This window comes from Urocitellus parryii, chromosome Y (assembly GCF_045843805.1).
Source record: "Urocitellus parryii isolate mUroPar1 chromosome Y, mUroPar1.hap1, whole genome shotgun sequence".
NCBI classification, from domain to species: domain Eukaryota; kingdom Metazoa; phylum Chordata; class Mammalia; order Rodentia; family Sciuridae; genus Urocitellus; species Urocitellus parryii.
Window position 1 is genome coordinate 30,671,841 of NC_135548.1, and position 144,179 is coordinate 30,816,019.

At 38.0% G+C, this 144,179-nt stretch overlaps 1 protein-coding gene across 1 annotated transcript; it reads left to right on the forward strand.

The window, feature by feature from the left end:
• The first annotated feature begins 21,492 nt into the window (after positions 1 to 21,492).
• Positions 21,493 to 119,900, forward strand: LOC144251003 (dedicator of cytokinesis protein 8-like). The gene is given in 27 exon segments (XM_077794141.1): positions 21,493 to 21,635; positions 25,028 to 25,099; positions 37,933 to 38,056; positions 42,372 to 42,584; positions 51,354 to 51,503; positions 55,279 to 55,359; positions 56,427 to 56,586; positions 58,412 to 58,548; positions 60,070 to 60,163; positions 61,041 to 61,203; positions 87,336 to 87,453; positions 88,283 to 88,353; positions 89,398 to 89,536; positions 90,139 to 90,240; positions 90,645 to 90,747; positions 91,624 to 91,788; positions 92,996 to 93,165; positions 95,200 to 95,295; positions 98,498 to 98,593; positions 103,913 to 104,062; positions 106,424 to 106,537; positions 110,750 to 110,905; positions 112,514 to 112,653; positions 118,300 to 118,469; positions 119,660 to 119,740; positions 119,743 to 119,795; positions 119,853 to 119,900. Coding segments are annotated over 27 exon segments (3,294 nt in total). The 5' UTR covers positions 21,493 to 21,507.
• Positions 119,901 to 144,179: the final 24,279 nt, after the last annotated feature.

Genomic DNA, 144,179 nt, shown 5'->3' on the forward strand with positions numbered 1-144,179 from the left:
ATGCAACCAGAGATATGAAAAATTGTGGAATATATGTGTAATAAAAGAATTGTAATGCAAAAAAAAAACAGAGTACAGGAATGAAGATATGAATTGGCGTGAGCATACTTTATATACAAAGATATGAAAAATTGTGCTCTGTATGTGTAATGCATTATAATGCACTCTGCTGTTGTGTATTTAAAAAATAAAATCAATTAAAAAAATTCTCTCTCAGCTACCTCAGTAAGTTCCACAGTTTAACAAAGCAAACTCACAGGAAAGGAAGGACTAATTGTTCCACTTCCTCTTGAGGTAAAAAGTGTGTGTACATTACAGCTCAGTCATTTTAAATAGCAGAGTTCAGAGGGCTCTCAGGTCTTTATGAAGCCACCCAAGTCACACAGAGATGCTGCTATGTCCCTACTCTGAAAACAGTCCCATTGTAGAGTGTTTCATAAATGCAGAAGCTGAGACCTCTAAATTGGCTGGGAAGCTGGTCATGCTGAGACAAATAACTTGGGTAAAACCCAGATTAGAGTGAGAAAGAAAAAAAAAAGATGTCTTTAACCAATATCATCGAACAACATATGTTAAGTTTAATTGGTTCAGAAGTGAGTACAGGGTTCTAAATATGCAGAGAACATGTTGTATTTTGAAACTCCAGGAGAACTTAGAAACTGAACAATGATGAAAGGAACCCTCCAGAGACTCTTAAGATACTCTCATGGTAGATTAAAATGTGTGTGTGTGTGTGTGTGTGTGTGTGTGTGTGTATGTGTGTGTAATTTCTATCATAAATTATGGCAACCACAGAACAAATATTTTTGAAAGAGAAAAGAGAAGAGAAAAAACTCTCTACCTCTTTTGTGTAACTGTGAATAAGATTTCCTTCCATATGTTTTGAAGAGTGTGCTTAGATTTAAATGCAAATCTGAAGCTTGTGTAACTAGCCTAGTGAAGCAGGGTTTTTGGAGACAGGCAAACTTGGCTTCAAATCCTCAGTCTAGACATTTCCAGCCCCCAGCTCTGCATCTGTTGAATGGAGATGATAAACCTGGTTTGTCTCTGGATGGATTCAGTGACATGCTCACCGTGTGCTCAACACGGGGCTCAGCATAATGTAAACATACAGGAAACGGTAGCATCCTTTTCTGTTTTCCTTGAAAGACTTGTCAACCTTCCACAATCCGAATAATTGGAATGTTCTTTATAAAACTAGGCCAGAAGTATGCCTAGTTCTATTCTATGCAGCTGGCAGAATTTTATCCCACAAATTCATGGATGGTTCAGGAGCTGCTTTCAAGAAGATGTGTGTGACTGGCCTATCCAGAGCTTGTGTTACCTGGGTTTTCCTCAGAGATGAAACCCTTCAAAGAGGAGTCAGTCAAAGTAAATGAGTGGCCTTTCGTGCTCCTGCAAGTGAGAGGATGGTTCTGTTGTTTTTAGCTAGGCTGTGTGGGTTTGTTCTAACACCACAGATTACAACCTCACCACTGTGGGCCGCTCAAAAAGCCATTTTGGTAGTCTAGATGGAAGGTTACTAGGGAGATGGGTGACAGATTTTGACTCTTGAAGATAGTTACAGATAACAATAGGCAGAATACCAATTAGTTCATCAACTTCTTTAATCCGAGGAAATTGTTTTATACATTCTCTTATATTGTTCCTAAGGAAAATTGGTAAACTACCAAGAAGGACAAATATAAAAGCCCTTTGACCTAGCAATTCTAATTCTAGGACTTTATTCCACAGAGATATTTATGCATGTGTGAACTAACCTATGCACTTCTTTCTGAACACTATTTTTTAAAAATTTGTTATTTTTAGATATACATGACAGTAGAATGTATTTTGATATATTATGATGTGGAGTTATCATGCTTCTGTATTCTTATATAAACTTAGGAATGTTATGTCCCATTCATTCTAATGTCTTTCCTATTTTCATCCCCCTCCCTTCCCTTAATTCCCCTTTGTCTAATCCAATGAACTTCATTCTTCCCTCCCTCCCTACATTATTGTGTGTTAGCATTCCCATATCGGAAAGAATGTTGGACCTTTAATTTTTTGGGATTGGCTTATTTCACTTAGCATAATAGTCTCCAGATCCATCCATTTACCAGCAAATGCCATAATTTCATTCTTCTTTATGGCTGAGTAATATTTCATTGTGTATCTATACCATGTTTTCTTTATCCATTCATCTGTTGAAAGGCACCTAAGTTGGTTCCATAGCTTAGCTATTGTGAATTGAGCTGCTGTAAACATCGATGTTGCTGTGTCATTATATTAGGCTGATTCTAAGTCCTTTGGGTATATGTCTTGGAGTAGAATAACTGGGTCAAATGGTGGTTCCATTCCAAGTTTTCTGAGGAATCTCCATACGGTTTTACAGAGTGGTTGCACCAATTTGCAGTCTCTGGACACTATTTGTGCTGGTGGAAAGTTGCATGTAAAAAAAGACTAAAAAAGTATTGCTCACCTGTGTAACAGAACATGTAGGCAGCTGTGGAAAAAAAAAAAAAAACGAGGCCACTGAAAGCCCTCATGAAAAAGGCAAATTGCAAGTCACTAGGAAAAGGATAAACAAATTATAGCATATAATGGAAGACTCTTCTGTAATGAAAAAGGAACTAGTGGTGACACTGCAGCATAGAATACTTTCAAATACTATGTGCCCATTCTTTTTTAAATGGGAGAAAGATTCTATAAATGTATTTGCTTGTGTACCAGCTAATTATTACCTGGATTGTTGATGGGAAGGGAACTATATAGCTGGCAGACAAGAGTAGGAGAAAAACATTTTACAGTGTTCTTAATGATACTTAATGTTCTTGTTGATACTTCTACATTTGGGAATGCAAAATGTGTTATGTACTAGAATAAAAATAGAATACCCTACAGGTTGGGGGCATAGCTTATTGATAGAGCACTTGCCTGGTAGATATGAGGTTCTGGTGTTGTGCAAAAAAAATAGCTTTTACCTATACCTATGTTTGGATATTACATACAGTTTTTCTCTCTTGGTATTTTCTTTTGATGCTTTACCCAGTTTTATAAAAGTTGATTTAGCCTATATGCATATGTAGAAGATTATATTTAAAATTTATATCTTTTTGTATATTTCAAACCCGACATTGTCATCATTTTTATATTCCTAATCATACAGCTTTTATCATTTGAGTTTACCCCTTTGGTATATTTTATTGCTTTCAGAATTTCTGTGATTCCATCTGGGATAATTCATCTTCTGTCCAAAAGTAAGACCCAGCCTTGCTAACTAATGGACTAGAACTCAAATATTCTTAATATTCTTTTAATATGGCTCTGTGAGTATTAAATTCTCTGGTTTTTGTTTGTATGACCAAGTCTTTATTTCTTCTTTACTTATGAAGGATATTTTCACTGGCTAGAAAATTCTAGATTGGTATTTTTTTCTGTCAGTGCTTTGAAAATATCATTGCATTTGTTTTTTGGATTTCACTTTTTTGATTGAAAAGTCGATGATCAGTGTTACCATTACACTTTGAGGTTAATGTCTTTTCCCTGAATGTTTTTAAATTCTTACTCTTTGACTTTCAACAATTTTACTATAATGTGTGTAGATTTGAATTCTTCTGTGTTGATTCTGATGGGGATGTAGAGCTTATGAATTTGCATCTTTGATATTTTAATTAATAATATTTCTTCAGATGTTACTTTTGTTCCTCCTTCTCTTTTGGGACTTCAGTTTACATATGTTAGATTTGCAGCTTTGTGTCTCAACATGCTTTTCTGGAAACCACCGCTGCCCCACATACACACTTTTTGTTGTTTGTTGTTGTTCTTTTGTTTTTTTTTTTTTTTTTTTTTTTAATCAAAGCAGCTGCAAACAAAAAACACCCAACCTTTACAAGTGTTCTTTTAGGTGATTATGCTGCTTCATCAGTACGTGCAGATTAGGCCAGGAAGGAACTCACTTATATGATGCCACATACAGGCTGGGGGGAGGAAATGTCTTAAAGAGACACTGAGGACAGTGAGTCATCCTTCTGCTCTAGGATTGCTACTGGACCCCTCAGACACTTAATGCATCTTATAAATGTCTCTCTTTCTTCAGAGGAATTTTCCAGGTGAAAGGATTTGGGGACTTTCCTGTGAGGAAGAAACTGGAGTTTCACAACTTGTTCAGAAGAGGAAAACTCTAGTCATGTTTCCATTTATTCAATCAGCTTTATAGAAGTTGTACATTTATGGTGTGTTTGTTTAAGAAGAGATGGAAACTATGAGAAAACCTGAAATAATCCATTATGAGGTTTTGGACTAAAGAACTTTGAGGAATTCATTCCAGACTCTACTTACACACACACACATACACACTACACACACACACAGATATTGATATATGTGAATTGATATGAAAACATATATATATATATATATACTTTTACGAAGTAGGCTCCAGGAACCACTCACTCTGGAGCCAGCCCTGTTTGTGCATACCTTACCCACACTGTGTACTATGATCCAACCCTTTGATATTGACACCCTTCAGAGCCAGTCTTTCCACATACAACACATTTTTAAACCTTGATTTTTTTTTATGCTACATTACCCTAAACTTGCAATTCAGGAGATTTGAGGTTAACATTCTTTCACTGTTTATTTGGAGCAAATCATTTCTAGTTCCCGAACAATAGCAATTTGCAAGGTTTAGTTAACTGTATATATATATATATATATTCATTTATATACCACCCACAAATGTCTATCACTATTATTTATTACTATCTCTCACTTTACACTTTGTATTTGTTGGGTTTTATAGTTAGTTGTCAGTTACACGTTTGCTTTTCTTTACTTCTCTCCTTTTTACTACTTAAAGCATACCAAATTCAGGAAAAGCGTCCCCCAAACCTCTTTATAAAATACTTAGAGATACGGTTGTTCCTTGAATCACTTTAAAAATCCTTCCAATACTTGGCAGCTGAGTAAACCAACATGTAGTGAAATAACTTTCTTTCAGGGATGAAAGCCAAAGAGAAGCCCTCTGGGGCCACATGTTTTCCTAGCACAGCTGCTAGTGTGGGCTGTGGTTCTGATTGTTCCACTTGGAGATTCTTGCACATCTTTGCCAGTGACAGCTGGCAAGATGCCCAGGAGATCAGATAGTCCAACCCCTTCTGTTTACATGGGATAAAAGTAAGACCCATCCTTGCTAACTAATGGACTAGAACTCAGACAGCTGGTGAAAGGCAAGCCTCAGCACTGTGCCCCTGACTTTTCACTCTTCTTTGCTCTTCTAGGGGCATGCATTATAAAGAAATGGGCAGCATGACAGTTAAAATACTTGAAGTAGGAATGAGGAAACCTGATGTCTAGATGTCATTGGTTAAAAAAAAAATGTTGTTTTCTTTTCCATCAGTTCTCCTTCTACTTTTTTTTTCTTTCAAAATCTGATTGAAAAGTTTCTTGATCCCAGAAATGTCCTAAGCATTCCATGTCTGAATCTGTAACTCCCTCCTGTTTGCTCACAAGGAACTGTGCACATTCCTGTATTATAATACTATGTTATGATACTTATTGTATTATAATTAACCAATTATCTGTCTGCTGGTAGATACGAGTATCTGGTGTTGCGCAAAAAAAAAAAAAATAGCTTTTACCTATACCTATGTCTGGATATTACATACAGGTTTTTCTCTCTTCCCACCATGCATTATACTGAGCTTCATACAGGCAAGAGCAACATCTACTTCAACTTCAATCCCCAGCACTTGGTGAAGGGCCTGGCACTTTTTGTGCTCTTAATGTTTAATGAGTGTATGAATGAACCCAACCATCCTCTCACAGATTTGCAGTTTAAGTAAATACTGGGCATTTTTAGTTATAAAAAATCACCTGGGATTGTTGCCTTAAAATGCAGTTTTCCAGGCCACACTACAGGAGATGCTGATTAAGAACTGGGGTAGAGGCCAGGAATCTGCACTCTTTGTTAAGCAGCCAATGGTTTGATGCAAATGGTGCAAGCTCTAGTCTATGATTAGTTCACTGTATCTTAGTCCCAGATGAATCTCACAATTGCCTGTTGCTCTGAATAAAAACTTATAGTTTCTCTCTCTATTCACTGCCATGAATTCCTCACCACCACATTTACTTCCCATTATGGAGTAAAACAAACATGTTAAACAAACCCCAAGGCACCCTTCCAGTAAACTTTGGGAAGATAATATTTATAAACTATTTTGAGTTTTTAGAATTATGGTATCTCAGCTCATTAAGGGAATATTTTCATGGTGTAAATCTAGAATTATGAAATTTATCTTGGACATGTCAAATTCAGTTTGAGAATCAAATGAAGAGGGAAATAAACCCTCCTTTGTGTGAGCTCTTGTTCTGGCTCTGCTCCTTTTTGTGTAGGCATATTCCCCTTCACCAGGACCAAAGGAGGAGTTAACAGTGTTGATTTGAACACTGGGATGCTACATGTTCTTTTGAGACTGAAGTTCCATATTAGTAAACTTAATAACTGACATTTATATAACTTTTTAAAATTCCAAGTAACATACCCTGCCTGGGTGCTATTTTATATCGTTGCCTTTTTGAACAAATTCTGAACTTAAACAATTTCATAAGAGGAAGAACTGCATGAGGTAGTAATATAAGTTCCCTTTTATGGGTACTGAAAGGAATTCTGATCCTTTGCTATATTTCTACATACTGAGGGACCCTGATTGTGATTTTTTTTTTTACACTATGGTAAAAAGAATGAATTTCTTGAGACTTGGTTTGTGGTTCTACATGGAGTCAATTTCGGTAAATGTTCAATATGCACATGTAACTCTCCAGTTAGGTTCCATAGAAACTATATTTTCCATTTTAAATTTTGATTCCCCCACCCTGCCAGGCTAATGCAGTGGGATGCTCTCTCCATTCTGGGCAGTGAGCTGCAGCTCAAAGCCAGTCACATGATCAGAAGGGGAACAAGTGAGACACTTTAATAGATACATACTTGGTCTGTCACCAAGCTATGGTGTACAGTAGGTTAGATGAATTAATGTGTTATGGACTTACAACATTCTCAAATTATGATGGGTTTATTGGGACATAACTCCATAGTTTGTGCAGGAGATCTGTTTATTGTAATGTGCTTGTATTCTGTTCTTCATATTTTTTTTTTACCCGTAGCTAATCTTATATGCATTCTCCATAGGTCAACCTAATTCATATTTTTGTCATTTTATATGGAAAAATAGTATCTTTTGTGTTTTCCACTATTATTTGCTCTGTCAGTGGTCTCCCTAGCATTGGAATTTTGGGTTGTTTTCAGTTATTTGCTATCATATAAATAGAGTTCTTATGTTCATTTCTGCTCAAATTATATTTTTCTTTGCATTAATTCCAGAGGGTATATTCTCCAAAGTGAGCTGATTAGATTAAAAAAAGTAATGGCAGTTTTATAGTGCTTTTTGCATATTACAGTATTACCTTCCAGAGACACTGAACCAATAAACAACCCCTCTGGGGATCTGGGGCATGCTGGTTTCTCTACTACTTGACCAATGAGGAATTTTATTATTCCAGCCTACTTTTGCTAGTTTAATATCTGTGGAGGACCTCCCAAGAGAAATTTTATTTTCATGATCTTTAAGGGAGGGGTTGGGTTTGTAGCTAGATGGTAAGATGCTTGCCTAGTATGTGTGAAGCACTGGATTCAATTTTCAGCACCACATATAAATAAATAAAATAAAGATTCATTGACAACTATAAACTTGTTTTTAAAAAAGATCTTTAAGGGATATGAAACAATTTTTTTGCATGTGTGGGATGACTCACTATTTTCATTATAAGGATGATTTGCCTCCGTATTTGACAGTTTCAAAGTGACAGGCTTAACTGCCTTTTTGAATACTGATTCTGTATGGGTAGGAAACAGGATCAGTGCTCAGTGTAGAGTCAGACCTGAAGTGTCAGAGAAGATCAATCACGTAACACTGAATTAGGAAACTCTTATGTGACAGATTGGAGCAGAAATGCCAGTTGACCCTAGATAAGAAGGACTAGAGAGTAAAAATATTCTAATTTTATGACAGATATAAAATGATGGAGCCTTTATGTGAAACAATAGGTTTTGCTTCACAATGAAAGCAAGAATTTGTTCCTCCTGCCTCATTGATCCTCTCAGGTGTCATTTGCTTTCCTTTTCATTTTCTGACAGTCCCACTTTAGACAGACCACTCTGGTCTATTAAAGGAAGGGTTTAGGGTGGCCATGAAACAGGAACATTCTATTTGAGAGACCTTGGGGAAGAACCTGGAGGCAGAAGTCCCTGGAGAACTCATTCTTGTCTGTGGAAAAGGACATGTTGAAGGTTAGAAAAGGTCAGGCAGAGGCCTTTGCTTGGTTATCTTGGCCCTCTGTGAGGTATGTTTATCTTCTCAAGTAAATAAATTGATTGCAGAGGTGGTTTGAGTTCTGATGGTGCCAAGCCCAAGATACGATGTTTATGAGAGTCACAAATTTTGCTTTGGACAGCCATCGGATCTGATTTTTAAAAAATTGGCAGCTATCCAGCTTACAATTAGAATCAGTCTATTAAGCACTTAGTGACAAAATCTGAAATTTTCCTTCATTCCTAGTTGTCACACTTGATTTGACAATGTTTTGCTTTTTCTTGCTGAAATACTTATGCACACATGTACACACATGCAACGTATATCTATCTACTTTATGGAGATATAATTCACACTGCAGAGTTCACCCATTTAATGTGTACAGCTCAATGACTTTAATATGTTCATGGAGTTATTTATCAATCAATGTGGACAATTTTAGAACATTTTTGGTCTAAAAAGAAATCTTATACCCATTAGAAGTCATTGTTCTTTCCTGTATAGTGGCCCCAACCCTATGCAATTACTAATCTATTGTCTACCTCTATAAATTTTCCTATCCTTGGCATATCATATAAGAAATCATACAATATGTGGTCTTTTGGCTTAGCTTATTTCACATAGGATAATGTTTTCAGAGTTTATCCGTGTTGTGGTGTGTATGAGTACTTCATTCCTTTTTTTTTATTTTTGCATTGCTAAGTTGCACTGTAATATTACTTTTAATTTATCCATTTCTCACTTGATGGATATTATTGTTGTTTCCACTTTGGGGCTGATGTGAGTTCTGCTGACACCAACGTTCATGTTTAAGTTTTTGTGTGGAAGTACATTTTCATTTCTCTTGGGTTTTTTTTTTTCATTTCACACCTGGGAGTGAAATTGATTGGATATATGGAAACTGTATGTTTAACTTTTTGAGGAACTGCCAGATTTTTTTCCAAAATACTTGTGCCATTTTACATTTGCACCAACAACGTGTAAGTACCCCAGTTTGTCACTGCCCATGTTTTTTTGTTATAGCCATCCTGGTGGTCATAAAGTGGCATGTCTTTATGATTTGATTTGCATTATCCTGATGGCTAATGGAGTACTTACTCCTAATCTTAGTATTTTTATATACACTCTGAAACTTTAATAAAGGAAATGCTATGAGAAATTAAGGAGTGCAGTTCATGCTGGCTTCTGTAACCTCCTCTGGGGTTTCAGAGTCCTCAACATCATAATGTGAGATATCACCATATGCTCCACATTCTCCCATTTTCTCCTGTTCTCGCATCCATTCATCATTCAGAACCGTGGGAAGGAGGCATGATGGCCCTGCCTTGGGTTAGGTACCCACTCTTTTCTGTTTGTGTTTTTACCTGGGAAGCACACAAAATGAGTGGGCATTTTGAAAGGAAATTGGGATGCTCTTGTGGATGGATAATGGATGCCAAAAGTAGGGCCAGAATCTGGGTTTCTTACCTTTCTCAGCCTATCACAAGACTGGGAGCAAGCAGACCATGTTAGACACCTTGCCATGCAAGTACTTAGAAATTATGCCCTACACATTATCATAGAGAAATATAATAAATTTTATTTATACCTCAGTAAATATTATATTGAAAATGTATATCTGCCTGTTTGTGATACACAGTGTGTTTCAAATATATGGCCTCATTTGATTTTTAGTAATCGGCGTCAGTTTCTTGTAATATTTAGTAGTGATATAAATATTGTATGCTTTGGCCTCATTGTATTTTTTGTGAACTAACCTGAGAATCTAACCACCAACATAATGATGTCATAAGACAATGTGGCCCTAGTTCCAAACAAATGACTGACAAACAAGTGCCCAGAAGTCAACCTGTTTGTAAACAGGGGTCACTGGCCTGTGGTCTGTGCCAGCTGGCCTAGGTAGATGATGTAGAACAACTCTCTAATATTTGTGGTTCCTGACTACCAGAGGCATTGGCTGAAGAGTCAGCAATGTCAATATGGGTGATGCAAAGGATAGGAGCAGTTTGGAAAAAATACAGTCCTTAGGAATTACAAGTCACATTTAAAGTGCTTGCAGGGAGGTAGGAGGATTCCTAAAACAGTTCTCTGGGTTCTCTGGTACAGCAGGCAACCAACCCAACAGGTTCAGCTGCTTTAATGAGAATGTCTAGATCAAAATGGAAACCAGGGTTTAAAGGGTTTTAGTCAGAGATCAGACATCCTCATATAGAGCTAACCCCTCTGAATGGCAGGAGAGAAGGAATCAAATGCCCTGTATCTTTCACTTGGGACTCGAATTCTTCCTTTTGCAGTCAGTCCTGGGCAGTAGCCATAATTGCAGGCATCCTGGCCCCTGAGAACTTCTCAAGGGTATATATTATCAGACAAAACTACAATGTCCAAGGGTAATTTAAGACAATTCTCACTATTACCCAGCCAAGACATATTTTATAACATGATATCAGAGATTGTGCCTATAATTATCATGATTTTTATAAAATGATCACTTCATTTAGATTTTTCTATTTTAATTCAAGGTATTCTTCAGCAGAAATAAGGAAACAGTTTACCCTCCCACCAAACCTTGGCCAGTACCATCGACAGAGAATAAGTACATCTGGCTTTCCCTCTCTTCAACTAGTAAGTATGGGTTCCAGGTTTACTTAGCAAATGGTCAAGTGCATAAGTGTCCAGCCTATGTGTTTGCTTCCTGATTGGCTTTAGGTCTTCTCACTGCCACATGACATTCTCCATCCACCAGTTCATAAAGCTGCCTGCTTTTTTTTTTTTTTTGTACCAGGGATTGAATCCAGGAGCACTTAACCACTGAGCCACATCCCCAATCCCCAGCCCTTTTTGTGTTTTATTTTGAGACAGAACCTTGCTAAGTTACTAACTGCTCATTAAGTTGTTGAGGGTGGCTTTGAACCTGCAATGCTATTGCCTCAGCCTCCCAAGCCCTGGGATTACAGGCATGTGCCGCTACGCCCGGCTCTGTCTGCTTTTGACATAATATTCCTCTCTCCCTGGGCCAATCGGGGCTTAGAGGGTAAATAGGACCCAGTGGGACTCTGATTCTGACACTTCTCAACTTAGAGGGCTTCCAGGCTACTCAGTTTCACCCAAATGGTAGTTCGTATTTGATCTAACCTGGAAACTTAACCATCATTAGTAGAATGCTTTTGATGGGAAAAAAAAATCTATTCAAAAATCTGAAAATTTCAGCTCAAGTAAAAAAAAATCTTTGTTTTATAAAATCATTTTCTTGGAAGTATAATTTACATACAATAAAAATTGTCCATTCTAGGTGTAAAATTTGATAAAATTGGTTAATTTATAGTCATTTAACCTCTACTTAAATCATGCCCATTCAGTCTCCTCTCTCAGCCCCCAGCCCCCAGCCCCCAGAGCCCTTAATGAAGCAACCACTGATCTGCCTCTGTGGTTCTAATGTTGCCTTACCTAGAATTTCATACAGTTAAAATCATACAGTATGTACAAAGCTTTATTTTTAAAACACATTCCCCCTTTCTAGTCGAATATGATCTACATTTTTATATTCACACCAATTGTTGAGTATATAGATATATACATATAGATATATAAAATATTATTTGAGGACTAAAAGCCAGATATGTGCCAGGTGAGACACATCTGACTTAAATGAGATGGTTCCTAAAACCAGATTTAGACATTCACTTCCTTTGTGAGAGGTCTCCAGACCTCTCTACATTCACTTCCTCACACAGAGCACAGCAGCTCTTTCTGGCTGGTTCTAGTGGTTATCTTGAGGAGGTTAGGTTATTTTTTGTTTCTACTTATTACTTCAAAACCACTTCTGCTCTTAGAAATTTTGTAACCTTCCACTGCATTTCCTGTAGCCGCCATTTTGTCTCCCGTAACAATTTACATGCCGTGTAACTGTGTGTCCTTAAAGGTATGTTTTATTGGAGCGATTTGTGGTTATTTCAGAAGGGTAATTTGTGTGTTGATTCATTAATGAAATAGTGGTACTAAATATATATATATAGCGTCTTTTACTGTCAGAGGTAACTTGCGATGACATTTCTTTAAAAAAAATCTATTTAGGACCTCAGTGGCTTGCTAAACTACCCCTTTTATTTGTACTTTTCAGCTCTGTTTCAAAATTTAAGATTACAATAAATGCACATCAAGCATACACTGTCCCAGTGCATGTTAAGTGAACTTTGTAGCTAAATTCCATGTGCTTCTTGGTTTAATTGGTGCTAACGTATATTTAATTAAAACCCCCTTCCCAATTTTAAAGATTTGTGAGTCGGGTTGTATTCCAAACTGCAAAATTTAATGAAAAAGTGACTGAATACACTCTTAAATCTTAAACAATATAGGAAGCTTTGGCGCTTTGCCTTTTTGTAAATTGAGTCTGTGGCTTTCTGTACTAGCTGTTTTGGGAAATGGTATGAACATCACTATTAAGAGACTTTAAGGTAGTTATTTAACAAGCCTTAACCCCTTGTCTCCATGCCACTGTTAACTTCTATGCTGCAGCCTTAAATATTTGCAGGATGAATTTTTTAAAAAAATGTTAAGTTACAAGAAAAAAATTACTTAATATTTGCACATATTCTTTTAATAGTTTGCTGCATCAGACAGTTTTGACAAAAGTAAATTTTGATAATTAAGTCAGTAGCTAGGAATTTTACACGTGGCTTAGCTACCTATTTTTTAAGAGAAGATCTTAAGAAAGTAGTAAAAATAAGCAAGATGGTAAAACTATTCAAGAAGCATGTGTTTCTATAGTTGTCATCATTTGATCCTGGTTCTGTTTATACATGAATATTCCTTAAACTATATTGAAATATGTTGTTCCTGGTTATTCCAATTAAGTTTTATAAGTCTCTTTGCCCAACTGTCTAGCACAGTCCATATATATATATATATATATATATATATATATATATATATATAGTCTGCTTAGGATAGCCCATCTCCTATGTTCACCTGCTATCGTGTTGTAATGTGAGAGTACAGTGGTTGTAGTTTTCCTCAAATCATCTTCTAGAGTGAAAGTTCCCAGAAGAAATTATCAACTTACATGGTGTTTCCTTTTACCTTAAAAACTAATTTTTTCATAGAAATATAATGTCGTATTTCAGCATAATTCATTTGTTTCAAGGCAAAGGAAGGGTTTATCATTTAAATACTCCTCCTGCAGCAGCTTCAGAAAAAATGTTCTTAAACCAGAGGCTGTAAACTATTTATTGTATTATTTTGGCCAAATGAATAACAAGATCAAGTACATTTGACCTTTGTTGGTCTTACCTTTATCTAACCACCATTTCAGCAACCTCTATGCTGATATAAATAGTTGTTTGATTTTTTAAAATATTTAATCAAAGTCAGGTTATTTAAAACTCAATCAATGACAAGTCTGTTGATGGTGTGGTACAGTTTTGCAAGAGTGAAGAGTTTGGTGTCAAGACAGTCCTGGAGTGAAAGGATTATTGCCACTTCTTTGTTATATGATTTTGGACAGGTTACTTAACTTATCTGAAGGTTTTGTATTCCTCTTTTGCTAAATTGGCATACTAATGCTGCCTACAAGAGGGTCAATATAGACTCTGAGTAAATAGTGACTAATATTGCTGTCTTATATATTTGGCACTATAGAGGCACTGTGGAAGAATTAAAAGAAATATGTAGGAAATGGTTTCAGCTCTGAAGGGCTTTTTGATATCGTTCGGGGGACAGGTTATATACAGATTCCATACTGGCTTCAAATGTGAAATATTTGCAAAGACATTCAGAAGAGAAATATTCACCATGTGAGAGGAGGCAAAGGCTTGATGGAGAAGGCTGAGACAACCTGGACCTTTAGAAGCTTTAGTGGCTTCTCTGCCACTGGATGGTTAAATCAGAATTTCAGGGAGAGGGGACAAAATATTAGTGTCTTAACATTCCCTGGGGACTTTGGCATGGGGCCATGGTTGAAAATCATTTAAAGATTCTCAGGTTGGGCATGGTGGTGAACACCTATAATCCTGGCCACTTGGGAGCCTGAGGCAGGAGGGTCACAAGTTCAGGGACAGCCTCAGTAACTTATCGAGGTCCTAAGCAACTGAGAGAGAATTTGTCTCAGAAAATAAAAAGGGCTGCAGATATCACTCAATGGTAGAGCTTTAATCCCCAGTACCCCTCTCTCACACAAAATATTCTCAGTAGATAGAAATATTTTAAAAACAAGGGAAAGAACATACAGAAAGGTAACATTTCTTTTGTTGTTTGGTATTCTCTGAATTGCAGGATGTGTGGTAAGGAAGATCACTTGCTAACCCTGTAGATACATTGTATAGAAATATACTGGCTTCTGTTATGTATCTGATAAATGAGAGAAAGGTTGTAAGTTTGATGTTGTTTTTTCTTTCTACTTTATTGTATTTTTGCTTTTAACTCTTATTGTATGCATTAACTGTGATGATTTTGTGTATATATATTTTCAAAGTAGATAAAATATTTTAAAATTTGGCATTTTTAATATGAAGAAGATCAATCATTTAGAGTTGTTTTTTTAGACATGATGATAAACTTGCCCTGGGTCTAACTGAGTCCTTTGTGACCAGGGCCAGAGAGAGAGCAGCTCTGACCAATAATAAACATCCCTAGATACAAACTCACCCATTGACGTTGGCATTCTCTGTTGCCACAGCAACGAACACAGGTTGATCAGAGACCCTCTGCTGCCAGTTATTTATGAAAGCACACAGCTCTATATTTGATGCTCCTGATAAAATGAATCTGTAAAATACGAAAACTATTTTCTGATTATTGGAAGTAGAAAGGGGAGTGAGACATCCAAGAGGAGGAAGGGTTGGGACCTATCCCTTAAGGTATTAAGGAAGATTTGAGGCACTGTGTGTGGCTAATAACTGTAAGCTACATTTTTTTATGGAGGAAAAAAATGCTATTTTAAAAAAATAAGAATAGAAATGTTTTGTTTTGAAATAGAATAAATCAGCAGGTCTATAATGGCTCTGCATGAAAAGATAGAAAAGCCACATGCTGGATATGTACCAAAATACCATGGTTACGTGTTTTCGTATCTAATATTTACATTTGAAAAAACAGTTTCGTACCTTGCAAGTATTTGGTTTTGCTCTGGCATTGACTTCTGTGAAATACAGCAACCTTTTTCTAAGGATGGTAAATGGTGAATCACTTGATCAACATGGTCCTCTTTGATTCTTCTGAGTCTATTGTTCTTTTACTTCATCTTTCAAGGACTTGTGGTGTTCTTAAGTTTCATTGATTGCACTGGAAGGACATGATGGAAAAGGAAGATCTGAATATGGTCTCATGCACATTCACAGTGGGAGATAAAATGAAAGAGTGGCAGGCATCTTGCATGTAGATAGGCATTTCATTATTGTCATTGTAAAATAAGGGAATCAAATCAGACTTGTTAAAAAATAAATTGAAGCCCATGATGGCATGTTCGCATCTTCAATGGCATCAATGGAGGCAGAAAAACATACTTTGAAATCACTGAAACTCAAAAAACCTTACCTCCTTCACCTCTGTTTACTGAAAGATGGTAGAGCTGAGGGCTGTCTTTTTCATTCATTTATTAATTCCAGAAATATTTGTTGGTTCTCATTTTGTGGCAGAAGCTGTTCTAGGAGCTGAGGATACAATAGTTAATAGAGAAAAGGGCAACTTACATTTTATAATGGGAGATGGGCATCAATAGGTAAATATACACTGTGCAGGAGCCAAAAGGACTCTGCAGAATGAAACAGAAAGGGAATGGTGACACAGTAGAGTTGCTAGTTTAGATTGGTGACCTGTGAATGGCTGCATGTGGAAAGAAGATACTGGAACAGAACTGGAAATGAACTTGGCAGATCTCCAAAGGAAGGGTATTTCAGTTAGAAGGAATGGCATGTGCAAAATCCCCAGGGCAAAGAGTGGGGCACGCTACAGAAACAGCAAGGAAGCAGGGTGTGGCCTGAGCTGAGCGGGTAGCAGGAGATGAGATCTGAGATTGGAGAGAGAGCAGGGATGGGTTGGAGGCCTCCTCCGATGAAGACAGGAAGCCACTGGAAGCATTGAATACAGACCCAGAACCATTTGACTTTTTATGAGAATCATTTACACAGTTCTTATAAGGATCACTCTGTTTGGAAATAAGACTAGTGAGAAGAAGAAAGATTGGGATAAGTCACTGTGACAAAGGAAAGCAACAGATCTGCTTGGAACAAGATAGAGACAGCAGAGAATGTGAGAAGTAGTTGGAGTCTAAATATATTTCAGAAGAAACATGGAGAGGATTTCCTGATGAATTTTATGTGGAGTCTCAGAGGAAGAGAAAAATCAACATAGATTCAAAAGTCACTGGCATAGGCAACCAGTGGAGTGGAATTACCACTTGGTGATATGCAGAGGCTTGAAGGTGTGGGAAGAGCAGGTTGTCAGAAAAATTAAGCATTAGTTTTGAATTCATGATGTTTGAGAGGTCAATTAGATAACCATGTGGTGACATTGAGGTGGAATTGGAAATGTCAGCCTGGATTTCCTGGCAGAATTTGAAGCTGCAGATATAAATTAATAATTTTTTAAAAGATAGTATTTAAAGCCTTGGGAGTCTGTAAGCATACCTGGGAGTGAATGCAGATTAAGAAGCAATGTTTTAGGACTGCATCAGTGCCCTATGAGATGGTGGGTACCCTTCATGTAGTAACCAGTCATTCCAATTTGCCCCGACTGAGGAGTTTCCTGGCACATGGCACTTGCAGTGACTGGAACACATGGGACTTGTCCTCCATGAAGAAAGTGTTTCAAGAGGGAGGGCATGGGCAGCTGTGTCCAATGCTGCCGATAAACCAGGACTGTGCAAAGACTATGGAATTCAGCAGCATGGAAGGCTTGGGTGACTTTAGCCAGACTTGTCTATTGTGAATAGCCAAGTAGATATGAAGACCACCCTCCATGGGGGTAAATACATTTGAGGACCCAAGGCCCATCCACTGGAGACATGGAGCCTTTTCCCCTGTCTCATCCAGAGGGATGTGAAGCCTCCCCAGCACTGTGACAAAGCAGTCAGGTCCGTCATGACTATGTGTGTGATTGGGTCAAGTCATTTAACCTCCCTGTTTTCAATACTTGCTAACTATTCCTCAGATTTGTCATTTAAACCAGCTATCAACCTGCTATCTGTATACTACATATAACAAATGGTACACACTGTGTGATAACTCGAGGTATAAAAGTAACATTATTGAAATTGCTTTGGATCACAGCATTTAAACTAGTCTTTGGTTTTCTGTTGACTAGGAAGACACATAGCTTAAAGCAGAGGAAACAAAACAGTTTTACTTTATGCTTGGCTTTATGCTTCTAAGAGCTGAAGTTCTTTCTTGGACTGATCTGAGAACGTCTCCCACTTGCTATCCTGCCTGATTCCCACACTGCACATCCTACTGTGATTCTTGAATTCTTGAATTCTCTTCAATATTTGTATATTTATATTCACATGTATGTGTACACTGCTCGCCTGATGATAAAACCTACTCTTGAGATTAAAACAGCAGCTAGTCCAGAGAGCAGAAATCTTTTCTGGTGAACAACTGCTTAAAGATCTAGTTGAGAGTAGTGGGGGTCTCCATCTACTTGCCAATAGCAAGTCTAGTTCATATCACATTTGGAATGACCAATTTCTTCCTTGTTGGTTTCAGTATGGAAAGTGTAGGGGAGATAAATTACTAAAGGCCAACTCATGTAGTGTGGTGCTGGAAGTCCTGTCAGTGATAATTCTGTCATTACTATTGATGTTTAGTCTGTTTCATCTTGGAATATAGTAGACCTCAAGAGTTAATGACTATCTTGTGTATATTGTGCTTGGCACATTGCCACACAATTAGTGCTCAACGATGATACTGTGATCTTTATCAGTTCCCCCAAAGGTAGTGTTATTTATTCGGGAAAAGATTGAAAATGTCATCATTGCACTGTTGATTGGAATGCAGCTCCCTGGAAGCAGCCACCTGTTCTCTGCATCCTAAGGCCCAACTCAGTGACTTACACTCAGTAGATGCTCAGCAAATAATTCTTGAAGGAGGGAGTTGGACATCCTTTGCTCCTAGTCCTTGGACAATGTGTCCTGTAGGTAAAAAATGCTGCTATTGGCCTGTTTCCCCCCCCCCCCATTATTTGTAGCTTTGATTTTCAAGAATGTTCAATTATCATACCTTGACTGGAACTGAACTTTCTTCTCTATGACAAGTGTTATTTCTTCATGAGGCTTCTATTTATTAATTATATAGTGCTCTTGTCATCATGCTCAAAGTCTTTTTTTGAGGGGGGGCATGGAGATTGAACTTAGGGAGGCTTTAACACTGAGCTACATCCCAAGTCCTTTTCATGTTTTTTTTTTGTTTTGTTTTGGAACAGGTTCTCATTAAGTTGCTGAAGCCAACTTGTGATCCTCCTGCCTCAGCCTCCCTAGACACTAGGATTATAGGCATGAGCCACGGTGCTCTCTTTCCCTGCCTTTTTTAAGTTTATATTTCCTGTGCTTCTGCTTGAGTCATTAATACATTAATTATTATATTTATTTATTTGTTTACTATTATTTACTGTTATTATTATTATTTATTATTATTTTTTTGAGCAGTCAATACCATGAGAGATTCAGAGCAGAATATGTGGGTAGAGGGTAAATTTTTTTACTCACTTCCAAACATACTTATTATTGCCTTGTTTAATTATCTCAGAAAACACAGATTCCCTGAAAGGCCTGTAAAAGAAAACTATCAAAATTACAGTGATGAAGAACATAAGACTGGGGCTGGGATTGTGGCTCAGTGGTAGAGTGCTTGCCTAGCATGCATGAGGCACTGGGTTCGATCCTCAACACCACGTAAATGTAAAACAAAGATATTGTGTCCACCTAAAACAAAAAATAAATATTAAATTTTTTTTTAAAAAAGAACATGAGACTACCTAGACTAGAATCCAGAAGGAATTACACTGATACTTCCTAACTGTATCATCAAGGACATGTTGTTAAATATCTAGCCCTTCATTTCATCCTCTGTAAAATGAGGATAATAAGATTGCATGCTTCATCGGGTTCTAGTAAGGATTGAATGAGATGATGTTTGTAAGACCTATTCCAATTTCTTGGCATGTAGTGCTCAATAATTATTAGTCCATAATTATCAGGGCATAAACTTTACAGTAATTAGTTTAGATATTCAAAAAATGTAATTTTCATCATTTCCTATAGATCTCATTTCAATCCCTAACTAAGCACTCTGTTCTGTGTGGCTGATTGGGAAAAGGGAAATGAGAGTCTACCTTCTTGATTGGGGTCAATCTTATGTGGGAGTGTGTGGTAGGTTTGTTCTGTGCATAGATGAAGCCCATTGTTCCCTCTGGCAGAGTTCAACAGTGCTCCCTTGCAAATTTGGTCCACACCTGGTTCACTCAGAGGTTGGTGACTAGCTCTTTAGTCCTGCTGGTCCCTGGTGCTTCCTTTCAAGGTCCCCTTGTGAGGACAGCAGTCTTCTCAGCTGACCTCAGGTCACAGTTAGAACCACGGGAGACTTGTCTGCCCCTCTCATCCTACCTGTAATGAGCTAGGGTTTTGCGCCACTCTCCACTACTAGGGTTCACCCTGTCACCTTCTCCTCTGCATCCAGATGGGAAGTAGAGTGCATTTTGCCCAATTCACAGCTTCATCCCCACTTTCAACATAAGTCATTCACCAGGGACAACAAGGATGGGGAGGGGACGGGGCAACCACATTTACATTTTCTCCTTTTACTTCCTTTTGCCTCTTTGTTCATTTTCTCCAACATGACACCCTTTGTGGTGTGGGGCTTTAAGAGGATGAAAAACTGGTTTTGTTAGCTTTTCTTCAGAGCTGCCCTTGGATTGCATCAGGGTTGTACAAGTCAAGATCACAGTAGGACAAGTCAAGAATCCGAGGCATTTACTTTTTTGGCCCATTGCAGGTAGAGGTCAAGGAAAATAGCACCCCTGCAGGCTCATGCCTCCACATGGTCAGCCAGAAATGAGCTGTCCACAGAGCTGTCATTATTATTATTGTTGTTATACAAATGTACTTGATGTGATTCTTTTACTTCCTTCAGGTAATGGTTCCGAAGTCTTTGGATTTCATGGACAAAAAAACATGCTTTGTTTATTGGAAGACTGACAAAGTATTGCCAAACTTTAATTTTATCAATGAAAGAAAATATATTATTTTAAAGTTACCTTCTCTCCCAGCAAATCATTTATTTATTTCTTTTTTCTTTTTGGCGCTGTTGGGCTTCAAACTCATACCTCACGTGTGCTAAGGCAAGTGCCCTTCCTCTGATCTACATCTCCAGCCCCTCTCTTCCCTCCCTCTCCCACTATGGAAGTCCAAGATGAAGAACCAAAAACAATTCTTGCAAAGTGAGCAAATTTAGCCACAAGAAAACTCAGCAGGTTGCCCTGAGATTGCTCACATAGCTGTGGTCCAGTGAAAATTTCTTCCAGACAAGTGCCAGTCAGCCAAGCTGTGCTTGGAAGTCACTGCCTAGGAGGTGTTCAGCCACCAAGGCTGACTTACGATTAGCTGTGATGATGTATGAGCATTGGCTTTTGCAAACCAACATATAGGATAACTCAGGCCAAAGGAAACACTGTGCCTAAATATTTAGCCAAAGCAGGGCTATTTGCCTAAATTTCTGGAAAATTGCCTCCTTTCCCCACCTTGCTGAATTTGGGTAAACAAAACATGGCCTCAGAGAGCTTTTGCAGGAGAAATTATAAAAATTCTGCAAAGTCTTGTGATCTCATTTTGGATCTCCTCAGGATTCCTCATCAAGATGCAATTAAGCAGAGAAAAATTCTGCCTTGTGGTGTAATTTTAATTACTCATCGTGTTACGACTTGACTTTCCATTGCTGCATTTTTTTTCCTTTCCATATCACTGCTGCTGTGTTTGACAGCTCCTTCAAAGAGTCACTTCATTTTAGGCTAAGAGCAGAGCACTAAGTTGAAAAGGAGGGTGAGGCAAACATCCTCCACTGCCTCAGTCCTTTCCCCAGGAAACCGTGCAGGAACATTCTTTTTCTTTTCCTCGCCCCTCTAGCCTCAGTTTTATGACCCGGTGGAGTCTGTGGACTTCGAAGGACTTCTGATGATCCACCTGAACAGCCTGGATGTGGAGCTGGCGCAGGAGCTGGGAGACTTCACCGATGATCACTTGGACGTGGCATTCACACCAAAGGAATGTAGGACTTTGCAGCCCTCTTTGCCGGAAGAAGGGTAAATTGTTCCCCTAAAATGTAGATGGGATTGTGATTGTTGTGACTGTTGTTGGGAAGGATGGAGATTCCCTAATTCTGAACCTCTTTTAAAAATAATCATATTTACTCAACCCATTAAAATGTGCAGGAAGAAATAAGCTTCTATCACCTACTTAGAGAAGGTTTTTAATTGGTTTAGCCAGAGGCTTTGAAGAGCTGTGAGGGGACTACTACGCCAGTCCAAGGATGCAGTGGGACACAATGGAATGCTCCAGAAAGGTTAAGATTACAGATATGGAGCAGGACTGACTGTGGCCTGCTCAATGACCTTGGACTAGTTAGTTATCAATGTCTCCACGTGTAAAAAGTCACAATAATCATTGAAATGCCTCCATTCAGAAGCATCTTAATTGTTTCTACACAAGAGATTGGATAAACTTAGAAATATAAGTTCTACCCATATTTATTGAGTATCTACTAAGTGCTGGGTACCAGAATAAAACAATGAATAAGGCAGAAACCCTTCCTTTGCAGAAAGTTTTGTCAAGGGGAAAACCAATGGGGAAAGCACAGTAGAGTGAATATGTTAGCAACTGTTTGGGGTTGAGTTCCTAAACATAGAAAATAGACCTTGTTATCAACAACTGTGGAATTCTATTGAAATGAAACTCCTCTTCCTTCCATAAAGTGAACTTCACAGTCTCTGGAGGTTTAGGGTGAAATTTTATCTGTATTCATTTTTAAAATTCAAACTTAAATTCACATCCTGGACACTTTCCACCTTCACATTTTCCTCAAAATGTCCTAGAAAAGAGATCATAAAACACAGTTCCTGCCCTCGTGACTGAGATATTTCAGTTCTAATTTGCATTTTATTTAATCACAGTTACATAAGGTTGGATGACAGTGATGTGGTATATTAGGTCTTCTCATTTTCTTGTTCAGACAATTCTCATTCTGACAGAAGAGCCGCCCATCTACGCAGCTAATGTTTTTAAGGTTTTCCCCTTGACAAAACTTTCTGCAAATATTCCCTAATGTTTTGGGAATATTCACTTCCCACTAAACCAATAGCATTAGCATCCTTGGGAAACATTCCCCCTTTGTTAGTCCAATTATTCAGATGTGGCTTTAATATAATATTGCATATTATCTTCACATTTGGTAGAGAATCATTTAATTTTATTTCTTTGTGTAAACTTTATCTTATTTCCAAACTTGGTCTGAATCTTGGAACAACCTGTTTAAAATACTTAAAACAAATTTAGAAGAAGGAGTTTTTTTTTAATATGTTAGAAAAGGGCTGGGGTTGTAGCTCAGTGGTTGAGCACTTGCCTCACATGCATGAGGCACTGGGTTCAATCTGCAGCACCACATAAAATAAGTAAGCAAGTAAAATAAAGATATTGTGTCCATCTACAAAAAAAAAGTTTTTTTAAAAAATATGATGGACAAGGCAACTTTTCCCTACCATGATTTTTAAAGGATTTTTCTTTATTTTTAGTTGTAGATGGACACAATACCTTTATTTATTTACTTACTTATTATTTTTATGTGGTTCTGAGGATCAAACCCAGTGCCTCATACATACTAGGCAAGCACTCTACCACTGAACTACAGCCCCAGCCCCTGGCAGATTTTTTAAGTATACTATTGCCTTGTCACTAGAATTTACAGCTAGCATGTTATCTATCTAATGTCTTCAAAACAACCTCTAGTATTTCAATTTTTTCCAAAGTCTTCTGAATAAGCAAACCAAGAGAAGGCCTACCTAGAACTATATGTTGAGCTCTGATAGCTTGCTAGTCGCAGCCTGGACTCTACAAGTGAGGCCCCATTACCACTGTGACTTGGAGGGAGAGCCTGTCACCTCATTCTTCTGAAAAATGAGAACAAAAGTAGTGCCTGCTTTGTGGAGCCGATTAGGAATTAGCTGAATTAATGCATGTAAAGTGAATGCATCAGCACCTAGTCCATAATAAACTTACATAAAGTATGAATTACCACATACAAAGTGGTAATTTGTTCTTACAATGTGCTGAACACTCTTCTAGGCACTTTGCACATGAATTTATTTAGTCCTCATCGCAATTCTCTACAGGAGGCACTCTTAGTATTAATGTCACCACTCCCAGGTGAGGAAACTGAGGCAGGAAAGGGTTGAGTGGCCAAGGTCACAGAACTAGTAAGGGTTGAAGCTGGGATTTGGACAATCAGGACCCAGAAATCAACTGTCTAACTGCAGTATTTCATCTCATACTGACAGCAAGTCCATGGGTTCTGTTCTTATCTCCACTTCATAACAAATATATATATATATATATATATATATATATATATATATATATATATATATATATATATATATACACACACACACACACACACACACACACACACACACCACTAATATACCTGAGATAGATCAACTTAAAAAGAAAAAAGGTGTATTTTGGCTCAGAGTGTGGGAGATTTCAGTCTGTGGTCAATTGGCCCTGTGGCTTTGGTCCTTTGGTGGAACTGCACATCATGGCAAGAGAAGGTGGCAGAGGAGGTCCATTCACATTATAGCTACGTGCAAAGCACAGAGAGGGCCAGACTGGCACCCCACAATCCCCTTTGAGGACATGTCCCCAGTGACCTAAGAGCTCCTATGACCTAAGAGCTCCTATGACCTAAGAGCTCCATGTCCTAAAAGTTTCACTGCTTCCCAATAACACCAACCTGCAGGCTACAACCTTGGTGTGTAGGCCTTAGGGGGACATTCGAGGTCAAAACTGCAGCCTCTTCTCTTTACAAATGAGAAAATTATGACCTGTACAGTTTACACTTATCTATCTCTGGTATTAACGCCTTTGTGACAACAGCAGAAAGCTTTGCTACTACTGTTATTTCTGATTTCAAGACTTTGAAACACATGTAGAGTATTTCTCAAGGCACACTTCAAGCACACATGACAGGCACCATCCAAGACTAAAGTTGGTGTCTGCAACCTTATCAGAGCCCAAGACAGCTCTCTTGGCCTTCTAAAAGGAAAATACACAAATTTGAACAAAAGGACACAGAAGCAAAAATTTACCCTGTTAGTATAAATACTTATTTTTCAGGTTTTGTATTTGATTATCGCTAGTTCTACCCATTTGTGTTGTAATGCCTTCAGGGATGAGTGTAGATACCAATTCTCTATAATAAAGGAAACCCAAAAAATATAAAATGCCAACATATTTGCCTCATTAAAATAAAAATATTGCCTCGGGATTACTTCAGACAGTCAAAATGAATGGGCGAGAACATCCTTAGCATTCTCATGGATATAAATTTGAAATCATGTTGTGGCCTTTGGCTATGATAAGAGATTGCTTTGTGGGTTTTATCCAGTATATATTCTTGTCTCATTTTCTACCTTATTAGGGTTGAACTGGACCCTCATGTCAGGGATTGTGTTCAGACATATACCCGGGAATGGCTGATTGTAAACCACAAGTAAGTTACTTTTCTCCCTCTTTATATATGTTAATTTTATATTGTTAGCCTTTTCTTGATTTTTTTCTAAAGGAATAGATTTTTTGGAACAATTTTAGGTTTACAAGAAAACTGAGCAGAAAGTCCTGACAGTCCTTATATTCTCCCTTCTAATCCCCCCACCACTTAATTTCCCCTATTATTAACATCTTGTATCAGTGATACATTTGCTATGCCCTCTGAGCCAGTGTTGATGTGTTATTGTTAACTTGAAGTTTACGTTACTGTTTAGTTGTTGTTGCTGCATTTGTTTGTTTGCAGTGCTGGGGACTGAACCTAGGGCTTTGCATGTGCTAAGCAAGGGCACTATTACTGAGCTACATACATTTATGGCCCCAAGTTTCTTTTTTTTTTTTTTTTCTGAACATTCTATGGGTTTTGATAAATGTATAATGACACATAATGTGCCTTGCAAAATCACACAGAATGGCTTCACTTCCCTAAAAATCCCTCGTGTTCTACCTTTGATTGCTCCTCCCTTCTTATCATCACCTCTCTTTTTTATTGTCTCTGTCATTTCATCTCATTCCTTCATGTTTCCTTCCTTCCTTCCTTCCTCAGTGTGAGCGATCAAACTCAGGGTCTTGCACATGCTAGGCAAGGAGCCTACCACTGAACTACACCCCCCAGACATCTATATCTCTTCATGACTTAATAGTTCATTGCTTTTTATTGCTGAAAAATCTTGCATTTTATGGATGCATCACAGTTTGTTAATCTACTCATTTATCAAGAAAATTACATTTTAAGCATAAAAAATAGAGCCTTTTAACCAGGGGTGGTGGGCCCCTGTGATCTTATATACTCAAGAAGGTGAAGTAGGAAGATCACCCATGTCAGGAGTTTAAGGCCACCTTGGGCAATATAGCAACCCTTGTCTCAAAAAAAATTAAAAAAAAAGATTTCTGGTTTTATTTCTATTCTGATGAGTTCATGGGGGGAGGGGAAGTAAATGAATTAAAACTTGACCTTGGATTCAAAAGTATTATTAAAATTTGTGATCCAGACATAAATTACTTGCAAACTCTCCTGTCAAAAGGGTCTTTCTCTCATGGATTATTCAAATGCTTTGTGACATTGTCCTGAACTTTTTATTTCCATACTGCTGAGCTGGACCACACTCTCATGAGAAACATCAAAGCACACTGAAATTCTCAATCTTTGTGTGTGTGTATGTGTGTGTGTGTAAGTGGGACGGGGACAGATTGGGGCCCACTCCACTAGAGACAGATCATAAAACCTTGGACAAGACATAAGAATCTTGAAATTTGATGGCCTCACCTTTACTGTACCCCAGTAAAAGTTACTGTTCTGTGAGATAAATGATGAAGGATTTGGGGGGTTGGTCTTCTTCCAGCTCCTGGAAGTGTGTCATTGAATTTGTGCTGATGGTTTTTGAAATAATGTCAGTGTGAGGACTATTTCCAACAGCCAAGGAAGAGAAAGCATGGCCTATAAAAAATAATGAAGAGAAAGTTAGAACCAAATCCATTCTGTGTTCTAATGCAAGTGGAAAAGTAAGTTTTCCAGGCAGTCCAATAAGATTATACTTTGCTGGTAATAAATAGAAAATTCCAGAACAAGTTGTTCTCATTCTTTTAGATGTTATAATTAGAGATACTTTCTGGATATTAAAGTTCTAAAAAAATCTAAGAAGGAACAGTAAATAGAATAGGTCCATTTTACTAAATTTGGTTTTCAGATTTATTTTCTATTTGAGACACTGTACTTTTTCTACTCATGACCATTCAAGCTCCTTGAAATATTTTTTTCTATTTCCCACAAATGTAAAATAAAAAAGAAACTCTTCTTATAATACTTACTGAAGAAATTTTAGAAATTATAGGGAAACAAAACAAAAAAAACCTCAATTTGATTATTATAGATGATTACCTCTGACAATTGTGATTATCCAATGAGTCACATTTCATTATAGTATATGTTATATAAAAACTAAATCAGATTACAATACTGTTTTATAGCATCCATTTTCAGTTTTCATGGTAAATGGTAATTATCTCTTTACTAATTAAATAGTCTCCTTCAACATGATCACTAGTGATTGGATAATAAATTTATACCAAAATTCACTTGACAGACTTTAATTGGTTTAGATGATTCCCTGTTTTTCATTTTTTATACTTAAAATGCAGCAACGTCCTTCTTCTAAAATTTTGTACAAATTTGTGATTTCCTTTTTCCTGTTGAAATAAATCTCTTAACAATTTTGTTGTCCATAGGTATAGATATATTTAGGGTCTAGGGAATAATAGATCCAAGATTTTTAATAATATATGCATAAATCATGAAGAACATTGGATATTATCATTTATTAATATTTCCATTTTTTTTTGTAAAAAAGCCTGTCCTTTATTTGTATTTTCTTTCATTATTAGATTGAGCATATTTTTCCCACATGTTTATGGGCAACTTGTAAGTTTTCTTCAATGCTCTTCTTATTCATGAAATTTATTTAACTCTTTACATAAACTATTTAGTCTTATCTAACTTTAGAAGAACTTTTATTTGTAGAGATATTAACCATTTGCCTATCAAATATTAAAAGCTTCTTTCCTGGTATGCCTTTGTCTTATAACTCTTAAGATTTAGAATTATTTATGAAATTAAATCTATATTGATATTTTCCCTTATGATTTTTATTTTGGCATTATATTTAAAATTTAACTCATAACCCTAATATTTTGTAGGATTTGGGGATTAAAGCATTAATCCAGACCACTACCCATGGTAGTTTCTTCATTTGTTTTTAATCTCTTCTGCAGAATCAATGATTATTTATACATTTATTTCTTAAAGTTCTGAAATCTTTGTGTCTCATAAAGCAATATCTGTTTTAACCTTGTGTTTGGCAACATACTGGAGATGGAGATTACCATTGGCCTGGTTCTTTCCACAGTTGTGTAACGGGCCGATTCTGTTCTCAGAAATCAGCAAGCAGACAGGTAAAAGCACACAGCTCCAAAATTTATTGTCAGTTCCTGGTTCATTTTAGCTAGCATTTTATTGAGGAGGCATCTTTTTATATCCTATTTGATTCTCTGGTACTCAGAATCTGACACTCTGAACATAAAAACCACAATTCCTGGCACATACTCCTATCAGCAGCATTCCATCTCTGTCCATAATACTTTACTTGTGGGGAGAATCTAGTACAATATTGCCGGACACCCTTCATCTCCCAGCCCATACACATTTTCATCTCAGTTCTTTTCTGAGTGTTTCTTTGTGGTTGTGATGATGATAAAAGGCACAGGGCAGAGAGAAGAAGGCTCTGACTCGTGTGAGTGCCTTCACAGGTAGCCACTGCAGAGGAAAGACAGTCCAGCTTTGTAGCTAGTGTAGACACTGACTGTTGAGGGGTCAGTAGGAAGGAAGGAATGCAGCACCTTCCAGTCTCTCTTCAGGGAACTTCCCTTTGGGGAGACACAGAATGGCACAGCCTTCTCTTTCCAGCTCCATCTGATCAATAGAGGTTCTTTCCAGATTTAGGCTTGAAGTTCTCACTAGTTTGGATGAGTTCTCATGATTTCTGTATCTTCATAGATAGTTCACTGGGAAGTCAGAAAGAATGCAATAGAGGCTGCTGTCCAGTTAGTTGTTAATTGGTAATTCATTAATTAGCTCTCCTTTGAACTTTTATTTTATGTGACAAATAACGCATGCTCATTTTGAAAGAAAATGAGTAATGTGGCGGTCTCCTGCCTCCCTCCCGGCCTGCTGCCTGCCCTTCCCCTTCCACTCACTCCTCACTGCCTGAAGTTCACAGTGAGCCTTCCAGATCTTCTTTTCATTGAAGGATATATGGCTGTCTATATTTTTATAAAAATATGTGTATATGTCTTTTTATAGATTACAAATGTTAATATTTTTCCAATAATATTTTTGACATAATTTTATGTCAGAGATTTATCTTCTTCTTTTGAAATTCTGCCTTGATTTCCTCCAAGGATGAAAGAATCTACCATAAGTTATATAATTTCTCTACTAATGGGCGTTGCAGTTATCTCCCCTTTCTCTGTGATAAATCATACTACAACAAGCATATATGCAATTTGCAGCTATACCTGTGTGTGAAATTATCTGAAAGCATAAATGGAAGCAGTTCACCTAATATATTATATATGTATATATTATATTTGAATTTATTATATATATATTTGAATATTATATATTATTTTAATATATTACATATATTCAAATAAGTACTGCCAGATTCTTCTCCAGAAAAGTTGTGCTAATTCACTTCTTTACCAACTTGATGTGTGAAACTACCCTTTCTCTCTATATCCTTGTCAATGTTGGATGTCATTGATTAAAAGAAAATTTAAATTACTCCAATATTATTCTAGTTATAATTTTAAACTGAAAGCTATTACTACCTATTTTCTGAATACTGTTTCATGTCACTGAGTTTTTTTCACTATTATTCTAAACTCTCAATTAAATATACCCTCACAGATGACCTGAAGCTTCACTCTGTTATAGTTTGGACATGAAGTGCCTCCCAAAGACTTATATGTAGAAGACTTGGTCCTCATTGTAGCAAGTTCAGAAGTGGGGCTTTTAGGAAATAATTGGATCTTGAGGGTTCTGACCTCATCAGTGCATTGATCAGCTAGATGAATTAATAATTCAAATGGTCTATTGGGAGGTGATAGAACCTAGAAGGTGGGACCTAGTTGGAGGAAGTAGGTGACTAGGGGCATCCCCTGGATGGGTGTTTCTTATGATTCTAATATGCATTCTGGAAAAGGCAAAGTCATAGGACAAAAAACAGTTCAGTGGTTGCCAGGGTCTGGGATTGGGGAAAGGGAGTGAGTACAAGAAGGTGTGAGAGAATTTTGAGCAATTCTGGAACTGTTCAATGTCTTGATGGCAGTGGTGGTTACATAACTGGATGCATCTGTCAAAACTCACAGAACTTTCAAAAGAATGAATTACAATTGCACCTCAAAACAATGGACAGAAATATAAGACAGTGCCTGGCCTTAAGTAATTAGTCTTTAGATGTAAGGTCTATTATTTGTTATGGTTTATGATATTATTTTAGAGAATAATGGTTTCTCTGGAGTGGGAGTAAATTAATTCAAATCCTGGTCCACCACTTACTAGCTGTGTAACCCGAGGAAAATTAATTTCATTGTACTTCAATTTCCTCATCAGGATGACAGGAATTAGAATAATAACTGACTATAGGGTCTAGGGTATGATGCGGTGGTAGAGCTCCTGCCTAACATGTGTTCAGCCTGGTTTCAATCACCAAGACTGCTAAAAAATATATAAGAAGAAAGTTGTAAGTTTTTTGTTGTTTGCAATAAATGAGTTAACATATAAAAGTACTTAGAAGGGAGGCTGGGGATATAGCTCAGTTGATAGAGTGCTTGCCTCGCATGCATAAGTTCCTGGGTTTGATCCCCAGCACCCCAAAAGAAAAAAAAATGTACTTAGAAGATTTCTTAGCATAAAATAATAATTCAACAGCTATTAGCTATTTGTGCTGTTATTAAATGGTAGTATGGAATTTGGCTTAATTACTCTTGCCCAAATGACAAATAAATTAAAATCAGACCAATGAGAAAGATGTTTTATGTCAAAAACAAGAGGACAGCTCAGTGTTGTGGACGATTTATTTTATTTTGATGATCCAGGGTAGATTCCACATTATAGATACCATAATTTATACATTCATGGAATAAAGACAAGATTTGGAAAACATGAGATTTATACTTTAGGATTTATGTAGACACAATTTCTCTAAAATATTTCTTCCAAGTGAAATGAGGTATTCTGAAGTTCTTATTGACATAAGGTAATAATTTAATAAATAGTAGCTTCTAGTTATGATATTTATTAAATATCAGGAAAAAACCCTTACACTAGCATATCAAAGGAAAAAGCAAAAAGCTAGCCCATATATTTTCATGCAGATTTGTGGTGGGGTGACCTGTCTTCCTCTAGAGATTTGTACTTAATGAAGCTACTTTGCTTTCCACAGAGATGTCTTTGTCATCCAGAACCAGGCAGTCAAGCACTGATTTAGTTAGCTCTTTTATTCCTCAATTATCTCCTTGCTGATATTACACTTCTCAATAATATCCAGAGATGGGCTTTTACATCCTTGCTTTCCATGATAATGGCTTTGAATCCCACTTTGGGGGCAGAGGAGTAGAGTAATGACCTCAGTGCTCCCTTCCACCCTCATTGTCCTGTAGGGCAATTGCCACTCATAATTGAGATATTTAAATCAGACAAATAATGCTGCCCATAAAGGATATAAGAAAGCTTTCATCTTCTTTTTAACTTAATAGAAAAATATTAAACTATACATAAGTGTCAATACATGATCTCTTTTTGGTAAAGTTGTTTTTTCATACTAGAAATGCTAGTCCACACTAGACTGGAAAATTCCATGATCAAACACTATCCTGTCTTTCATATCTTCAGCTCCAAGTTTGGTGTCTTTGCTCTAAACAGGATAGTAATTTTCTCTCCATGGTTTTTGAAAATAGCCACTCATTTAATGAGTCCTTAAGTGCCATGTTTGTGTGTCGATCTCATCTGATTTCCATATATCTTGATGGTTTGTATGGATCGAAGTTTGATAGCATCCTTTGAGTGATATTAACTATTTTGAATGATTTTCCCCTGTCCTCTCTAAATGCATCAAGGGGTGATTAACTTCAAAATGTTGTTGATGTCTTGGGAGAGAAACAAACTCTTAAGTAAACATGCTTACACGCTATTTGTTCTTGGTGTATTATTCCCAGAGACAGTGAGACATTTTCTGAGAGTTACAGGCAGCATCATAAAAGCCCTTTAGACTTTGTTTTTCATCCTGGGTGATTAAGGCAATTCTGTAGGAAGGTCAGGCTCAAGGAGAATGGGGATATCAAGGAATGGGGTATCATCTGTTTTATTACTCCATATTTTACTCCCAGTGTACTGGTAAACAATTAAAATTCAAATACATCAGTGCATATAATTCAGTTACTCCCAAAACACCATAAAAATGTCTCCCTGATCAATAATTGCTTATTATGACATGCTGGCTGGCAAGGTGCTTAGCTGTCTGCTTTCTTAAAGCCAGCCAGCCTCATCAGTCTATGTGTTAACACAGAGCAGGCGCAGCTGCGAGTTATCACTGAGCCGCTCTCCACCTGCCGAGTGGAGACTCTAGTTCCAACAAACCCACTGAGGCCCTGTTCAAAGATTAAGGTTTTCCTGAAGCTTCTGCTGACCTGGTCAGAAGTAATCACTCTCGTCTGTGACTTTTCAGTATATGTCATTTGTATTTTTCTAGCAAGTTTTGCCATTTGCTACACTAAATTCTTATTACCTAAGTTTTTATCTCCCTAAATGTGAGGTCTTTCTTATTAGACTACAACTTTGTTAAGGACAGGAATTCCTTTATAGCTCTCTACCTCCTCATCAGTGCCTTATTCTCAGGAGGTATTTATTAAACATTGGTTGAATGGAAATATTGATGAAGCTTGAGCAAGCAAATACCCATATCATATTCTAAGCCATCATTGTGGTGGCAGATCTGAGAAAGGAACTTAACAAAGACTGCCTGAAAGGGATGGAATTGAACAAGCTTAAAGCAGGATTACAGACTCATTCAGGTGTTGATTTTGGGGGGAGAGGGGAATAGTATAGCTAAAATCCGAAAATGTGCTCTTTTCAGAACTCTACCCTTGTTCTTAGTAACTAAGTACCTTTCCCATATAAAAATAACATGGTTCCACAAAAATATGGGTGTTAGGAGACTTTAAATTCAACACATCCATGAAATAGGCATATATAGCCTTAAAATACATTCATTACAGCTTTATTTAATGGTGTTGTCCTTGATGGTAATAATGATAGCTGCCATTTATGAGATGCTCTGATTTATGTTATTGGGAAATGGTACTTAGGAGCCAAGATGTAAATGTTGGTGTGCTCATTGTTATTAAGGTGTTGCTTCTCCTATGTTCTCTCAGTGAACAGATTTAAGGAATGTGTGGGGGTGGGGTAGGGTGTAGTTGTGTGTGCAAAAAGCTAAGAGTTCATGTCAATATAATTCCAACCCAACATCTAGTTGTCTTTTTTTATTCTATTCATTCTAGTTTTCTTCTTTCCATATTTTATAGCCACTTTTCCATACAAAATCTGTCTCCCTTTTTCCTTAGTATGTTGACTTGTTGATTAATCCCCCTGTATTTAGCCATCACCCATGCCCTCTGCCCATTCCCACAGAGCTGCTCTCTCCTCCCACTCTGTCCCTGACACCCTACACTGGCTTCCCCCTGCTGCATGGATACTCTCTTCAGCTTGCTAGTGCCAGGACAACGCTCCTCATGATACCCTCATCACCATACCTGGGCTCTGACACCTAGTTTCAGGCTTCCCTTCCATGTGGTTGTCCTCCTCACACCAGTTGGATTGATTCTCCATGCCAGGCAGTTCTTTCTAAATGGATGCCCTCTGCACCCTTCTTTGAGCTTTAACTGCCCATTCTAAACTTGCTCAGCTGCTCCCTTCTCTCAAACACAGACTACAGACAGCTGCATTGTCCTGATGACTTTATGGGGCAGGAAACCAAGAAAGCAGATAGGCAGCTTCTCAGCAAGGCATGTGAGCAAAAAAAAAAAAAAAAAGCATGGGGTGCTTTACTGGAATTTAATACTGGACATTTAAAGAAGATCAGAGACTCAGGAGATTGAGTAGAATAAAATAAAGAAAAAAACCCCAGCACCACAGTCATGGCCGGAGGCACCAGCTAGAGCAGTCCCTCTACAAGCAAAATGGAGGGATAGGGGAATTAAAGGAAACCACATTTTTAGATGGCCTGAAGTGTGTCTGGGTACCGACAGTTTAGAAATCAAAGATACTGCCAGACTAAACTGAAAGGTGCACTCCACAATATCCTTGCCTGGGAAAGAAGCCCCATCTCTCCCTGCTTTGGCTACAAGTGGAGGACAGCGGAAGGAACCATTTTGCAGCTGCATCTGAGAGAGGGACTGACAGCTGAGAGAGCTGAATCCTGGCAAATGTGAGTTTGGCCCAAAATACAGGCCTAGAAAACACACATTGATGATTTTATGTTTTTTGGGGTTTTTTTGCACCAAATTATATGGAAAGTAGAAGAAAGGAAATTGAAGGAAAAGGAGGAGCCTGCATTATTTTCTAAACTTCACAACAGGCCCTCAAAGTGTGCATAAGTTTTCTTCTTTCCTCGCTGGAGGTCACTGCCTGAGGCCTGTCTCTTAGCCAGCATCTGAACCCAGGTCCTTTTGACTATAGAACCTGGATCCTGCATGCTCCACCACCCTGCCTCTAAATAAAATACTACCACATATGTTTGGTCTTTCAACTGTCATGGGATGTGTAAGACTAGTGTTTAAAGAAAGGGCGTGCAGTTATTTTGGGGGAAAATAGTTTGTGTTCACTTCACAAGAATAGTTTTTCCTACCATTTGGTCTACTTCCCCATCCTTCTCCTGTCTGCAGAGAGGCTCAACAGAAACCCTCTTTTTTGACTTAGTTGCCAGTGTGGGGTAATGGCTGGGGTGCTTTGTAGCCAGGGGCACTGAACCAGCGGTCTCAATACCTGCCCTGGTGGTTCCTTCTGTGCTGGCACTTCTGGAATGAGTCATCCTACATTCTGCCAACCCTCGTGCTCTCCTCCCTAGCCAGGGTTACCCTTGCTGTCATAAGGGAGTTTTGTGATTTTCTGAGATTTTAAAAATGAGGAAGGAGATGATAAATTCTAGTATGAGTAAAAGGAGAAAAGTTTTTTTCTGATTTCAAACATACTGTCATGGGAGACACTAGTCTTAACACTTTCCATAGCAAAAATCCTACAGACTGGAATAAACATCAGGTTAAAGCTAATATATTTTGAAATGAGCTTTTAACACTTTCATGTAGTTAATTTTTAATGCTATTGGTCAATGGCTTTGGGGTCCATGTAAGAACTCCAGGTGATGCTGTAATTCAATGGAAGACAGAAAAGAAAGCAAGCACCTATTTATATGAAGTAGCCAAAGAACAAAAGTTGAATATACTTCGTGTTCCCCTAAATTAAGTATTTTTGAAAAAGAAAAATTGAATGTTAATTTTTTCAGATAGAGTATATGATTTTTTAACCATAAAATTGGGGAAGACATTCTAGAATTCATCTCATGTCCATTTCTCACCCTTTGAAGAAATAGGCAGAGAGATGTGACCCAAGGGCAATGGAGGCAGGAACACATCTGTAATGTGTGTGTGTGTGTGTGTGTGTGTGTGTGTGTGTGTGTGAGAGAGAGAGAGAGAGAGAGAGAGAGAGAGAGAGAGAGAGAGATTCATTTGTAAATGAACACTCTTAGAAATAGGTTAAAAGATTTTTAAAGCTAAGGCAGGTGTTGTTCTGGTTGCTACAGTTACTACACAAAAGGACTTTAGCTCAGCTACTCCCTGAGTTCCCTCCTGTGGCTCAGGGTTTTTTTCTAAGGGGCCTGTCATACTGAACCTCTGACTTCAGTACCCTTTGGAGTAGACCGGTCCTAAAAAAGGCAAAGGACAAATACCAAAGTGGAAAATGTGTATTTTAATTCACCATTTGCTTTGATCTTAGAATGAATTAACATTAACTTATTTGGTCATTTTTCTCCTTAAATTGAATTGTTTTGGAAAAATAATCAGGTATCATTTGGGGGAGTATAGTCATGGGACTTAGATTACTTAGATTTACCACTACTTTGAGTTGAATTATCCTCCCCCTCTCCTTCCCCAGCTCACACACACTTTTTTTTCCTTTGAACCCTTAGGGAAACCCAGGCAGTCCTGCACATACCTGACACCCCCGACAGCACATACACATACATGTTGCCACCTAAATTCATATGGGTGAGAATAATTTTTAAGAAGCTAGCAGATTTGTGAAATTCCACTAGAAGCTTTTGCTCAAAAGAATTTTGTTAGGAGAAAATAAATCTTATAAAATAAAATCTGCTCATATGTATCTCTACTGCTTTTTACCAGTGTAATTGTGCACACTTAGAGCAACTGGAACCGAAGTAGTTTTCATAAATATTTCAAATAGTTATTACTTCTGGAGAATTGTTTGAAAGGATCTCCAAAATGCTTTTTGTTCAGTGATGTTTCTGAACAACATGATTTATATTTTTAATTATTGTTTTTCTGGGGTTTAGGAATCCCAAATCAGGAATTACTCTGGATACATCTTTTTTCTAAATGTTTGGGGTTTTTTTTATTTGTTCTAATTAGCTATGACAGCAGAATGCATTTTGGTTCATATACACAAATGGAGCACAACTTTTCATTTCTCTGGTTGTACACACAGGGATTAGAGTCACACCTTACATGCTGTCATATGTGTACCTAGGATAATGATGTCCATCTCATTCCACCATCTTTCTTGACCTCAATCCCCCTCCCCTCGTCTCCTTCCCCTTTGCCCACTCTTCCCTCCATTCTTTCCATGCCTCCTCCCATTAAATGTTTGGTCTTATTTCTTTATTTAGAGTATACCATATTTGCTTACTTGGCTTTTTTTTTTGTTTGTTCTCAGTTCCCTAATTTGGCCTGTTTTTCACCCACGCTTGTCCATACAGGTTGCCAGGTGAAGTGTCAGGAAACATTGAAGATGGCCATTGAAGTAACCCTGACTTGAATTAGTCACCAGCTATCTTGTCCCTGTTCTAGACTATTTCTATCTCCTTTTGCTCAAAACAAATTATTTGTCTTCAAAGCACAATGAAATCCAGGGAGAGAGTCCTGTTCTCCCTACAGATGACACTGGGACATCACGTTCTGTAATTAGTGCAGTGAACTAAAATTTATTAACTACCTGCTGAGTGCCTTGCTCCTTCCTCCAACACCCCTCCCTCCCAGGGAGTTATAAACTGTATTTGGATCATTGCTAGCAGCTCTCCTACATTTCTTGCTTTATCTGTCTACCATTCGATTTGCCTGATAAATTCTAACCTCGTTGCTCTTCCCTTTAACAACCTGCTCAGTGGTTTTTCTAATAGTGTAAAAATCAAACAAAATGGGTGTGCATGCATGCACTTCGTAGCATGTTTTCCAAGAAGCCTGTGAGTCATAAAAATGGGGAATACACACATTGGTTTCTGTAATTATGATTGACGACGTTCATGGGTTGCCTTTTTCAGGATGGTTTCATTTCTCTACTGACGGTGCTACAATTCTATTTTAAATCCTCTCCTTTTTGTAAACACTACACATTTCTTAAACGCTATCTTGGTGGAGTTCAGAGTGGCGTTTGAGAATGTCCACCATGAATTTCGACAGATCGATCACTTATGTCTATTTTTTTCTTGACCAAGGCTTGCCTCTTTTATTCATTAAGAACATTGATGTGGAGATGAAATGGTTTCCTCTATTTTTATCTTCAAACAATCTCTGCAGCTTCTGCACATTGCTAGATTTCTTCTAGCTTCTTACACTAGGGTCATAGTTTAGTGTCAGCTTGAAGCCAAGTGCCCCACAGCTGAAATTACCGCCCTTCTGCAGTGGCATTTTCCCAGGCCATTCCACCTTTAATAATGAGTCAGCCAGGAGGCAAGTTTGTGTCTCATTACAAGGGAGCCGTGTCTTGGGCCTGTGCATAATTAGATGCCAGGAATTACAATTGGTTCTCTCTTTGAAAGCTTTTTCAGCACCATGTCTACACTTAGGCCATTACTTTTATTTTTGATCTAATGGCTTTGCCTCTTTCTCCCTCTGTCTCTCTCTCTCCATATTCAATAATATCAACCATAAATGAAACCAAGGAAGTTCAGAGATTTTCAGCTTTAAAAAGACGGGATCTTGCAAAGATTTTCAAAAGACGCTTCAGAAACAGACCTTTGAGTCAGAAACCTTGGAGAACAGTGAACACGCCACTCAGGTATTTCCTATCAAAAAACATGGTTACCCAGTTACGGGGCTGTTCTGCCCAAGGCATGCACAGTTTTTTAAACCAGAATAAAAGTAAGACTCACAGAATATGTGAGTAGGAGGAACTCCCCATCTGAGTCAGTGATATATTGTTTTCAAGCTTGTTCATAGCTATAGAAATGGGGATGCACATGAAAACCCAAAAGGTCCATGATTAAAATAGAAAATAGTGGAGGTACTCTAACTTGGGGAGAGGAACCTCTTGAGCCTGTCCCTGTAGCAATTCCTGCAGAAACTGGGTGGTGCTTCGAAGGAGGATGGCAGTGTGACAAAAAGCTTCACACTGAGGCCAGACATGCCAGATTCTCTTCCTGATTCTATGATTTTTTTTAAGGTGTAGCCTCCAGCAGGATAATTAAACTCTCTGGGCTTCAATTTCCTCCCCTGGAAAGATACTACTAACTAACTCATGAGGTCTTTTTTTTTTAAGAGAGAGTGAGAGAGAGAGAGAGAGAGAGAGAGAGAGAGAGAGAGAGAGAGAGAGAGAGAGAGAGAGAGAGAGAGAATTTTTAATATTTATTTTTTAGTTCTCGGTGGACACAACATCTTTGTTGGTATGTGGTGCTGAGGATCGAACCCGGGCCGCACGCATGCCAGGCAAGCGCACTACCGCTTGAGCCACATCCCCAGCCCCTCATGAGGTCTTTTGAGCATTGAGTTAATATGTGAAAAGTTTTAAAACAATGCCAAATATGCTCATTGCCCAGCAAATGCTTGTTACTCTTATTATTGATGTCATTATCATATTATTATAAAGTGATTACACTTTAAAATCAGTGCTCTGTACACCCATGTTTACAGCATCATTATTCACAATATCCAAAAGGTGGAAGCAATCCAAGTGAACATCAGTGGATGAATGGATATTCAGAATGTGGTTGTCAGGGGCACAGGAAGGAATGGGGACTTATTGTTTATGGGGTACAGAGTTTCATTTTTGCAAGATGAAAAGAGTTATGGAGATGTATGGTGATAATGGTTGTGCTACAATATGAATGTACTGAACAGTACTGAAAAATGTTTAGAGTGATAAATTTTATGTTATTTATATTATACCACGATTCATTTTCTAAAACTACCTGCTGTAGTCAACCCACTTATTTTTTGGTGAGAAAAATAAACAGAGGAGAAGTAATTTGTACAAATTTGCACAGGACTTCTTTGTAACTTGTATAGTTTTCATCTTCCAAATATCCTTCATAACACAGGCATGTTTCAAGGCTGAGGACCAGAGTCCTTAAAATAATACCTATTTTTTCAAACAACATGGTCCCTAAAGCCAAGCCAGTTAATTAATATGAGCTCCACAGAGAAACCAGCCATCAGTCCAGTGCTGAATACACAGGCTTACAGAAGGATGGAATGAATACCTGAATGCTGTATTCTGTGGGGGACTTAGGGGGGTTTCATTGGTTATTTTGACTATGTGATAAACAACTACATTGTGCCTTGTATTAGTTAGAGGCTACATTCCATTTTTCAACAAAAGAAATTTAACATTGGGAAGTGTGTACTGGGTCTTGGAGGATGGAAAAGGGGAAAGTTGAGGTTATACTGCAGGCAACAGTATACCATCCTGAGCTGGGGTCTAGGGCAGTGATTCTCTACCCTGATCTTCATCAGAATCCCCTGGAGGGCTTGTTCAAGCAGAGTACTGGGCTGGGGCCTGGCTCTGGCCTGGCTGGGGCCTGAGGATTTGCATTATCTAATGAACATTTTCCAATTGATGCTGCCAGTCCCAGGACTATAGTCTGAGGAACTTAGATCTAAGGAAGAGCTTGTAGCTATTAAAACCTAGAAGCTCATATGTGGATTCTAACCACAACAAGGGAGGTTGAGGAGGACAAGAAGAAAAGTCCATTGGAATAGACAAAAGAGAATGAAGGGAAGGGAGAGGAAATGGATTAGAAAGGACAGTGGAATTAACTGGATGTAACTTTCCTAGTCTTGTATTTGAATATACCACCAAGGTAACCCCGCATCATGTACAACCCCAAGAATAGGATCCTAATTAGAATAAGTTATACTCCATGTATGTATAATATGCCAAATGCATCTGCTATCATGTATATCAAAAAGAACAAATAATTTTTAAAAAAAATTAAAAAGAAAATCCTAGAAGCTCAGAAAATGGGCCTCAGAGTAAGTACTCAGATCTCCGAGAAGCAGCACTGGCCAGCTGGAGGTGTTATCTCAGGATCTTGGAGGAAGGACCTCATGGAGTCTGGACTCAGTGATCCATCCAGGAGGTGTGGTCCAGCTGGTGCTGGTACCTCCAAGGACTTGAGATGAGGATGGTTCTGGAAGGGCCAAAACCAGCTGGAAGGCAGAACCAACTGTCTCTATCAAGATGAGAGGAACTGCAAGCAAAGGGGAAGGACAGGACTCACTCCCTTCTCCCTCCTCCAGCCATCCAGGCCCCCTCTTGTGCCCTGAAGGGAGCAGCAGACAAAGCAGAGTATCCTGTGCTGAGATCCCAGGTCCAGCATTATAGGGCCCAGTACAAAAGGGTGAATCTGGAGCTGAGAGACAGTGGAACCTGCACACATAAAGCATGCTCTTTCTTATGGCATACCGTCAGAGCACTCAAGTGAGTCAGCTGGCTGGGTTTAAAAGCCAAGTAGGTTTTTTGTTTGTTTGTTTGTTTTTGGTTTTTAACATTTATTTTTTTAGGTGTAGAAGGACACAACACAATGCCTTTATTTTTAGGTGGTGCTGAGGATCAAATCCGGGTCCCACCCACCTAGGTCAGCGTTCTACTGCTGAGCCACAATCCCAGCCCAAGAGCTGCGTGTTTTGAAGAATTAGAATAGCACTCTTTATGGAGAGATGCTCAGACTGTGAGACAATGAGCAACATTTTCTGTCTCAGTCTCATTCTGCTGCACCTTTGTATCAAATGGAACAGTGAGGCCACACACTTGAATGGAATGGGGAGGCCAAAATTTATTTAAGTTAAATACATATACGTGACTCCTCATGTATTTCACAAAGTTAGATCATGTTACACATAATATTGTATGACTTCCTTTTTTACTCTATTAATATGAGAGCATGAGTCACATAACCAGGGGATCTGTTCTGAGAAATGTATCCTGGTGCAAACACTGGAGGGTACTTACACAGACCAAAACAGCTATAACCTCACTAGGCCAAAGACTGCTGTCACATATGTGATGCTTTGTTGACCAGAATGCTGTTATGTGACCCATGGCTGGACCATGATTACCTTTAACTTCTAATGACTACATGGTTTTTGTGTTTTTTTAAATGGCTGCATGATAACATTCCATATTATGAAACTCAGAAATTTCTTAATGCTTCTTCTTTTGGGGAACATTTAGTTTGTTTCCATTATTTTGCTTTTACAAACAGTGGATCAGAGATTCTCGTGTCCTCACATCCTGCACATTTGTCTAGTTATATCCTTAGGATAAATTCTTAGAAGTGAAATTTCTGAATTAAAGGGTATGAGCATTTTAAAAACTTTGGGTGTATATAAAGGTTGAGATCCTTTTGAAGAAACTTGTGAAATCAAATTCATTTTCTACAAATTCATGTAAATTCTAAGACATAATAATAAAAGTAGTAAGTGTGCATTTTGATTATTGCTAACACATTAGCATATGTAAAATGTATGATTTAGTAGAGTAGCACTTATTATTTTAATGAGGTAGATGGATGTTACAAAATGTTCAATATAGAGAAATTATAGCACTCTATGTTCATTTTGTAGAACTGAAAATAACATTTTACCATAAAATTTAGAGATTTTACCATTGATCCATCTGTAGTTTTATAAAATATTGTTGATTTCAATCATTTTTTCTTTTCTTTTTTTAGAGGAGATATTGCTATGTGTTTTGCCCAGGCTGGTCTCAAATAATCCTCCTGCCTCAGCCTCCCAAGTAGCTGGGATTATAGGCATACCACCCACCTGGCCACAGTGATTTATTCTTTGTTGATTTCTATGAACAAGCCAAAAACTTATAGCAGTCCAACATATCTTTCAACCCCTTGCTTATGTCTGGTTTATTTACCTCCAGTGAGACACCACCTGTTTCCATATGGGAAGGATGAATTTGCATTTTAGGAGGGTCCAGTCTAGAAGCTAAGACATCATTCATGTCAAGTTCTTGGTTTGTTCCAGAAACTCCATGAGGCTGAGATTCTGTAGACTCGAGTTCAAGCCGTCTTGAGACATTCGGAGTCTAGTTCTATTGGTGCCCACTCTCTCTCACTAAGGCCTACCGTCTTCTCTTGCAGACAGGCCCCCACCGTGTGAACGTGCTGTGTGATGTGTCTGGGAAAGGCCCCCTCACTGCCTGTGATTTTGACCTCTGCAGTCTGCAGCCTGACCAGCGGCTAGAAAACCTGCTGCAATATGTGAGTTCCGAGGACTTTGAGAAGCAGAACTAGGAGGCCCGCAGGACCAATCGGCAGGCTGAGCTCTTTGCCCTGTACCCATCAGTGGACGAGGTAAGTGCAATAGTCTCCAAACTGGACAATTTAACTGAGGACTCAGGGTCCATAGGAATATTCTATCCTTCATTATCACTGTAGAGCAGCACCTGATGTTGAGATGGTATGATTCCTGGGGATGTTTTTTGTTTTGTTTTGTTTTCACTTAGGCAAGTCTGCATCACAGCAGAGCCAATTATTGATCATAATACAGATGGGATTCTGATAATAATAACTAGTATTTTCATAGCACTTTACAAAACATGTTTACTGAGATTAACTTATTTAGTCCTCAAAACATTTTAAAGGTCTATATGGAGCAACCCTACTCAGAGTCAAATCATCCAGTTTTTTAAGGATACATATTATTAAATATTGATGTTCTTTAGTGTTTCCTTAACATTATTTTATTGGTCCTTTTGTACAACTGGAGAGACCTGCTTTGAAATAATTTCAGGCTAAGATAATCACAGCCATGTGCCCAGTATATGGAATTTTAGGATCTTGCTTGTCCACCTCTTTCTTTATTGAAGCTGACCTGTGACAACTGGATAATTTAGACCTTGCCTGCAGTCACTTGCTGGGATACTTTGGAAGGGATGAAAGTGGCCATTATTCAAACCTTGTGTCTGCTTGGGCTCTTTGTATTATAGAGGGCTTTTGGCCTTCCCTTCTGTGTATCAGCTTATCTACACTGTTGGGTCTTTGCAGAATAGATTCCTGCTATATCTTTGCTATTCAAATTTTATTAAAATTTCAGTTGCAAGAAGTAAGATTTGAAGAGATTTTTTCATTAAAAAAAGATATGCCATATACTTATATTTGAAATTTGGACTTCGGGTCAAGCAAGAATATCAGGAAGCCTAATTCTCACCCCCTGTGATGCCCCCCCCACCCTGGGAATTGTTTGCTGACTCACCTTTTGATGTCCTTACCATTGGTCAGCAAAAAGGACAGTTCAGGAAACAGCAGTCATTAGGTACAACATTGTAATATGGAAATATTATTGAGGACATTGACCATCCAGCACCTCTCCTCAAGGAGCTAGGGAGAGGGAATAGGCCTCAAGCCCTCAGGCAAAGATTTGTGCATCCTGAGACAGTGTGCATGATCAGTGGGGTGTGCATCTCCCGAGTTCGTCACTAAGAGTTCCTCACTGAGAGTTCCTGTTCACCTCTACCAACCATGACAGCTTCGTTATTGGAGTCCTGAAGTTCCTTTACCTTTATTTTCTTGTTCTTATTTTCTAACCACTTCGTTTTCTCATCTAATTATTTTATTTGCAGTTTTATCTGCAGCCTCAAATCCTCTTCTGAATGAGGCAGATTAGAAAAATAAATTAACATACCTATAGTCCCAACCACTCAGGAGGCTGAGGCAGGAGGTCACTTGAGGCTAACCTGGACACCATAGTGAGACCCTTTCTCAAAGAATTAAAATGAAGTTAAATACCTCACCTATATGTGGAATCCAAAAATGTCTACTTCATAGAAACAGAGAGTAGAAAGGTACTAATCAGTGGGCAGTGGGTAGGAGTAAAAATGTTTATGGAAAGGTACAAACTTTCAGTTAGACTAGAGGACTAAGTTTTAGTGATCTGTTACACTATAGTGACCACATTTAATGATAATATATTGTGTATCTTTAAATTGCCAAAAGAATAATTTAAACATTTCTCAAAAAAAGAAAAGACTAATTGGTAAGGGAATTGATATGTAATTAACTTGGTTTAATCTTCCTAGAGTATATACATAAATCAAACTTCACATGAATATACACAATTATTATCAACTTAAAAAGCAAGTACATATGGGTTGAGAATGTAACTTAGTGATAGAATATTTTTCTAGCATGCATGAGACCCCTGGGTTCAATCCCCAGCATTGCAAAAGTGAAAAAACAAAAAGTACACTAATAGGAATAATATGTTTAATATTATCATCTCCATTTAGATTAGAAAGTGAGAATCAAAGAGGTTGAACAATTTATTCAAGATTCAGCAAGTCAGGCTGGGATTATAGCCCAGTGGTAGAGTGCTTGTCTTGCATGTGTGAGGCACTGAGTTCGACCCTCAGCACCACATATAAATAAAATAAAGATATTGTGACCATCTACAACTAAAAATATATATATGTTTTAAAAAAAAAGATTCAGCAAGTCAACTAAATTTTAAAACAGGGACCTCACATGCTGCCTCCACATCACAGGTTTGTGTGCTTGCATATGCTACCTATTATATTAGCACATATAACTGAAATTTAAAGATGGCATTTTAAAAATCATATCTTCCAACTTTTTAGTTTCTGTCTACATTAAAATTCTTTGCCGTATTTGTCAAGAAATAGTAAATCTGACTGATTTGACCTCTACTTCTTTCTTTTTCCTCCCATTTCCGTGGAGATGCTAACATGTAATAAAGAAAGCTAAAGTGGACACCAAAAGAGAGAAAGGAAACCAAAGGATTAGAACAGGGACAGTAGGACATTAGCTAATTCAAGTCCCCCTGGTGGACTAAATGGGGGGATGCCCAGTCTGAACTGACCAAAACAATGAAACATAAATTGCCTCTGAAGGAACTTTGTTTTATGGTCCGGAAACTCAGATGCTACTGAAAGTTATAATCTAGCCAAGTTCCTAAATGGCTGCTTTTCTTGAGTAAATAGGAATGCTTTATAATTAGCCGACCAACTATTTGTAAATTTGTAGGGCTAAAATGCTTGATGGCCTCTGTACCAGCACTTTTAAAATTTTGAAGCTGTTCTTACAGAAATCGCCTTTGTACTTATAATTTGTACTTTATACAAAGAAAGTCCTGTGGAATTGAGGTGAGTCTCTGCCTAATCTGAAAGGATTATAAATGTTGATTTTTTAAAAATAATACATTAATGACATTATTCTATATCATCATTATTTTATTTCCTGGAAATAAAAGTTAGAAGAGGTGAAGTATTAGATCCAAATTTTGACTAAGTCAGTAGGAGAAACCAAAGTAGAATTCAGCCACCAAACTTTGCCATGTGAGTTCTGTCCCTGATTCACAGTCCCTAGGAAAAGCATCTTATGGGTTGATTTTTAAGGAAGACACCACCACACTCCAAATAACAGAAAAAGAGTTTGCTTAGGAAGGACTCTTGGTTACAAGTGACACTCTTTTGGTTCCCAACTAAAACCCAATTTGGGGGTTAAAAAGTGTGGGGGGAGAAATACTCATTGACTCACATAACAAGATCAAAGGTCAGCAACTGTGGAGTTGGCCTCAGGGTTCACTGAGTCTGTAAGGGAAAGAATATCATCTCTCTCATACTTTCTCCCCTGAATCCTCTCTTTATTTGTATGTATTTCCTAAGATAATAAAAACAACAAGTATTCACTAGAGCTTCCTATTTCCTCTTTCTTCTTCCTCCTCCTCTCCTCCTCCTCCTCCTCCTCCTCCTCCTCCTCCTCCTCCTCCTCCTTCTTCTTGTATGTGTGTGTGTGTGAATTAACTCCTATTTCAGACAACTGGGAAGGCTCAAGAAATTCATAAAGAAGAAATTTGGGAAATATATCACCCAAATGTTATAAGGAGCCTTGTTTGGATCCTAATTTAACAAATTGAGATGGAGAATTTTAAACTGACAAAATATTTAGTGGCAGTAAGAAATTATTGTTAATTTTTTAGGAGTAATAATGGTATTACTGTTATGTTTTCAAAAGTCCTTACTTTTTAGAGATATTTACTGAAATACTGACAGGTGAAATCATGTGATGTTTGGGAACTTTCTTCTAGTATTGAGTGGGGGAGTATAGATGAAACCAGGCTAACTATTCATTGAAATTGTTGAATCCATATGAGGTAAATGATGATTCATTGTATTAGTCTCTTAACTTTTGTATATATTTAAAATTTTCCAAACCAGGCACAGTGGCACACGCCTATAATCCCAGGAGCTCAGGAGGCTGAGGCAGGAGGATCGCAAGTTCAAAGCCAGCCTCAGCAACAGCGAGGTGCTTAGCAACTCAGTGAGACCCTGTCTCTAAATAAAATACAAAATAGGGCTGGGGAGGTGGCTTAGTGGTTGAGTGCCCCTGAGTTCAATCCCTGGTGCCAAAACTTGTAGATGGACACGATACCTTTATTTATTTATTTATTTTGTCATATATGACAGCAGAATACATTACAATTCATATTACACATGTAGAGCACAATTTTTCATATCTCTAGTTGTACACAAAGTAGAGTCCACCATTCATTCATGTCTTCATACATGTACTTAAGGTAATGATGTCCATGTCATTCCACGTCTTTCCTACCTCTGTGCCCCTTCCCTTTCTCTGCCTCCCCTTCATCCTACCTAGAGTTCATCTAATCCTCCCATGCCCGCACCAACCACATCATAAATCAGCATCCTTAAATCAGAAAAAAAAAAACATTTGACACTTGGCTTTTGGGGATTAGATAACCTCACTTAGCATTATATTCTCCAACTCTATCCATTTACCTGCAAATGCCATAATTTTGTTCTCTTTTAATTCTGACTAGTATTCCATTGTGTACATATACCACATTTTCTTTATCCATTCATCTACTGAAGGGCATCTAGATTAGTTCCACAGTTTAGTTATTGTGAATTTGGAGGCTATAGTTATTGATGTGGCTGTGTCCCTGTAGGATGCTGTTTTTAAATCCTTTGGGTATAGATCAAGGAGGGGACAGCTGGGTCAAATGGTGGTTCTATTCCCAGTTTTCCAAGGATTCTCCATACTGCTTTCCATATTGGCTGTACCAATTTGCAGTACCACCAGCAGTGTATGAGTGTGCCTTTTTCCCCACATCCTCGACAACACTTATTGTTGTTTGTATTCTTAATAGCTGCCATTCTGACTGGAGTGAGATGAAATCTTAGAGTAGTTTTGATTTCCATTTCTCTAATTGCTAGAGATGTTGAACATTTTTTCATATATCTGTTTATCAATTGTACATCTTATTTTGAGAAGTATCTGTTCAGTTCCTTGGCCCATTTATTGATTGGGTTTTTTTTTTTTGGTGTTAATATATTTGAGTTATTTATATATCCTAGAGATTAGTGCTCTATCTAATAGTGCATATGGTAAAAATTTTCTCCCATTCTGTAAGCTGTCTATTCACTTCACTGATTATTTCTTTTGCTGAGAAGAAACTTTTTAGTTTGAATCCATCCCATTTATTTATTTTTGTATTAATTCTTGCACTATAGGAGTCTTATTAAGGAAGTCGGGGCCTCATCCAACATGATGGAGATTTGGACCTACTTTTTCTTCTGGTTTAATTCCTAGGTCCTAGATTCATTTTGAGTTTTGCATGGTGAGAGATAGGGGTTTAATTTCATTTTGTTGCATATGGATTTCCAGTTTTCCCAGCAACATTTGTTGAAGAGGCTGTCTTTCCTCCAATGTATGTTTTTGGCATCTTTGTCTAATATAAGGCAACTCTAATTATGTGCGTTAGTCTCTGTGTCCTCTCTTCTGTACCATTGTTCTACAAGTCTATTTTGGTGCCAATACCATGCTTTTTTTGTTACTATTGCTCTGTAGTATAATTTAAGGTCCAGGATAGTGATGCCACCTGCTTCACTCTTCTTGCTAAGGATTGCTTTATTTATTCTGGGTCTCCTATTTTTCCAGATGAATTTCATGACTTTTTTTTTCTATTACTATGAGAAATGTCATTGGGATTTTGTTTGGAATTGCATTAAATCTATATAGTGCTTTTGGTAGTATAGTCATTTTGACAATTTTAATTCTGCCTATCCAAGAACAAGGTTGATCTTTCCATCTTCTAAGGTCTTCTTTAATTTCTTTCTTTAGTGTTCTATAGTTTTTCTTGTAGAAGCCTTTCACCTCTTTCATTAAGTTGATTCCCAAGTATTTTATTTATTTTGAGGCTATTGTAAATCCTCATTTCCCTTTCAGAGAATTTGTCACTGATATACAAAAATGCCTTTGATTTATGGCTGTTGATTTTGTATCCTGCTACTTTGCTGAATTCATTTACTAGTTCTAGAAGTTTTCTGGTGGAATCATATTGTCAGCAAATAGTGCTAATTTGAGTTCTTCTTTACCTATCCATATCCCTTTAATTTCTTTCATCTATCTAACTGTTCTGGCCAGTGTTTCAAGAACTATAATAACTAGAAGTGGTTAAAGAGGGCATCCCTGTCTTGTTTCAGTTTTTAGAGGGAATGCTTTCAACTTTTCTCTGTTTACAATGATGTTGGCCTGGGGCTTGGCATAGTTAGCTTTTATGATGTTGAGATATGTTCCTGTTATCCCTAGTCTTTCTAGTGTTCTGAACATGAAACGGTGTTGTATTTTGTCAAATGCCTTTTCTGCATCTATTGAGACGGTCATGTGGTTTTTATCTTTAAGTTTATAGATGTGATGAATTTCATTTATTGATTTCTATATGTTGAACAAAACTTGCATCTCTGGGATGAACCCCACTTGATCATAGTGCATTATCTTTTTGATGTGTTTTTGTATTCAATTTGCCAGAATTTTATTGAGAATTTTTGCATCTATGTTCATTAAAGATATTGGTCTAAAGTTTTCTTTCTTGGATGTGTCTTTGCCTGGTTTTGGAATCAGGGTGATATTGGCCTCATAGACTGAGTTTAGAAGTGTTCCCTCTTTCTCTGTTTCCTGAAATAAATTGAAGAGTATTGGTATTAGTTCTTCCTTAAAGGTCCTGTAGAACTCGGCTGTGTATCCATCCAGTCCTGGGCTTTTCTTGCTTGGTAGGCTTCTGATGACATCTTCTATTTCATCACTTGAAATTGATCTATTTAAATTGTGTATATCATCCTGATTCAATTTGGGCAAATCATGACTCTAGAAACTTGTTGATGCCTTTGATATTTCCTATTTTATTGGAATACAAGTTTTCAAAATAATTTCTAATTATCTTCCGTATTTCTGTAGTATTTTTGTTATATTTCCTTTTTCATCATGTATGTTAGTAATTTGAGTTTTCTTTCTCCTTCTCTTCATTAGCATGGCTAAGGGTCTGTCAATTATATTTATTTTTTCAAAGAACCAACTTTTCATTCTGTCAAATTTTTTAATTGTTTATTTTGTTTCAATTTCATTGATTTTAGCTCTGTTTATAATTATTTCTTGTCTTCTACTGCTTTTGGTGTTGATTTGTTCTTCTTTTTCAAGAGCTTTGAGATGTAATGTTAAGTCATTTATTTGTTGACTTTTTATTCTTTTAAGGACTTAACTCCATACAATAAACTTTCCTCTTAGTACTGCCTTCATAGTGTCCCAGAGATTTCAATATGTTGTATCTGTGTTCTCATCACCTCTAAGAATTTTTTAATCTCCTCCTTGATGTCTTTTGCAACTCATTGTTCATTCAGTAGCATATTATTTCATCTCCTTGTGTTGGAGTAGCTTTTAATTTTTATTTTATCATTGATTTCTAATTTCATTCCATTATGATCTGATAGAATGAAGGATAGTATATCTATTTTTATATTTGCTAAGAGTTGCTTTATGGTCTATTTTATAGAAGGATCCATGTGCTGCTGAGAAGAAAGTATATTATCTCATTGAAGGATGAAATAGTCTATATATGTCAGTTAAGTCTAAGTTGTTGATTGTATTACAATTGTAATTGTATTGTTCAGTTTTTATTTGGAAGCTCTATTAATTGGTGAAAGATGTGTGTTAAAGTCACCCAGAATTATTGTGTTGTGATCTATTTGACTCTTGAACTTGAGAAGAGTTTGTGTGATGAACATAGACACTCCATTGTTTAGGTCATATGTATTCATTATTGCTATGTCTTGTTGATGAATGGTTCCCTTAAGCAGTATGAAATATCCTTCTTTATCTCTTTTGATTAACTTTGGCTTGAAGTCTACTTTATTTGATATGAGGATGGAAACCCCTGCTTGCTTCCACAGTTCATGTGAGTAGTATGATTTTTTCCAACCTTTCATCTTCAGTCTGTGGATGTCTTTTCCTATGAGATGAGTCTCTTGAAGGCAGCATATTGTTGGGTCTTTTTTTTTAAATCCAGTCTTCTACTCTATGTCTTTCAATTGATGAGTTTAAGCCATTAACATTCAGGAATATTATTGAGACATGATTTGTATTTCTAGCCATTTTTGTTTATTTTTGGTATTTAATTTGACTTGGTTTCTTCTTTGATTAGTTTTTTCCTTTAGTGTAATACCTCCTCTTGCTGACTTTCATTGTTGTTTTTCAATTAGTCTTCATGAAATATTTTATCAAAGGTGTTCTGTAGTGCAGGCTTTCTAATTTAAAAATTTTAACTTTTATCATGTAAGGTTTTTATTTCATCATCAAATCCAAAGCTTAATTTTGCTGGATATAAGCTTCTTGGTTGGAATCCATTTTCTTTCAGAGTTTGGTATATACTGTTCTGGGATCTCCTGACTTTGAGGGTCTGGGTTGAAAAATCTGCTGAGGTATGAATTGGTCTCCCCCGTATGTGATCTGATTCCTCTCTCTTGTGGCTTTAAGACTCTATCCTTAGCCTGTATGCTAGGTATTTTCATTATAATGTGTTTTGGTGTGGATCTCTTGTTATTTTGTGTTTATTTATTTTTTATATGGTGCTGAGGATTGAACCCAGTGCCTCATCTGTGCAAGGCAAGCACTCTACCACAAAGCCACAACCCCAGCCCTTACCCTTCCCTTTTTAGTGAAATTCCCCTGTGACTTTTTCACTGTTTTAACATGTTTAGATAAGGAATCCAGCAGGTCTAACTTGTTTTTCTCTCTACTGCTTATTTACAGATCTCAGAAAATTTCCACTGTGACCTGAACTCTGACCAGTTTAGAGGATTTCTGCGAGCTCATACACCCTCAGTTGACCCATCGAGTCAGGCAAGATCTGCAGTCTTCTCAGTCACCTACCCATCCTCAGACATCTACCTGGTAGTCAAGGTAGTTAAGCACAATGTGATATGCACATGCTAATGTTCCCATTATTGCTTTATTCCCAGCCTGTGTGTGGGGTGAAATGACAGAATATGTCTACATGTCCTTCATGGGATTTGAATTGTTTCCTTCTCAACTTGCTCCTTTTGCCTTATCAGTAAAGTCTGTTTGGCTGTTTTGTTTTCACAGTACTAGGGATTGAACCCAGGGCCTTGTACATGCTAAGCAAGTTATCTACCAACTGAGCTACATTCCAGTCCATAAATTCTGTTTTGAATACTAGAAAGTCTTGGGTTTTTTGGAGTCCTACAGTCATGTAGATACATGACTGACAAATACCTAAACTTTCTGAGATACATCTGCCAAGTGGAAATGATCACAGTGACCTCAGTGAGTAGTTGTAACTTCATATTAAAGCCTTGTCCTTCCTCCTAACTAAAGAATGTGAACTTTGCTGTGGGAGAAAGGAACAACATCTTTCTTGTAGTTTCCTCACAATGTTCATGTTTTCTCAGAAACCATCAGCTAAATGTTTCCAAGTTCAATCTCTGACAGACTGAGGTAAGGGACTGTGATTTTCAACTTTCACTCTCCATTTCTATCACCATCCCACATACTGTGCCTATGGAGAATCAAAATCTGTGGGGCCATTGCAGCTAGAACCTTCCATTCTATGCTGTACTCTTGGCTGATGTAAGAAAACCATAGACTTTTGCCACATACCAACACAATTGGATAGAATTCAACAGCAGTGGGTATTTAACTAACCTCAAGCCAAACAATTGGACTTATTGACTCTACACCAAGACTGTAAAACAAATAAAAACAGCAAATCCCGGTATCTGATTTCGTATACATTCAGCCTTCTGCGTTTAGAACATTTTCAATTTAGCTCAGTATCTTATGCCCATAATCCCAACGATTTGCCCAGGATCTTGTGGTAGTAGCATATAGATTCCAAATAATTCAGATAACTTAGAAGTTACTTTCTTGACACCATTTTACAAAAACTATGAAAGATGGGAATAATCTAAAGTTTGAAGGGAACCTGATTAAGCTTGTGGAAAGTATGGTTAAAAAAATGTTGCTAAAAAGACACATCTATAGTTGTCAAACATGTCCTTTCCATTGTAGTATTACTTAGAGATTCAGAACATTTAGCTTAAATTACACTATGGCTGTCCTACAAATTCACAGTTGTCTCTTGATCTAGGAAACCAATAAAACCAACACCAGTTTTATGGAGTAAAATTGTATTTCAAACTTACTTCTTAACAGATGACTTTATTTTGATTGATCCATAGTAGGTTACCAAATAACTGTGGTAATATCTTTTGATTACTATCAATAACAAAATGTGTTCCCAAACTTTGAAATGTATAAATGTATTCATTTGGCAATAACAAACATACTTTAAATTATCTGGATATAATTGTGAAATTTAAATATATATAGCAAGACAATGCCTAGTTTGCTTTCTATTTATCTTTAGCATTTATCATTGCTGCTTTTCTCCTAAATATGTAGTAAATGCTGTTGTAATACTTAGCTCATACAGGTAGGCATCATTTGATAAAGAGGGGCTTCTTTCTATCGTATTTTTAGTCTCAAGATGAATAACAGGATTTTAACCATATTTTAGGTACAGTCACCTTGTTCAAGTATTAATATGCTATGACTTTAGGAGGTCATTTCACATATAAAGATTAACCTTAAGCTTTCTAAGAATTGTTTTAAAATATACAAATCAGACTGAACAGAGATGAAGGAAGCCTCTCTACTTTAAAAGTCCCAGATGGGTCTGAGGTTGTGACTCAGAGGGAGAGTGCTAATCTAACATGCATATGGCCCTGGGTTTGATCTCCAACACTGAAAAAAACAGCCCCTCATTATTCTAATATGCTCCTTTGCCCTAGCTCCCATGGTTGTGAGGACTCATGCATTTCACGACATATACTTTTACACATCAATCATAAAGGACCTTACCATGGGTATTGTATCACCTTGTGGTTCCTTCTCATGAAGTACTTGGAGTCTCCCTTGCCCAGTATTGTCAAGGGATAGTACCTCCTGCTCTGGTTGAATCTGGACTTTTCTGCTTCCAGATTCTGGTGATCCCTTTGCCATGGGTTTCAAATAAAGCCAGGGCATTCCCCATCCTTGCCTCAGGATCCTGATTAAAATATTCATAATCTTATGTTCAAAGTTTATTTTAAAGAGCATGTTTTTAATCATTGACTTCATGGAAAAGATTAGCTTCCTTCTCATTTATTGTACAAGTTCCTGTCTATGAGCTTCAAGAGAATGAGGACCATATTTATTATGTTCACCACTTAATCTCCCCAGTAGCTATCACCATAAATGTTTTTTGAATGAATGAAGGAATTTGGATAAACAGGAACACAAGTCAGTTTCTAGCTCAATTACTATTTGTGTTTCCAATGTGGTACATCCCTCATCGGACCAACCTTTCCTTCAAGCTGTGAGAATAAGAAAGGTTTTTACATTCTTCTATGCTTCCTGAAACAGGTGTCTATTGAGCTGCATTATGCCACTTCCTTTGAAACCCCATTAATGCTCTCTCCATCAGTAGGGTATGCTGGTTTAAATACTTTGTGCTTAACTGAGCTTGCCTATTAAAATCATGTGTCTATGGAATATGTTGACCTAAATTTCTTCTTCAAGGACATCTCAACTAATGGCTCAAGTTAATGGGCCTAAATCCACTTGTTTTTCTCATCAACATCAAAGTTAAATTTTCTTTGCACAGAGAATTAGAAAATTTCAAATTTCTCCTTTTCCTTTTCCTAAACATAGTGCCCAGATTTATGGCACCTCCCACTAGTTCCTTCACCTGAAACAAAATGGAAGGTGCTGGACAGTTATAGCATTCATTCATCTCCCATCCAGCTAGCAAATTGAGAAGCTGCACATCTACAGTTTTTGACTTTCTTTACAAGTCTGCTAAATCCAAAGAAGTAGCCCTAATAGGAAACACAAGGGACACAATTACAGATAATTTATTCTGTTCATTTATTCATTTTGTGGAAGGTGATAGTCCCCAACTTGACTTTTATGGAAACCATATTTCTTTTTTACTTTGTTAGCCATAATAAAGAAAATGAGCTTTTCACTTCCTACATATGTCTCATGGGTTTTGTTTTATAAATAACTTTTATTGCATTTTTATTATGGATATAATACATGTTTATGGTTTAAAAATAGAAACTACATATCAGCAATAGGAAGAAAATAAGAATCACACATAATCCCACCATACAAAGATAACCACTGTTAACATTTGCTGTATTCCTACTATCATCCTTTTAACATGTCTTCTTGACTTTTTTACAAAACTGTGTGGTATACTTCACATTAGTTTTTTTAAATCAGAAAACATATATTATGGGCACCCTATGCCATTGAACATGTTTTCATTTTGGTTTTTGGTTTGGGGGTTTTGGGGGTGTTGTGGGGTTTTTGTTTTGTTTTGGTTTGGTTTTGGTACAAAGGATTTAACCCAGGGACACTTAACCACTGAGTCACATCTCCAGACATTTTTGTATATTTTATTTAGAGACAGGGTCTCACTGAATTGCTTAGGGCCTTACTAAGTTGCTAAGGCTGGCTTTGAATTTGCAATCCTGCCTCAACCTCTGGAGCCACTGGGATTACAGGCGTGTGCCACTTTGCCCAGCTTGAGCATGATTTTGATGGCTGCAGAGATTCCACTATGTGGATATAATTCACTCACTTGTTTTAATATTATTCTTATTGGTAGGTTGAAAAAGTCCTTCAACAGGGAGAGATTGCTGACTGTGCAGAACCCTACATGGTTATAAAAGAAAGTGATGGAGGAAAGGTATGATGATTTGATTATTGGTAAATGATTAAATCTTAGGATTAGAAGATATTTACAGAGGTGTTCCACAAAATAGTTCATGTGGTCTAGCCTATAATATGTCCCCATATGAAACACTAATAAATTGTATTTAAACAAAAGAAGAAAGAGAATCTATTATTGATGATAATCTTTAAAAGTAATAAATTATTGAACTCACAAAAAATGACATGCACCATCCCATCGTAAGACTGTAAAATTTGGCCAGGGCAAAAACCATATCCAATCATCTTGCTTCTGAGGCTCTGACACAGATGATTGGGAGGGCTCTGGAGACCCCATAAAATTAAACAGTACTAGAGATCTCCTGACCTTTCTCAACACCATGGATCATTGTCCTTTCCAGTATCAATAACTGGTAATTGGCTGTGACTACTGTGCATCATAAATTAAATAGTAAATTACAGGTCCCAGGCCATTAAGCACCAACTTACAAAAGTTCTCCAAATGATTTTTTAAACCTGACCTTTCTAGAAGAAAACTTCCCTAATCAGACTAATACCTTTGAAATAAATTGATTGAACTCAAAACACTTCTTTTTTTTTCCATTTATCATTCAATCTGAACTTGAAAAGAACACACTGGAAGTCTTGTCAACTTAATGAAGAAGTTGTTGGCAATATTTATTCTTATTGAAGTTTTCCAAGGCAACTTTTGTTTAAAAAAAAATCTTTGGGGGATCTTGGTAGATGATGGATTAAATTTTTATCCCAATTTTCTCTCATGAGAACTAGGTCATACAACTAGATCTGAAAGAAGCGCTTGTGGATTCACTGGTATATTAATCCTTGGACATTTCTTTTATAGTAGAAGTTACAGTTTACTTATAGCCTGCTTCAACCTCCTCCTATAATCATTGTTTTCTGATCAGCTAGACTTCTGGTGCAAGTTGATATTTTCTGCTGATTCACTCTCTAGTCAGTGGAGTTGGGGTTTGCAGATGGGTGGCATATTCATGTTAGAAGTAGTTGACTTGCTGCTGGTGCCATACTGTTTGTTTCAGCTCATCTCTTTCCATTTTCCTCTAGAGTAAAGATAAAATTGAAAAACTGAAACTGCAAGCTGAATCCTTCTGCCAACGTTTAGGGAAATACCGGATGCCGTTTGCCTGGGCTCCTGTGAACTTAGCCAGCATCTTCAATGTCTCCACCCTTGATAGGGAGGTAACTGATGTGGAGCCCACAGTTGGTAAGATTTTCATCTGTTGTAAGATGGGAAGGGATCCCCAGTGTACTGACTCTGAGGTCAATGCTTAATAGTGAGGCTTAAGAGAGCAGGAAGGTGTCCGAGACAGGAAGGAGGAAAGAAATAAATAGAATGTAAAACTAGCCTGCTGGAATTGCATATGTTTGATTGGACAGGGATCCTCAAAACAATTGCCATGAACAAATTTATGGAGCTTAGGTATACTCTCACATTAAGAATTTTGGTTGGAATTTTCTGGATTTTTTTAACATTTCAAAAGATTAATTTTTAGTAGTCACTCCCTCTCAAACAATAAAAATTGTGGAAAATAACAAAAAATATAGTAATAATCCATAGTGTGTTAAAGACACCACACGTGGCTCCTGGATATAGAAACAGCCACTATTACAAAGGCTTTGCTTTGAAAAGCAAAACTCAGGTTTCACAGCAAAATTTCCAGTTTTTTAGTTTATTTTGCCAAGTGCAATGAAAGAATGGACGCTAAAAGAATATCTAGTTACTGTTCCAATTCACTTTATTAATTTCTCTCTTTTTCATCACTTCCCCTTTGATGAACAATTAATGTCCTACAGTTTATACATGGAGCTGTCCAAGTGATTTTAAAATTTTCAAGTGGGCACCACCACCCTGCCCCCCACCACCTGTGTCAGGGTTTCTGTTTTCCTAAATGCCTTTGAATTCAGCAAATATTTAAGTCTACCTTCAAATTCTTTATGCATTCCTTAGCTCTGCTGTTTACCAGGGAGTGGAAGAAAGGGTATTTGTTATTGATGCTTTTCTTCTGAAGTTGCTGTTGCATAAATTCTAGTTAACTCCTGGTTTACTTCTAATTTGTTGATAATAAACCTCATTTGACTACATTCTGATCCCACACCACAATTTTTAACACCAACTTCTATGTATACCCTTTTTTAAGTATAAAGGATAGCCTTATTTGAAAGTGTTACATGGGGAGCTTAGAGGGCTCCATCAGGTAGTTTAGCCCAGGGCTTGTTGAGACCTCAGTGATCAAAGGTCAAGGGTAAATTAACCTGACTACCAGGCAACCCAAGATGCAGTGTATTGTATGGAATTTACATGGATAGTGCTAGCAAGAAACTGTACTTCAGCAAGAGAGTTGGAAATAGATAAGAAAATATTCAAAGGCAAGAATTGGAACTATTAGAATTCTAAGTAATTTGACTGTATACAACAGAACCCCTGAGTTTTGCATTGTAAAAGCCACAAGATTATTTCCAACTGAATTCACAAAGGAGAGAGAAAACTAGACAGAATTCCAGGATCTTGACCCTGTCTCATCCTCATCACAAAGGTCAACAACGGAGGCAGAAACTGAGTTCTCTTGCCTAGTCCACATGAGAGAGGCAAGCTGGATCCAGAATGTACTCAGGCTGACCCCAGCATGTTTGGGTCACAGTCCCAAATGCATTCAGGGATATTTAAGTACTTGCCTTCCCCAGTGGAATGCAAATGTAAAAATAAAACAAAAGCAAACTGTGTCCTGACTAAATAAAGCTTACCAGGAGATCCTGTTCTGGTTGCAGCTCTGGATTTTTGCTGGTGGCATCTGGCCTACCCAGTCTCATGTGAGAGGGGCCCAGGGCTGCTCATGGCCTCTCCATTCTTATCCAACATGAGGACTAAGAAAAGTGGGGGCCCACAGAGGGAAAATTTTATTCAAAACAAGAATGGCCATGTTCAAAGGCTTTCAACCTATCTTAAGATGTTAAGATATGGGAGAATTCATGACTGCTGTGTATGGAAACAGAAAGGTACACTTTCAAATGACAGTTGTTTTGCTTTAAAGGGAGAAGCTCTGCAGGTGATCGGAGGAATTTGTCCCAATCTAGGAGGCTTTCTGAACCAGCCCTCTCCTTGGAGGAAAATGGAGTTGGACCCAACTTCAAAACCACCCCCATGACCATTAACAGCTTTTTCAAGCAGGTATCTTTGTTACAGTGGATCTGGATTTGTCCAGGCAGTGGTATGAGTGCTGGTGCCCTAAGGAGGAATCCAGGTAGTGATTAAGAGAGCCACCATTTAACCTCACCAAGCCTCAGTTTCATTATGTACAGAACAGAGACGATGGTGCTTGCTTCACCCAGTGGTTGGGACAGTTCTATGACACAAGGGATGTGAAAGCTAGATTATGGTACATGCTCTGAGTGCTAGCTATGTCAATTGAGAGGTAGATTTGTTTCTGTTCATACAAACTATCCTATTTGAACTGTCTTGGTCGGTGCAGTTAATAGGCTTTGAAGAAAGTCTGGCCAACATGTCATTTCCCCACTGGTGTCCAGGTCTCCTGGCTTAGCTGTCCTCTTCATCTCTGTTCCATGTGCAAACTTGCCAGGACTCCTTCTTGCTTATAGAGAGTGACCATTCCAGATGATGCTCTTGGTTAGTTCAATAAACATTAAGACTATCTAAAAAATAAAAACCTTCCCAGAGTTCTCAAATGCAGAGACAGAAGGTAAAATGATGGTTGCCAGAGACTGAGAAAAGGGGACAGGGTGTGGTTGTTTGAGGAATATAGGGTTCTAGGGGTTTTGTTTGTTTTGTTTCATTTTGTGGGTTTTTTGTTTTGTTTTGTTTTGTTTTGTTTTTGCAAGATGAAAGGGGTCTGGAGATTGCATGATAATTTAAATGTACTTACCACAACTGAACTGAACTGTGCCTTAGAAATGCTTACGATGATAAATTTTATGTTATTTATATTTTGCCCTGGGGAGGCAGGGCAACTTGATTTAGACTTGGTTTGACTGTTTGACTATTCTGGAAAAATCTTACACAGCTCAAGCGGTTTTCATAGGGCATTTAAAAGTATTGTATTAACAAACCAAAATGCAGAAGGAATGCTTAGGGGGTCCATGTGTAGAAATAAATAGAAAAGGACTGAAAGGGTTTCTATCCAGGATACTGTCCTTCCTGATTGCAGTACCTTGGGTGACAAGGTATTTGACTCAATTAAGTCTGAGTGTTCTCCAATGGACTGACATAGCTACGGGTTGTAGTAAGGATTAGACATCATGCACATGAGTATCCTTTAGCAGAGTGCCAGCCCCAGGGTGTGCACGTAGAGGGTAGGTAGCACTTACGCTTAAACTTTTTCAAGGTAAATGTGAAAAGAATGAAAGAGGGAAAGACACCTTCTCCATCTTCACATCTCTGAAGAAGAAAGTAAACTAGGGAGTAAAACTCTCATCCATGGATTGAAGGTGTGGAGAGAAGCTCATGGCTGGGATTCCGAAGGGTCAAATAGGCTTCCTTAGAATGCAGTAGAAGCCCCCCGTCCTCAGCAGGGCTGATAAGAGGCTGGTTGATTTCCTGTTGCCTGTTATCCTAATTTCCATGAAAGACCTGTTAAAATAAAACTTAAAGGTAAAAATCTTCCCCAGCAGTCAGATATCCTGAGTCCAGGAGTCCACAGCACATCTCCACTAACCCCACCTTCTCTCTGGGCAGGAGGGAGGTCGCCTCAGTGATGAAGACTTATTCAAGTTTCTAGCTGACTACAAGAGATCTTCATCCTTACAGAGAAGAGTCAAGTCAATTCCAGGTGTGGATGGATTGTCTTTTTCCTCTTAAACTGTCCCCAAACTACTTGTGATTAGATTCATTCTTTGTCCGATACTATGATTTATAAAAACCATCTTCCACTTGCGATGTGGGAGGCTTGCATTCGAAATTAAGAATCTGGGGGCTGGGGATGTAGCTCAGTTGGTAGAGTACTTGCCTCCCATACAAAAGGCCCTGGGTTCAATCCCTAGTACCACAAAGAAAAAAAAAGAATCTGAATTGGTCTGCATTTTTGGCAGACCAAATTTTTGTTAATGTTTTCTATTTATTAAAGAATTGATTCTGTAAATAATATATTCTAGATCTGGTTTCTCAGATAATTTTTTGAACAGAGAAGCCTCTTTTATCTTATGTAATATTATAAGGAAACCTAGTATTTAAAAAAATAAATGTGAACTGCTTTGGGGAAGGTAAAGACGCTTTCCTTATTGTCAGCACAGTATTCCATAAGATATTTCTACAGCACCCTGGGGTACCAAGGAACTCAGTTTGAAAACCACCAATTGTTGCTAGCAATACAGGAAAGTTACTTAGCTGTGCATTACTATAGTGTGATAGTTATGGAAGGAACTTTAAAGATCCTCTGATCCATTCTCAGTCATATCACAATTTCTTGCCTTTTATTTTATAGAAACCTCATCTCAAAAGTTGTCATGACATGCTTTTTCTCAAACTATGGGAAACTATCTAGGAACTCCAAAACTCTCACACTCTCACAAATTACCCTTATATTCATAAAAGAAATACAGTACAATGTGGGGTGCATGCATTTGAAGTTAAGAATCTGAGTTGGTCTGCAGGTTTGGGTCTTTCTAGATCCCTCTTACATGACTATTTCTGTGCTGAACTCTCTCTAGGCTTGCTCAAACTGGAGATATCTCCAGCTCCAGAGATCATCAACTGCTGTCTGACTCCTGAAATGCTGCCTGTGAAACTCTTTCCTGAAAACCGAACATGTCCACACAAAGAGATTTTGGAATTTCCAATCCGAGAAGTGTATGTCCCTCATACCATGTACAGGTAAGAAACACAGGCTCTTGGAAAACCGTGACACCCACCTCTGGAGTTGTGTTTGGATAATGCTTTTCTCATCCTCCAACATATCTTCCTAGGTTTGGGGGGAAGCAAATGTGATGGTTATGTAACTATAGATAATTGGTAGATCTCTTTCTAAAAATGGTTTATGTAATTCTCCTTAACAAGAAACTGTTTCTAAAGTGCAATTTAGATTATAGTGGCTAATTTAGATTCATATTATAGAAATGAAATGGCTCTACTAATCAATAACTTGGTTTTCTTCTGTGCACAAGGACATAAAATAAAAAAAAAAAACAGTATGACTTCAATGTCTGACTTGTCTAAAAGATGGGTCTTCAGCTCAAGGCCAGCTCTACCCAAGAGAATTTACAGCACTGACAGAAATGTTCTGTATGTGTGCTGGTTGATACAGTAGCTGCTAAACTATTCAGTATTTGTCTGTTCTGTATTTGAAATGTGGTTAGTGCAGTGTCAGAACTAAAAATCTAATCTTATTTAGTCTGAATTTAAATTTATGTAGCAACATGTGGTGACTACCTTATTGGAGAGCAAGGAACTGGACTCTGAGGTCCTGAAAGACCAGGCTGCTTTGGGATCTGAGAGTCACATGTGGTGCCACCTGATCCTTCATGTGGGATTTGGGAAGGATCTCTTGTCAAGACACATCTGCCAAAAGCATTGCTGCTCATGTACTTTTTTAAAATATTATATATTTATTTTTTAGGTTAGATGGACACAACACAATACCTTTTAATTTTATGTGGTGCTGAGGATTGAACCCGGGCACCGCCCGTGCTAGGCGAGCGCTCTACTGCTGAGCCACAATCCCAGCCCCTGTTCATGTACTTTTATTGTTTGTTTTGAGAAGATTTTTTTGAATTAAACACACACACACAAAAGTTTTTCCATCTTTTCTCCACCATCCAGAAATGAGATTTTATTGTTTATGAGTTATTAATTTTTAAATAGAACATAAAATTAAATCATAGTGATTAAATGAAGCATCTTTATCCCCAGTATCTGACTGAAGACTTCTACCGTACCTCCCAGTCTTCACTAGCATTATGAACACTTGTGTGTTCTTCCATTTTCTCTGGTTTACACATGTGCATGCATGCACACACACGCATATGTATCTGTGACTACTGAAGGGTTTTTATTTATTGTTTTTGTTAGTTTTTTGTTTTGTTTTGTTTTCTGGCACTGGGGATTGAACCCAGGGGTACTTAACCACAGAGCCATATCTCCAACCCTCTTTTATGAGACAGAGTCTTACTAAGTTGCTTAGCACCTTGCTAAATTGCTAATTCTGGCTTTGAACTTGTGATCTTCCTGCCTCAGCCTCCTGAGTTGCTGGGATTACAAGTGTGTATCCCCTCACCTGGTGTGAATGATATTATTTTTATATTCTCTTAAAATTTACATAATGACCTCATACTCCACATGCACTTTTTTTTACTTAACAATATTTTTTCTTCTCCCTTTTTTATTACTATGTACTCATGAATTTTATTGACTCAATGCCTTACATTCAGTTAGTCTTCTTTCTTTTAAGTTAGTTGGATTGCCATGAATTTAAACAGTGCGAACTCCTAAACATCTTGCATTTTAGAATTTCAGAGTATGTCACTCCTTTTAACTGCTGAATGGTATTCCTTTGTTTGAAGAAGCCATGTCTTATTTGTCCATTTCACTCTTGATAGACATTTGCGTTTTTTTCCAATGCTTGATTCTCATCAACACTGTCAGTGAGTTTTTGTCCTTAACTGTGCACGTTTCAAAGTTTGAATATGCCTAAAAGTGAAATCGCTGAGTCACTGCTAGCATGCATTTTCGGATTTATTTATACTGCTTGTTTCCAAAATTGCACCAGTTTGCTATCCTGCCATCAGTGTAAGAGAATTCCTGTTTCCCCAGTTCCTCATCTGCACTTTGTATTCCATATGTGGGACTCAGATGCAAAAAGCTTCAGAGCTCACCTCATCCAAAGGCCCCTGCACATTTCCTGATTCACAGAATTGAGACGCAGAAAGAGAAGGTGAATGGTTCATTGGGATCAAAACTCACAGTGAGAGAGACAAACAACACTTACAAAGAATCAGAGCTCTTCCTTACACATGTGTGTGCCCTAGTTAATCCATCCTAACACAGCTCTTCATTCTCTATCCTCATTCTTTAAATGCCAATTCAGCCCCCAAGACCTCCTCCTAGATAAGATAAGCATTCTTAGCATGCAGTCCTTTCAATTCCCACTCCCTAGAGGGAGATGAAGGATAGAAAATGTTTGCTTGGTAGATGCTATGTTTGTGTCTTTTATAAACCTTATCCTATAATTGGAAAATAACACTTGTAGCATTGGAATAAACTTGTACCAAATGAATTCTACCGGTTATCCAGCTTCCCCTCAGCATTTAATCACCCATGGGAGTCATTTATAACTCTCTTTGCTCTGTGCTGCAGACATTATCCCTTAATTACATCACAGCAGGATTGGAATGCATTTGTACACTGAAAGACTCAGAAATGTAGGAGTGCTAAGGAGGACACGTCTGGACAGATTGCTGCAGACCAACGAGGCGTCATGAGAAGCAGACCCAGAAACACACAGTGATGTTCTTGAGCTGTTCTGAACACTGTAGAAAGGCCAAGGCCTCTGCACTGGGAACCAGGCCTTTATTCTTGGGGTGATAGAAAATACTTCCCTCAAGTTTGGCAGTCTCCCCTTCCCTTGGCTTCCAGGCCACCATATTTTATAACTTATTTAAGGACTTGGTTTTCTTCTTCATGTTGTAAGAGAATCTTACTATGTGAAAACTTCAAGGAATTTAGAGATCATCTTGTTCTAACCTCTTATGTTGTTAAACTTTTAATTTCTTCTCCAGTCCTCCTGTGCTTGATAGTGGGCGATTAGGTTGGGTTTTTTCTTTTTGGTACCTGGGATTGAACTCAGGGACACTCAACCACTGAGCCACATCCCCAGCCCTATTTTGTATTTTATTTAGAGATAGGGTCTCAATCAATTGCTTAGTGCCTCACCCTTGCTGAGTCTGGCTTTGAACTCATGATCCTCCTGCCTCAGCCTCCCGAGCCACTGGGATTACAGGCATGGCCACCACACCTGGCCTGATTAGGTTGGTTTTGACAGAAAGTCAGGACCAGACTAAGACTCCCCTTTCATACACCTACACCTCTCCCCAGGAAAAAGTGGTCTGTTAACAAAGTTTGCCTTGGGAAACCTCACCTTCCTATTTCTGTTCATTTTGCTTTCTTTTTATTCCTTACCATCTCCCCATGACTCAAAAAACCTGAAACTTTGTGGCTTTTCTATTCCCTCCCCCAAAATAAAGGTCTCTTTTAAGCATCTACTCTCTAAACTCATTCCCCTATGAGAACAGGTATGACTTGAAGTCTTCTCTCTGCTGAGAGTACTATTCAAAAATTCCCGTTTCTGTTAGAAAAGCTTTCATTTGACTTGCCTGAGGAATTCTGGACATGATGCTAAGGGCCCGGCATGTAGGGCAACATCCACTGTGAACATTGCTATGTCTGCACCATTCAGTCTGGTCATAGGAAATCAAATACGTGAAAATGAAGATTTAGGAGCCAGTGAATTCAGGGATGGTTCTATGTTTCATAGAGGAGTCACCTCATGAATGTGAAATATGGTCTAACTTATAAAAAGTTGATCTACCAGAGCTTATAGAAAACAGATATATCTGTTGAACCAATAACTCCTAGGATTCAAGTATTAAAGAATATACTTTTAACAAACAGAATTCCCTAGACAGGGGTAGGGGTGGAAGGTAGACTATCACATGGTTGTAATGGAAGACATTGCCTGGCCTCCAGTGGGAAGGGTGACCAGAGTCACACAGTGCAGGAATCTTAACATTGATGAGGTTTCTGTTGAACACCACATAAGTAAATTCAGGTTACCTCTATCTCCCTTAAAAGAGCATCTGCCATGGACCCTCGAGGAGAATGGCTCAGGATCAGCTGAAATTGCTTTTGAGCCCTCAGCTTCACCTTCCTTCCACTTCTTTAGGTGCTTCCTTTCTTCGCCTGCCCCCTCAGGTGGCCTTGGTCAAGGTCACCATGTTGTACTGCAGAGAACACGACTCAAGTGGCATCCTGTGTGACCCTTGACCCTGCCTCTACCCTCGCCAAGCTGCTTAAGGAGAGGTCCCAGCTCAGTTACAGACTGCCAGGACTCCCAAGAGTTGGGCATTCAGAAAACAAACACTTGCTCACACAGGAAAAGATCAACTCCCAAAGGCAAAAGTGCTAATCCCAGGAATAACCAGGTCTCGAATCAGGGACTCTGGTCCTCTGCAGGGACATATCCACCGGCCCCACCCCACCATGAGCTGAGGCATGGGGTCAGACTAGTCTCCTGAGACAGACTCAGGCAAGTGGCTTTGAGAAATCACATACAAAAAGACAGCGATTCTGAAAGTAGCTGCAAAAAATTAGGTTGATAAAGAGGATTATCCAAGCCTGAGTTTGGCCTTCCTGTCTCTACACACAGATTTTTTTAAATACCAGTTGTTCGTTTACAAACACATTTGAACTAACTTCTGGCTTATTTTCCGTGTGATCAACAGCTGGTAATGGAGATGCCAGCTGCCTTCTGGTGGGAGCAGAATGAAGACTGAGTGGGGGCCAAGGCCCAGCGAGGTCTTCAAGGGCATTTTATCCTGTGGCTGCCATGGGGGTATATGCGAGATCACAGGCACCAAGGTTGTAATGAGCTTGTTAAGCTCCTCGCCATCCCTTTAACTGGTGATTACATTAAAGAAAGCCACATAAAGTGCATTTCATCACTCATCCCAGCCCTCGAGATTCTCTGAGGTCTTGTTTATCCAATTACCAGACTCACTGTGGAGGACTGTGCTTGCTGGGAACAGACGGATCAGTCAGAACATGATTTCTTTGATGAATAATTAGCTGTTTTCAGGCCTCCTCCCATATGACTGAACGTTCTCAGACCAGAGAGGTCTGCTCTGGCCTAACATGGAGGTGCCTCCTGTTTCACAGTGGGATTTTAAGGAACATTACCAGACTTATAGTTTACATGTGAAAAAGAATGGTATAGGATGGATGTAAGAGTTGATCTTGAATGAGTGGCAGGCAGTTATGATTAGTGAATAAAATTCCTAAGGGAAGGAATGAACCCAAAATAACTCTGGATGAAGTGGTTAGGCAGGAGTTGGGGTATAGGGAGTATCCTTGAATAGGATTCTATTTTATCCAAGGAAATGGATACCCAGTTTAAGGCCAGCTAACTCTATATCCAGAATAGATCTTCTCAATGCTGGAGACAGAGTGATTGTGACTTCCAGTGTTCAGTCTTACCCTAAAGACTCCAATTCAGGAGGTGGCACTCTGGTGATCTCAGACTCTCCTTTGTTAAAAATCAAAGTTTCCCTCTCTGCGTGAAAGAGAAGTTTTCATTCTCCCAGAAAGAGGTAAAGGTCCTGCATAGCATCATCCAAAGGTCCACAGCCAAAGGTGACTTAGGCCTCTGGAAACTCATTGGAAAGGAGCTGCTGCTTCACTTGCCTGGTTTGGGAAGCAATCCCAATGTACACCTGGACATGAGTTAAAGTGGATTTGGCAAAGAGTAAGTATGTGTCTATTGAGAACCTACAACACCACAGCATACCTCTCCATGTGAGGATGGTGGTTTTATGGCATAATATTCATTAGATGCTATAAGCACTCAAGTGTTATTGCTAATTAATGGTTAGAAGTTTATGATATGTTTGGCGCTGTCTCTTTAAATCACCATCAAAATTATGCCTGGGTTACCAGGCGCAATAGCACATGCCTGTAATCCATTCCAGCAGGTCCAGAGGCTGAGGCAGAAGGATGGCGAGTTCAAAGCTAGCCTCAGCAACTTAGTGAGGCCCTCAGCAACTCAGTGAGATCCTGTTTCTAAATAAAATATTTAAAAGGATGGGGTATGTGGCCCAGCAGTTAAGCATCCCTTAGTTCAATACCCAGTACCAAATATATATATATATATATATATATATATATATATATATATATATATATATATCATATGTATATGGCATCCATTATTTATTGTTTCTTTGAATTTTATTCATTCTGGAATAGACAGCCTGTTGTTATAGTAGTTCAGGATTTGAAAGGTGCAAAAGTGCACAGAGGAAAAATTCTCTCTACCACTTCTGATTTCCAACTATTCAATTCTCCTCTTTAGAAAAAACCCACATATGTGTATAAATGGTTTGTTTATAAAAACTTCTTTTCCACAAACAAATGCTTATTAACATAATAAAACCAAGGGGTTTGGGGCTTCTGGATATAGATGTAGAGAAAGAGGTTGATGTTATACCTTCATTTATTTTACAACTGTTGAGTGCCTGTATTGTGCCAGACCCTGTTATAGACACTGTGGAAATAATAGTGACCCAAACAGATGGAAACAGTGCACCTTTTATACCTCGAGCCTAACTTTGACCATTGGAGACAGCCTTTTTGTTTCAATTTCTTAATCATCCTTTCAGATATGGACTATGCATATATAAGCCAATATATTCATGCACTTTTCCCTGTCCATATAAATGTGTCATGATCTTCACACTGTTCTGTATCTTGATTTCTTCACTGAGTACTATATTGTGTGAGCACTTTGATGTGAATACATGAAACTACGTTTTTATAGCTGCATTCAATTGTATTATATGAACAGTTGTGATTTTTTAAGTCCTGTATTGATGGGCTCTTAAGACCTTTCTGCTCTTTTTCTATTATGAATGTTATAATGAAATAACTTATGGCACACTTATTTATTGGAAAAATTCCTAACTCTTTAAAGAAGTGTTTTAAGAACTCTACCTTAAGTATAAGACAATCCAGAAGCCCAGTCCTTGTTCTTAGAACTTTCATCCATCAAAATTTTATAATCAAGCCATTTACTTAGGAAGAGCAATGACTGCTCAGATCAAATCTAGCCATTTGAATTAGCCAGGGACTGAACACAAAGACAAGGGAATTCCTGGTGCCAGTAGCAACTTGGTCTCAGTAATAAGGCGGGGACACAATCCCCATATTTATGATGTCTTGCTTCAAAATTCAGCACTTCTTTTTATAAGAATGAAAAAATTCAGGAGGGGAGGCCAATGACCCAGGATTATTATGCTGAGGCTTTGCAGAGCTACAGCTTCAGTACACCATTCAGCCACTGGGAGGCACAATTAGCTTACTTTCTGGATTCAGACAGTTCCCTACCTTTCTCATTAGAAAACAGGAGTGGTGATTTATTAAAGAAGAAAATGCACTTCATCTTTTGCCTTTGAAGCCAAAGACCAAGAAAAACTAAAAAGTATTCCAGTGTTTCAAGAGATGGCAGTTGTCATATTTTGCGAAAGATTTTATTCTCATCTGCAGCTTCTGCCTTCTTTCATTAGTAAGTCCAACACTGTTTTTGAAAAAAAAATACTAATTTTTTAATGACTAATTGCTTAGATTTCATGTATCTTTACTAATTAAAAAATCAATGTAAGTTTCCCACTGTTTTTCAAAGATGCAGTGGGGAAGGGGACCAAGAAATACATCCCATTGTGCTGACAGTGAGATCTCCTATGAGAGCTGTTTTTCAGTGTACATATTTACACATTCACCATGGCTGCCTCATATACAAAACTAAAAGAATGTGAAAAATTTTGCTGGAATCCAGGGGCACAGCAATAGTGAAATATGTTAGAGGGAGGTGCTGTGTACACTTATTTTGCTGGTCCCTCAACTCACAGCCCTTATCAGTCTGCTTATTTATATCTACTGCATCTGAATCCACAGTGTGTTAGTGCTGCTGCTTATTCATGACTATTTTAACTAAAACCCCTGCAGCCCATTAAGCAGGGATGAGCATCGTTTTCTTCATGGATCCTTTACATAGCATTTGGCGGGAAAATTCATGAGGCATCTTGTTTTCACATGGCTAAGGGTTAAGATCAGTGGGGGCAGAGACAATGGATAAGTAATGAAATTAAGGCAACTCCAGGCTTGTGTTTTACTGTGATGACAAATGGTTTGTCCAGACTAGAAGGAGCACTCTCAAATTCAAGATGCCTTCTTTCCTTGATTTTAGTTCTTTTGTTAGTTTTTTGTGGCTTTTGTTTGTTTGATTTTGAAAATGGGCTTCACTCATGTTGCCAAAGTCTATCTTGAACTTTTGGCCAGCTTTTTCTCTTCTGATGAAATAGCCTTCAAAGAAGTGTTGCTGTTTGCTGGAGGGGACCTTCTGTGCTTTTGGGCTTTTTCACCCTTAGTTCTAACGTTCCCGTGTTCTTCACAGAGGCCCCCAAAGGTCGGCACTCAAACACTCCTCTGAAGCAGAGGTGTTTTAACAGCTCTCCATTAATGGATGACCCATGATCTGAGGCCTCAGACAGGCTGCCCTTGGCCCCTCTCAGCAGAAGTTGGGTGAAATATGAGATGCTGTGTCAGGGTTTTCTGAGCGGAAAAAGTGGATGTGAGTGGGAGGTGTAGGCAAACACCACAGCACAAAATAAAGAGAACCATGAGTAGCTGGAAGGACTGAGTTTTGACAGCATAAGATAATTTTTACTTGTTTTTGCTTTATTTCTGGTGCTGAGGGTTGAACCCCAAGCCTCATATATAACAAGCATGCTCTCTACCACTGAGCAGCACACGAGCCCCAAAATAAGATAGTTTTCTTTAAAACAAAAGAAGAAAGAAAAGAAAGAAAGAAAGAAAGAAAGAAAGAAAGAAAGAAAGAAAGAAAGAAAGAAATGACTAATTGCTTACATTTCATGGATCTCTACTAATTAAAAAAAAAATCGATTTAATTTTCCCACTGGCTTAAAGCACCTGAAAGGTTATACAAATTCCAAAAATGGCCCAGTCTTACCTCCTGGGCTTCATACTGCTTTTTTGATAACTTTCAAGTATAAACTGAGATCTATGTAACTATTTGTTGAAATATAAGTATTATGACTCAATTAGGACAAAATTAGAGGAATTAAACTTCATGATGTATTGGTTTCTAAGGGATTCCCAGGCCCAAAGTAATAATTATGCAATTTAGCGTTGGGAAAATCTCAAAGCCCACTGTTCATTTTTTTGTAGTTAGAGTTAAAAAAGTAAGCAGTTGGTTCCTTTTTTTTTTGTTTTTTAATCCTTCCCCTTTTTCAACGGAAGTGACCTGAGCTAGCCTTTCTCTCTTATCCAAGTTCAAAGACTAGTTCAGCTGCTTTTCTGAAATTCCTTCAATCAGTTCACAGGTGGGCAGGAGATACACTTCTTCATGTTATTAATAGATTTGTATTTCTGTTATCTCAAGGCACCAGTTGATATCCTCAAGGATGACACATATGAATACACCCAAAGTCACTATTTACATTTTGAGGAGGTGAATATAAAGGAATTCTGACTTGTTCTCTGTAGCTCAGGCTTATAGGATTTTACCTCCCTGTGTAGGGACATGGGACTATTCTTCAATTAATGTCTCCAATCACCTCATTGGACTCTTTTGAGTTTTCTCATCCTTCCCTTCTCCTATCATTGTCTGGTGAGCACTTGGCTCCCCCTTAGCCCCATCTGTCTGGAAACTTCCCCATGCTCCTCAAGCTTGGCTCATCTTGATCTGAAGTTCTATCCTCCTGTGCCTTTCTTGCACCCTTGACCTTCACATTCCCTGACTGCAATGCTTTTTACTTCATGACTTTTGAGCTGGATGCTGCCAATATATGCCTCCCAGGATACTTACATGTGATTATAATTCTTCTATAACATCCACAAGATAGTCTTAATGGGGAGACATAGAGGGGAGGGAGATGACTTATTCTGCTCCAGCAGGTTTTCTTTCACTTTAATAACCAGCCATCCCAGGGGTGAAGACTTGATTGATGGCTGCTTCCTCTTTTGTTAAAAACATACATCACATTAGTGGTCTGTCCTCATTTTGTGGATAAGCAAAATGATGGTACTTATGCTCCCTAGCCCCTCTGGCTGAATTATTTGGAAGCCAGTGAAATTCTGTTTAGACAGAACATAAAGATCAACCTTCTTGGAGAAGAACTGGGTGGTGTTAAAAGTCCTATTGTATTCAACCTGATGGGAGGCCAAAGGAGACTCGGAATCAGAGCCAGGAGGTTGAGACTCATTTTCTTTATGTCTAGAGTGGGATAACCTTGTGATGCTGATCTCAGGGGCTTTGAGAGAAGAGTAATAAAGACTTTACACATCAAAGTCTTTTGATAAATACAAGATACTTCACAGTGCACATTTTATTTGTGGTTTTTATTTGTGTTATGTGAATATATGCTGCAGACCCCCATCTGCTTGTCAACTCCTTGGATGATAGCAGAGGCTCATACTGTTTCTCCCTTCAGGACCTGAAACAGGGTTTGGAGTCTCACTCAGGAAATGCTCTTTGCGATTGGCATGTGGAAGGGGATGAGGTGGGTTGATAACTAGCTTAGTTTGCAGGTGCTTTGTTCTGGGAAGGGTTTAGTTGCCACGTGGCCATGAGAGGGCACTAGCCACATCCCTGATTTCTCAAGCTTCCTGATAAGCCATCTCTTCTGCAAGGTGCTGATAGGGCCTGGGTGGCCACCTTGATTTTTGTTGCATGGTCTATCACTCACTGAGAGTAAATTCTGAGTTGGTGCCTAGGGAAAGCTTTTCTCAAGTGAGAATGTTTGGATGTGATCTCTACTTTGACTTTGCACCTGGAAACATACGTTTTTCTATAGTCTTGAATTGAGAGTGCAGTTGTGGTCTTGTGCAGGTCAGGAGGACAGGCAATTGGTGACCATCTACAACACCAATCATTGCTGGAAATGAGATCCTGCTGCTCCTCTGATGCCTCACAGAGGGTGCCTTCACTCACTGATCACCAAGAAGAGACAATTATCTACACTTGTAACCAATGCCACAAAGCTACCATTATAACTACCTGTTGCCAAATCATGTAATTTTTTATTATCTCATTGATGTCTTTGCTTTTATTTACAGGAGATTTTCATTAAAACTTTGTGGGAGAGGGAAGGATATTAGTGGCAGGTACTTTTTAGTATTCTTCTTATCTTTAGTGTAACCTGACATAGCCTCTTTAGGGCACATTAGTTAGTAAAATCAGAAACTAGAGCTAAAGAAAAAATATATTTTTAAAAATTCTCAAGTTTTTTAAAACTAACATGGAGATTGAATTGACTCCCAGGAGGTTCTTTTGAGATTAACAATATTTTCCCATAGGTAGTTATTGCATTTATTCCACAGACCATGAGGATAACTCTGTGACTAATTCAAGGCAGAAATTTTACAAGGTAAAGCCATTTTTTTTCAAGGAAACATATGATTAAGTATCAGAGGATAACCCAATGTATACCTTAAGCAATATACACACTTGTATTAGTTACCCATTGCTGCCTCCCCAAAACTTTGCCATTTAGACAACAGTTAGAATTCAGCTTGTGTGAATTATCCAGGTGCTCCTGCTCAGGCCCTTCAGAGAGCTGTGGTCATTTCAGGGGCTCCCTGGAGGAGGGTCTACTTCAAAGCTCACTTGTGTGGTTGTAGGAAGAATTGCTTGTTCCTGGGTTGTTGGACTGAGGGCCTCAGTCCCCCACTAGTTATCAGACAGAGACTTCATTGAGACTCTGCTGCACTGGTCTTTTCCAAGGACAGCTCACAACATGGAAACTGGCTTTATCAGAACACGCAAGCAAGAGGACAAGCAATGTGGAAGCCAGAGCCTTTTTGTAATCTAACCTCAAAAGTCATATCCCATCACTTTTGTCCTATTCTCCTCATTCAGTGCAAGTCACTAGGTCTAATCCATACTCACAGGAGGAGCATTACCCAGGGCTGGACCACCAGGAGGCAAGGATGACTGGTAGTTATCTTAGAAGCTGCTAGGACAGTTCTTAACCAAACTGTTTTAGTCAACTTTTTTTTTTCTGCTGTGACTAAAAGACCTAACAGGAACAATTGTAAAGGAGGAAAGTTTATTTGGGGGTTCATGGTTTCAGAGATCTCAGTTCATAGGCAGCTGGCTCCATTCCTCAGGGCTCAAGGTGAGGCTTAACATCATGGTGGAAGAGTATGGCAGAGGGAAGTAGCCCACATGATGATCCAGAAGCAGAGAGAGAGAGAGAGAGAGAGAGACCCTAACTCACTAGATACAAAATATAAACCCCAAAGCCACACCCCCAGTTGCCACCTCCTGTAGCCACACCCTGTCTTCAGTTACCACTTAGTTAATCCTCATTGGATGGTTTATTCACTGATTGGGTTAAGAGCATCATAACCCAATCATTTTTTTCTTTCAAGCTTCTTTCATTGTCTCAACGTGAGCTTCTAGGGGACATCTCACATCCAAGCCATAACACTACCAAAAATGAAGAGAGCTCCAGTTGGATTGGAAGAAACATGGAGGGTGGAGGGCAAGCAATGGAGCTTGCTGTGTGAACTCTGTGAATGACATGAGAAGGCTGTCTAGGGAACGCATCCCCCCAGTCTAGTGTATTTCCAGCACATCTGCAAGGAATCCCTTCCTAACAAAAGAAAAATAACCAGTTTTTGACAGATCTTCAAAATCAAGAAATGTCCTTTCCCCCACCCTCTTACTAAGGCTCACTCCAAAGAAATAAGCCTGCAAAGTAGGGAGGATTTTTATTTATATATACCTCAGTTAAAGCAGATTTCCCATGCTTTCTTATATTTAGTAGTTGGGGGCTGGGAGAAGCCCTAAACTGTATATACTAAAGAATATGGTCATTTCTCTTTTTGTCCAGCACCCCAGCACCTTGTTCACCCCACTCCTGTCTAATCCCCCTCTACATATTCCCCAAGTATCTGAAGATCCGTGTGTGTGTGTGTGTGTGTGTGTGTGTGTGTGTGTGTGTTTAGTACACTGAGCAAAAGGAAAACTAGCGATGAAGGGTAAATTTTGCAGGATGTCTGAAATGTATTCTGCTAAAGCTGTTACCATCCCACCCCATTTAGGAAAAAAAATACATTCTTTTGTAGACACTCAAAAAGTAACTGAAATGGAGTTCTAATAAACCAAGTGGGGGCTCAATCTGTAGAACAAATTTCTAAGCCCTTCCTGTATGGAAAAAAAAGTGCAAGGACAATCAGATAAAGATTATCCAAATCACTTAGACCCTTTAAACCACATCACAGGTGCCATGGGGAATAGCCAGAAGTTGAGAGAGATACATTTGCCCAGTGAACCTTTGGAATATTTTGTTAGTCTCAAATTTAAGGGAAAAAATGTAGAATAAAAAAATTGATTCGGGTACCTTTCCATCTTCCCTTTCTTTGTAATTCTCCTCAGCTCCTCCTGCCCCCTCCTCCCAGCCCAAGCATCCAGATCTCACTAAGAACAATGCCTCCTGGTAACGACCCCATCCTCTTTCATCTTTCTCCATTCACACTTTCAGTTCCTATGTCTAGCCTCTTTGTAAGAAAAAAAATGCTGAGTAAACTAATTCCTAATAAAATGAGAGCAAATGATACATAAACTTCTTAATACCTTAAACCTGCTAAGTAGGATTTCAAAAGAAGATTGGGGGGCATGGGTACCTTAATTAGTAAAATTTTAGTTAGTTCAGTATGTTTAAAAAAATATTTTCAAGCAGGGTTAAGGGAGATTTATTTTTTGTTTATTAAAGTAGTCAGGTTTCCCCCAGTGGGTTTCAAATGCTTGAATATTTGTGATTCTTTTCAGTAGAAACTGACCTGAGATTCTGCTTTATATAGCAAAAGGAATGTGAGTTCTGATTGCACACTTAAAAGGAATTTTTAACCTACCTCCTATGAAGGGGTGGGATGGGGATTGATGTAATAGAAAAATTACTCTGCAAATATCATAGTAGCTGTGAGTGTTCAAATAATTTTAAAGACAAATTACTGGGTTCAGACCCCAGCACTGCAAAACAAAAAGACAATTTATTAGTAGTAATGATAGTTGTTTTATATTATGCAAAATCACCATGTCTGATATTCAAGATTCAGTTCATTGATTGAGGAAGTATGAATATCCTCAAAAAATATTTTAAAGAGAGTAATAAGAGGTATTAGGCTGGCTGTTGTTTGGTTTTGAGGACTTTTTTTAACATAAAAGATTTTAGAAAGAGAATATTAGGTCACTTCTTATAGAGTTTCTAAACAATTTGGTGATGTTTTCTCTCTGGCTTCTTAACTGCACTTGCTTTGGCAGGGTAGAGCAGAGGCCCCTGATTTTCAGAGAACAGCACCAGCCTTGATACAGAACGTGTCAGCCTTGCCCACAGAGCCCAAGGTTACTTGGGGGCACGCTACTGCTGGAACCCACACCCCAGTGCCTCCTAGCAATCCCATCTCCTGGCCCAGTTCAGGCAGCCTCCTGCCCTCTGGCTGTGCCCTGGAACAGATTTCACACTCTGTTTTTCTCACTCTGAATTCTGAAAATGGCCCTTTCTCTTCATTCTATATGTCAGGGATTTTCTTCCCATTTTCATTTTTTACTGATTCTTTTGTGAGTTTGCATTTTTATCTGACCTGAAACATCAGATACTGGAATAAACAAACAAAAAAAAATGGCATGAGTCTGTGGTCATGGAATGATAGGAGGGGACATAGCCGGTGTTCTATTTTTATGGACTTATTTACAAACCTTCCCACTTTAAAAAAGCGATGGAGACAGCTTATAGAGATTGTATAACACGGTGTGAAAATTTTCTGGGTGAAAATAAAATAAGGAGAGGAAATCAGTCAAAATCTAGGTAAGGTTATTACACAAAATATATCTTAATATATAAAAGTATCTCTAAAAGTCACCTGCAAATTTGACTTTGAGCTTCCTAGGAGCCAAGGAACTGAGGAGGATAGACTCACAATGATCTATAAGATTTATGTCTGCCAAATTAAAAACAGACCAGCTCTCTTGAATTAATGCTTCTCAAACTTGAATATGCATTTGAATCATCCATGCGGGTTCTGATCCAGCAGGTCTGTGCTGTACTTTTAACTGGCCTGGAGTGAAGGTGATCATGTTAATTACTGCCCCTGCACCCCTAGAATATCCTTTGAGTAACAGGGTTTTAGCTCACTTATAAGCACATATTTACAAAGTATGCTTCCACTTTTACAAAAAAAAAAAAAAAGTAGCCACATTAGGTTTGTAAGTTTCCTAAGTGATTCCAGGATATATAATATATTGAGTTTTAAGATTTCTAACTTTGATTTGCTCTCGATGAATTTAAAGCATCCAAACCTCTAACATGAGGGGACAACACTCTCATCTTAGTGCTATGCAATTTCAAATCTTTTTTAAAAATCTTGTAGTTGGTTAGTCACTGTAAATATTTTAAAATCACATTAGAATAAATTTGTGGTGAGTCTGATTGTTGAACAAAGACACTGTTTACTATTGTTCTTAGAAGTAGCCGTGGGTCTAGCTCAGAGCACCTGGATTTGAGTTGCACTGTACCATTTGCTAGCTGTGTTACTTGGGCAGGTTATGTAGCCTCTCTGTGACTTTTCTTCTTTTGGACCCAGTAAGGTCAGGTATCTATCATAGATATTTAGAAACAGTGCCTGCAAATAGTGAGAATAATGTAGGCTATGTTTATTACTGTATCTAAAATAGATTTTCCTGGCAGTGAAATATGTGTGCTAAATTAAAATTACCTCCTCAGCTGATTGCCCTCAAATACTTTGAAAAATGTATGTACAGATGTGCAACTTTCTTTTGAATACTGAAGTAAAAGACATCATATAACTCTAAGATATTACTGCTATTAGTAGCCATTTGAGGTTCACTCTGATAGAATCAGTCTGATGCCAACAAACTGCTGAAGAAAGGGCACTGACCTTTTTCGGTGGTTTTCCATTGAGAGCATCTTGTTTGTTGGTGCACTTGGTTTTGCTGCATTTCCACTGCAGCAAATAATTCATCAGTTCCTTCACTCTGTCTTTGCAAAAAAAAAAAAAAAAAAAAAAAAAGATAGAGAGGGAGTTTTAAAACACAAGTAAAGAAAAAGGAACCACTTTGAAATTGCCAAAATTGTTAGGCTGAGAAAAATAGAAAGCTTTTTCTGTTTAGGACTGTTGCAGTGGTGGTGTGTCAGGAGAGCCAGGTGCCCATTTACCAGCCCATCTTCTTTAATCCAGTGCATATCACTAGTCGTTTGCTACTAAACGAACACAAATGTCTCAGGCTCTAAGAAAACTAATAAAGCCAGGCGTAGAGGTGCATGCCTGTAATCCCTGTGGCTTGAGAGGTTGAGGCAGGACGATGGCAAGGTCCAAAGCCAGTCTCAGCAACTTAGCAAGGTCCTCAGCAACTTGGTGATACCCTGTCTCAAAATAAAAAATAAAATGGGCTGAGGACGTGACTCAGTGGTTAAATGTCCCTGAGTTCAATCCCCAATACCAAAAAGAAAACTAATAAAATAGAAAAACTATTTTTTATGGTATTGTATTCTCTCCTGCAATTCCAATATCCATATCTAAGGGTGGTTTTTTTTTTAAGATTTCTCTAAGTTGGAAGCACCTGACTACATATTTAAACATGTTAAATATGTACCCACTTCCTCATTTATTAAATGTACTTTACATATAATTATGTATCAGGCTACAAACTAGGGGGATTTTTTTTAACTACAAGTTAACTTCAGTAGTCTTACCATTGGCTGATGAAATTTTACATAAAATAAGCATTTAATTAAATATTAATTCTGATTTTGAGGTTTTTTTTCACATTTTTGTAGATTATAACCCCCCAGGGGTCTCAGACTTTTTTATGGAATCCTAAGATGTCCATAGATCCTAGGCTCTGTGCTTGTCATTCTGAGAGTTAAAGTCCCACAAACAACCCAAACCCAGCTCAGAGAAGAAAATTATCTACCACTTGCTAACTAACTGATAAGAAATGAACCTCAGTGACAAATGGAACTAGACTTCTAGATGCTCCCTTTAAAAGAGTATTTCAGGGGCTGGGGTTGTGGCTCAGCAGTAGAGCATTCGCCTAGCACGTGCAAGGCCCTGGGTTCAATCCTCACCACACTACATAAATATAAATAAATAAAATAAAGGTATTGTATCCAACTACAATGAAAAAATAATTTTCTTTTTTTAAAGAGCATTTCAGGGGCTGTGGCTCAGTGGTAGAATGCTTGCCTAGCATGCATGAGGCACTGGGTTCCATCCTCAGCACCACACAAATATAAAATAAAGATATTGTGTCCACCTAAAACTAAAAAATATTTTTTTAAAGAGCATTTTACCATTTTCTGGGATGATGCATGGTAACCTGATGGGCTGGTGAACAGAAAGACACAGAGACTGGGGAGACTGAGAGAGAGACAGAGACAGAGAAGAGAAAATGCACATAAATAAAAGACAGAGAAAGCAGCAGACACTGAGAGAAACTGAAAAATAGAGAGGGAAATCCAGGCAGATTGTTGGTTCTCTAAGTTATATACATTAATATCTCACAGTCTGGCAGAATGTTTGAAGTTGTGTTTTAAAATTTACTCAGATGTTTTACATAGTCCTCATGAGACACCTAAAGCTATATATTTTGCAGTTTACAAAGTAGTTCTCAGGTATCCTTGCATTGAGACTGGACCCAAACCATTTTATTACAGGTGAGGAAATTGATTCATTCAGCTCTTGGGGAAGGGTGCATTTTACAGGTTTTCAAAGGACCCATTGTCTTATTTGGTTAGGGCCACTAATGACATACAAACCCATACAAACCCATTTCTTCTGATATAAAAGCAGCTTCCATTTATATGTACTACTGATATTCAAAATCAACATTTTTTTCTTTTTCTAGTTTGTATTTGATAGTATGACTTTGCTGCAAACCATTCATTGAAATTACGGGAAGAAGAAATTGACACCAATTCCATTTCAAAATCAAACCCACTCTTTTATTTCCCCCCACAGTCTTCTAACCTTTACCTTTCATGCATATTCAGTGTTTGTATATTGACAGCCCTGACAGATATAAAAATTTTATTTTCCAAGTTTGCACTGAACTTTATATAAAGAGTAAAAGCCATTTCTCCCTGTGCCTCATCCCTGCACCCAGCTGATTCTGGGAGCTTGACTATTGCTGGTAGAGGCCTTTATTCCTCCTGTTGATCTGCTCAGCTCTCCTCTTAAGGCATTATGCTCTTTCTCACCTTCTGCTGACTGTGCTAGATGCTCAGCTGTAGAGCAGTCCCAAGTGTCCAGTTGCTTAAACTGGGGACTTGTGTGGCTTTTTGCTATAGCTCACTTGCTGCAAGCTGTAGAAGTCCCTGGGAAAACACATGGTTGTCATATTGTGAATAAGGAACTGGGCTAGGTTTTTCTCTGCTTCTGTGCACTGAACGAGGCTAAACTTAGGATAAGCCAAACTAATATTTTGTGCATTGTGACTTTGAATGATTTTTTAATAGCATGAGACATTTTCTTTTTTTTTTCCTTTTTTCCTTTTTTTTTAGTTGTAGTTGGACACAATACCTTCATTTATTTATTTTTATGTGGTGCTGAGGTTCGAACCCAGGGCATTGCATGTGCTAGGTGAGCACTCTACCACTGAACCACAACCCCAGCCCGACTTTGAATGATTTTAAAGTCTGTTTGGGTTAACATGTTCTCAGCAAAGGAAATAAAAGAGGGTCCCCAAGTGGTAAGAACAGATAGATTTGGTCCACAATTTAAGTAAAACCAAATTCCACAGTTATCCCCAAGGCCTGCTACATTACAGCAGTTTAAAAATAAGTTGAGGACTGGAGGTACAGCTGAGTGCAGAGCACTTGTCTAGCATCCGGGAGGACCTGGGTTCCATTCCCCACATGCTGGCAAATCAATCAAAAACACAAAATAAGTTAATGGTGTTTTGCTGAATCTGCGTGAGAAAAAAAAGTTCAGGGGAGTTTCCCAAAACAGTTTCTAACCAAAAGAAGCCATCTAAAGTATTCTGGAAAGGAGATGACTACTGATGACTACTAACTGTCCCATTCTGTATGTACAATGCATAATGCTGAAGAAAACCATTTTGGGCCACATTTGGGGAAAGGTAAGAGTATCCTAAATGTCTTGTGCATGGACTCGACCTGTAGTTACTAAATACTCATTCAAAATAACTTTGTCCTAACAAGCAATTCATCTTTAAGGTATGGGCTACACCTCACAAATCCTTAGATAATCTTATTCTTAGGATTTTTCTGTGGCACTTCATTTATCAAACATAAAACATTAAGAGCCTGTTTATCAGGTTGTTAATAACTACTCTTATCTGTGGATTATATACCATGCAGGCAGATCTTCCATCTCAAGATAATTATTTTAAAAGATGCTAGTTTAACAAAACCTATTACTTAGCATTCTTTTTGAGGTGGGAAGGTACTGGGCATTGAATTCAGGGAAACTCAACCCCTGAGCCACATCCCCAGCCCTATTTGTATTTTTATTTATTTATTTATTTTTATGTGGTGCAGAGGTTTGAACTCAGGGCCTTGCACGTGTGAGGTGAGCACTCTACTGCTGAGCCATAACCCCAGCCCCCGTATTTTATTTAAAGACAGGATCTCACTGAATTGCTCAGCACTTCACCATTGCTGAGGCTGGCTTTGAACTCTGGATCCTCCAGTCTCAGCTTTCTGAGCCTCTGGAATTACAGGCATGCACCACCATATGCGGCTACTTAGTATTCTACATTTCAGAAAAAGCATTTTCTCAAAAAATTTTTAGGCAAAGTTATTCAACTTTTCTGAGAAATCAGTTTCCTGACTTGCAAAAAGAGATGTGGGGCTAGACTCTCTTGAAGTTTCCTTCCAGCTGTGTGCTCCACAGAAACTACACAGAGCATGGGCAAAGCAGACTACCTGTGCTGAAGTTTGAAAACAAGAGTGAGCAGCCCCTTCCAAATGAATGTGCAAAATTGTTGACTGTGTTGGCTGTTGTGTGGGACAGGGTCGTGGGTCCCACTGTATGGGGCCTAGGACAAGTGTGGTAACAGCAAACCTGATTATCCAGTCTGACACAGCTACTTCTGTTGTGATTTACACAGCCCCTTTCATCTAGCTACTTCAAAGCATTTTTACAAACTTTGGCTCATTATTCCTCCAACCACAGCATTGAAGCAAGTTTGATTGGTGTCTTTTCAATTAACTCAAAGATTAAGAAACTGAGCAAAAACAGAATTTAGAAGTATTATTTCAAAAGTATGCTGCATTGAAAAAAAATTTTTTTAAAGTATGCTGCATTGAAGAGGAGCAAAACATGTAAAGTGTTCATCAAAGTTTTATCATTGAAAAAAAGGAAAAACTCTAAATGCTTATTTTTGGAGGTAGTATAAATTATGACACATTCATATTATGGAATATCATGCAGCTGTTAAAATAATTTCTATTGGCTTTTTTTAGTTAGCTTTTGCATTGCTGTGGCCAAAATACCTGACAAGAACAATTTATAGAAGGGAAAGTTTACTTGGGGGCTCACAGTTACAGAGGTTTCAAGCCATATATGGCTGGTTCCATTGCTCTGGGCCGAGGTTCGAGATAGCACTTCATGACCCACTTCATCCAGCCATGCTCCACCTGCCTATAGTTAACACCCAGTCAGTCCCTTCCAACTAGGATGGGCCAGTTAGGTCACAGTTCTCACACCCAATCATTTCACCTTTGAATATCCCTACATTTACACAGGAGATTCTGCGGAATACCTCATACCCAAACAATAATAAGACTATTTAGTCATATTGGGGAAAATACCATAACTGAACAATGTTAAGTCACACAAAAATAAAATAAAGCTTTGTACACACCGTTTGAGAAGCAGATTTAATGTATAGAGGAAACGACTAAGTGACAATATGCTAAAGTTTTAACAGTGACTTTTCTCAGTGTAGGGGGATAATGAGTGGTGGCCATTTTCTTGTTTATACTTTTTTGTTCTTTTCGGTTATTCAGGATTGAAAAACAATGGGCACACAGTACTTTCATATACTGCTTTCACAACTATATGTGTATATAGGATAATTACATAATTGTGAAAGACAGAAGAGAGAAGGTGGAGCGCCAATTAAATAGAACAGTAGGAGAGACCTGTGAGGATGTGTCTTGTGGGCTGAAAACCAAGAGATGAGAAACAGCCTGTCATTTAGAAACCTGGGGAGAGCTCTGGGAACTGCAGGTATAAAAACCTTGGGGTGGGAGTAATTGGAAATGACCTTGGCCTTGAAGAAAGGCCAGTGTGTGAAAGTGATACGAGAGAAGATCCAACAATTTTCCAAGAGATGGATGATGTAGGATCTGTAATACTGAGTTTAAGAAACCCTTTTAAGTTCCTGACACCTGTTTTACATTTGAAAGATCCTTCTCACCAGTATAAAAAGAGTAGATTATAAGGGGCAAGGGTAGAAGTCATGATCAATTGAGAAAGCATTGCATCAGTCTCAGGTGGTCTGGGCGCAGACACTGTGGGCACAGTGGAGTGTACCTAACTTATCAGCTCTGCAGAGGAAATGATCATCACAGTCATACCTTGTTAAGTTCTTGCTCGATAGTGCCTCCATAGTCTATAGGTTGGTGCTATTATTAGTCCCACTGGGGCTTCATAAAGGCTAAGTAACTTGCCCAAGTCCACACAGCTAAAAGGCAAAGGAGGAATGCTACAGGTCCTCTGATAAACATTAGCTCTCTTATTTGAGCGGCAGCAGTGGAGATTAAGAAGAGCGAGCAATGGGTAGAGAGGGGTCTGTACCCCACATGCATCCCATATCCCAACTGTAAACTGTCTTCTGCCATCCATCACTACCCCCACATCCACTCCTGACAGTAACTGTGGTTCTCCTCTGTCTCCTACCATCAAGGTTGGGCTGCCTCAGATGGACAGAGCAAGATCTGGGGGTGCTGCTGAGTTAACAATGTGGTACAGTGGAACCAGCGCTGCACTGAATTCTGTGGCTGGCTGTGGCTAACCCAGAGTGAGCTGGCACTTAACCTCTAGGGCTCAGTTTACTCATCTTAAAAAGTTGGGGCTTGCCAAGTGCAGTGGTGTACATCTTTAATCCCAGCAGTTCGGGAGGCTGATGCTGGAGAATTGAGAATTCAAAGCCAGCCTCAGCAATGGTAGGTACTAAGCAATTCAGTGAGACCTTGTCTCTAATAAAATACAAAATGGGGCTGGGGACGTGGCTCAGTGGTTGAGTGCCCTGAGGTCAATCCCCAGTACATTAAAAACAAACAAACAAACAAACAAACAAACAAACAAACAAACGCTGGTGCTCAAGCCTGAGCATCATGTCATTGCCTGTCACCTACTTTTCTGGGTAGGCCATGTATATTTAACTGATAGTTGATGCTTTCTGTGTATTCTGCCATCTAAATTAAATTCACTTCCCTTTGTTAAAAATTGTTGCCTTGCATTTGTCTTCTTTTTTCACTTGAATGTAAGTGGTTAATGCAGCCAGTAATGGACCTGTTAAAAGAATCCAATGAGAGGATAAGATGGAAACTAGAAAGAGCCAGGAGCAAAGGCTAGAAATCAAGGGGGAATGCATGTGCCAGTTTCCTCCATTGTACAAAGAGCCCAGAAAGGCCACAAGAGACAGCAACTCTAATCTGTTCCCAACACGGTCACCCCATTCTGCCTCCACTGGGTCTCCCAATTTAGAGACACTGGGGTAAATAAAAATAGGAACTGCTACTTATTTGTCTTTTTACTTACTTTTTTTTGAGAAAGAGTCTCACTAAGTTGTTAAAGCTGGCCTTGAACTCAAGATCCTCTTGCTTCAGCTTCCCAATTAGCTGGGACGACAGGAGTGCACACCATGCCCAGCTCCTGTGTGTTCTTGACAGTCCCAAATACTGTTTTTGTTCTTGAACATCTGGGGACATTCATTACTGAGCAAGATATTTGAGTAGAGAATCTTTATGCTATTGCTTTTTCTTCCCTGATGTGGGATGTTCTTCCATAGCCAGATAAGTTTATTTCAATGTTTTCCCAAATCATTTCTAAGAATATTACACCTGTGAAAGAATAAACAAATGAATTGAGTTCTGAAGCCAAAACACTTGGGGAACCAGGCATGGTGGTGTATACCTCTAATCCCAGCAACTCGGGGGATTAGAAGGATCAGCAGTTCAACCAACCTGGGCAACTTAATGAAACCCTGTCTCAAAATAAAAAAATAAAAAGGATTGAGGATGCAGCTCAGTGGTAGAGCACCCCTGGTTCCATCCCCAGTACAACAAAAATAAGAAGCAGTCCTAAAAAGAAGCTGTCCTTCCCCACCTCTAAGGCATTCACGGTACACACTTTTATCTTGATTCACCCCAGTCTTTCCCAGTAGTGTTTGATCACACTGTTGTGTGATCACCACTCCCTACCTCTTCCCCATATACTTGATAACACTTTGCAGAGCACTGAGGGGTCCCTGGAACTAATTTGGAAATGCAAGTTTGGGATGCAATTTTCAATGACCATCAGTCTAATGAATCAAATTAATACCTAGTAGGAGACTAGATGAGGTTTTGAGGATCCTTGGTGAAATAAGTGTCATTGCTTTCAGTAATGATAAGTTGCCCATGAAATATAGTATGTAGAGGTGCTTGTGGCTCAGTGGGAAAGCACTTGACTGGCATGTGTGAGGTACATAAAAATAAATAAAATAACACCACATAAAAATAAATAAAATAAATTTACTGTGTCCATCAACAACTAAAAAGAAAAAAAAAGAAATATAGTATGCAATACAAATTTCAAAGTTGCTCTGAAAATAGAATATGGAATAGGAAAAGAAAAGATAGGTCTGGTTCCCAATTCTAGGCTTCCTCACCTAGCATATACTTAGTTCTGAAGACTGACCCATTTCAAAATAGATATTCTCTCATATCCTTTTACCAAACCAGAACACAGAGATTTTGAGCATAAACTAGCTCTCCCAGTGCTTCACAGGGCTATCACAATGACCATTAGTGTTGGAACGTGGCAGACCCAATAGGTGACATTGGTTATTTAATTTAACCATATGTATTAAAGGGAAGCAATCTGCTGTTTATTTGTGTAGATCTGTCCTGTAGAAATTCACACGTATAGAGCTATAGTCCTCAGATGTGGGGATTTTGACTGCCTGGGGATATATGATAACATCTGAAGACATTTCTGGGTGCCAAAGTTGAGGGGGGGTCAAGATCTCAGTAGAACCCTGTAGGTGAGGACTAGGGATGCTGCTGAGCATCCTACAGTGCAGAGGGAAGCTCCCTACAACAAAGAATTATCTAGTCCAAAAAGTCAATAGCCGCCAGGTTGAGAAACTCTGTTGTCTATTAATATACAAATCCTTGTAAAGTCTTGTGAGACCCTGCATTCATTGATGGAATGTCTGGTGACCTGGACTTCGTTCTTGGGCACTTCTCTCCTAGTATTCAATCCATACAAAGGTGGTTTTGGTATCTTGGAAGCCCTTGGGGCAAGAATGTATCTGTTTGGGGAGCACATATGGCCTGGAAGTTAAAAGAGAGACAGATCATGAGCAAAGAAGACAAACATTTCCCAAAGGACATGATACCAATTGAACCAGTCTTTAATTTACTGTTGACACTCAAATAATGAGACCAGAGATTGAAGGTAGACATGAAAAGCCATTCCTAGTATTTCAGTTGGAGCTACGCAGGGGGAATATAGCTTGGTTAAGAGCACAGGGCTGCCTGGCTCAAGTCCTGACTCTGCCCTTTCCTAGCCATATAGTTTGGCACATGTTATTCATTTTTTCCTCAGTTGTAACATGGGGATGATAATGTGGGTATGATGACAATGATATTGGTACCTACCTAAAGGATAATTATGAAACTTAAACAAAGTAGTGAATAGGAAGTATTTGGGTCTGTGGAGGTTGTTTCTTTTTTTTTTTTTTTTGGTAATGGTGAACCCAGGGCCTCCCCATGCTAGGCTACATCCCCAACCCTAAATATGTACACTGAGCTACATCCCCAACCCTAAATATTAAGTATTTAAAATATCACCTGACTCAGGATAAATCCTGCATAAATGTTAACATTATTACTGTTTCTTTGAATCAGGACTATTCTTCATCAAAAACAAATTTTCCTTTATTCACAAAATATTTACTTAGCACCTATTATGTTCCAGGCACTAGTCTAGCTGCTGAAGATATATCAGTGAATTGAAAAGCATCAGATAAGGGCTGGGGCTGGGGCTCAGTGGCAGAGTCCTTGCCTAGCATGTGTGAGGCACTGGGATCGATCCTTGGCACTGCATACAAAAATAAATAAAATAAAGGTATGCTATCTATCTACAATTACAAAAAAGAATTCTAAAAAAAGCATAAGATAAAGATAGTTATCCTGACACTGGGGTTATGGCTCAGTGGTAGAGTGCTCACCTAGCATGGGTGAGGCACTGGATTTGATCTAAACACCACATAAAAATAAAATAAAGATATTGTGTCCACCTAAAACTAAAAAATAAAATATTAAAAAAATACCTATCCTATGGAGCTTACATTCAGTGGAATATACTAGAAATAATGCAAATAGAAAAAAATATATGCAAATTATTCTTAGCCTAATATCTGTTACATACTTGTCAAATGAATGAATATATTTCTCAAATTATTGTCATTATATAACAACCAGGCTTGGAAGTTTGATCTGTCCTCTTAAACAAGAGGGAAAGTTAAATTAATACAGAGTACCATGCCAATAGGAAATAAAATTACCACATATGGATTAGAAAGAAAAAAAAAAGAGAGAAAGAGAAGGAATGAAGTCAGGTCATGAATTGGGTTTAAAATGAGCTGAGCCTTTTTTGCCTTCTTATCTGTGTATCAGACCTACAGTCACCTTCTTGCAGATTTCAACATTCCAAGACATTAAGACTTGCTAAGCATCAGCAGTCACACTACATAGAAAAACAGAGAAAAGTGTTGTTTTTTATCACATGGCTGCAGCTGATGCGGAAGAATCAACAGAAACTTCATCCTCCAACAATAATTGACTTCTAAAGGGAAAAACTCCATTAAAATAATCACTCTCTAGGTACTCAATGAAGAACTTGGTTAAAATCAACTCTAGACCTTATGCTTTAGTTCTTTTTCTTTTCTTTTCCAGAAATCTACTCTATGTCTACCCACAGAGGCTGAACTTTGCTAACAAACTAGCATCTGCCGGGAACATTACAATAAAAATCCAGTTTATGTGTGGAGAAGACCCTAGCCACGCTATGCCGGTAAAGAGGGGGTAACATTGACCTTACAGCAGGGTGGGAGGTATTTCCCCTGTGAGTCCTCATGAGCAGAATTCAGGGCTCCTCCATGTACAGAGTATTGTCTTCGGGGCAGCTGTACTCACCGTGTCCAGGCGCCTTTCCAGCTAGTCCAGTATGGTTCCACAAATGATAGGAAAACAGCCTCAATCTAAATTGAAAGCCTCTTTCCTTACTCCATAATGAGTTATGAAGTGTTGGACATGCAAATCATTTTTGAGGAGTGAAAATGTACTGCATTACATACCTACCAAAACAGACCGCATCTACAGATAAATATTAAGTACTGCCTAGTAATAGTAAACACACACCACTTCAACACCTTTTAGGGATGGTTCTTCATCCTGAGGCAAAATATAAGTCAAATAATAAACATATAATACAATGTGCTCTAAGAAGACAAAATGCCAGAATCTGTACTTTTTAACTATCTATTACTAAATGAGATGGGTGGTTATTGAAACTGTTTTTCATAAGTTGTAGAATACAGTTACTATACCTTTCTCTGGACTAGGATCTCTCTAAGTTGCTTAGGACCTCACTAAGTTCCTGAGGCTGGCTTTGAACTTGTGATCCTCCTGCCTCAGCCTCCTGAGTCACTGGGATTTCAGGCATAGGCCACCATACCCAGTCATAGTCAGTTCTTTTGCCCGTTTGGTTGGACCACTTGTAGGATCTTGCACCCTTAATTTATAAAATTATGAGACTACAGCATCCTACTGGCCCCCTGGTAGTTGATTTGAATATATCCAAAAGTCACTATTAATTTTGTTCATTCTGTATTGGTGAACAGGTCATCTTTGGAAAGTCCAATGGGCCTGAATTTCTGCAGGAAGTGTACACAGCCATTACATACCATAATAAGTAAGTATATTTCAGAATCCAAACTTATGGCAAGATTGTTTCAGTGTCTTCTAGTTTTTCTGGCTTTTCCAAGTGACTTTTGCCAACAGTTTTTACAATTTAGGGCCTAAAGGACACAGTACATTTTTACCAGTTCCTTAATTCTGTGTTGACTATGCAAATTTTTCACCATCAACTAAGAAAGGAAGAAGAAAATATGGTTAAAAATCTAATATGATTTTGACTTTTTTTTAAATCTCCAATCCTTGTATGATGCAGAGAGATTCTATAGTGTTAAGTAAGGAAGTACATTTTCTATCTTGCTTTGAGATTCCAGATGTGACCAGAAGCAAAATCCAATTTTGGTCATCTTATCTTCTGTACATGACTCCTCTCCTGCCCTACAGCCTGCTTTTAAGTTGACCACAGCAGAAATAGAACTCTCATAATTATGTCAGTAAAATGAACCATGGAATAGTTTTAAAATGTTATTTGCATTTAGTAGGATGGGGAGTTGGGTTTGATCCTGGCCTGACAACCCAGGCCCATTTACATGCTTCCAGTAAACACTGGCCAGACTTGACATAAGGGTTAAATGGGGTAATGTGCATGAAGCCCTTAGCCAAGTGTCTGGGGCTTCATAATTCACTAAAACCGACTTCCTTTTATCTCCTGCATCATCCATTTTTCCTCCGGTCCTTTAATGAGAGCAGCCTCATACCAGGCCCTGGTCTTTGGGTAGAGATGAAAAAAGAGGTCACAGCAGGACTCTGAACCTTACCCCTTTTTCAGATTATATTGTTGAGTTTTTCCATTGTATGTGGGAATTTCTTTTTCCTTGGCAAAGCCTTTCATTTGTGAGCAGTTGTATGTAAGTGAAGTGTATCCAGTAACAAGCATAGTTTCAAGGACATCTCACTCAGGAACAGAATAATGTCAAATGACAAGCCTTCACACCATGCAGGCTAACTCAAGAGCAAAAGGGCCCCTGCCATTGCAATTTATAGTCAGAGAAGTCATCCTTCCTGCTAAAAGTTATTTGTGTATAATGTGCTTTTGAAACAGGTCTCCTGACTTTTATGAAGAAGTGAAAATTAAGCTCCCTGCTAAGCTCACAGAAAATCACCACCTCCTATTCACCTTCTATCATATCAGCTGTCAGCAGAAGCAAGGAGCCTCCGTAGAAAGTCTCCTGGGATATTCAGTGAGTTGTTTCCAACTTGCTAATTCACACTGCAGTGCTGGGCAGCCAAGGTCCCTGCAGAGATAAACAACTAAAATCCATTCACTTGCTTTTTTCCTGTCAGAAGTAGCAAAATGTCCTAAAGCAGATTATAGGAAGAAGCTGAAATGAGTTGACTTAGTAAATGATGGATTTTACAAATGGAAAGTTACTAGGTGATAGATACTGAAAGAATATTCATTTTTTAAAGAAAAGCATTGCAATGTCTGTTCTTTCCAAATTTAATATATGTGCTTCACATATAGAAGTAGCTTTTTTTCTTTTTTTATTCCTTTAAAAATATAAAAGGTAAAATGAACATTGATGTTCAACACACACAAACATTGGTTATAAAGAAAAATGCTACTACTTGGGCTTTAAAGGCAGTAAATCATTGATATGACCATCTCAGGGACTCTCAGGGAATTTAAAATGCAAAGAACTGGACAGAAACGACTGCCAAAAAGAGACCTGGTCAATATCTCATCATTGTTTAGTTGCATTTAATTATTGGGAGCCAGATAAATTACCCAAATTATATGCTATAATAAATACCACTTTATTCTTTGCATCATCTGTTTCAGTGGCTGCCAATTCTCCTAAATGAACGTCTTCAAACTGGATCTTACTGTCTCCCAGTTGCCTTGGAAAAACTGCCTCCCAACTACTCCATGCATTCTGCAGAGGTAACCAACAAGGGGCCATCAGCTAGTTCTTGGCTATCAGGGTCTTGGATCACTTCCCCTTCCCTTAAATGTGACCAAGGATGCTCATTATGTTTTCTGGAGTGCTTATCTCTCAACACACAGTATTTTCTGAGAATTTATGGCTCTGATGGGAGAAATATCTGACTGTGAAAGAAACCTCATTCAGTTAGACGCCACCAAATCAGAATGTTGAGTAGATGCAGCCTGTGCCCTACATAACCTTACGTTTGGTAATCTGCAACAAAGGAGTCCACAGAATAATACATTCTAGATTAAGAGACAAGTGAAGCCCACTATTGATGAAAACTGCTCCCAGAAAGGATCCTTAGAAAAGGTTTCCAGGACACAGTCTGTCAGCTTCTCCTGTGGGTCGCGGTCCCCAGGTGGACACTGAAGTTTTTACTCCTCTAAAGAACCCTTCAAGTACCATCAAGCTTTTCCCCTTCCTGCCTCCTGTAACCCCCTTACCCATACATTCTGCCTGGGGTGAGCCCATTTAAAGGCATCCCCACAAACTCTCCATCCCAGCCACATCAGTTCCAACTCCAGTTCCCATGCTTCTCAGTCCCTTTGGTTTAGGTCTACATCAGTATATTATGTACATCAGAGTATTATTGTGAAGCAAGTTGCAAATATTATTTCACTTGTACATATTTAAATATGTACCTTGAAAACAAGAGCTTTTTTAACCTTCACAACACCATTTTCATACTTTGAAAAATGAACACTAACTCCCTGATCTCAACAATAGCCAGTCAGTGGTTGGGGCCCCCATCATCCCATTAAGGCCATTTATTTATTACACTTGTTGGTTTGCCTCCAGATCTAAATGGAGTCCACAAATTACTGTTGGTTGATGTGTTTCTTTTGAAGATCCTTTATTCTAGAGACCCTCCTTTCGCTCTTATGTTTTCCTTTGGGTTTTTACGTTAAAAAAAAAATTCCCAAGGCTTTGAATTTAGATCTGACCTTTACAGTCAAGTGTCTTCCCAACTCTTTTGCTCCTTACCCCTCTCTCCAGGCTGTCTTCTTCCTCTTATTGTCTTTTTCCCCTGGAAAGAGAGGTATCTTTTGAAATGCAGATTCTGATTCAGCAGGGCTGGTGTGGCCTGAGAATCTGTATTTCCCAGGTAATATTGACAATGCCAGCCTGCAAGTCTTGCAGCAGTGTTTAGAGAGGAAAGACAGAAGAAAGTGAAAGGAGGGAACGTGAATGGCTGTGGTGAACAGAGCCAGGGCTAGAACTCCCCTGGCCCAGGCTCACCCCACATGCAGCCTGGCTAAGGTGATCAGTGGTCAGGACTCATGGTTGCTGGCTGGAAGAACATTCACTTCAGGTTCACGTTTCGCTTGGTTCCTCAGCTAACTTCTCCCAGTTTGCCTTTGAGTCCATGGTGGCCATCGCCAACAGTCTGCACAACAGCAAGGACCTGAGCAAGGACCAGCACGGGAGGAACTGCCTGCTGGCTTCCTATGTACACTACATCTTCCGCCTGCCCGAGCTGCACAGAGACTCGCCCAAGCAAGGTAGTGTTGCCCAATAGGGTATCTGGCGCCCCACCCATTCCATTGCCTTGTAATTCAAAATAAATTCAATCTTATTTTTCAGAATTAACAATTTATGTAAGTCCTGAAATTGAAAGTTTCTTTCTACATTTTCTTCCTCCCTTCCTTTTTAGGCTCTAAGTACCTATTTTGTTTGCTTATTTGATAATATTTCTGTGCTCCTTACCCAGTTCTAATTTATGATTCAGCTAAGGATCTCTTTTTAAAAATATGTCATATTCACTTATGAATATGTCAAAATAAATCCCATTGATACATATAACTATAATGCACTAAATTTTTTTTAAGTAAAAAAAAAAGGATTAAACACTTTGATCAAGTGTGGCTTACATACTGGGAAAATAAAGATTGAAAAATGGAGAAGTGTTGACTAATGTCTCGAAGCCTGGGATAATGACAAAGAAAATAATGTCTATCCAATGGCAGTGGTATCAGAGGTTCTTAAACTTTTCATTACTAAAAAGTTAATTAATAAATTCCTTTTCTCATTTCCCCAAACTAAATTTTTAAAATAATAATGATAATTTAGTTTGCTAATTTTCTCAATTATTTATATAGATAATATAAATATCTTTGGTTCAGCATGATATAATAAATAGCATAAGTTTACCAAATTCCATGCCTAAATAAACGTGGTACTTTATTAGTCCATGCAGCCTCATTTCACATAAATCTGTAGTTTCACCCAGGCTGGCCTTGAACTTATAATCCTCTTGTCTCAGCCTCCCAATTTGCCAGGATGGCAGGTGTACACCACCATGTTCAGCTCAACTCTATGGATTTTTGAATCTCAGAAAACCTTACTCCAGGAATTATAAAGTTATCATCATTTAAATATTGATAAATTTAAAAATAACCACATTTAGAACTTCTCTTGAGAAATCAGAAGTTCTGGCAACCCTGGGTTCTGTTTCTTCTGGCAATAGGAGGCTGGAAATGAGGTGTGTGTCTCCAGTTCACCACAATCCTCACCACTTCTCCTGCCTCCTATCCCATCTACTTCCCTAAAAAACAGTGCCCACCCCCAAGTTTTGATGAAAAGACTAAGTTTAAGGCTTGATCTGGTAGGTTTTCATTCCTCTACCTGCCCTATCCCTCTTCAGTTCCTTATCAAGGTCTGTAAGTGACTCTGGTCCTCTGTTGGCATGTCTCTGCTGGTGGGACACAAGTGGCACCACTGCCCTCCCCGACCCTCGCTACCACACCTATGGACGCACGTCTGCTGCTGCTGTGAACTCAAAGCTGCTGCAGGCCCGGATGATGAGCAGCAGCAACCCAGACCTGGCAGGGACACACTCTGCAGCTGACGAGGAAGTTAAGAACATCATGTCTTCAAAGGTAGGGAAGATGGCAAACTCTGTTTCTTTTAATGTATATAATGCCTTGTGCGGTATGGTTCATGTGAAAAACTAAGACATTAATACTAGTACATTATTATTAACTAAAACTGACCTTCAACAGTTTTTCTGTTAATGTCATGTGTATATTCTAAGATAAATCCAGGATATCACATTGTACAGATTTACCTTTGCTTTTCATATAACTTATTTAAATGTAAGCTTATATAATTTAATTTTAAAATAATGTCCTTTCGCAACTGGCTCAAAAAAATCCAAAAATTTATTAATCACCTCTCAGAAACTGCTGAGCCAACTTCAGCACATCCCTGTGTTGATTTTGTAAGTCTAAAGGATAGAATATCAATAAATTGGTTCAACCTATCGATCATCAGAATCTCTGGGAGTGCAATGTTTTAAAAGAGCCATAAATGATTCTTAAGTTCAGCCAGAGGTTAAGACCTCTGCAGGGGGAGGACAGAGGCCAAGGGCAGGTGACTTGCATAGGACCACACTGCAGGGTATGTCAGCACCAAGACCCAATGCTGGAAAATAAAATTCATATTATTCACTGTTTCTGTGTGGCTAAACCAGCTAATGCTCTGACAGTCTCCTACCACTGCTAACTGATTCTGAGCAGAACTTTAAGTGACAGTCTTGCTGCTACATCTTTCAAAATGGAATCCATCAGTTCAAAAGAAATGAAGGTTAATCACTCAAGTCGAGCATTAAGTATCTGACCAACACAATGGGCCTTAGTAATAGCTGCTTTTATGTTATTTCTCCAAATTTTAGTTTAAAAAAGTTTTTAAAGGCATTTAAAGGGCTGGGAATAGAGTTTAGTTGGTAGAGTACTTGCCTTGCATGCACAAAGCCCTGGGCTCAATCCCTAGTAAAACACACACATACACACACACACACACACACACACACAAAGGCATTTGCAAAGCTACAGATAGAAAGCAGAAGTTCTAGGGTTCCAGAGAGTGCCATGGTTAACGACATTGTATTGAATATTTCAAAATAGCTAGAAGAGAGAATTCTGAGAGTTCTCTTTTTTTAAAAAAAAATATTTTTATTAGTTATTGATGGACCATTATTTATTTGTTTATATGAGGTGCTGAGGATTGAACCCAGAGCCTCATACATGCTAGGCAAGCCCTCTACTACTGAGCCACAACCCCAGCCCTCTGAGAGTTCTTACCACACAGAAATGATAAATATATGAGGTGATGAATATCCTGACTTGATTACCATACCTGTATAGAAACTTCATACTGAACCTCATAAACATGGATATTTATTATGCATCAATTAAAAACAAACAAAAGAAAAATTTTTGTCTAACCAAAAGAATAAAGCATGACCCTTTCAGAAGTGGTTTTTGACAATTTATTAGTGCTTAGGGGACTAAGTACAGTACCATGCTAAACTGCAGAGGGGCACTGTTCTCACATTGTTTCTGTTTTCCCAATAAAGTCACAGAATGTTAAAGGAACTATTCAGCCTATAAAAAAAAATAAAAAAAAATAAAAGCTATTAAAAAAAAAGGAACTATTCAGTATCTGATTCTAACTAGTTTTTAGCCATAGGATGCTAAACACCAAATTATTAATGGTGATTAACTTAGGAACAAGTGAAATTAGGTGTGAATTTACCTTCTTTGCTTTGTTTTGACAAAGTATTTTATCTTTGTAAGAATAAAAAAGTAAGAAATGTCTTTAAAATCAATTCTGAGCCTAGTGTAGTGGCGCACACCTGTAATCCCTGACACTTGGGAGGCTGAGGCAAGAAGATCACAAGTTTGAGGCCAGCCTCAGCAACTTAGTGAGATCCTGCCTGTCTCAAAATAAAAATAAAAAGGGCTATGGGTGTGGTTCAGTGGTTAAACACCTCTGGATTCAATCTCCAGTAGGGAAGGAAGGGAGGGAGGGAGAGGGAGGGAGGGAGAATTCTGAGATGGTGATTTCCAGGCTTACTTTCTCAGGGTGTCAGTGTAATTTAGCTGACTGTTGAGACATGGTTTGTGTTTCAGATTGCTGATCACAACTGCAGCAGGATGTCTTATTATTGCTCTGGCAATAATGATGTTCCAGGTTCAACTGCAGCCCCAAGGCCAGCCAGCAAAAAGGTACTGAGCAATTTGGAGATAATTCCAGGAAAAGGAAGGACTGGTCTGGACCCTGCATTATGATTGGAAATAGATACTATCAAAGTACTCTCCAGTCTTGTCCCTGCCCAGCTAACATACAAACACACACACACACACACACACACACACACACACACACACTCACACTTACAACTCTATCCCTTACCCTTCATTTTTTAATCACCTAAATGTCCATGAACAACATAATAATTCTCAAATTTAACCAGGCATTAGAATTACCTGGAATGCTTCTTAAAACAGATTACTAGATCCTACCCCCTGAGTTTCTGATCAATAGATCCAATCTAGGGCTAAAGAATTTGCATTTCTAACAAGTTCACAGCTAATGCTATTTCTGGGACAACACTTTGAGACTCATTGCATTAGCCTCTTTTTTAGTGGAAGATGAGCTAGGGATAATTCATCCATGACAAAAATGAATGGCAGTAATTAAATACAATTATTTCAATACTATTTAAAGTGATATGAAATGCTTCCACCTAATTCTCTATAATCAGCCTTATCTCTGAGTTCAGAAACTTTACAAGATGTAGAATTTCTTAAACCAAAAGAATTCTTTAATCATAGCCAAAGCCAGGGTAGTTTAAGAGAGGTGTGGGGGGTGGGGGGTGTTCAAAAGCTTTCTGTCAAGCCAGCCTTCAGACAAGTTTTCCCCTGAGCTAGGCACCCAAGAGTCTCACCATTATGGTAACTTCTTAAGGTCTATAGTGTCTTTCAAGACTCTAATTAAAATGTGAATGTGCAAATTGCAAAGAAAGCCTCTTGCAACAGCTAATGCCACAGGGGAAAGTTTGTTAAACGGGCAAGGAGGAAATGAGCCTCAGCATAGCTTTCTTTGGACTGGAGGAAAGATGAATCAGAGACACTGTAGGGCCTAATGCTGAAAACTTTCCAGTAGTCCAGGCCCTATATGTTAGGGAGATGTACCAGGAGTTAATTATAAAAGGAAAGTGAAAGATGTTCTTAGACTAAAAATTTGTCATCTACCCTAAACGTTAGCATTAGCTGCCATAGCCCCTTCTCAGTGACTGGTTACAAATACCATCTCCCTTCTTAAAAAAAAAAAAAAAAAAAAAAAAAAAAAAAAAAAAAAAACAACAACAACAACAACAAAAAACATTTGCCTACACCCTGACTTCCTTGTAGCATGTCCTGTTTGGTTTTGCAGTTGCCTTCTTTTGACCTGAAATGACCAGAAGAGAATTGTTTCATTGCAGGGGGAAGTTTAGCCAATGTGTTTCCTTAATAGCTCAGCAAACAGGGTTTTGTGACTTGGTTATTTCATCTAATGTCTAAAGCAAGGTGTTCTTGTGAGAATGCCGCCCAGTAAGCAGCAAGCTGCATAAATTACTTTAAAAAGCAGCTTATCCTTGTCTAATCTCTTCCTGCCATAAAACTCTGGTAGCCAAACTGACCTATTTACATAGGCTAATTCTGACATTGGTGGAAAGTCTCTTTCCCACCATGGGAAGATCGAGGTGTGGCCAAGTTATATTGCGCACAGTTGACCACCTGCTAGACCTATCACTCAACCCCACACCTCTCCCAGATGGCAGAGCCTCACTTAAGTCCCTAAACAGCAAACAAATGTGTTCACATGTATGAAGATTATTAAACTCCGACTAACCTGCAAAATGAAGTGAGACCAGCTGATGAGCTGAACCAAACGGGGATGGAATCAGTTAGATCACACAAACATCCACACTGGAAATTTCCATTTGTCTCCTTTTAGTTTAGCTCTCAAAATTTTAATATTCATAAGAATTAGTAAATTGCTTGCATGCATACTGTATCCTATGGGTGATTTAAAGGATTGTTGAATGTGATCTTATATAATCAATTTTTGCTTTAGGCTGATTTTAAAACTTAACTCCACATCAGGATGTGATATTAGGGTCTTCAAATAGTTTTAACTTTCTAAACCACTAAACAATACAAAAAAAAAAATGAGCTAGTTCGTCTGTATTTATTCTAGGTTCTGTAGGTATAAGATGAATGGAAGCCACAGAAAATTCCCAGATACTGCTTTTGCCTTTAGTTAGGGTTTTCTCAGAACTAATGGGGTCTCCAAGATGCAGGACTTTCCAATGTGAGACTAAGTCAGCTACGATTTGTTTGTAGTTCAACCTTGAGTCCTAAACTGCTTCCCCATCAAAACTACTGTCAAGTATATTATTAAGGGGCTGGGGTTGTGGCTCAGTGGTAGAGCGCTTGCCTAGTCTGTGTGAGGCACTGGGTTTGATCCTCAATAAAAATAAATAAAATAAAGATATTGTGTCTATCCACAATGAAAAATAAAAAAAAAACAAAAGAATATTATTAAATATCCAGAGAAGTTGAAGAATGGGAAAGATGGGAAAGGTAAAATTCTGCTCCATTTGCTATGGAGCAGACAGGGCTTGAAGGGAAATGAAGACATAAAGTGGAGCTGAGGGATGTTCCAAGCTTCTGACTCTGGGAAGGAATGTCAAGTTGCAGGTTCCGGCTACCACCATGTCCCTCTTCTCATCACCCATCCAATCACATTTCCCACATAAAGCCGTCATGGGAGTATGCAAAGGAAAATTATCCAATCAGGAAGGGAGTTTACATACCCTCTAAATGGTGGTCCCCAAACTGTGACTGGACCAGCAGCATCAGTGTCCCCTGGAAACTTGGTAGAAATGCAAATTCTCAGACCCTGCCCAGACCTAGCATCTCTAAGAGTGATGTCCAGCCATCTGTGTGTTTTATTTATCAAAGTCACCAGTGTATGCTATTATCTATCCAAATTTGACAACTATTGCTACCTATCAGCTGATTTTATAGATGAGAAGATTGAATACAAAGAGAAGAATGGTTTGCACATGGTCAAACTCTCCCCAGGCAAACCACTCATCTCTTTGTACTCCATGCCTCCAATTTCAGCTGCTACCTTGGAGTGCTTCCCCTGTAGGACAGTTTCACTCGCAGGCTGAGTCTGTTCTTTCAAACCTAGCTCTCCTGCACAGTATCGACCTCACCTCGGGTTATGTCAGCACTGTCTTTGCAGTTCACTGCCTATGGCCTAGGACATCTAGGATATATGCTTCAGGAACTAACAGGCTATTAAATTGGGAAAGAAGAAGAGGGGTGTTGGTGAGTCCTGTCATCACAGCTTGGTTTTCCTAACTGTTGTCAGCATTTCCACGAGGAGCTTGCCCTGCAGATGGTGGTCAGCACTGGGATGGTGAGAGAAACTGTCTTCAAGTATGCTTGTTTCTTCTTTCAGCTTCTGGTGAGTCTCGCATGTTCATATCTATGTTCTGCAGGGCAAGAAGAGAACATGGCATAAAGGCAGTGATGTTTTCCATATCAGGAACTGACACCTTGTTCACCTAGTTGTTCCTACTGAAAACCCAGGGTTATTCCTTAAAGTATGACTCCTCTCACCTCTTCATCCATCTTCCATAGAATCACATGGATTCTACCTTGAAAATCTGCCTCTAACCCATAGCATCTCATCCTGTTCCCCACCTGCCAAGCCACTCTCCTTGTTCACGTGCCTCTTGAAGGAACTTCCTCTTTCTCCCCCCTCTATCCACCTTTGCCCTCAGCCCATCCATCCTACACAGGACAGCCAACATTAAACAGTGTCACTCCTCTCTTCAAATCCCTTTAGCCAGTTGCAATGTATTGGCAAAAAAAAAAAAGCATAAATACTTATCATGACTAAAAAGCCCTTGTATGACTCTGCTCTTTTCCTCCATTTCTCACTTCATCTCATTCCATATTCCCCCCTCATCCAGCCACATGGTTACTCTTGTAGTTCTTGGAAGGTATTAAGCTCTTTTTCAGCCTCAAAGTTTCAAGATATCTCACTAGTTCCTACCTTTCACTCCCTTCCCGATCCCCACCAGACACACACTGTGTTTTCTTTAGGCTTCAGCATAAATGTCACCACCTCCAGTAGCCCTTTTCTGACCACCTTATATTATAATGTAATTCTTCTATTTCATCATTCTCCTTTTAAACACCCTATTTATCTCTACTTATCACCTAACCCAATTTGTAATTTCTTTTCTTTCTTTTTTTTTTTTTTTGGCTCACCTACTAGATTTCTAGAATTGGGGTCTGTCTTCTTCATTCTCCTATCTCTTGTGCCAGCACTACCCCAGATCCCTGCCAACAGGATCACTTGGGGAGGGGCTTGGTTAAAATAAAGCAGATTCTTGAGCTTTTTTCTAGGACTACTAAATAAAATCAGGAGGCAGTGGTGTTCAGTTGCCTGTCCTACCAAGTGGCTTCTAAGCACACCTATAATCCACAGATTCACATCACCTCTGCTCTGTAAGTCCTAAATAAAACTGAAGTCTTTGAAATGTGTACCCAGCCAGTGGAAGCATTTTACATTCTCCAAGCTAAGCTGGTTAAAGTGAGTGGCTGCAGCTCACAAGTCCTGGGACAAGACTGCCAGCAGTGGGACATAAGTTCTGGCAGAAATGGATGGTCACAAACTGCTCCCCTCTTTTTTCTTGAGGCATGAGAATTATTAAAATCAACACTCTATGATCTGTATATCCTGCTCCTACTTACCTACCTCACCCACCAACAAGCTTCTCCATAAAGAGGATTCACGTGGGTTATGATCTATCTAAACAGTTTATACAAATTATCCTGAGTTTGACTGTCAAAATTGCAGTTAAAAAAAAAGCATGAAGCAAAAACTAAATTTGATATCTTGGAGAGTCTCATAGAAAAAAGTCTCAAACAAAACAGCATTCCAACATAAAGATGGTTGGTATTACTCCTACACTTGGAGCACACTTCACCTAATCCATTTTTAGATATTATCTAATACTTACATGCTACAAAGCACTATAGTTGTTTGATCAGGTAACCAAGTCCCTTGGGCAGTGTATCTCAAGCTCTGCTATGTAAGCATTCTAAGAGCAGCTCTAGGGACTCTTTAACTCATCCTCGAAACCTTATTAAAACACTGTGAGAAGGCTGGGGGTGTAGCTCAGTGTTAGAGTACTTGTCTAGCATGCTTGAGGCCCTGGGTTTGATCCCCAGCACCATAAAATAAATAAATAAATAAAAATAAAATTTGGGTGAGAGAGTAGTGGTTATCCCCATAGCACATACCAAGGCTGAGTAGGGAATTGCTAGCTGCTCTGCCAGTGAGGTATAGAGCCTCAATTCTCCAACTATGAAGTCCAGATTCCTTTCTTCTACCACTTTGCCCCTTTGGGAAGCCCAACCTTACAAACCATCTTCTTAGGTTAATGTATTGATAACATGGAAACCCTTTGCCTTTAGGAGTCAGTCAACTTTAATGTAGAGCTACATTGTTATTTCCATACCTAGTAATCACGAACTCAGTATTGCTAAGCCTGAGTGATTCCACAAGGCACCTTAGAGCTCTGTTTTGAAGGCCAATTTGCATTCTCTTCAGGTGTAATGATATCTCCTTCATATAATCCCAGTAACAGCTGACATCCCGAGGAACAAAAAATAATAGCATCCAAAGTATACTAATCATCTTACTATATATATAATGTACCAGGTGCTGTTTTAAGCATTTTGAAGCATTATCTCATTAAATCCTCAAGCAATCTTTGAGGCAGGGGTTTTTACTATTCCCAAAATACAGACATGGTTGGAGGAAGGATGGTAGCCATAAAGAGAGTCTCCAGAGGCTTCAGCAGTACTGCTTCACTGCCCCTAAGTGCAGGGAGCTAAGAACCATTGAAAAGTTGAAAACTGCACTTGATCTTGCACATCTATTTACTAGGACTTGGTGGACCTCAAAGGGAGAGCAAAAAGTAAAGCGAATAGCCCTCCTTGCCTCCAGCGAGCCCCTGATGCTAAACAGATGAAGTAGTTGGGAACAAAAGTGCAAGTTTAAGCACTCTAATGGGGTTGGTCAACTTGGAGATCAACCAAGGCAGCAGTTCCACGGGGCTCTGCAGGCTGTACCCTGTCAGGGTTCTAGCAGGACAGAATTGAATAGGACTCAACAGGATTAACTGAAAAGCATTTATCCAAAGGTCTCTGCCTGAGGTATACACATGGTTACAGGAGTCAATAAGGATTGGTGAGGCATATGGGAGCAGCAGCTGCTGGAAGACTTTATCTATCCTAGCTGTAAAGCATGAAGAGTAGGAAACAATGTAACTGGGGTCTAGAGACAGCTTGAGGCAGAGAAGAAGGTCCATACAACAGGAAGTGGAACCTTAGGAAAATGTCGCCACTGCCAGAACCACACTGTGGCAGGGATTAGGGCAGGAGGAATGGATAACCACCCAAACCCCTCTGTTCTTCCACCTCCTGGTCCCCTGCTAGTACTTCCCATTGCCAACTCCAACCAGCAGCCAGAGAAAGGATTGGGGGCCCAAATAATGCAATATATAGGGACATCTTCCCAGCACTCAGAGGTAGAAATTTAAGGTAAGAAATTTAGCTGAGGACTGTGACAGAGGCAAATGGAAACTCTTAGTGTCCAAAGAAGACTTTGCAAGAAAATTAATCTCAGGGCACCCAGTGCTCCATGTGTTGTTATGGATTTACCTGACCAATGTCTGGGAAGTTACTAAAATCCCAGTTTTTTACTGAAGGATCTTGATGAGAAATAAACAACAGCTTCCTTGGGCTTAGCCAACAACCTGGGCAGTTTAACATCCTTCAGTTTGTGTTGATGGCTAAGCACTAATGAACAACCACTTTGTCAAGAGAGCTGTTGAGCACAACCCTTGGGTGAATTTCACACTTGGCTAATGAATAAGCCCCTGTGCTTCTGGGAACTGCTGAGCCAGACCTTGGAGACCCAGAGGTAAATGGGTGACCTAGTTTACTCACTGAGGACATGAAGTCCTACATTAAGGAGTTCTTGAAAGCTACCCCTACTTTGAATGGGCTGCAGAGGCCAATATGAGAGAAAAGATTTTGCTGTTTTACCTTACCCTACAAATAATGAGCCACACATCCACTAGTATTTCTGCTGCGTGTTCTCCTCTGAAGACCAGGGACACAGTAGCTTGCAAGTGTCGACAGCCTGGAAATAGGCCATTATTTGGAAGCACAGTATTGTGAGAATTATTTATTTGGTTGTAGGATGGCCAAACTCAGCAGGAAGGAGCCAAATGCAGTAGTGAGCTCTAAAAGCCTGGTGCTGGGGTGGGTTAGTCAGCAGGGAATCTGGATCGGGGTCACTTGAACAAAAAGGCATTGTTTTCCTAGGTCCTTGGTTGGGAGGGCAGTGAGAGAGGTGCTTTAATCAGACAAAAATGGCATCCAGTTCCCACCATCATTCAAGTCCCTCACCAGCTACGTATGTGGGGCTTCCTCGGATATGGACATGTCTATGGGTCCTAGACCAAACAGACCCCTGTGGTGAGGAGAAACCATAATTCTTACACTCAATTTTATATGCTTAGTTCTTCCCCAAACTGGTCTTAGCATTATCTGAAAACATGCAATATATGAAGACTACCTTTCTGTTTTTCTCTTCTTCTTTTGCCTTCTCTCTGTCTTTGTCTCAGTGCTAGCAAAAATCAAGCATCCTGCTTTCTGAGAGACAGAAATCTACTGTTTGTGCATAAAATTTCTCCCATCCAGTTCTCAGGAAGGGAAGTTCAACTTCTAGGGCAATTTCCTTTTGCAGTGACTCTTAGACTAACACAGACAAAGTCATGAAAATGACTTCAGAGTATAAGCACTCATCCACAAGGTCTCCCAGTCTTTCCCATCAGACTGTTCCTAATGGCTTCAACAACTTCCAACAAGGATAATACTCAACCTCTGATGATGTTAAAGGAGGGTATATTGACCCATGAATCTCTTGGCCTCAAGAAATCTAAAAAATAAGTCTGGATTTTAAGTTATGGTAGGCACTGAGTGTGTGTTACACCAGTCACCAATTGATGCACAGACTAGATAGATAGAACTAAAAGTTAGACTTATAGAACTCAAAAGGTGATTCTAGAATTATCATCAGAAGCGATATTCTAAATAGAGGTTAAGTTTCCAGCTAGCCAACAAACTCCCATTCAACCCATAACATGGCTTAAATTTATAGAAGCACAAAGGAGCCTGATTGTAAACTATGAAATTGTTTTTGGAAAAACTGTGTTCCCCATTTCATCTTGAAACTTAGGATGGGAGGAACATTTCTCCTTTGTTCTCCTTACCACGATTGCAGGAGCAGAAAAGATCTCAGGATTTGCCTGTCCTATGAAATGCACTGTAATTGTCCTGCCTATGTGGTCATGGGAGCCCAGACACACCCTGCCTTCCAGGATGAAGGCTACGGAGGAGGCAGGTCCTATGACACTGGAGCTAAAGAAGGAAGCTCCTAACTTTGTCAGCAGCAAGAAGGGAGCCCCTGACTTGGGGTCAAGGAGAGGACACCCTTCTTACCTCCTGCCACAATGGCAACCATTCGCCTGTCAGAAGCATCTATAGTCCAGAGCCAGCCTGGGCAGCACCGGCACCAATACAGTGTCAAAAAGTCCATTGTGTAAAAGCTTTTCTTCAAGTCACTCCACCTTTTGCACATTTTTCCAATCAGCAGGTCACCAGTCTCCATGTTGACATTTCCCCAATCCCTCTGTAGGTGAAAAGCATGGTCCAGTATGTACATAACCTGGACAAATGGGACAGTTTTCGGAGGACATGGTTTTCTGACCGCTTCAACGATGACATAACTACTATTGTTAATGTGGTCACCTCGGAGATTGCAGCCCTGCTAGTGAAACCTCCGAAGGTAACTGTGTTTCTTAACTTTCTAAATTGTTTACCTTAAACATGTTACTTTCATAAGCAGAGAAAAGTAAGGGTCATTTTGAAATGGTAGTTAAAATGCAACTGTACACTATCATTAAATGCAGCATGTTATGCTGGACTGGACCCTGGGGTGGGGCTGGGGGATTGCTGTAAGGAGATTACAATATATACAGTCATTTAAATCATTGCATCAATGTAGCTATGGAAGAAAAGACTCTTGTGCTCAGAAAATACACCCTGAATTATTGTGGAGCAAATGGGCATGATGTTTGCAACCAAGTCTCAAATGGCTCAGGGGAAAAAATGTACAAAAGAGAATAAGATGTCAAGTATTAATGAATCAGGTTAAAGAATATACAGTTCTTTGTGCTATTTTTGTACCTTTTCTGTAAGTTTGAAATCAATTCAAAATAAGTTAAAATATATAAAATGAACCAGATGTGGTGGCACATACTTATAATCCCAGAAACTTGGGAGGCTAAAGCAGGGATATCACAAGTTCAAGGCCTGCCTTAGCAAGTTAGCAAGGCCCTAAGCAACTTAGCAAGATCCTTCCTCAAAATAAAAAAAATAAAAAGGTCTGAAGTTGTAGCTTAGTGGTAAAGTGCCCCTGAATTCAATCTTTAATATATAATAAAAACTTAAAAGTAACTATAATATGTTAAGAAGCAATATTTATTATTAATTCCTATATTAAATTAAGAATTTGGGGGCTGGGGATGTGGCTCAAGCGGTAGCACGCTCACCTGGCATGCGTGCGGCCCGGGTTCGATCCTCAGCACCACATACCAACGAAGATGTTGTGTCCGCCGAGAACTAAAAAAAAAAAAAAAAAAAAATATTAAAAATTCTCTCTCTCTCTCTCTCTCTCTCTCTCTCTCTCTCTCTCTCTCTCTCTCTCTCCCCTCTCTCACTCTCTCTTTAAAAACTAAAATTAAGAATTTGTATGGTACCAAGTGCTCAGGAAATTTCATTTGCTTATTTTTCATTGAAAACTTTATTAGAACAACAATAGTATCTCCATATTGGTAGGCTTGGAAATGAGGCACAGTGGGTTGATACATTTTCTAAGTCACACAGCTTGCAGAAAAGTTCAGACTAGAAATTATATCCCTAGGTATTCAGACAGTCATATAAACTACTCAAAAGGAATGGCCATGTGGGGAATGGCAGGAAAGCTCAAGGATTTCTCACTGTTGCTCTGGGAACCTGTTTATTAGTTCTCTATACATCCCAGTGATTGGTCAGGTTGGCCTGAATTTTCAAACTGTAAATCATAAAAAAGAGGAAAATATTTTAAAATTATATTTTCAATAGTGTCAGAGAAAATTGGTTTATCATTCTGAGAATGAATAACATAAACATGAGAAGGTGCATCACTGAGGACTCTGAAGTACTGTAAAATTTCTCATTTATTACTGAGAAGTGATTAAAAAATGAAAATGAAAACTAAGAAAAAAAACTGGCCCCAATTTATATAAGAATTCACTTTACCAAGTATGACTTGAACCTCTCTTGTGCTAGGAATGCTGCCTAACTGGGAAAACAGAAAAGTTTCTGGGCATGATGGTATGTGCCTGTAATCCCAGTGGTTCAAGAAACTGAGGCAGAAAGATCATGAGTTCAAAGCCAGCCTTAGCAATTTAGTGAGGCGCTAAGCAACTCAGTGAGACCCTATCTCTAAATAAAAATTCAAAAAAGAGCTGGATCAGTAGTTAAGTACCCCTGAGTTCAATCCCCAGTACCAAAAAGAAAAAAAAATAGGTAAAAACTGATTCTTGGGCCTGGGGTTGTGGCTCAGTGCCAGTGCACTTGCCTGGCATGTGTAAGGCACTGGGTTCGATTCTCAGTACCACATATAAGTAAATAAAATAAAGGTCTATCAACAACTAAAAAAATACTTTTAAAAAACTGATTCTTTTATCCTGACTGGATTTTCTGCAATAATCCTTACAAATTAAGAATGTGTGTCTCATTGAAGATAGTGATACATTTCCAGATGGCTTGGGGAGAAAAAAAAAGTCAGATCACAGCCTTGTAAACAGAGAAGGAGCTCATTTATAAATATACAAATACATATGTAGGGAAAAGGGTGGCTAGAAGGAAATGCACCAAAATATTAACAGCACAGAAAAAAAAATCACCTGAGTCAACCCAACAGTCATAGCATCAGATAAGAGCTAAGTTATATTAGCTACAATTTTTTCATACTTAATCTGGTTTACCCAATGCACCCAGAGGGACAATGGCTAATATATTAGGATTTGCCTCTCCCAGTGTTCCCAACCAGGGACCTGATGTTCAGGGCTTACATGAAATTATTTGTATGTTTGTTTTTAAGGAAAATGAACAGGCAGAAAAGATCAACATTAGCCTGGCGTTCTTCTTGTATGATCTTCTCTCACTCATGTACCGCGGCTTTGTGTTTAACCTGATCAAACATTACTGCAACCAGGTGAGAGTTTCTGGGAGCTATTTCATGCCTTCTGTCTCCGATGTGCTGCTTGTTATGTTCATGACCACGTTAGAGAGTGTGGCAATGTGGAACGTTTCTGGAGTCTATGCCGTGAACACTTCTCCATCACACTAGTTTACTTGGAGTGTTTCCAATTCAGTCAGCAAGTTCCTCTGTGGCAACCAAAATTTGTTAGTGATATGATTTGATTTCTCCAATTTAATATTTAATAGAAATTATATGACTGCATTTTTTTCTTTAATCAGGCCTAGTTCAAATTTGGAGGTCTCTTTGTACCTATTAGGGTAATTAATTAAATTGCTGTTTTGACATTTTGATGAAATCATATAGATTGAATTTCATTGAGCCTCAAAGCAAATATTTTATAATCCAAATACAGTTTTTCCATGTCATCCCTCAAGTTTTTTTTTTTTTTCAGTGATTTCCATGTATGACACATCATACATGAATGGATATAATGTCTCATTCTTCTGGTTGTACAAGTTGTAAAGTTACACAAATTGTGTAATCATATATGCACTTAGGGTAATGATGTTCCCCCCATCTCCTTTCCCTCTCCTCCCAATGTTTAATGTAATTCTTCCTTCTTTCACTGTCCCCTGTAAAATGCCCTAAAATGGTAATATAAATAATAGTTATCATTGCTACTCATCTCTTAACATATTCCTACTCTAGCAACCGCTACCACCATTATTGCTGTCATCACAACTGCCACCATTGTCATATCCTGCATACCCACCATCTTCACCATCACCACTTCCACCAATATCACCATATCCACCAACATCACCACCTCCACCAACATCACCATGTCCACCAACATCATCACCCCCAACATCACCTCCACCAGCACCACCATTGCCACTTGGTGCTTTTTCTTTTAATTGGTCCTTTTTAGTTAAACATGATGGTAGATTCCATTTTGACATAATTATGCAAGAATGGAGTACATCTTGTTCTAATTCAAACCCCAGTACCTCTCTTTCCTCTTCCCCCTGCCCACTCCCTGCTCCCTTCCCTCTATTGATCTTTCTGCCTTTATCCATAGTTATTTTTTAAATTAATTTCTTATGGATGTACACAATGGTGAGATTCAATGTGGCATATTCATACATCTACATAGGAAAGTTATGTCAGATTTATTCCACCATCATTCCTTTTCCCTTTCCCCTGCCACCTGGATCTTTGCAATTAGTAACTTAGTTCCTTTAAGTCCTTCAAATTACATGAATCTTCAACTTCCTAATTTTTTAGATAAAAGAATTCTCCCGTGTAGCAGTTCAAGAGATTTCAGGGTGACGATCGAGTAAAAAGATAAAATGACAAGAAACAGTAGCACTCAAGCTTCATTGGGTGGCATGTGGACAGGGTTGCATGAGAGAAAAGGTCTTTCCCAGGACAAGACTGCCCAGAAGCTTAGAAGGGGAACCAACCACTCCAAGGACTAGGAAACTTCCAGGGGCGAGAGTGGGGCGAGGAGGCATGCCTGTCTAGTTGGTGTGGCTCTGCAGCACAGTGGGGGGTCTTTGAGTCAGAGGAGGTCCAAAGGACTGTAGCCATTTGGTGCCTTGTAACTATAAGCCTCTACCTTATCAATAGGAAACAGCTGTCCAGTGAGGTTTCCTGGGATCTACAAAGCAGTCAGGTGCTGAAAGGCTAAAAATCTTCTTGTTAGATCTATTTTTCACATAATGGAATATGTAAAAATTCAAGTTTGGTGTGAGCTAATGTGTTGGGTGTCAGTCAGGATAGAAAACTCAGGAGCCAGTCCAGAGGGACTATCTTTGGCTTGTTTACTTAACATCCTTCTCCAAACAAAACAAAGGTCATGATTTTCTTTTTTTTTAAGATTTTATTTATTTATTTACTTTTTAGTTCTCAGCAGACACAACATCTTTGTTGGTATGTGGTGCTGAGGATCGAACCCGGGCTGCACGCATGCCAGGTGAGCGCGCTACCGCTAGAGCCACATCCACAGCCCCAAAGCTCATGATTTTCTAAAGGACATCCGAATAGTGAAGCAGAATGATAGAAGACAATACTAAGGCAATGTTAGAGTCCCAGAGCTTCGCCTGCCCTGCCAAGATCCACCAGAGTTGATCACAGAGGAAATCCTTCATTCCTCTCTGTCCTCCTGTTCAGATTTTCAGGATTCCAGGTCACTGGATACAGATTAATCCGTTTTCAAAACTTAAAGTCTGAGGTTTAGAAAAGAGATCCTAGAACACAGCCGCAGGCCCTGTGCACACATTGCTGTACAAGCGTTGGTGGTTTTCCTTTCAAAAAGACAAAAGAAAATCCACAGTAGACATCCACCTACCCTGAAAAATGTATGTTTTAATTTCTTTTTACTCTCTTTTCTTTTCTTTTCTCTTCACTCTCTTTCTCTTTAAAATTCTTCTATTTTATCTTAGCTGCCTTCTATCTCTTTTTTTCCTCTCCTATTTCAATTTCCTAAGAGCCTTAGATTGGGGTTCTAGAGACCTGTGTTCTAATTCCAGAGGTGCCATTTGCCGCTTCTGTGATTTGGAACCACCAATCTTCATTGAGGCTTCCTCAGTGTAAAAAAGTCAGGCTGAATTGGACTTATCCAAGCTCTGACACTACGGTTCAGTGCTCTGTTTGCTAGTGACATCCATAGATATTGACTAGCATCATTGTGGCACACAGGTCTCAAAAGGTTATGGTCTCAGTCACAGTCAATGGTATACTTCCAGTCGTTCTTTTTCAGACATGGTCTTACTAAATTGCCCAGGCTGGCCTCAAACTTGCAATCCTCTTGCCTCAGAAGTCACTGATATTACCAGTATGTACCACAACACTTGGCTTCAGTCTCTTACTAATAGTCATTAACAACAGATAAATCTGCTTCTTCAATTATTTGTCTCTTACAATGTGCCACTAGGTTAACACTCATCCCTCAAGAGAGTCACTGACACTTTGCTGTGGGTCCCCCAACCTCTGGAGAGAACGTGTCAGGAACTGCACCCCCCTCCTCGTTTCTAAATAGCACTTGTTCTTTCAAGTTCTGATCACCCAACAGCTCTTTTTGAGTGACCCTAAGTGAGAAGAGTGTGACCAAATTCTAATTAGTTCCATTTGCTGGAGGCCCTATTGGTCCAAAATCAGGCAGGAGTGTTTATGGAAGGGAGACAGATTCTACTCACTATCCTTACACAGAAGTTTTATTTTTTAAAGAAAAAAATATTATAATGGCATTAATTGGTTTTAAGAAAATATCTGTGGCTTGAGTCTATAGGCAAAATGCCCCCACAACACGCTGACTTCTCTTAAATTGGCTGAAGATTTAAATTACATAGCTCAGAAAATTGCCCTTAAAGTGAATGAAGACCATCCTTGTCTATTTGCAAGGCTGAGATGCCCTGTGTGACTCTACTGGGGCAAGAAGGTGTTCATGATGAAATACTGGGGGTGCAAGGCCCATCAGCCTCCACACCCTGCTTTGACTATGGGGAGCTGCCTCTGAGTGTGGGTGCTTCTGCTGTTCAGCTCATTGGCGGGGAGGGAGGCATCTTCCAAACTGTCCCCATCAGCTACTTTCATTTTTTGTTTCATGATTTACTTTTTAAGCAAAGGTTTACTCTAAAAACCCTTGCAGCTCTCTTTCTTTCTCCCCAATTTCCTTTTCTCCCACTTTGGAGCAAACTCCTTGACTTTTTTTGTAGTTAGTTGATACTTTCCTAGGCACCTCAACACCTCTTCTAAGGAGCTGGTTTGATGACTTTCCAATGGGGCTTTTAATCAGAAACTACAAGAGAACACTTGGGGCCTTAAGGTCACCCAGTCATATTCCGTTCATTTCCCATGGCCCTGTGGAAAGTCAAGTCCTCTCATTTAGCTTCTCAGACACAGTTGGGTTTTAGTAAAATTACTTCTGTTACATGGAGACATACCTCAAGCTTAGGTTCAATATGGGCTTGCCAAATCAACAAAGTGGGTATCAGGGATGGGTGCCTCATTTGGGGCAGCTTGTAGGCTAGAATCATTAAGGGAAAGTCATGAATAAAAACTTACTTATTGGACCTTCCTGTAATGCAGAATTTGCCATCTGTTGCCCCATAAGATTAATTTTTATTAAATTGATTATCTTCACCTGTGGAGGAACAAGGCTACTGTCTGTTACGCTCAACTCCATTTAAACTTCTTTCTTCTTTTCATTTTCCTTTCCAGCTCTCAGCCAAGCTTAATAACCTTCCAACACTCATTTCCATGAGGCTGGAGTTCCTGAGAATCCTCTGTAGCCACGAACACTACCTCAACCTGAATCTCTTCTTTATGAATGCTGATACTGCACCAACATCTCCTTGTCCCTCCATATCTTCCCAGGTAAGCAGTCAACTGAAGGATTTATTCAAGCTGTTTCATTTAATTAACTAAATTCAATCATGTGTTTTCTACAAATGTTGGTCTTATTAATTAGAAGTAAAATCAAGCTATTCAAACCAGATCAGTTGATACAGATATGGAAGGTGTGCTACTCAGAAGATGTCCTATCTTAACTAATAATTTATAAGCTAAATAATATGTTTTCTTCCTAGGCTCAAGGGTTCCTGATAAGGCTAAGTACAGCAAGGAATCCATAAGCTTATGAAAATTAAGAAACTTTCAGAAGAGTCTCAAATCTTTCTTTGTCTGATTTTAACTGGTTATTACATTATGCATATACAGGATTCCAAAGTCAAATAAGTTTGTGAAATCTTGTGTTAACCAGGTGTTGTTGCTGTTTTGTTTGTTTGTTTGTTTGGCAGTAGACCATCCAAGAGCCTTTAGCATGTTAGTATAAATTGTTGATGTTCAAGGAAGTATGTATAATGCACAGTGATTCCCAAAATTAGTTTGACTGTGGCAAGCATTGTTCCCTATAGATTTCTGAAGGGACTAATGTCCTCTAGAAAAATCTTAAGGAAATGCTGTTTTATAGTCACATTTCATTTACAGGAAACAAACTAATAGCTCAGGGCAGCTGACAAGATTTCTTAATCTTAGGTTCTTTTTCTGCTGCATATTCCTTTATACTAACACAAATTTGAAAACAAAACCTGAGTCCTCCATAATAGATGGCATGCTGCATCTTGAATACCCACCATATTAATGTGAACGGAGATAGATCTGACTGACAAGGAGCGATTTCAAATGTCTCCTCTTTATGCTACAGCTGCACTGCAGGCTAGGTCCCAAGACTACCCTAGGCTCACCTTGCCCTTGGTCCACTCCCTCAGCATTCCTCTTCTGACTTCTCACCAGAGCTGGAAGGAGTTCTCTTTAGATGCTCTTACTGAAGTGTAACTGGGCTCTCTGGATAAGAACACAAAACAGGCATTGTCTTGGACTGGGGTAAATCTGACATTTTCCTGCCTCACACTTCTTCTGGTTCCAGGCCCCTCAAATTCAGAGAGTGTGCCTGAGCCATCTTCAGAAGTGTTGCTGAATGAACAGGCCACAGCCACACAGGCCTGAATGCAGTTCAAATTTCTCTATACACATTTTATCCTGCGATTTTAATCCTCAGCTTGGATTTCAGGTGGGAAGGGGCATTGTCCATTTTTCAACAGACCCTGAGAGCTTCGTCTTCATCTTTCCCAGTTGGCAATCCTCCATCTGTGGGAACAGGAAAGCAAAGTAACCATGCTATATCTCTGTTTCCTCACCTGTCATGTGAGACCTGTTCACCGGGAAGTGCTCACAAGGCCAGGCCGGAGCAAGTGCTCCGTACGTACTAGCCATGGCTATTTTAATTACAGTTCTTTCTTTAAAAAAAATATTTATTTTTTAGTTGCGGTTGGACACAATACCTTTATTTATTTATTTTTATGTAGTGGCGAGGATTGAACCCAGGGCCTTGTACGTGCTAAGCGAGTGCTCTACCGCTGAGCCAACCCCAGCCCCTAATTACAGTTTGTATTACTCATAAAATTGTCATTTGCTCTTCTGTAGAACTCAAGCTCCTGCTCCAGTTTCCAGGACCAGAAGATCACCAGCATGTTCGACCTGACTCCAGAGTACCGCCAGCAGCACTTTCTCACTGGGCTCCTCTTTACAGAACTGGCTGCCGCACTGGATGCTGAAGGGAAAGGGTATGTTTCTGACACTTAAAATGGAACATGATGCAGAAGGGGAAAAAGCATACTCCATAATAAAGTTTACAGTCCAACTTCTTTTTTAAAAAATATTTTTATAATTGTAGATGGATATAATACCTTTATTTTATTTATTTGTGTGGTGCAGAGGATGGAACCCAGGGCCTCTCACATGCTAGGCAAGTGCTCTACCACTGAGCCACAACCCCAGCCCCAACAGTTCAACTTCTTGTCCTTAGTGAAAAACTCTACCATTCAACAGCATCCTTGTTTTGAATAAAATGGCACTCATGGGAATGTAGAGAGGCATGGACAGGGAGGAGAACCACAGAGTGACTTTTCTTTGGTACTGGGGATTGAACTCAGAGGCACTTGATCAGCCCTATTTTGTATTTTATTTAGAGACAGGGTCTCACTGAGTTGCTTAGCCCCTCGCTTTTGCTGAGGCTGACTTTAAACTTGCCATCCTCCTGCCTCAGCCTCCCACGCCGGCTGGGATCACAGGTGTGCACCACGGCGCCCGGCAACAAAGTGACTTCCTAAAAGTCACTTGTTAATTCATTCAGTGGAATTTACCAAGGAAGCTCTGCTTAATGAGCTCCCAATGAATGAAGTTGGGTGGGGGTTTGGGGATTGACCCAGGGCCTTATGCACGCTAAACATGTGCTCTACCACTGAGCTACACACCCAGCCCAAACAAAGCCATTTCAACAAAGGTGTGAGCAAGATGCTGCTTAGTTCAGTGCTGACAAAGGAAGTAACTGCTGAGAAGGCAGTTGCCCTGTGTCTCTAGTAGGCTTCTCGTGGTCAGGCCTCACCAGGCTAAGGAAGATGCCATAGGATCAGGACTTACTATTCTTTCACCTCCTCTATGTCTCAGCACCCAGGAGGTATATGGCAGTATCTGGCCTTGATATCGGTCCATGGCTTCAATTCCATATTGGTTTGACTGTAATTAAATTACTCCCAATTTTTTTTTCACTAGAAATTTTTACCCTATAACTATAGCAACAAAAAATACCCTGACACATGTGCTGATAAGGTGCTGATAAGAAAGTTGGAACACAAAGGATATTGCTTTCCTATACAAACATGCCCAATTTCCTAATTGTCCTTTGATACATTTCTTTAAGTGGTTTCTGAAAGTAATCTTTTGTATTTACTTTAGCACTAGGTGTTATACTCCATTCTGTCTTGTTGGAAATAGCTCTGACATCTGTTTTTGATTCCTTGTAAAATTGTAGCTGTGATATTACTAGCAACAGGGTAGAGTATGTTCAGAGACCATCTTGTAATTATGCTTAATCAGGTAGATACATTCTTCAAACACACAAACCAAGTACCTTTTCCACCCCCTAGAGAGAAACTAATTAACAGTGCCACTCTTTGGCAACACAATAATCCCTGACTGCTGAGTTCTCAGTTACACTCCTGGAAAGTTATTAGAAATACTGTCAGGACTCTACCATTTGGGCTAAAACCTCAGAAAAGTTTTTTTTTCCTTTTACAGAACTTCCTATTGATCAGTGTTTTCTTTTGCTGCCAAAACAATTAATAGACCTACCCACCTGTGGGGCAAGAGCCGATGGGACACATCTCAGTCACTGGATCCCTATAAGCAGCCTCAGCTTATTTTCAGTGGGTTTCCCTGGAAATCTTGTGCCTGGGTGTATCCACAAGTGTCCATGCATCATTAATGCCGTGGTGTTTTTCAAGCATTTGGAAACTGCTTAGCATCTTTTTGTTAAGCTAGCAAACTGTAGTGCCTTATTCAGAACACAACCTACTGCCAGGACCACAGACTGAGATGGTAGTCAGAACAAGAACACCTTCTCAAAGGCAGGTTTTAAGAATCTGAGTCATTTGAAAATTCAGTTAATATTTTCTATCTAACCCTAGATTCTGAAATAGCATATTTAAAAATTTTTAAAAAGCATATTTTAAAAATGGAACTTCAAAGGTTAGCTCCCACATATTAGGTTTTTTATCTCATTTACTTTTTATTAGGGTATAATTCATATGCATTAAAAAGCTGCAATCTGAAGTGTAATTAACTTTCACGTATGAACACTCTTGGGTAACTACCAGCCAGACAAAGATATAGGGTGTTTCTAGCACCCCAGGAAATTCCCTGTTGCCCCCTCTCAGCATTAGTCCGTATAGACATCCATTGTTCTGATCTGATCTGTTCTACCAGAGACTGGTACTTACTGAACTTCACCTTCTTTTACTGAACATTATACCTGTAGTAGCCTTCAGTGTATGGTTGTATATATCAGGAGTTCTTTTTTGTTTTAGTATTCCTTTACATTAGTATACAACAATTTTTCTACTATACACAGAAGCATCCACTTGGGGCTATTGTGAGAAAAGTTGATTTGAACATTCTTCTGTGTGGTTTTTGGTGGACACTAGAGCACATTTCTTTGGGGATAAATACAACCTACTTTTTTATTATAATTTTAGTTTTTACTATTCCTAAATAGGTAAATATCTATACATGATTTTAATAAAATGTCAAAAGAATATATACCAAACTATGAAAAGAAGGGCAAATGAAATCCAAAGCAAGCAGATGGTAGGAAATAATCAAGATTACAGCCAAAGTAATGAAATAAAGAAGAGAAAAACAAGAGAGGAAAAATCAGCCTAACTAAAAGCTCACAAAATTGACAAACAAGTTTAGACAGGCAAACCAAGAAAAAAGTAAGAAAACTCAAATTACTAAAATTGAGACTGAAAGGACCTGGGGAGATGGCACACACCTGAAATCCCCAGCAACCCTGGAGGAGGCTGAGGCAGAAGGATCACACTTTCAAGGCCAGGCTGAGCAACTTTGTGAAACCCTAATTCAAAATAAAAATTTAAAAGAGTTGGGGATGTAGTTCAGTGGTAGGGCACCCCAGGGCTCAATCCCCAGAATAGAAAGAAAAGAGAGAATAAAGGAGAGATAGAGAGAGAGAGAGAGAGAGAGAGAGAGATCACTATTTTAGAGAAATAAAAAGGATTTTAACAAATACTTTGAAGAATTATACACCAACAAATCAGAAAATCAGATAGCCTAGTTTAAATGTACAAAATCCTAAAAAGACAAACTGCTAAAACTGACTCCAAGAAGAAACAGAAAGTCTGATAGATCTACAACAAGTAGAGCTTGAGCTAGCTAGTGAATGAATAAATAAATAAATAAATATGTTCTAGGAAAAAATACCCAGAACCAGGGAGTTTTACTAGAGAATTCTACCAAATATTTAAAGAAGAATTAACCCCAATCCCTTTTTAGACTCTTCCAAAGAATAGAAGAGAAGGGAACATTTCGCAACCCTTCCTATGAAGTCAGCATTACCCTGTAACTAAAACCAGGCAAAGACATCACAGGAAAAAAATTTCACACCATGGAAAATTAGGAGTTATCCAGGAGTGGGAGATAAGTTTATCTTCTGAACGCCAATTGATCTAATGCATCACATCAATAGAAGAAAAGAACAACAACCCCCACACACACACAAAAAAAAAACCCAATTATTTTGATAGATGCAAAAAATGTATCTGATAAAACCTCATATCCTTTCCTGATAAATACACTCGGCAGACACTTAACAAATAAAGACAAACAAACAAATAAACCTCCCCATCTTGACTAAGGGCCTCCTTGAAAAACCCTCAGCTAACCTGATATTTATCAGTGAAAGTCTGAATGCCTTTCTCCTAAGATCAGGAACAAGACAGAAATGTCCACTTTTGTCATTTCTAATCAACATTGTGCTAGAAGTTATATCCAGGGCAAAAAAGGCAAGGAAGTATAATAAAAGACATTGGTATTAGAAAGGAATATTGATATTAGAAAGGAAGACGTGAAACTCTTTATTCTCAGGTAGCGTAATCTTATTTATAGAAAGTCCTAAAAGAATTCACTAAAAAGCTATTAGAACTAATGAGTTCACTAAGGTTGGAGAGTATAAGATCAATATACAGAGATCAATTGTATTTCTATATACTTACAGTAAACAATCTGAAAATGAAATTAAGAAAACAATTCCATTTAAAATAACACCAAAAAGAAGAAAGTACTTAGGAATAAATTAAGCTAAAGATGTATAAGACTTGAACCCTGAAAATGACAAAACAGTGTTAAATAAGTAAAGATCTTTAAAAATGGAGGCATATCACATATTTATGAATAGGAAAACTTAAGATTGTTCAGATGGCACTGTTCCCCAAGTCCATCTACAGAGTCAATGCATTCCTCCCGAAATCTCAGCTGGCTTCCTTGCAGAAATTAATAAGCTGATCCTAAAATTTGTGAGGAATTTCAAGTAACCCAGCATAGCCAAAACAGCTTTTAAAAGGAATTTTAAAATTGGAAGACTCACACTTCCCAATAATCAAAACTTACTGCAAAGCAAAAGTACTCAAGACTGTGCAGTTTGAAATAAAGGTAGACAAAGGGCAACTTGAGTCCAGAAATAAATCCTTACATTTATAGTCTATAGGGTTGGTTTTTTGTTGTTGTTGTTGTTGTTTTTGTTGTTGTTGTTGTTGTTTTTGTTGTTGTTGTTGTTTTTTGGAGCAGGGGCCGTACCAGGGATTGAACTCAGGGGCACTCAAACACTGAGCCACATCCCCAGCTGTATTTTGTATTTTATTTAGAGACAGGGTTTCTCTGAGTTGCTTAGCTTCTCACTTTTTGCTGAGACTGGCTTTGAACTCTCGATCCTCCTATTTTAGCCTCCCCAGCCACTGGGATTACAGGCATGCACCACCACACCCTGCACTAGTCTTTATTTTAAGACAGGGTCTTGCTAAGTTGATCTTTTGTGATCCTCCTGTCTCAGCACCCTGAGTCGCTGGAATTGCAGGCATGTGAGCTTATAGTCAATTGATTTTTGAAAGGGTGCTTAAAACAATTAAGGGGCAGAGAAGAGTGTTTTTAACAAATGTTGTGGAGACAACTAGATATCCACATTTAGAATAATGAAGTTGAATGTCTACCTCACACTATATACAAAAATTAATAGTGGTAATAATTTTTATCTAATAGATCAAAGACGTCAGTGTGAGAATTAAACTATAAAATATTTAGATAAAATCATAGTGGTAATTTTCATAAACTTTGATTAGTCAATAGTTTCTTGGATTTGACACCAGAAGTGTACCACCACACCTGACAAGAAACATCATTATTTCAAAACTAAAAAGAAATGAAGTTCTGGGGCTGGGGCTGTGGCTCAGTGGTAGAACACTCGCCTCACATATGCGAGACCCTGGGTTCTATCCTCAGTACCACATAAAAATAAATAAGTGAAATAAAGGTATTGTGTCCAACTACAACTAAAAAATAAATATTAAAAAAAGAAATGAAGTTCTCATGCAACAACATGAGAAACTTGAAAACATCATGATAAACAATGGATTCAGGATTAGAACAGTCTGCCACTGGGTTCTAGACACTTCTACCCACAGATTCAGGATTAGAACAGACTGCTACTGGATTCTAAATACAACTACCCTATTTTGCTTAGTTTTCACATTGTCACCTCATTGCTCAGGAGTGTCTTGATCACTTTTTTTTTTTTTTTGTTTAGAGCATGTTGCTCAGTTTTCCTTCGCTGTAATCTGTAGCTCTCCGCATTGTGCCAACAGAATCAGCAAAGTGCAAAGGAAAGCTGTCAGTGCCATCCACAGCCTGCTAAGTTCACATGACCTGGACCCACGGTGTGTCAAACCTGAAATGAAGGTCAAAATCGCTGCCCTTTACCTACCTTTGGTTGGCATCATTTTGGATGCTTTGCCACAGCTCTACGACTTCACAGGTAAGGACCCCTTGTGTTTCCTTCCTGGACTGATGAAGGGCCCTGCCAAATGCCCACTCCCCACCCAGAATAAGTCTCTGTTGTTAGCTCTAGTGCTGGTACTCTTATATGAGTGAGGCTTTGTAGCTGTGGCCTCCAAACCTTCTTAACTCAGGTCCCTATTAGTTTAAAAAAAAAGACACATAACCATATGTATGTTTTGTTCAGAAAGTACTTGTCCATTCATTCATGTACTCCTTGATCTGCTAGTGTATGATGAACTCTATAACTACACAGCACAAAGCATGATATATAATAACAGAACTATTGCCTTTGGAGATCACTGCTGTAATGCCTTGTATGAATTAGAGAACATAATTTTTTGGTTTTGATAATGTTACCAGGTCTTACATACTTTCTATGTGCTATTTACTTCATTATTTGTTTAAAAACCCAGTTGCCTTAAAACACAACAGTGAATTGTTATTTCTAAAATTTGAGTCTGCTTTTAGAATTTAGCAAAAGAAATGTTGTCTACTCTTAAATTTCTCTGAAAAACTGAACATCCAAATTGCTGTGGTGTTGACAGGTCCAATTGGTTTTTAGTGAACCAGTTGATGTCAGGTGCTTTAACATACTTTTCCAAAAATCAAAGGAATGGTCTCTGTGACTGGTAGCGTTCTTTAAAAGCAGCCTTTTAAATGGTTGGCCCCTTTTCATTTGTGCACATCTAGTCCTATGTGTAAATATGGATATGTCAATATTATATAGGGGCAATAAGTTAACATTCACTGCAAACACTTGAAATTTAATGAATTATTGCTGAATTTATGAAAATAACATTATTCGGGTACTTTTGGATATCTTTGAGATCTATTATAGGATACTTGCTTCATTATATAATCATAGATTCTTTTCAATCATTTAAAATAAGTTAAAAAATTATGTTGCAGAAAGCAATTATGAAAGCTTTTATTTTTGCAATTTGAAAAAATCGTTTCCAGCCTATTCTTGTGCTCAGCAACATTTTTTTCTGCTTTTTGCTACATTTGGTAACATTATTAATAAAATAATAAATAATTTAAACATCAAGTTTAAAATGACTGCTGATTTTAGTGACTAGGAAGGTCCCAGTCACTGACTGGACATTGGGTGATATCACAGGGAATGCCATCTTTGGCTTGACATCTCCTGTGATATTTTGACTGCAGCTGTTAGTGGGAAAAGCTGAACCAGTGGATCTGATGAAGAACAAGACGGGCCCAGTGCAATTAACCAGAACGTCGCCCTGGCCAAGCAGGGAATCATTTTAATCTGAAGACAAGTGGAACAATGCTATCTTCCTTGGTATGTAGTGCACATTTCTCTGGCTTAATTTTTGCTTGTGTCTTCTCCCCGCTTCAGATGAGGGAGCCCAGCTTACAGCTAGCAGTGATGGTTACTCTGTGCTGAAAGCAATCACAGTGAGGTTGGCTCTAGGAAAACAGATCAGAGAAGGTTCCTACAACAGTGAGAGACCTTCAGCTCAGATCTAGGCAGCCCCAATGGCCTGAGTTCAAGTTTCAGGAAACTTGGAAAAAGGTGAACTTGGGAACTCTGAGATCTTTACAAAAAAGATCAAACCAAGGCTTTCTTATGTTGGTGTCCTGGGCTGTGCTTAGTTATACTGAGTCTGCCTCCAAAAAAAGATTGAAGTGGCCAGAAGCTTGGAATATATGCTTCTCAGGCAAAAGACTTCAGCTTTCCTGGGTCCCACATATTCCCTGTGAAGGTAAATCTAAGGATTCCATTACTTCTTGTCAATACACCAAGGGTAATTCAAGTTGAAGTAACTTCATCATCTCTCTATTTCCATCCAAAACTAACATTTCCTTCACATAATTCACAAATACCTCATTGCAATTTCACCACTACATTCGACTGGATATTAGCTACGCCACATAAACCAAGGGTGCAGCAGCATATTGTTGTTGACTTGATGAGTAACAGAAAGTGTGCTTAGCACTGGAAAATGAACACTTGTGGCCAGAGTAGAATAATAAATGGTTTGAGCATCCACACCCCACCCACTGCGAAAAAGGAATTACTGTTAAATTCATATTACAGAAGACTCCACTAATTTATGGATTTGACTAATTTATCAGGCAGTTCGTGACCCTCATGTTATATTTCAGACTATGTAACAAAGAAGCTAAAATCTTAAACAGTTATTCATGGTGCCTAGCCAAACTAGTTCTCTTCTGTAAGTCCAACCTTATGTCTGTCTGGCTTCAAGAAGTAATATTCAAAGATCTTAGCAGCAAGAAAACCCCTTTGGGGGCTGAGGTTGTGGCTCAGCAGTAGAGTGCTCACCTAGCACATGCAAGACACTGGGTTCGATCCTCAAAAAACAACCTAACAGAAGCAATGAACAAATTCTATTTACACCTAACTTAATCTTCCTTATCATAATTTAAAGACACAATAATTCCAAAGGAACTACTACTTCTTTAAATTTATTCTTCTTGGCTTTGTTCCAGGTAATACCTCTCTTGGGGATCAGCTGAACTTTTGTAATAGGGACTAAAAAGCTGTTATGGCTTAAACGCACTAATTTCACCAAAGCCTGCAGATGTCCAGGGAGGTAACTAAAAGCAGAATAAAATCTCAGCATCTTTGCCTTGGTTTTGTATCTGTCTCCTTTCTGCCTCAAACTTTGGGTCAGATTCTGGCTCAGCTGTGTATGCAGACATGGTAAACATTTGAGGAGTGTCCATCTGACACTGGTAATCCTCCCCGTTCAAGGCTAAAGACATCAAGATAGGAGGAACTAAGATATTTTCAAGATTCTCGAAACAGTGGGCCTTGCAGGAAGACCATCCAATGGTGATGAGAATGCCCCCCATCCTCAGCAGGAGGAATAATCTAATGATGTGAACTGAGGCTGCCTTCCAGAACCAGAAGCAATCATCTCAGAATGAGACCTGAGGTGCCCCTTCTAGTGTTAATGGGTTCCCCGGGGCCAGTGGACCTTCCCTGAACTAGACCTGGCACAACTATCAACCAGACCACAGGTTGACTGAGACTGGTTTACTATGCAGATTTCTATTCCCTCCACTTTAGTTTCTTCCCCTATTTAATCCTAAAACTCTGGTCAGTGTCCAGGAAGACAGGGCTGAGGACATTTACAGGCTTGCCTTCTCATTATAGCTATATTAAGTAACGTTCTTTCCTGCTTTCCAACATCATTTTTCCCATTGATTTTTGGAGCAAGTGGCTACAGCTGGTCTATTTTGACTCCCCAGAGTCAGGCCCTCCTCTGGCCTAGGACTTTAGTAGCCCTTGGGCTGCTATCTTGGCCTTTTTTGCCTTCAAAATCTATTCTGATGATTTAACATTTGTAAAGTTGCATAGTTAACTTTCTCCTCCTCCTCCTCTTCCTCATCCTCCTCGTCCTCCTCCTCCTCCTTCTTCCCCCACTTCTTCTTCTTTATCTTCAACCTTGATATTTCAAGTGTGCTCTATAGATCAGCAGCAGCAGCTGCAGCTGGGAGCTTCTTGGAAATGCACACCTGCTTCCCATTACCATTTCCCATATGAAGGCTACACCAGGCTGAGAGCTGCTTCCAGGCAGGGATGACTGAATAGGTAAATTTTAGAATAAGGATGAAGAGTATAAGGCAGATGTGATCCTAGTTTTCTCTGTTGCAACCTAAGGTAAATGAACATGGCATTTTTTTCTTCTTCTTCTTGATCCCAGACTTTGCCTGCATCAAATTCTCAACCCAGTATTTCAAGAATCCCCTAATATTGATTAGATTAAATCTGTTCATTATAGCTTATCTAAGTCATTGAATCACAGGCTGTCAATTTTGTTTGGTCTTAGAGAAATCAAAGACAGGTTATTTTATAAATAACAGCTTATAGGGTATTGAAATGTAATGAAATTCATAGTAAGTTTGGTAAAATGAGCCACAAGGGCTACATATAGATGAACAGAAGAGCTACATATAGATATTGTAAGTATATCTATAGTAAGTGAAGGAGGATTACTCATTCCCAGAACTAGAAAGAAGATTTTGGACAAAATTCCTACAGGAAAAAAAAAAGATTTTATTTTTTCTTAAAGAGAGAATCAGAATGTCAGAGATTTCAGGGATGAAAGAAACTATTCAACTTCCACCTTTTAAAATTGTAAAAAGAAAAGAGAAAGAGAAGGAGGGAGAAGAGGGAGGGAGAAGGGGAGAGACCAAAGGTACTTATTTGTCTTGTTAATAGTTGGTAATTGATATTATATTACATTGATGTTAAATCATTAGACTTGAGAATTTTTTTTTTAAACTTAATTGAGAGTAATAAAAAATGGCAAATTTTACAGTAAATGCTATCGATACAACTATAAACTCATATCAGGGTTTTAATCAGGTTGATTCATGTTCCAGGTGTGTTCTGCTTTTACAATTTGTGGTAAAGGACAGATGTTAAGTGGTAGAGAATTCTAATTGTTTCTTTATGTCTTCCAGTGCAATCAGCACCTAATATCAATACATTATGATAAGATAGACTTAATTACTTCTGAGAAGATGAGAAATTGAATAATATGTATCATACTTATTAATTATAAAATTTAATTTTCTACAGAAAATAGATAACTTTTCTTGCAAATAAATGAAGAGATTGATTTTTCTCACGATGGAGTTGCCTATTCCCTAGGCTTTTCAAAGAGAAAAGTTTTTCCTACTTCAAACACCTAATGTTTAGGGGCTGGGTTTTTGTCTCAGTGGTAGAGTGCTTGGCTAGTCCATCTGAGGCACTGGGTTTGATTCTCAGCACCACATTAAATAAATAAATAAATAAATAAATAAATAAATAAATAAATAAATAAATAAATAAATAAATAAAGATATTTTAAAAATAAATACCCAATGTCTAGAACAGGTTTGGAACCTATTGTGGCAAGTATATTACTTAAAGTTAAGTTCCAAAAAAACCTAGCTATTTCAAGTGCAAAGTGATTTAATACAGGAAAGTAAGTGTAAAGGGGAGAAAAAAGATTTTCCTCACCCCTCTTAGAGACTCTTGCTGGATTTGAAAGGAAAGCTGACAAAGACAGATGAACGTGAAAAAAGCAAACTAATTTAAGTTCTATGTGACATAAGGAATTTCATAAAGAAATGAAAAAAAACCTAAAGAAAATAATAAACTTATATAATTCCTATACAAGGTTTGAGGAAGTATATAATGTGGAGAAGTATTACTCTGTTAAAAAGTATGGGGGGAAAAAAGGAAAGAGTAAAACTGAGGGGGACTTATCGAGGTGTTTTTGTTCAGATTCATCTCTGTGACCCTGTGTCTTCAGAAATAATGATACTCCTTTCCTGAGTGGGGGGAGAACCTCTAGAAACAGTAACTGATGACCTGCTTTACAGCAAAGTCAGAAAATATTTCCTAGGTGTTATGGTCAGCAACAGGGGGAAAAAAAAGTGAGAGGTAAGTGAGAGTGTCCTTCCTGCTTCTGTTGTTTCCTGAAATGCCAAGGTGCTGCATTTTGAGTCAGGATGGCCTAACTCCATCAGATACTAACAAAGAACTGGAAAACATGAGGGGGAAGTCAAGATTTCAAATTTCCATGTTTTCATTTACATTGCTATAATGCAGAGTTCTGGAAGGTACTACTGACCCTTCAGAGATCAGGAAGCTTCACGAAACACTGCTACTCAGCAGAATGGTCCAGCAGACCCAAAGCTGGTGGCTGGCAGTGAGGTGCATCAGTGGAGGCCACATAGTGAAAGTTCACATTTCTGAAGCCTATTTTCACTGCTAGAGGCCAAATGGCCTTTACCAGTTTTATACCTTCCAAATTTCTTGCCAGTCCAGCTCATTGGCAGAAATAAATTCCACACAGAATCTCAGCTGCTATGATAATAGTTTGAACAACAATGATCTGTGTTCACAAATCAATAAAGTATTTTCCTGTCTTCCAATTCTTAAAAGCACAAGAAAAGTTAAGAGTGAGTACCAAGCAGCGTAGAGAAGGAAAATACCATTTTTTTCTCCACCCTTGTAAGTTCTCTCATGGTGCTTCCATTAGAGAATAAAATGGGACCCCCCTCACACACAGAGAAGCTTATTAACATGCATTATGTATGTGTGTGTGTATATATATATATATATATATATATATATATATATATATCACCCAGGGAAATGGGTATATATCAAAGAAGTGGCTTAGAAACCTGCCTTAAGTAGCACCTTTTGTTACATCATGATACCAAACTATGAAGAGGCAAGTTATAGGGAGATGATCAGGAAAAGCAGAATAAACAAGAGTAAGTAATGTTTGTTATTCAGGTTCAAATTAGTGCTTTCTCCTTCAATGTCCCTAGTAATTTAGTCAGCCTTCTCTTCCTGATACAGAGGAAGAGGTACACACACAAGTGGAAATTTCCTCTATAGATGTAAATTTCCCTTAAAAAAGGTAACTTACGCTGTTTTCAGAGCTTTTCTGTGTGTGTCTGCTATTTCTCAAAATAATCAGCTCCAAGTCATTCCTATGTCAAAGAGCCATATTGAAGGTAGGATATTTTGGTCTCCTACTGTCCTATATTGGAGTAGCATAATTATCTTCTATAGCAGAAATAGGCAATAATCACAACGTAAGGGGAAAAATCAAGGATTTGCAGGAAGACAAATGGTACATAAAGTTGTCCCTCAGTATCCACAGGGAATTGGTTCTAGAGACCCAGGGATATCAAAATTCACAAAGGCTGGAGTCCCTCAATACAAAATGGTGTTGTATGTGCACATAACCTGTGCACATCCTCCTGAATACTTTAAATCACTTCTAGCCACTTATAATTCCTAAAATAATATAAAAAATTCTTATACAAAATGTTGTTATACTGTATTATTTAGGAATAATGCCAAGCGGAAGATCTGTAAGTGTTCAGTATAGATGTAGCTTCTTCCCCCAAATATTTTCAATCAGCAATTGGTTGAATTGACAAGGAGAGATGACTTGATATCTGATGTGAGAGAAACTCCAGACTTTTACATGATTACTTAATTTAGTATTTCTAGCTACTTGAAAATTATTATCCCTACTTACACTAAAGCTTAGAGGATGTAGGTAATTTGTTCAACTCCATATAACTAGAAGTATTTGAACCCTGTTCTCTCTGAATCTAAGACATTTTCTTTATTCACTATATGGTGCTGAACTCAATGAATTCCTCAGTAAGTAATGACCCAGATGCCTATTTAAATTAATATCTATTTCCAAATTCTCACAGTGATATTTTTCAATATGTCATTTGAATTCCATTTCTTTCACAGTCAACAAGTCACGTGTAGTTAAATAGTTCTCACTAAAGATGTAAATATATTATATTCGTACATCTCTATAGCTATGAGGACTTTTGTAATTTGTAATTACAAATATTGAAAAATATAAGTTATGCCTAGTTTCAACTTGAAACAAATGCAAAGTTTTCCAAAAACATTATCATTACTTTATCTTATTTTCATTCAATTTGCATTCTTGAGAGGAAGAGGGGAAAGGGGCATGCCATGTGGCCTAACCCTCTGGCATCTACTTAACCAATTCCATGATCATTGTAAGTTACTTTTACAAATCATGATGAATCATAAAGTGTGTTACATAACCTCAAAATTAAAAAAAAATTCTGGATATACCGATATCTATCATGTAATGATGATAAAACTGCTGAGATAGAATATTGAGGAATACTTATTTCTGACTGTGTATTCACAGATTATAATTTGGTGCATCAATTCTTTTTGTGGTTTAACAAATATTTATTCTGTTGTGCTTACTGTTTGTAATATACAGCATAGATAGAATTACAAGCTCTGTCCCTAACCCTTAAATGTTACCTTCAGACTGATTGACTCCTAAAACTCTGTCCCCTAAACTCAATTGAAATTATTGCAACAAAGCTTCTGTCCTGATCTAATTTGGAGAAAAAAAGTTGGACGGAACCTGATCAAACAATGAGAGGTGAGCAAAATAGAATATCCACTCTTTTCAGTAGGTGAACTGTTTTTTCCCACCACTGATATGGATAGCTTTCTGTAGAAATCCTAACTACATGCATATAAACAGGCATTTCCATATGTGTATTTGGAATATCTACACATGTACATGTCCCTACCATCGATGTCCTGTCTCATCAGTACCAAATGCACAGAAAAAAAAAAGTGCACCATAAGGAGAACAGCTGGGAGTCATTTCTCATAATTATAGCCAGGATTAAGGGGGAGAAACACCCGGCAGGTGGAGTGTTCCCTCTGACAAAATTGTACAGAAATCTGGAAAGGGAAATATTGTTTAAAACATGGATCTTAAAATAAATCATGATTATAACTTCCTCTAGTCTTGGTGTTCTTTTCTTTTTTTCTTTTTTAAACTCGATTCTTATTGTTGAAAAATGGAATATTTGGCATGATAAAATAATAAGCAGAAATTAAGTTGTGATGAGACTTAGAGGATTCCATAATGAACATGGTTATATCCATTTTCTCCTCTGCCTGTGCAGCCTATTAACTGTCATGCCAACATTATTTTGTTGTGGTCGCTTTAAAGTGGAGATGTGGAAATGGGACTATGTGGAGAAAGAGAAATCCTGAGAACCATTTCAAGCCCATCTCTGTTTGGGAAATTTGCTTATTTTCTCTAGACCCAAATACTAAGATTGATGAACAAAGATCATCATTGTTCAAACTTATCATTGATCTTAATGATCACTGTAGGGGCAGAGCAGAGGGTAATCCCTTTCTTGTTCATAATAAAAGTTAGGGCCAACACCCCTATAACACAAGACAGGTGAGCAAGAGAACATCCTAATAAATTTGTTTGGTCATAGTTTTACACAACACAGGAGACTTCAAATTGAAGACCAATGGACCCAGGCTGAACTGTCCATTTTTATGCTTAGATATGATGAAGGATGTACACCTGTGCAGACACATTGTTGGACAAAAAGCATCTGATCTAATAGAACAGATTGGAGGCTGATTAGTACCTAGAGAAGCCTGTCTGTGCAGATGCTTCTTGACCCATTGGTTGTAGGATTTCTTCCTTTTCAGATATGGAACAATGTTCTTTCTGGAATGGGGTTCTTATGACTTGTAACAAAATAAAGTAGGTTAGATTATTATTTATGTCTATCTCCTATACAGAAAGGTGGGGAAAAGTGAGAATAAAACATTTCAGTTTTTATGGCTGGTTTGGGGACAAGGATTCTGGTCTATGAACTGCCTAGGGGCAAGAAATATTCTAGTTTTTCTGGATTGCCTCAGGGGAGAATGAAGAAGAATAAGACACAGGAGGGTAGGAGAAGTTTAGAAACTCTGCTTCTGAGGCTGCATCTAGAGCCTCCCCATCAGTGTATCATTTTCTGAGCCCCAACATCAGCAGGGGACAGTAAGCAGAAACTTGAAAGTGGGCAAAGTAAACCTGCCCTCAGGATGCTTGTATTTCAGTATAATTAGAAAAATGGGAACAAAGCAACAGGGCAGAGAATAGATTCCTAGAGGAGAGAGACAGAAACCCACACTGTGACTTCCTAGAAGTGATGGAATAAGGCAGAAACTTTGAAAGACAGAGGGGAATTTTATGGACTAATTTGTGAATTCAGTTGGTTTGAGAGTGGAACAGAAGACATTTTTGATCTATGGTTAAAAAATAAACTGGATTCTCATGTTAAATAAAGGGAGTATATTCACTAAAATATTGAGGAGACAGGCAGTAGTTTGTATTTTCTTTTGCCAAGAGTCACTATATTATATTAGTCATCTACATTGCATTAAAAATATCCTAAAAGCTAGTGACTTAAAACAGTAGTCATTTATTACTTCACAATCTGGGTGGGTCAGGCATTTGAGGGCAGCAAATTTGGTGGTTATGAATGTGGGTATCTGTGAGGCTGCAGTTACCAAGCTTGATGGGACTGCAGGGTTCATTCCAAGAATACTCACTGATGTATTCCAAGAACACCTCTCCGTAAGTTGCTGCAGTGTCCTTATGAGATGGCAGTTAACTCCCTCCAGAACATGGAACCTAGGAAGAAAGAAGAAGAAAAGCAGAAGGTACAATGTCTATGAGGTAGCCTGAGAGGCAACATACTATCACTTCTGCCATATTCTATTAATCACCCCCATTCAACCCTGACAGCACAAGAAATTCCATGAACATGTGAATAAGAGGAGGTGGGATCTTTTGGGACCATCTAAGAGGCTGGCTACCACAAATACCAATACAAGAAAACAATACTAAGAAGTGAAGATGGATGTTTTGATTCTAAGTACACACATACATACACACACAGAAATGCACACAAGTCAGAGAGAAAGCGAGAATTTTACAGAGGATGTTTGTGGTCTGCATCTAGTTTTGATTCTGTACCTTTCTACATCAGGGAGAGCATTCATAGCCAGATTTTTATTTGATACATCTTTCCAAATAACCTACATCCTCTATCATTTTAAAGAGAAATGTGCACTTATGTAAAAAAAATCTGTACTGTTACTTGTGAGACAATTATTATTATTATAATTTTTGCTACTCCATGTGGTTGCCAGAGGTCTTATACCATACAAAGAGGAGACAGTTCTGCCATTTTCTTGCTTACTTATGCTTTCATGGCTAGCATTACCTTTAATCTACTACTTGTATTCAGAAGTCTTTCAAGCCACCTCTCTATTTTGTGAGAGCTAGTTAAACCTGATAACAAAAATCTATTAATTTATCTGATCTATTCAGATATTGATAATACCTTTCAATTCACTGAGAACAGATGTACAGAGACACACTGCTGACTGCTCTGGCCAGAGGGACTTCTACTCATCCCTAAGGTTCCTCACATCCTTCTTCTAAAACAGGACCCTAAATTATAAAGTGAGAGCACAACAATGTTGAGGTTCAACTCAAATTAAGATGGTTTTCTTTCCTTTTTGAAAAACATAATATGTTTAATATTTTCCCTGTACCTTCTCAAATCTATTTTATGACTGAAAAATTTCTCAAAACTTAATTTTGCTTTGTTGAACAAAGGACTAGGCACACAGCATTTCGATCAGGGATTTGCGAACTATGATCCAATTTCTTTCCTCCTTTCATAAAATAAGTTTTATTGTAACTCAGCCACACTCGTTTACATATTCCCTAGGACTACTTTTGTACTACAACCTCAGAGTTGAGTGGTTGTGACAGATTCTCTATGGCTTGCAAGGCCACATATTTACTAAGTAGCCCTTTAGAAAAAAATTGGTCAGCCCCAGTCCTGGGTGCTTTAAGTTATCCAGACTCAAGTAAATTTGAAAATAGTAAAATTTGGTGATTAAACACACAGACTTTGGCTAATCACAGGAAAGGACAGAAGGAAGGAGAAATGAAAGAAGGAAGAAAGGACATTAAAAATCCAGAGTATGACTTTTTGATTTATCAGAAACAATTTTATTAAGAAAGAAGTATTCCATATTCCCTTTAATTTTCATTACTTTAAAAAATCTGGTCTTTGAAGTACATCTTAGGGATTTGCTCTCAAGACAAAGTAGAGAGATCTCAGGTTATTGATTATTGATTTTCCTATTATACTGGAAAAGGAGGAAAGTCTCAGCATATTTGACAAAAGAGATGATGGAAAAGAAGAGAGATGGAAGATGAAAGAATCCTAATATTTATTCCCTCTGAGAGCCAGTACCAAGAGACTAAAATCATTAAACCATTAAAATTGAAATCATTAAAACCTCCAACTACATATGAAAGCCCTCAAGATTTGAGTCTAAATATATATATATATATATATATATATATATATATATATATATATATATATATATATATATTTATTTATTTAGACTCAAAAGTGATGAGCCTTAAATTATTGAGATGAGTGATGCACTGGCAAAGGCTTGGAGAGAAAAGATGCTCTAAATGTGTGGGAACTTCCTTTGCACACCTATGACTTTCCATAAAACCCTGTTAAAACCTGTCCTACCCCTGAATATACCAAGAGCACAGGCCAGGATTAGACCAATCACAATGCAGGAGAAAACCATGAAACAGGACCATGGAAATTTAAGGCCCCTTTCTCTATTGCTGCTTGTATATAACTAATCACCATCTTGGAAAGATCAAGGGGAAGCGAGGAAAATCTCATAAACTAAGGTATGATGTGAAATAGTGTAATCATGAAAGCAAAGAAACAAAAACCAAACATTCTACTGAATTAAAGAGTCTAAATATTTTGTTTGTCAAAATACTGTTATTTCGGTTTATTTGCTTTTTCCATTATCCATTGGGATAGAGACAAGGGAGGAACATTAGATGTAAGAGAAAATAAAAAAGTACATTTATTTGCACATTTGGATATATCAAGTAAATTAGACCATCCAGTAAGATGAAGAGACATTTGAAAAAAATCCTTACTGTACTGTCTTAAAGGGAACTGAGCTCCACTTCACTGATGGCAATAATGGCATTTGTTTCACCAAGACAAGATGGACAGGAAAAAAAGAATGCTTAAATTTCCCTGATATTTCATAATTAATAGTTCCTCTGAAGTTTGGAGGGGAACAAGTTAAACCATAGACTAATGTCATATGGTTGCTCATGCACATTGCAGTGTATTCCAACAGATAATCCAAACTAGACCCAAACTATCTCACTCTATAGCCTATTATACCATATGGAAAAGGGAAGTCATTTAAATAAAAAGAGTACCTGATGAAAAAGATATAGTCATCATCCCACATCACCCCCTCCCAAAGAATATAGCATTGTCTTTAAAGATGAAAAGCAACATTTGACAGAATTATAGGAAGAGAAGGATGAATGCAAATATCCATGGTATAGAGTACATAAAGAAATAGAATATTTAAGAACACAGTGCATAGAGAAAATGGTATTTCCCAAGCACACATAATGTGACAGGTGCAACACAAATTCCCTCCACCTACATGTGCTAGTGCAATTCTTGGAAATATACAAAGCACATAGTATTATTTGCATTTCTCAAATAAATATGGTATGACTTAAAGAACTTAAGAATATAAATGAATTGCCCATGGTCAGACTCTTAATAAAGACTGGCCCAGGAGCTGTATAATTTCATGACGGTTGCTGTCTTTTGTGAGGAAGGTATTTAGTTATTCTTAAATTGAAATATATGTTATAATGCCTTGCATGAGAATTATATTACAAAGAACCTTCAAAAGAAGATAATGTTTTAAAGTGTAAAGAAAAGCACTTATTGATTTACCTTTTTAAAATAACTTACAAGTATATACCCTTGGGCATCAATCATCTGCTACAGTTCAGGTCACCCTGTCACCCTTGACCCTGCAAATTCCCTCTCCACTACTTTTAGAGTTTTCCCCTTTTCATCCTTTCTTTGTATTTGTTTTCTTCATATATTTTGTATAATATCTACAGTAATACATTTAAGATTTTAAAAATTATAATTACTTTTTCAGGTTCCCCAAAATTTCCTTTTGGTGTTTTGATTGGAATTACAGTCAATCTATAGATCAATTTAGTATACCTATGATTGAACTCTTTTTATTATTTTTATGTGTTTTTAAATGCATCTTCATAGAGATCTTGGTCTTTCTGGAGTTATTTCCTGCACAATTTGTTGATTGGATTTTTATTGTGATTGCATCCAATTTTCTAAAACCTAGTTGGTTATTTCTGGAGGAGAGGGATGGTTTTGAGCTTTATAACTTAATCTTTGGTCTTACAGAATTGCTGTCTCCTCTTATTTATTGTGAATATGTGTTAACTATTTTAAGTTTTCTCTGTAGTTTATTAAATGCATATTGCAATTTTATCCTTACATTTTTTTTCTTTCCCTTGCTGTTTTGAATACAGTGATCATGCTGAGATGCAGTGTCATGTTCTGAGTCATAAGGGGAATGCAATTCAAGTTTTATCTCTATTAAGTGAATGTTTTCTGTAAATTTTAGTGTTTAATCTTTATCAAGTTAAAAATTCTTCTTGTGTAGTTATCTTTCCCTGAGATTTATTAATCTGGAATATTTGTTAGATATTAGCAAATACTTTTGCTCTGTTTTGATGATCATATGAGTTTCTCCAGTTAAATTATTAATGTGATCATTTGCACTGATAGTACTTTATACTATTGGAGTTTTAAAATTAAACCTTACTGATATGGTATTTATTATCATTTTAGTACAGTGTTCTAATGGATTTAATCATATTTAACATTCTGATAGGTATCAAGAACTGAGTGGCCTAAGATTTTTAGCCTACTTGCAAGCCAATAAGATGGTCTGCTACAACTTCAAGTATGCTGGCTGTTATGGTTTGGATATGAGCTGTCCCCACAAAAACCCAGCAGAAATTGATTCATTATTTTGTGTGTAAATAGAAATTAAACAGATCATCTAGTATGAATGCATTATTCCATTTGTATCTGGAAAGTCTTTGAACTCTCAGAACCAAGTAAAAGGAAAAAGATTTTGCTAAAACTGTGAATAGTATTGCTGGCCATTCCTGGATCCATTTTAGAAAGCAGTATTTCAATAATTTAATATTAAATGGTTATGGGTTTACTTCCTTACATATGTGGTTTGTTGGTTTGTATACTTATTGTTAACCTGTTTCTTTATTAGGTTACATGTGTCTTTAAAAGATGTCACTGTGAAAAATATGCACACTGCCATAATCGCTGTGGGAAATTTTCTAGCTGAAGTCAATATGCAATGCTTTGATCCCTGTTCTTTATTAAGCTATTCGATTTTATTTTTTAAATTTTTTTAAAGAGAGAGAGAGAGAGAGAGAGAGAGAGAGAGAGAGACAGAGACAGAGAGAATTTTAATATTTATTTTTTAGTTTTCGGTGGACACAACATCTTTGTTTATATGTGGTGCTGAGGATCAAACCTGGGCTGCACGTATGCCAGGCGAGCACGCTACACTTGAGCCATATTCCCAGCCCAAGCTATTCGATTTTAGAGGTCATTCTTCACTCTTGTGCAGAATCTTAAAGACTAACTACTATGAAGTAGGTGTTCAACAAATGTTTCCAATACATTCTAAATGCCATCAAAAGAATTGCCACTGGAAAACATTTCAAGTTATTTACAACACAGATAAAGAGAAATAGTACTAAGACCTGAGTACATGACAATAACCATTTTAAGTTTAAACTATTAAATCATATGGGTAGACGATTGAATATACTGGGAGGGACTAGGGTGAATTCATTAATGTGCTATTTTTATTTATATTATAATGTTATCAATAAATTTTAAATATTATCCCTTCCACTCCCTGGTTCAATTTCTCTCTCTCCCCCCTATAATTCCTCAAGGAGTACTTCATGGATTTTATGGGTATATTTTTCAGTCTGTATATCTGAAACTTTATTAACTCTGTAAGTTTATAAATCATGTCTATATGGTATAGCATGAGAGTAGATTTGAATTCCTATAAATGATATAAATAAGATAAAACTTCTGTGACTTTCTCTCTACCTTCAAATGTTTTTAATTTGTATCTTTGAAAAGCATACATCTTATGCCTTTAAGGATAATTAATTCCTTTCCCTGATGTACATACAGTGTTTCCTCACTTACCCATTCTCTTTCTAATTGGACATATTTGTTTTCTACATTCCATTCTGGCACATAACAATGCATTCAAGCACAACAACAAGAATGGGATCCTAATTAGAATGTTATACACCATATATGCATAATATGTCAAAATATACTGTACTGTCACGTATATATAAAAAGAACAAATTTAAAAATACTGCAGTCACACAGACTTTCATTTGTCTGCTTGAACACACCATGCAAGAGACTTCTAGGTTGTATAACTAGTAATAAAATCCTGTGGTTATATAGTATATAAATTTTTCTAGATATTGCCACAGTTATTTGACCAAATGAACACTTCTGCAGGTACTTCCTTCATCTTTACTGAGAGTTAATATTGTCAGATTTTAAATTTTTGTTAATAGAGTAGGTAAAAAATAATATCTCATCATTGTTAGTGATGACACTTTGAAAGTGGTATTATTTTTTTTTCTTTTTTTATTTCTCTTCTTGCATTTTTGAAAAATAAACGTGTTTATTTTGAAAATTGAGTAATGAAATTAATATTTTCCATTTTTAATCCATTAATTTTAATTCAATAGTATTTATTTTAACATTGTGTTGATCACTCTGAATATAGTGATAAATCAATTTTTTGAAAACACAATTTTCACCACTGCAGAACTTGCAGGCAAATCAGGCAGACAGATATGTTAAAGAAAATAAAAACAAAACCTACATCATTGCAAAAATAAAGACTGGGAGCACAGAAGTAGCAGAGAATCAGGAGTAAATAGTTCTAAGGGAAGTATTTCCAGATAATGTTTCTGGAGATGTGACAGATAAGCTCTTCTTAACTTTCTTTTGAGGATCTTTCCAGATTTATTTTATGATTTCATGATGCAATTTGGCAAGAAGATTGTCTAAGGCCTCCATTCAACAGGTTATTCTTGAGTACTCACTATGTGCCAGTGAGAATTAAATATTTTTCATAGCTTATATTAGGTTAATCTTCATTATTGAACTATAATATTTGAATTATTAAATTACTTTTAAGGTAATAGAACTGGAAGAAACAAATTTAAATAATTTAAGTAAGGTCACACATATCTTTTATGCTAGCCCCAAAGTTTTTTTCTGATCTACTTATGCTATATTATCTGTATGTTTTGTTCTTTTCTCACTATTGTTTTTTGTGTCTATGGGATTGAAAGCAGTAGTTCTTTGGGGAGGAACAAAAGATTTTCAAATTTCTACATTTCCTGAACACAAAATTCTAAATGATCTCATAATTACTAGGAAAATATTTTGTTTAGTTTAAACCTACTGCTACAGACACTGACATGCTTTCAAATTAAGGAAAGTTATTGCATGTATGATAATGTTTGTTGTCAATTCATGGATCACATTCTTTTTTCTCCCAGAAAAATCCAAAGCAATTGTGATTTCATAAAGAAAATAAAACAGAACTGACATTTGAATGTGGTCTATTACTATATGTCTACTTCCATGAAATCCAACTTACATATGATGAAATGGAAATAATGTAACACTGCATATTCATATCCTAGAATGGTATTTATTGGGACTTCTTTTTCACTTGTAATGTTCCACACATACAGTCTTACAATTTTTGCATTGAGCAAGCCCTGGAATAACTCAGGACTAGCACAGCAGGCACAGAATGAACAATTCATTGGGTAAGAGAGAAGTAATTTAGCATATGTCCTTTATTCCTTATATTTGTGACTGCAGTCATCAAGATCTAATTTTATTTAAGTAAAGCATCTTTGAATGTTTAAATGATTTGTACTAGAACCTGTGTCCTCATGCTAAACAAACAAACAAACAAAAGATTTATCATGATGAACATAAAGGAAAGAGAGAAGTAATTGATTCATTGGTCTGAATTTTCTTCTCACTTAATAAATTCCCCCTTTAGCAACAACAAGGCAAAATAAGAAGGTAGCATAGGAGATAACTTAAGCACAGCTAGCTTTGGCACTGCCAGTCACTAAAAGCTTATCTAGCATTTCCTGCACTCTTCATGAACAGTCCTTCAGCTCTGTGTTTAGAATAATAAAAACCTTGTAGTTCCATAAATGTTAATGTTGTAGGAAAAAACAGCAAATACAAATTTGCCACAATGTAAAATTCTCCATTTTGCTACTTAGCATTTTGAAAACTGTTATAAGGATATTTATTCTGATACATTTGTGCTATGTACTTATAAATATAATAAAACTTAACAATTACAAATGTAATTCATGATATATATAATTGTATGTATATATATATATATAACTGTATGTATATATATATATATAACTGTATGTATATATATATATATATTATATGTATATATATATATATATATATATATATATATATATATATATATATATATAGTATATTTTTTATAAATGCATCATGGAATCCTTGATACCAAAGTCAGTAGACAATGTCAGAAATACTCCAAGATGATATCATAAACGTTTTATGTATAAGTTTGATTTTTAAAGGTTTTTGGTGCTTTCTTTTACTACTCCAATGCTATAGACAAAATGCATATATTACACTGAAAGTGTAATGAATCTGAAAATCTCATTCAACTGGAGGCCTGAAAACAGTCCTTCAGACAAACTTTCTTTCCTTCTTAGATTATGGACTATCTTCTATATTTGTCAATTTATGCAAAAATATATGCTGCATCATATCACAGAGGTTGATCAGAAATATAGTTCATTGTATTATTGATATGAAAAGCAGACACTGAAATATTAATTTCCAAATTATTTTCATTCTTATGAATATTTAAATTATACTTATTATCTATTATTCTACCTCTAAATCAAAATTGTAATTAATAATCATTTTCTTCACCAAATATCTGGCGTCTTTACTACAATTCATTTTTCACACCATATAGATTTTAACATAGAAAAATTATGACACAAAGAAGATGAAATAGGCTATTTTCTACAACATCAATACAAAGGTAATATAATGTACATTAGAGTGCATCTACAGTGGATTCCTGCATTAGTATACATACACAAATACATCTGTTTTATGTATATGGGAGATAACATTTTTGAAAGTCAAACCAGAGGAGAGATCTTGCTGAATATTCTGTGACTCTAGAAAGGTTTACATTTTAAGCATAATTGATTATTCTCGCCTTGGAGCAAGGAATTATATTGACCCCTCTCTAAAAAAATGTTTGAAAGCATTTGATGAGATTAAAATGATCTCACAATAAAGTAGTTATCTGGAAAAAAAGAGAACACAATAGTCTTTAAAAGAAATAAAGAGAGACCTGAAACACAGAATGGTATAATGTCCGTGATGCTTGCAAAAATCACTAGATGTGTGTAATAGATAGCCTCAAAGGTGGTCCCTAATGAACTCTATGCTCTGGAACATACATCAGTATTGTAATCATCTCCCCTTGAGTGTGAACTGGACTTATTAACTTAATAGAATATGACAGAAGAAAAGGTATGTCACCTCTAAAATTAGGTTATTAGACAAAACATGATTTCTATCTTGGGCTCTCCCCCCACACCATGAAATCACTAGCTCTGAAGTCATCAATTGCGTCATTAGGTTAAGTAGATATACAGGACACATGGTGAGTAATTAAACACCCTCCTGGAAATCGCCAATTGCATGAGCTACAGAGTGGTTATCCAGCCTTTTATGTGAGCTTGAAAGTAGTTTTTCAGCCTTTTAAATGACTTCAGCCCTGGCTGACAACTTGACTGTATGTATCCACATAAGGTACCCTGAGTCACAACCACCCAGATAAACCACAACAGAATCCTGACCCAGAGAAATTATGAGATAATAATTATTGATTGTTTTAAGCTTGGGAGTAATTTCTTATGGAGCAACAGAATAATAATATAATGTATAAAAAGTAATAAAATGTGCTCAATAAAGAAGATGACATAAACAATAGAAAGAGATGCAAACGTAATGCAGATTATGGAATTAGAAAATAAATATTCTTAAATGGCTCTCATGAAAGCATACAGCATGGATAAACCATTGGATATAATCATAAAATGGAACTTGATAAAAGGAGATAATAGAAAGAATTTCAACAGAAAAATGGAAACTCTAAATAAAAATCATCTATTTATACCACTGTTCCTGTGTAAATCTGTGTATGTAAGTATGTGCACTTATGGGCATACAGAATGAGTGAACAAATTTTAATTAATGTTGATTTTGTTTTTAGCTGGATAGTAAAACTTTTCTGATTAATTTGTCTTTGAACTTCTTTATAATTTTAATAATTCTTGCATTTTGTGTAGTTTAAGTAATTCTTCATAAAATTTTCATTCTTAATATCTCCCCTGAATATCAAGACCTCAAAATGATAGCTTCTGAATATACCAGTAATAATAATGAGACATTCCAAAAACCATTTGTTTATGGAAGAGTTTAGAATTTCTTATTACTTAAATACAAACAGAAAATATTTTATGTGTCAAAATTAGAACATATACTTGAGTAAAAAGCAGAAATTTCTATTCTAGAAAAAGTTGGAGTATATTATAGTCATTCTAGACATTTAATGTCATAATATTTTATAAATTCTACAAGTTATCCTGTAAGTTATGAGTTACATGTATAATAAACATCTGTGTTACAGTGACTGGAAGTACATCTGTAGGATATTCAGATGTACTCTAAAAACAAAGAAAAAAAGATTCCTTGTTCTACATTTCTTGGCATGCACGGCAAGCTCAGACAAAAATGTGGAGGAGTCAGCTGATCTTTGATAAATACAACCTCTCTATGATGATCATTCACTCACACTGCCTCCCACACATTCGTAGACTTTCCTATTGAATGATTGAGATCCTCATGTGTTTATATCATCCCCAAATATGCATTCATAATGTGATCACAGACGACTGCTATGATGTGCTGTAGGATAGTCAAAAGAGTTTTGGTGTCTTTTCCAATATTTTCACAATGTTAAAATAGTGAATATAATTTCTTCACTATGACTGAAAATTACATAATATTTTGATGAACTTCTTGAGAAGAAACCCAATGGCAAAGTCTCATGACACAAATTCTAGATTAGAGTTTATGGCAGACTGATTTTATGAAAGGGAGACACTATATTCCTAAGTTATATCCTCATAAGACTCAAGAAGTCTTTCCACATAAGACTCAAGAAGAGGTCATCTACTCGCATGAATTAGATTACATATCATTATCTCCTTGCAACACTTCTCTAAAAGCATGTTTCTGTGCCCTTTTTAATTTTCAAAGAAGTATAAAAACAAAAAAAAGTTGTTCTATTTGAACTTTTCATAATTTTAAATTTCATATTATTAGCAGTACTATAAATGAAAAGGGGGCAGAACTAGTAGAATCCACCTAACTTTAGTACTGGAAACATCTATTTCTATAATTTTACATTGTACACCTCACTATTATTTTTGCAACACTATTGCATATTTCATAAATATAATAATTTTAGTAAATTAGGACAATCTGCATAAACAGATCTTAGAACATTTCTGAGTAAGCATGATGTTCTGAAATATATTATAGCAACAGTGACAGTGTATAATTCATAAAACAACATTGATGTGACAATACAGTGTGTTATGGTTTGGATGTGAGAGATCCCCCCAAATTTCAGCAGCCTTTTTCCTTAGAGACCAGCTGTTGAGTGGGCTATTTCTGGTAGCAGCATGGAACAGGAGGCAGGAAGTGCCAGAGATGATTAAAGAAAGGGCGTGCCAAGAGAAGAATTATACACAACAGCTGGAAAATGTGGGAGAGGTTTTTAGATATGGTATGCAAGTCTTTTCAGAAGGCACCTTAATAAAAAATAATAATAAAATTAAAAACACACATTCAGCTGAGCTCTGAACCCTAAAAGAGAGGAAGGCATAAAGGGTCATGGCAACTATTAAAACTTCCTTTCAAGAATTCTGTCCAAAATGCCCATTAGGAAATAGAAAATATTTGAAGAGAAGAGGTCTGAGGGTATTTTTTTGCTACTTTCAAGTTCTCTTGCAACTTAAAACTTAATGTTGTCACACTGATGTGAAAGAACCTAATTTTCTCCTTCCAGCAGGAGAGAAGTCTGCTGCCTTTAGAGTCTACAGTAAAGCAGCAGGCAGCCTAGAACCTCAGAAGAGGGGGTGGGTTTAGGGTCACACAGTGCACGCTCACACCATGCCAGAATTGGAAAATGCAGTTTGGCCTCATCTCCACCTATGAATTACTAAGACAACCAGTGTCATAAATGTCATTGTTATGAAATAATGTGTTTCTCCCCAGTTCAAAAGCCCTAATCCCTAATGAGATGGTACTTGGAGCTGTGGCCTTTGGAAGGTGATTAGAGTTAGATGAAATTATGAAGATGGAACCTACATAATGACACGAGTGTCTTTATGAGAAGAGAAAGATAGCAGAAGGTGTTTTTTTCCTCTTTGTCAGGTGAGAATAGAGCATGAAGTCAGCAGGCTACAACACACAGGAGAATTCTCACCACAACCTGACCTGGGACTTCCAGCCTCCAGAATTATGACAAATAAATGTCCGTCATTTAAGTCAATCTGTCTGTAGTAATTTCTTGTAGTAGCCTAAACTGACTGTAACAGACATTGAGAGGGCAATGCAATCTATCTTATTCCTTTAATGATGGGAGCATGAGAGTTTTCTGCTTAATTGTAAGTGATAAAATTAAACAGAGTTTTCACTTAAAATCCTGTACAGTGCCTCTGAGAACATACTCATTTTAGGAGTTAATTCAAAATGGTTATGAATTTTTCAAGAAGGTTGAAAATAAGTATTTTCTTCAATGAGGTGACAATAAGCTTCATGCTGGCAGAATATGATGTTTGTGAAATAAAACAATAGGAGGATAATGAAGAATAATTTTTTGACAAATCATAACCTAATACAAAACCTAACAGTTCTGAATGGAAATAACACCTCTCATATTCTATGAACCAATACTCCATAACTAAGGAGAGATCCTGGACCCTGCTACTGGCTGGACTTTTGACTTTCACACTGTTGTGGCTATAATGGCCTCTTCTCCACTTGGCCTTCTCTTCTTAAGATTGACTCCTCAATTTAGGTTCCGGGATGGAGTTAAAATTCAGGTCCTGAATGAATTTTGATTATGTAGTATTGTAGGTATTGGCAGTCAGATCAACAGACATGATAGAGAAGAGGGAAAATTTCTTGCACATATGTGGAAAGGGTGACCATTTTCTTCAGAGAGTACTTACAAGTAAAGAATTAAAGATTTCAAAAGTTCATTAGCAAGCTTATTAAAAGTATTATATAGATTAATGTTATTTTGTATATAAAATATTAAAGGGTATAGTTTGATATCATCCTTTATAACTAAATTTTTAAAATTCTGTTTGCCTTACCTCCTTTAAGAGTTTTCCTTCTAGAACTCTAATTTCCTAGGTCTTAAGAATAAAATTTAAACAAGTGGACCATTGTGCAAAGTAAAAGTGCCACTTTCTCCTGCTGAATTCTGGGCAGCTTGGCAGAGATTTTCAAATGGGTTTCTCATCCTTACTCAATAACCAACAAGGGTTTGTTGTTTTGTTTTGTTTTGTTGTTGTTGTTTTGGTTTATGTGGACTTTTATAATACACAACCCTATGGGACAACATCAGGTAATTGGATGAATAGATGACAGATTTTTTAAAAACGTGTGTTTTAAGGTATGGAGTTTTTAAGAAAGGGATAAAAAATGTCAAAAAAGTTGGTCATAAATTTTTACTTCAAAATATAGCTCAAATTATGATTTCCTTTTTGGAAGTCAAATCATCAACAATAAACTATAATTATTCATGCAATTAGCAGTGCCACCGTTCACCCAATGCTCTGACTTAAAACCCTTTGTATCATGCTCAACACCAGCAGTTTGAATTGTAATAAAGCTTACAAGAAAAATTTTTAAAAGCTAACTGCATCTATTTCCAAAATATACCTGAAAAGTTCTTACCAATCACTAAATACACTAATCCAAGTCACCATTGCTACTCTCTTGGACTACTGCAGAAAGCTCCTAATTATTTTTGTCTCCATGTTTTCATACACCTTATTGTCAAAAGCCAATTTTATGTTTAAAACAAAAGTTCAATTGTTACTCCCCCGCCCACCATTCCTCAGACCTTCAGCTACATTTAGAACAAAGTCTAATGTGGCCATCAGGTCCACCATGGTCTTAGTACCAGCTACATCTCCTATAGTAGATTTGCCTCATCCTTGCTCTTTTCCATCCAGCCACTTTAGCCTATTGGCTGTGCCTGTCACATGACTAACAGCAGTGAAGGCCTTTCCACACCGCCTGAGATGCCTGAAGAAAAACATCCCTTTTATGATTGCCCAGGTAATTCCTTAATTCATTCTTGTCTTTACTCAGGAATCTCCTCAAATCTCACTTCTTAATAGCATGTTCTCTAATCATCCTATTAAAATAAATTTCCTCCACCCTTTCACAGCATATTTATATTATAATATAGGACTTTGTTATTTCCAACAATAGTGTGTGATTTTCAATGAGTCAAGAGAAGCCCATTTGCCTTAAACACTTATCAGCTAAAACTATGAACAAGTGTTTATAAGTATTTTCAAGAACTAAAAAAAAATATTAAAATGGGATTTTGACTATCTATTAGTCATTTCTACTAAGCAGAGTTTATCATTCCTCCTTTTTTTATTGATTGTTCAATATCATTCCTACTTTGAAAGATGCATTTTACTTCAAGTAATCAGGAAACAGTATTTGATGAGAAATGACAGAAGCTTATTTTTAGAAAAATATTACAAGCATCTAACAGTCTTTCAGTTTTTCTCCAGGCTTCTTTCCTCCCTATTGTTCTGTTCCCCTGAATGTCAGGGAGGTGTTTGCCTTAGGGCACTCCTTTGGGAATCCTCAAGAAAACAGTTTCAAATGGAAGTGAAGAGGCCTAATCTGTGTCTTTTAGGTAAAATGCTTTGTAAAAGCCTTGTCTGAATCAGAATCTTGGCCCTGTGTGTGGCTGTGAATTACATTCTAGGCACCCAAGGAAACTCAAGAAAAATCCCATGTGTCCATCCAAATCTAAAAGAATGAAAAAGAAGTATAATATTGGATGAAGTCTCTTGCCTTCCTCTGGTCAGGCTCCTGACCCCGATGAAGTAAGAACCTGGATCCTCAGGGTCAAATGAGTTGTTGCAAGCCCTCCAGGAACTAGCACACAGGTGTCTGGGTTTTTTCATGAGTCCAGTACACATAAAGAATCTACCCCTGGCAGGCAGGAGGCCTCGAATTTGAGAAGCAGAGCAGTATTAATTACAGGCCCATTTTATCTATCCTGTTTCTCAGGAAGGGTGTCCAGGCCACCATGACATTTGGCATATGATGGGTATGAGAGCTTACTTTGCACACCATCTTAGACTGCTCCCCCTATGCAAACCCCCAGCCAGAATGTTATGATGAGTGTCTGTATGGAAGAAGATGAGGGCCATGTGGAAGTGTTTTTGTTAGAATAGTGGTCTTTTGTGTGGTGGTTGGAAAAGATGACTGGGTCCACCTCAGCTTGAACTCTGGTGTGATGCCATTAGAGACTGAGTTCTGGAACTGATCTCAGAGAACTCTTGCCATGAATCGTGTTGGGATTTTACAAGGCCAGGCATTAGAGGAGCCTTTGGAAACTGAGATCTAGGCTGAGGGTGGCTTTCTCCAAAGCACTGGGAATCTCAGCCAGGATTTCACATGATTTTTCTGTTAAAGCCTTTTCAGCTATAGTTGAGAGCCAAAACTCACATGAACCTCATATTTTAGACCCGAATCGGCCTGGATTCCTGTGACCTTTCGCCACTCCTTGAAAATCCTTGCCCGCATGCGATCTCCATAACTTTTACTGAAAGGAGATTCCTCCACCCTTAATGGCTCTTGAATGAATCAAAACCCACAGTGCCAACTTCTTCATTCTTGAAATGTGGCTAGGCCAATAACATGAAGGTTTTGAGAATCCCATGATCAGAAATCCCTGGAGAACCTTTAGATCTCCTGTTGCTCATCATGACTGAACCAGCCAGTGCTGTTTTTGACTGAGTGGAATTCATGACCATGGTGAAGAAGAGAGATGCCAGTGAGTAGGAGCCAGCAG